Source organism: Rutidosis leptorrhynchoides, chromosome 5, assembly GCF_046630445.1.
Source record: "Rutidosis leptorrhynchoides isolate AG116_Rl617_1_P2 chromosome 5, CSIRO_AGI_Rlap_v1, whole genome shotgun sequence".
In the NCBI taxonomy this organism is placed as follows: domain Eukaryota; kingdom Viridiplantae; phylum Streptophyta; class Magnoliopsida; order Asterales; family Asteraceae; genus Rutidosis; species Rutidosis leptorrhynchoides.
In genome coordinates, this window is record NC_092337.1 from 362,146,690 (window position 1) to 362,290,868 (window position 144,179).

At 32.5% G+C, this 144,179-nt stretch overlaps 1 protein-coding gene across 1 annotated transcript; it reads right to left on the minus strand.

The window, feature by feature from the left end:
• Positions 1–29,469: 29,469 nt before the first annotated feature.
• Positions 29,470–30,114, minus strand: LOC139849695 (uncharacterized). The gene has a single exon (XM_071839327.1). The coding sequence runs from the start codon at positions 30,112–30,114 to the stop codon at positions 29,470–29,472; it is 645 nt and encodes a 214-aa protein (XP_071695428.1).
• Positions 30,115–144,179: the final 114,065 nt, after the last annotated feature.

The window sequence follows — 144,179 nt, forward strand, 5'->3', positions numbered from 1 at the left end:
AAACCGAAGAAGAAGAAACAAGCGAGTCGGAATAAGATAGTTGTATTCGTGTGGTGTAATATATGTAATATAGTGTGCTTATGCTTTATGATATATGTAAAAATTGCTTGTATTAATAAGTATTTTTTTATGAATCTAACTCTTGTCTATTTTACAGTATAAAAACACAAAATGGATAGACAACCCAATATTTTAAGAGACCTACTCGGAGACATGATTGATGAAATCTTGTCTAGAGTCGGTCAGAATTCTTCGGCACAACTATTTAAGGCGAGATCAGTTTGTAAGACATTTGAAGAACTTTCCAAGAATGCCTTGGTTTATAAAAGGCTTTCGTTCGAAAGATGGGGGATATCACATTGGGAAATCCATAAGTTACGATGTGTTTACTTTGACGCATATATTGCGGGGAACCCAAATGCTATTTTACGCAATGGGTTAAGAAATTATTTTGTGTCATAACCCGTCCTTAACCATAAGAACAAGTTAGATAACGTATGATTTCATTGCGAGGTATTGACCTCTATATGCGACCTTTTTAAAAGAACAACTGCATTTATTTTACATTACAAACCATAACTCTTATTTTAATACAAGCTTTAGACAATATAAAGATGATTATCGTTTAGCGATAATCTTAGACTTACAAACTTTACATGTGATGATAACAATACGATTTCTAGCATATTTTACATTACAATTCCTCGGATATGCAGTTTTATTTTTGACACAAATATGCATACTCAAGATCTTGCTTAAATTCAACATGTTGCAGCGGAAGCTTCTAATTATCACCTGAGAATGAACATGCTTAAAACGTCAACATAAAGTTGGTGAGATATAGGTTTAATGCCGGCAGCAATATATATATATAGACCACAAGATTTCATATATAAACATTTTAATACAAATATTCTAAGTGGTTGAGCACTTGGTAACCATACTTAACATTTAATCCCGTCGCATATTCCCTTTATTATGAAATCTTACTACACCGTACCAAGTGTAGTCACGAAACGAAGTACTGTGCAACCGTTGAATACTGGTCGTCCAATCCGGTTGGGGTTGTTAGGCCCGATAGATCTATCAACAGGATTCGCGTTTACAATACCGCTGTAAATAATAGTTACCAAGCTACAGGGAAGTATGCTAGTGGTACAACTCAACGTAGAATATATTTTTCAGTTACTTGTGTCCATAACGTAAAACATAAAATACATGTATTCTCATCCCGAAATACTTAGAGTTTAAAAGTGGGACTATATACTCAATTTTGCCTTGAAGATATATATATTTTGACTTGGTCTCCGGTTGATATCACGAACCTATCCATATATAGTTTATCAATATATTTTCATTTTAAACAATCATCACATATATTTACTTATTATACTTTTAATAATTTCTTAGTCCGTAGTTAGCAGTCCGATGTTAGTAATTCAATTTTAATGGTTCATATTTAGGTGTTTAATAAATAAAACCTCCATCGAAATAAATAAAACCCCATCGTATTTGTATTGGTCGGGATTAATCTTGACCCACGGTACCGGTGTTGTCAAATGACGTGTTGCGTACATAAAGTACCGGTGTTGTCAAATGACGTGTTGCGTACAATCATGGGATCTTATGATTAATCTTCTCGTATTGTTTACGGGTGGTCCTGAAATATATAAAATTAAATTATGAGTACATATATATAAAATATCATGTTATTTTAGAAAGATGTGATTCATTTAATTTTTCTCCAATTATTTTCGTGGCTAAACTAGTTTTGGATATCCGATCTTGTTTTGGTCATAGTTTCTTCGTTACAACTGCGTTTTCGTTGGTTCAACTTGCCACTTCCTTGGATCGAGTTTTTCTTTAAGACTATGAACTGTAAATACCTTAGTTTGTATTCGAAATCACAGGTCATAGGTCAAACTTTGGTGAAACTTATGAAGTTAATCATTTTCCCTTATGTAAACAACACTAAATGATTATTTTTCTAAAAATACTTATACTTTGAGTTAAATCATGAAATTTTTATGTGTTATCATATACATAGTAAATATCATTTTTCCAGAAAATAAACCTCCAATTCAAGGTTCAAAATAGTTTTTAATTATCCAACCCAAAACCGCCCCCGGTTGCACTCCGACGTCGTAAAAACAGTTTTTAAGGTGTTCTTTTGAAAAACCAAGTTATACCTTGTTAAATTAGAATATATTTATGATATATTACATGTCTTGAAGTATTTTAAAAGTTAAGTTAGAAGGATCTATTTAGTTTGCAAACAAGTTTGAAAACATTCAAACTATGTTCTTGTTGTTAAAATTTTATACCATAAAATAAGATAGCTATATATATATGAATCGAATAAGGTTATGAAAAAAGTTACTACCTCAAGTTACTTGGACAAGATTGCTGTAAAAGAGGAGTAAAAATCTAGAACCAAAAGAGTGATGGAATTGGATGAAAGATTGGAAGTAAACTTGTGTTCTTGGAAGGATTCTTGAAGTGTTTTTGTAAGGGTTTTCTTATGATGATTAAGTGATGTTTTTGGAACTAGATCTTCATGGTTGTGAGCTGAGATGGTTAAGGGGTTTAAGGCTCATAAATGTGTGTGTTTTTAGCTAGAGAATTGAAGTAAAAATGAATCAAAATGATGATTCCCCATGGCTCTTAAAAAACGTGAATCAAGGGAGACAAAGACAAGTTTTCATGTTGTATTTTTATGTAATTAGTCAAGCAATCATACAAAAGTAATTACCTTATACATAAGGCATGAACAAGGGCTGGTTGGTGGTGATTTGATGTGTATGTACCAATAGTAAATACGTATAGAAGCTAGGTATGATACGGGTACATATACTCTAGATATACGTATAGAAATCTTGTGAAAACGGAACGAGGATTCAAATATAGCTATCTTTTGTGAATATACTTATATTGTTTTATGTATTTAAATCCTTAAAAAGTGATTAAATACATTACTTATACGATAGATGTATAAACATTATAGGTCATAAGTATTTATGTCAAATAACGTTACGTATGGTTATTGTTTTGAAAGCTTAAGTTAGTAGTTTCAAAATATACTTATAACTTATTGTTATTAATACAAAATGAGGTATTAAAACATCCTTGGATCATGTTAAATATGTATATATACATATATATATATACACAAACGTATAATTATCATATGTTATATAGTTCGTGATATCATCGGTCAAACTAGACGGTCAAACGTTGTGTAAAACTCTTTTCGAAAACATAAGTCTCAACAATTTGGATTGCTTATCATGTTGGTAAGGTTTAATTTATGTAAATATTAATCTTATAAGTATAAATTGATCGAAAAAGTCCGGGTCATTACAGTACCTACCCGTTAAATAAATTTCGTCCCGAAATTTTAAAATTGTACCTATTTTGCGTCATCGGGAAACAAGTGTGGATACTTTTGTTTCATCTGATCCTCTCGTTCCCAAGTAAACTCAGGACCTCTTCGAGCATTCCAACGAACCTTAACGATCGGTATGTTGCTCTGCTTGAGTTGTTTAACTTCACGGTCCATGATTTCGACTGGTTCTTCTACGAATTGTAATTTCTCGTCAACTTGGATTTCTTCAAGAGGAATGGTGAGGTCTTCCTTTGCAAGACACTTCTTAAGGTTTGAGACGTGAAAGGTATTATGTACTCCGGCGAGTTGTTGCGGTAACTCGAGTCGATAAGCTACCGGTCCAATGCGTTCGATGATCATGAACGGGCCTACATATCTTGGGTTTAGTTTACCCCTTTTTCCGAAGCGTATTACACCTTTCCAAGGTGACACCTTTAGCATAACCACGTCACCGATCTGAAACTCTAATGGTTTCCTTCGGACATCGGCGTAGCTTTTTTGGCGACTACGGGCTGTTTTCAACCTCTCCTTGATTTGTACTATCTTCTCAGTTGTTTCGTGTATGATCTCGGGACCAGTTAATTGTCGATCTCCTACTTCATTCCAACAAATAGGAGATCTACACTTCCTTCCGTACAATGCTTCGAATGGCGCAGCTTTATTGCTCGCATGATAACTATTATTATACGAGAATTCTGCTAATGGTCGATATTTATCCCATCCGTTTCCAAAATTGATCACACATGCCCTGAGCATGTCTTCAAGATTCTGAATCGTTCTTTCACTCTGCCCGTCAGTTTGCGGATGATATGCGGTGCTCATATCCAAACGAGTTCCTAGTGCCTCCTGTAGTGATTGCCAGAACTTTGAGGTAAATCTACTATCACGATCAGATATAATGGAAATAGGTATTCCATGCCTTGAAACAATTTCCTTTATATATAATCGTAATAGTTTCTCCATTCTATCCGTTTCCTTTATAGGCAAGAAATGTGCAGATTTGGTAAGACGATCAACAATTACCCAAATGGTATCGTATCCCTAGGCAGTCTTTGGTAACTTCGTGATGAAATCCATGGTAATACCATCCCATTTCCATTCTGGAATTTCTGGTTGTTGAAGTAACCCTGACGGCTTCTGGTGTTCTGCTTTGACTTTGGAACAAGTTAAACACTCCCCAACATATGTTGCAACGTCTGTCTTTAAATTAGGCCACCAATAATGTGTCTTAAGATCTTGATACATCTTTCCAACTCCAGGATGTATCGAGTATCTTTTCTTATGTGCCTCATTCAATATCAACTTCCTTAATCCTCCCAACTTTGGTACCCAAATACGATTTGCAAAATATCGAATTCCATCTTCCCGTATAACGAGTTGCTTCTCATACTTCTTCATTATTTCATTTCCTATATTTTCTTTAGTAAGTGCTTCTCGTTGAACTTCTTTGATTTGTGAGTTGAGATTCATGCGAATTTTTATGTTCATCGCTCGTACTCGAATTGGTTCTCGTTCCTTTCTGCTTAGTGCGTCAGCCACCACATTCGCTTTCCCGGGATGATAACGAATTTCACAATCATAGTCGTTTATTAACTCGACCCACCTACGTTGCCTCATGTTCAGCTGTTTCTGATCAAAAATATGTTGAAGGCTTTTATGATCAGTAAACACAGTGCATTTAACCCCATACAAGTAGTGTCTCCATATCTTCAATGCAAACACGACTGCTCCCAGTTCTAGATCATGCGTTGTATAATTCCGTTCGTGAATCTTCAATTGTTGGGATGCGTATGCAATAACTTTCTTCCGTTGCATAAGAACGCAACCAAAACCTTGTCGCGAAGCGTCACAATATATTTCAAAATCATCGTTCCCTTCTGGTAACGATAAAATAGGCGCCGTAGTCAACTTCTTTTTCAGTAATTGAAATGCACTCTCCTGCTCAGAAGTCCATTCATATTTCTTCCCTTTTTTGCGTTAACGCGGTCAACGGCTTAGCTATTCGGAAAAAATCTTGAATAAACCTTCTATAATAACCGGCTAAACCCAAAAATTGGCGTATCTGCATTGGTGTCTTAGGAGTCTCCCATTTTTCAATGGCTTCAATTTTTGCTGGATCAACCTGAATTCCTTTGCTACTAACAACGTGGCCAAGAAATTGCACTTCTTTCAACCAAAAAGCACACTTAGAAAATTTAGCATATAGCTGTTCTTTTCTCAACAACTCTAATATCAACCTTAAATGCTGCTCATGCTCTTGCTCACTCTTGGAATAAATAAGAATGTCATCAATGAAAACAATAACAAACTTATCTAAATATGGACTACAAACTCGATTCATGAGGTCCATGAATACAGCTGGCGCATTCGTCAATCCAAACGGCATGACCAAAAATTCGTAATGACCGTAACGTGTCCGAAAAGCAGTTTTCGGTATATCTTCTTCTTTGACACGTAATTGATGATAGCCCGATCTTAGGTCGATTTTCGAATAAACACATGATCCTTGCAGTTGATCAAATAAGTCATCAATTCTCGGTAGTGGATACTTATTCTTGATAGTTAACTTATTTAATTCACGATAATCTATACACATCCTAAAAGATCCATCTTTCTTCTTAACAAACAAAATTGGAGCTCCCCAAGGTGAAGTACTTGGTCGTATGAATCCACGATCCAGTAATTCTTTTAACTGACTCTGAAGTTCTTTTAACTCGGACGGTGCAAGTCTATATGGAGCACGGGTAACTGGTGCAGCTCCTGGTACTAAATCTATTTGAAATTCTACAGATCTAAATGGAGGTAATCCCGGCAACTCTTCCGGAAAAACTTCAGGAAAATCTCTTGCCACAGGCACGTCGTTGATGCACTTCTCTTTTTCTTTCTTTTCGACTTTATTAACATGTGCTAGAATAGCATAACATCCCTTTTCTAAACACTTCTTGGCTTTCAAACAGTTAATGAGTTTTAGCTTTGAGTTACCCTTCTCTCCATAAATCATCACCGGCATTTTATCCTTACAAGGAATGCGAATTGCCTTCTTGGCACACACAACTTCAGCTCCTACTTTGGACATCCAGTCCATGCCGACTATTACATCAAAACTTCCTAATTCTACGGGTATCAAGTCAATTTTAAACGTTTCTCCGGCTAAATTTATTTTACAATCACGACAAATTTTATCGGCTTTAATTAGTTTACCATTAGCTAACTCAATCATGTACTTAGCATCTAGAGGTAATGATGAACAATTCAATTTAGTGTAAAAATTTCTACACACGTAACTTCTATCGGCACCAGTATCAAATATAATAGATGCTGATAAGTTATTAATGGTAAACGTACCCGTAACAAGCTCCAGGTCTTCACATGCCTCTCTAGCATTAATAACAAATGCTCTCCCACGTACAGGTCCGATATTCTTCTCTGGATTTGGGTACTGGCTCTTATAGTGACCTTGTTTTCCACACCCAAAACAAGTAACGGTAGCCAAAGCAGTTCTATTTGCATTGGTGGCAGGAGTCTTGGTACCATTTGTATTTGTAACGAGAGCCCTACAATCTTCAGCAAGATGACCCTTTCGATTACATTTGTTTCATACCACATTACAGTAGCCAGAGTGATGTTTGTGGCATCGGTTACATAAAGGATTTTGTCCTTTGTAACCAAAGCTTAAACCACTACCCGCACCTTGCGTGATTTCTTGTTTCTTAAAAGATTGTTGTTGGTTACCTCGATCATAATTTCCATTCCACTTTCTTTTGTTACCTGATACCTTCACATCAGTATTGGATACTTTCTTATCCATGATGACCTGATCCATTAGCTCGTTTGCCATGGTTATAGCTTCATGAATTGTCTTAGGTTTCGATGCTGTAACGTTTGCCTTGACCTTTTTGGGCAAACCATCTTTGTACATTTCAATCTTCCGTTCTTCGGTTGGAACCAATTCAGGACATAGTAAAACTAATTCCATGAATCGCTGATTGTAGTTGGTGATTTCAGTACCAACAACCTTCAGGCTTCGTAATTCATCTTCCAACTTCCTAACCTCGTTCCTTGGACAATATTCGTTGATTAACATTGTTTTGAATTCTTCCCATGGAGTATCATAAGCTACATCTCCTCCTACAGCCTTCACATAATTTTTCCACCACGTGAGTGCACTATCTTGTAAAGTGCATGATGCATACTTGGTCATGTCCTTTTCAACACAACCACTGATTTTAAACACAGTCTCCATCTTTTCTATCCACCGGGTTAAACTGATCGGTCCTTCTGTTCCACTGAATGATGAGGGCTTGCAAGCTTGAAAAGTTTTGTAGGTGCATCCTACACGAGGATTTGGGTTAACTGCAGCAGCTCTTGCAGCCTCGACCCATAACATTCTGTCGTTCACTCGCTGATTGATGAGTTCCTGGATTTCTTGTTCCGTCATTCGGTTCAATCGCGCCATAATCTTCAATAAGAATAAAAAAAAAAAATAATTATTCACATGGAATATTATAGATGTAGTATGTATTTACAGTACATCGTAGCTTATTAATAATATGAACCAGTTATTATTATAAAAGCCTTTTCTTCTTATTAGCATTTTATAATTATATCTAGGGTAGTACCTACCCGTTAAAGTTCATACTTAATAGCTTAGTACGAAAATCAATTACTACCACCCAAATAATACTTAACCATGGAAAATTATTGCATTTCACACTTCACTATTTTACATATGCTTATCTTACATTGAACATTAAGCAAACCACACTAATAATATTATACAAAACATTATATGATCCCATGGTTTAATACGGCAGCGCATCGTTTGGTCTATTTTCTAGGACGTTTAGGTTCAAAGAATCGCTTAACGCTTATCCTGGCTGTCTGCCTATATTTTGGCGGTGTCTCCCTATATTTTGGCTGTGGGGCTGAAGAACTGGATGCCGGGATAGAACGAATAGGAATAGCGGGAATAGGGGTGGTAGTGTCTAGTGGAGTTGGTGCCACATCATCCTCACTAAACTCGGGATTTGAATTTTCTAATTCATTAGCCTTTCGTTTCTTTCCTAGTTCGAACTCGTCTTTTGTAATTTCCTGTATTTCTTCCTCGGGTTCACTTTCCTCCTCGGGTTCACTTTCCTCCTCGGGTTCACTTTCCTCCTCGGGTTCACTTTCCGGGTTCTCTATAGTCGGTTCATCCGGAATTTGTGAGTCTTCCCCAAAGATATTATTTTCGTCATCGGATAGGTTAATGACTGGAACACCATCTGAAGATTCTGGTTCGGAGTCGCTGAATGTGATAACAAGTTTTGAGCCCGACATCTATCACACAACAACTAACCCCATTAGTACTACATAATATTTACATATAAATTTTAACCAACAATGATAAGCAATGGTTTTTAAATCAGACCCGGTCAAAGTCCAGACTTACTAATGTATCCTAACGACTTATCAGTTAGACACACTAATGCAAACCTGGTTCGCTAAGACCACCGCTCTGATACCACATGTCATAACCCGTCCTTAACCATAAGAACAAGTTAGATAACGTATGATTTCATTGCGAGGTATTGACCTCTATATGCGACATTTTTAAAAGAACAACTGCATTTATTTTACATTACAAACCATAACTCTTATTTTAATACAAGCTTTAGACAATATAAAGATGATTATCGTTTAGCGATAATCTTAGACTTACAAACTTTACATGTGATGATAACAATACGATTTCTAGCATATTTTACATTACAATTCCTCGGATATGCAGTTTTATTTTTAACAAAAATATGCATACTCAAGATCTTGCTTAAATTCAACATGTTGCAGCAGAAGCTTCTAATTATCACCTGAGAATGAACATGCTTAAAACATCAACATAAAGTTGGTGAGATATAGGTTTAATGCCGGCAGCAATATATATATATAGACCACAAGATTTCATATATAAACATTTTAATAAAAATATTCTAAGTGGTTGAGCACTTGGTAACCATACTTAACATTTAATCCCGTCGCATATTCCCTTTATTATGAAATCTTACTACACCGTACCAAGTGTAGTCACGAAACGAAGTACTGTGCAACCGTTGAATAATGGTCGTCCAGTCCGGTTGGGGTTGTCAGGCCCGATAGATCTATCAACAGGATTCGCGTTTACAATACCGCTGTAAATAATAGTTACCAAGCTACAGGGAAGTATGCCAGTGGTACAACTCAACGTAGAATATATTTTTCAGTTACTTGTGTCCATAACGTAAAACATAAAATACATGTATTCTCATCCCGAAATACTTAGAGTTTAAAAGTGGGACTATATACTCACTTTTGCCTTGAAGATATATATATTTTGACTTGGTCTCCGGTTGATATCACGAACCTATCCATATATAGTTTATCAATATATTTTCATTTTAAACAATCGTCACATATATATACTTATTATACTTTTAATACTTTTAATAATTTCTTAGTCCGTAGTTAGCAGTCCGATGTTAGTAATTCAATTTTAATGGTTCATATTTAGGTGTTTAATAAATAAAACCCCCATCGAAATAAATAAAACCCCATCGTATTTGTATTGGTCGGGATTAATCTTGACCCACGGTACCGGTGTTGTCAAATGACGTGTTGCGTACATAAAGTACCGGTGTTGTCAAATGACGTGTTGCGTACAATCATGGGATCTTATGATTAATCTTCTCGTATTGTTTACGGGTGGTCCTGAAATATATAAAATTAAATTATGAGTACATATATATAAAATATCATGTTATTTTAGAAAGATGTGATTCATTTAATTTTTCTCCAATTATTTTCGTGGCTAAACTAGTTTTGGATATCCGATCTTGTTTTGGTCATAGTTTCTTCGTTACAACTCCGTTTTCATTGGTTTAACTTGCCACTTCCTTGGATCGAGTTCTTCTTTAAGACTATGAACTGTAAATACCTTAGTTTGTATTCGAAATCACAGGTCATAGGTCAAACTTTGGTGAAACTTATGAAGTTAATCATTTTCCCTTATGTAAACAACATTAAATGATTATTTTTCTAAAAATACTTATACTTTGAGTTAAATCATGAAATTTTTATGTGTTATTATATTCATAGTAAATATCATTTTTCCAGAAAATAAACCTCCAATTCAAGGTTCAAAATAGTTTTTAATTATCCAACCCAAAACCGCCCCCGGTTGCACTCCGACGTCGTAAAAACAGTTTTTAAGGTGTTCTTTTGAAAAACCAAGTTATACCTTGTTAAATTAGCATATATTTATGATATATTACATGTATTGAAGCATTTTAAAAGTTAAGTTAGAAGGATCTATTTAGTTTGCAAACAAGTTTGAAAACATTCAAACTATGTTCTTGTTGTTAAAATTTTATACCATAAAATAAGATAGCTATATATATATGAATCGAATAAGGTTATGAACAAAGTTACTACCTCAAGTTACTTGGACAAGATTGCTGTAAAAGAGGAGTAAAAATCTAGAACCAAAAGAGTGATGGAATTGGATGAAAGATTGGAAGTAAACTTGTGTTCTTGGAAGGATTCTTGAAGTGTTTTTGTAAGGGTTTTCTTATGATGATTAAGTGATGTTTTTGGAACTAGATCTTCATGGTTGTGAGCTGAGATGGTTAAGGGGTTTAAGGCTCATAAATGTGTGTGTTTTTAGCTAGAGAATTGAAGTAAAAATGAATCAAAATGATGATCCCCCATGGCTCTTAAAAAACGTGAATCAAGGGAGACAAAGACAAGTTTTCATGTTGTATTTTTATGTAATTAGTCAAGCAATCATACAAAAGTAATTACCTTATACATAAGGCATGAACAAGGGCTGGTTGGTGGTGATTTGATGTGTATGTACCAATAGTAAATACGTATAGAAGCTAGGTATGATACGGGTACATATACTCTAGATATACGTATAGAAATCTTGTGAAAACGGAACGAGGATTCAAATATAGCTATCTTTTGTGAATATAATTATATTGTTTTATGTATTTAAATCCTTAAAAAGTGATTAAATACATTACTTATACGATATATGTATAAACATTATAGGTCATAAGTATTTATGTCAAATAACGTTACGTATGGTTATTGTTTTGAAAACTTAAGTTAGTAGTTTCAAAATATACTTATAACTTATTGTTATTAATACAAAATGAGGTATTAAAACATCCTTGGATCATGTTAAATATGTATATATACATATATATATATACACAAACGTATAATTATCATATGTTATATAGTTCGTGATATCATCGGTCAAACTAGACGGTCAAACGTTGTGTAAAACTCTTTTCGAAAACATAAGTCTCAACAATTTGGATTGCTTATCATGTTGGTAAGGTTTAATTTATGTAAATATTAATCTTATAAGTATAAATTGATCAAAAAAGTCCGGGTCATTACATTTTGACTCAATATATCCGAATATTGGACTTCGTGATTTAGAAAAAGCGGCTAACATGCAACATAAAGAAGCATGTTATGCTTACGGATTAGTAATGTTCGCTTCTCACCAAAGTGAGAACAAGAACATCGGGCTACAACTATTAAACAAAATGTTCCCACAAGTGACGGAGTCGGTAATTGGGGTAAGAAATGAGGTTTTTAGATTGTTACGGGACTGTTGGACATTACGTAACCCTCGTCCCTTTGACGACGTTACAACACGCTGTCTTATCAACGGCCATAACGGTTATGTTCCACAAGACCAAGGATGGGAAGTAATCCTAGTAAAACCAGAATGCATGACTTGTTTCTGGACGTATGAATTACGTGTCTTTATTGCATTTGCTGAACGACTTGTGTACTAGCTAGAATTATCTTCACAACCATCTTGTATCAAATTTATTGTGTGCTATATTTCATGCTATATGTAAAATAAGCGGTATTGTAAGTTTGTAAAATATTGTGTAAAAGTTTGAACTCGAAACATTATTATAATCAGTTTTTCATATAGAATTGTAGTAGTTGAATTGTATATTAGCTACTAAGTATGAACTTAACGGGTAGGTACTACCCGAATTTAAACTTATAAAACGCTAATATGAAGAAAAAGCTTTTATAAATGAGTTCATATTATGCTACGAAATACAATTAACTACTCTTAATATTCTGTATGATTAACTTGTTCCATTTGACTATTTTGAAGGAAATGGCACCGACTACTCGACACACCGTGAATATGAATGAAGAGGAATTCCGTACTTTTCTAGCTTCAAACATAGCCGCAGTACAGGCTGCGCTACATACCAACAATAACCTTGGAACTAGCAGTACAGGAAATCGTGTAGGATGCACCTACAAAGAATTTACTGCCTACAAACCTTTGGAATTTGATGGAACCGAAGGACCGATCGGATTGAAACGGTGGACCGAGAAGGTCGAATCGGTGTTTGCCATAAGTAAGTGTACTGAAGAGGACAAAGTGAAGTACGCTACGCATACCTTCACAGGTTCTGCGTTAACATGGTGGAATACCTATCTAGAGCAAGTGGGACAAGATGATGCTTACGCACTACCGTGGTCAGCATTCAAGCACTTGATGAACGAGAAGTACCGTCCCAGAACCGAGGTCAATAAGCTCAAGACAGAACTAAGAGGGTTACGAACCCAAGGATTTGATATTACCACGTACGAAAGATGATTCACAGAATTATGCCTATTGTATCCTGGAGCGTTCGAAGATGAGGAAGAGAAGATCGACGCGTTTCTGAAAGGATTACCGGAAAGAATCCAAGAAGATATAAGTTCACACGAGCCCGCCTCCATACAACAGGCATGTAGAATGGCTCACAAACTAGTGAACCAGATTGAAGAAAGAATTAAAGAACAGACTGCTGAAGAGGCCAATGTGAAGCAAGTCAAAAGAAAGTGGGAGGAAAACGGTGATAAGAATCACCAATACAACAACAACAGCAATTACAACAATAATCGCAACAATTATCCCAACAATCGCAACTACAACAAACGGCCTAACAACAACAACAACAACAACAATAACAGCAACTACAACAATCATCCCAACAACAATAACAACCGCAACAACAACAACAATCAGAAGCAGCTATGCCAAAGGTGTGAAAAGTATCACTCGGGGTTCTGCACCAAATTTTGCAACAAGTGTAAAAGAAATGGTCATAGCGCGGCAAAGTGTGAGGTCTATGGACCAGGGGTTAACAGAACGAAAGGAACAAATGGTGTCGAAACGAGTAATGGCGGAGCAAGTAGTGTCGGAGCAAGTTATGCCAATGTAGTTTGTTATAAATGTGGAAAACCGGGCCACATTATTAGAAATTTCCCGAACCATGAGAACACGAATGGACAAGGCCGCGGAAGAGTTTTCAATATTAATGCGGCAGAGACACAGGAAGACCCGGAGCTTGTTACGGGTACGTTTCTTATTGACAATAAATCTGCTTACGTTTTATTTGATTCGGGTGCGGATAGAAGCTATATGAGTAGAGATTTTTGTGCTAAATTAAGTTGTCCATTGACGCCTTTGGATAGTAAATTTTTACTCGAATTAGCAAATGGTAAATTAATTTCAGCAGATAATATATGTCGGAATCGAGAAATTAAACTGGTTAGCGAAACATTTAAGATTGATTTGATACCAGTAGAGTTAGGGAGTTTTGATGTGATAATTGGTATGGACTGGTTGAAAGAAGTGAAAGCAGAGATCGTTTGTTACAAAAATGCAATTCGCATTATACGAGGAAAAGGAAAACCCTTAATGGTGTACGGAGAAAAGGGCAACACGAAGCTACATCTTATTAGTAATTTGAAGGCACAAAAACTAATAAGAAAAGGTTGCTATGCTATTCTAGCACACATTGAGAAAGTACAAACTGAAGAAAAGAGCATCAATGATGTTCCCATTGCAAAAGAATTTCCCGATGTATTTTCGAAAGAATTACCGGGATTACCCCCACATCGATCCATTGAATTTCAAATAGATCTTGTACCAGGAGCTGCACCAATAGCTCGTGCTCCTTACAGACTCGCACCCAGCGGGATGAAAGAACTGCAAAGCCAATTACAAGAACTTTTAGAACGTGGTTTCATTCGACCAAGCACATCACCATGGGGAGCTCCTGTTTTGTTTGTCAAGAAGAAAGATGGTACATTCAGGTTGTGTATCGACTACCGAGAGTTGAACAAACTTACCATCAAGAACCGCTACTCACTACCGAGAATCGATGACTTATTTGATCAACTACAAGGCTCGTCTGTTTATTTAAAGATTGACTTACGTTCCGGGTATCATCAAATGCGGGTGAAAGAAGATGATATTCCAAAGACTGCTTTCAGAACACGTTACGGTCATTACGAGTTTATGGTCATGCCGTTTAGTTTAACTAATGCACCAGCTGTGTTCATGGACCTTATGAACCGAGTGTGTGGACCATACGTTGACAAGTTTGTCATTGTTTTCATTGATGACATACTTATTTACTCAAAGAATGACCAAGAACACGGTGAACATTTGAGAAAGGTGTTAGAAGTATTGAGGAAGGAATAATTGTACGCTATGTTTTCAAAGTGTGCATTTTGGTTGGAAGAAGTTCAATTCCTCGGTCACATAGTGAACAAAGAAGGTATTAAGGTGGATCCGGCAAAGATAAAAACTGTTGAAAAGTGGGAAACCCCGAAAACTCCGAAACACATACGCTAGTTTTTAGGACTAGCTGGTTACTACAGAAGGTTCATCCAAGACTTTTCCAGAATAGCAAAACCCTTAACTGCATTAACGCATAAAGGGAAGAAATTTGAATGGAATGATGAACAAGAGAAAGCGTTTCAGTTATTGAAGAAAAAGCTAACTACGGCACCTATATTGTCATTGCCTGAAGGGAATGATGATTTTGTGATTTATTGTGACGCATCAAAGCAAGGTCTCGGTTGTGTATTAATGCAACGAACGAAGGTGATTGCTTATGCGTCTAGACAATTGAAGATTCACGAACAAAATTATACGACGCATGATTTGGAATTAGGCGCGGTTGTTTTTGCATTAAAGACTTGGAGGCACTACTTATATGGGGTCAAAAGTATTATATATACCGACCACAAAAGTCTTCAACACATATTTAATCAGAAACAACTGAATATGAGGCAGCGTAGGTGGATTGAATTGTTGAATGATTACGACTTTGAGATTCGTTACCACCCGGGGAAGGCAAATGTGGTAGCCAATGCCTTGAGCAGGAAGGACAGAGAACCCATTCGAGTAAAATCAATGAATATAATGATTCATAATAACCTTACTACTCAAATAAAGGAGGCGCAACAAGGAGTTTTAAAAGAGGGAAATTTAAAGGATGAAATACCCAAAGGATCGGAGAAGCATCTTAATATTCGGGAAGACGGAACCCGGTATAGGGCTGAAAGGATTTGGGTACCAAAATTTGGAGATATGAGAGAAATGGTACTTAGAGAAGCTCATAAAACCAGATACTCAATACATCCTGGAACGGGGAAGATGTACAAGGATCTCAAGAAACATTTTTGGTGGCCGGGTATGAAAGCCGATGTTGCTAAATATGTAAGAGAATGTTTGACGTGTTCTAAGGTCAAAGCCGAGCATCAGAAACCATCAGGTCTACTTCAACAACCCGAAATCCCAGAATGGAAATGGGAAAACATTACCATGGATTTCATCACTAAATTGCCAAGGACTGCAAGTGGTTTTGACACTATTTGGGTAATAGTTGATCGTCTTACCAAATCAGCACACTTCCTGCCAATATGAGAAGATGACAAGATGGAGAAGTTAGCACGACTGTATTTGAAGGAAGTCATCTCCAGACATGGAATACCAATCTCTATTATCTCTGATAGGGATGGCAGATTTATTTCAAGATTCTGGCAGACATTACAGCAAGAATTAGGAACTCGTCTAGACATGAGTACTGCCTATCATCCACAAACTGATGGGCAAAGCGAAAGGATGATACAAACGCTTGAAGACATGCTACGAGCATGTGTTATTGATTTCGGAAACAGTTGGGATCGACATCTACCGTTAGCAGAATTTTCCTACAACAACAGCTACCATTCAAGCATTGAGATGGTGCCGTTTGAAGCACTTTATGGTAGAAAGTGCAGGTCTCCGATTTGTTGGAGTGAAGTGGGGGATATACAGATTACGGGTCCGGAGATTATACAAGAAACTACCGAGAAGATCATCCAAATTCAACAACGGTTGAAAACCGCCCAAAGTCGACAAAAGAGCTACGCTGACATTAAAAGAAAAGATAAAGAATTTGAAATTGGAGAGATAATCATGCTTAAAGTTTCACCTTGGAAAGGCGTTGTTCGATTTGGTAAACGAGGGAAATTAAATCCAAGGTATATTGGACCATTCAAGATTATTGATCGTGTCGGACCAGTAGCTTACCGACTTGAATTACCTCAACAACTCGCGGCTGTACATAACACTTTCCACGTCTCGAATTTGAAGAAATGTTTTGCTAAAGAAGATCTCACTATTCCGTTAGATGAAATCCAAATCAACGAAAAACTTCAATTCATCGAAGAACCCGTCGAAATAATGGATCGTGAGGTTAAAAGACTTAAGCAAAACAAGATACCAATTGTTAAGGTTCGATGGAATGCTCGTAGAGGACCCGAGTTCACCTGGGAGCGTAAAGATCAGATGAAGAAGAAATACCCGCATCTATTTCCAGAAGATTCGTCAACACCTTCAACAGCTTAAAATTTCGGGACAAAATTTATTTAACGGGTAGGTACTGTAGTGACCCGAACTTTTCCATGTTTATATATATTAATTGAGATTGATATTTACATGATTAAATGTTTCCAACATGTTAAGCAATCAAACTTGTTAAGACTTGATTAATTGAAATATGTTTCATATAGACAATTGACCACCCAAGTTGACCGGTGATTCACGAACGTTAAAACTTGTAAAAACTATATGATGACATATATATGGATATATATATAGTTAACATGATACTATGATAAGTAAACATATCATTAAGTATATTAACAATGAACTACATATGTAAAAACAAGACTACTAACTTAATGATTTTTAAACGAGACATATATGTAACGATTATCGTTGTAAAGACATTTAGTGTATATATATCATATTAAGAGATATTCATACATGATAATATCATGATAATATAATAATTTAAAATCTCATTTGATATTATAAACATTGGGTTAACAACATTTAACAAGATCGTTAACCTAAAGGTTTCAAAACAACACTTACATGTAACGACTAACGATGACTTAACGACTCAGTTAAAATGTATATACATGTAGTGTTTTAATATGTATTTATACACTTTTTAAAGACTTCAATACACTTATCAAAATACTTCTACTTAACAAAGATGCTTACAATTACATCCTCTTTCAGTTTCATCAACAATTCTACTCGTATGCACCCGTATTCGTACTCGTACAATATACAACTTTTAGATGTATGTACTATTGGTATATACACTCCAATGATCAGCTCTTAGCAGCCCATGTGAGTCACCTAACACATGTGGGAACCATCATTTGGCAACTAGCATGAAATATCTCATAAAATTACAAAAATATGAGTAATCATTCATGACTTATTTACATGAAAACAAAATTACATATCCTTTATATCTAATCCATACACCAACGACCAAAAACACCTACAAACACTTTCATTCTTCAATTTTATTCATCTAATTGATCTCTCTCAAGTTCTATCTTCAAGTTCTAAGTGTTCTTCATAAATTCTACAAGTTCTAGTTACATAAAATCAAGAATACTTTCAAGTTTGCTAGCTCACTTCCAATATTGTAAGGTGATCATCCAACCTCAAGAAATCTTTGTTTCTTACAGTAGGTTATCATTCTAATACAAGGTAATAATCATATTCAAACTTTGGTTCAATTTCTATAACTATAACAATCTTATTTCAAGTGATGATCTTACTTGAACTTGTTTTCGTGTCATGATTCTGCTTCAAGAACTTCGAGCCATCCAAGGATCCGTTGAAGCTAGATCCATTTTTCTCTTTTCCAGTAGATTTATCCAAGGAACTTAAGGTAGTAATGATGTTCATAACATCATTCGATTCATACATATAAAGCTATCTTATTCGAAGGTTTAAACTTGTAATCACTAGAACATAGTTTAGTTAATTCTAAACTTGTTCGCAAACAAAAGTTAATCCTTCTAACTTGACTTTTAAAATCAACTAAACACATGTTCTATATCTATATGATATGCTAACTTAATGATTTAAAACCTGGAAACACGAAAAACACTGTAAAACCGGATTTACGCCGTCGTAGTAACACCGCGGGCTGTTTTGGGTTAGTTAATTAAAAACTATGATAAACTTTGATTTAAAAGTTGTTATTCTGAGAAAATGATTTTTATTATGAACATGAAACTATATCCAAAAATTATGGTTAAACTCAAAGTGGAAGTATGTTTTCTAAAATGGTCATCTAGACGTCATTCTTTCGACTGAAATGACTACCTTTACAAAAACGACTTGTAACTTATTTTTCCGACTATAAACCTATACTTTTTCTGTTTAGATTTATAAAATAGAGTTCAATATGAAACCATAGCAATTTGATTCACTCAAAACAGATTTAAAATGAAGAAGTTATGGGTAAAACAAGATTGGATAATTTTTCTCATTTTAGTTACGTGAAAATTGGTAACAAATCTATTCCAACCATAACTTAATCAACTTGTATTGTATATTATGTAATCTTGAGATACCATAGACACGTATACAGTGTTTCGACCTATCATGTCGACACATCTATATATATTTCGGAACAACCATAGACACTCTATATGTGAATGTTGGAGTTAGCTATACAGGGTTGAGGTTGATTCCAAAATATATATAGTTTGAGTTGTGATCAATACTGAGATACGTATACACTGGGTCGTGGATTGATTCAAGATAATATTTATCGATTTATTTCTGTACATCTAACTGTGGACAACTAGTTGTAGGTTACTAACGAGGACAGCTGACTTAATAAACTTAAAACATCAAAATATATTAAAAGTGTTGTAAATATATTTTGAACATACTTTGATATATATGTATATATTGTTATAGGTTCGTGAATCAACCAGTGGCCAAGTCTTACTTCCCGCCGAAGTAAAAATCTGTGAAAGTGAGTTATAGTCCCACTTTTAAAATCTAATATTTTTGGGATGAGAATACATGCAGGTTTTATAAATGATTTACAAAATAGACACAAGTACGTGAAACTACATTCTATGGTTGAATTATCAAAATCGAATATGCCCCTTTTTATTAAGTCTGGTAATCTAAGAATTAGGGAACAGACACCCTAATTGACGCGAATCCTAAAGATAGATCTATTGGGCCTAACAAACCTCATCCAAAGTACCGGATGCTTTAGTACTTCGAAATTTATATCATATCCGAAGGGTGTCCCGGAATGATGGGGATATTCTTATATATGCATCTTGTTAATGTCGGTTACCAGGTGTTCACCATATGAATGATTTTTATCTCTATGTATGGGATGTGTATTGAAATATGAAATCTTGTGGTCTATTGTTACGATTTGATATATATAGGTTAAACCTATAACTCACCAACATTTTTGTTGACGTTTAAAGCATGTTTATTCTCAGGTGAATACTAAGAGCTTCCGCTATTGCATACTAAAATAAGGACAAGATTTGGAGTCCATGTTTGTATGATATTGTGTAAAAACTACATTCAAGAAACTGATTTCGATGTAACATATTTGTATTGTAAACCATTATGTAATGGTCGTGTGTAAACAGGATATTTTAGATTATCATTATTTGATAATCTACATAAAGTTTTTTAAACCTTTATTTATGAAATAAAGGTTATGGTTTGTTTTAAAATGAATGCAATCTTTGAAAAACGTCTCATATAGAGGTCAAAACCTCGCAACGAAATCAATTAATATGGAACGTTTTTAATCAATAAGAACGGGACATTTCACATGAGACTAGGATTGGGCCGTATTGTCTGTTCTTGGGCTTGGAAACTGTCTATGGGCCGAAAGCAATGCAGGCCAAAATAAGATGATCTTAAATGTTCAGAAAATGGAAACATCTTTTTATACATATTAAATAAATAAAAACGCTGAATAATAATAGAAAGGGATAAGCGGAGCAGTTGTTGAGTATAGTGTTGGGTGAGCGAGATGTCTCGGGTTCGAGCCCGGTCTCTTCTATATTTTTTTGGGAAAACTTTTTGAGGTTCGTGAATCCAAGGCCAACCCTGCATTGTTCAGTTGTTTAATGTCGTTATATGTATTTTTACTACAAAATACATTAGGTGAGTTTCATTTTCCCTTTTTACCCTTTACATTTTTGGGCTGAGAATACATGCAAATGCTTTATTAACTGTTTTACAATATTTATATGCGTGAGTTTCATTTGCTTCCTTTTTAAATGCTTTTGCAATATATATTTTTGGGACTGAGAATACATGCGCTGCTTTTATAAATGTTTTACGAAATAGACACAAGTAATCGAAACTACATTCTATGGTTGAATTATCGAAATCGAATATGCCCCTTTTTATTAAGTCTGGTAATCTAAGAATTAGGGAACAGACACCCTAATTGACGCGAACTCTAAAGATAGATCTATCGGGCCCAACAAGCCCCATCCGAAGTACCGGATGCTTTAGTACTTCGAAATTTATATCATGTCTGAAGGAGGATCCCGGAATGATGGGGATATTCTTATATGCATATTGTGAATGTCGGTTACCAGGTGTTCAATCCATATGAATGATATTTTTGTCTCTATGCATGGGACGTATGTTTATGAGAAATGGAAATAGGAAATCTTGTGGTCTATTAAAATTATGAAATGATTATTTATGTTAAACTACTAAACTCACCAACCTTTTGGTTGACACTTTAAAGCATGTTTATTCTCAGGTACGAAAGAAATCTTCCGCTGTGCTTTTGCTCATCTTAGAGATATTAATTGGAGTCATTCATGACATATTTCAAAAGACGTTGCATTCGAGTCGTTGAGTTCATCAAGATTATTATTAAATCAATTATAGTAAGATATGTTATGAAATGGTATGCATGTCGTCAACTTTAGATGTAATGAAAGATTGTCTTTTCAAAACGAATGCAATGTTTGTAAAATGTATCATATAGAGGTCAAGTACTGAAATGTCCTGTTCTTATTGATTAAAAACATTCCATATTAATTGATTTCGTTGCGAGGTTTTGACCTCTATATGAGACGTTTTTCAAAGACTGCATTCATTTTAAAACAAACCATAACCTTTATTTCATCAATAAAGGTTTAAAAAGCTTTACGTAGATTATCAAATAATGATAATCTAAAATATCCTGTTTACACACGACCATTACATAATGGTTTACAATACAAATATGTTACAACAAAATAAGTTTCTTGAATGCAGTTTTTACACAATATCATACAAGCATGGACTCCAAATCTCATCCTTATTTAAGTATGCGACAGCGGAAGCTCTTAATAATCACCTGAGAATAAACATGCTTAAAACGTCAACAAAAATGTTGGTGAGTTATAGGTTTAACCTATATATATCAAATCATAATAATAGACCAGAAGATTTCATATTTCAATACACATCCCATACATAGAGATAAAAGTCATTCATATGGTGAACACCTGGTAACCGACATTAACAAGATGCATATATAAGAATATCCCCATCATTCTGGGACACCCTTCGGATATGATATAAATTTCGAAGTACTAAAGCATCTGGTACTTTGGATGGGGTTTGTTAGGCCCAATAGATCTATCTTTAGGATTCGCGTCAATTAGGGTGTCTGTTCCCTAATTCTTAGATTACCAGACTTAATAAAAAGGGGCATATTCAATTTCGATAATTCAACCATAGAATGTAGTTTCACGTACTTGTGTCTATTTGGTAAATCATTTATAAAACCTGCATGTATTCTCATCCCAAAAATATTAGATTTTAAAAGTGGGACTATAACTCACTTTCACAGATTTTTACTTCGTCGGGAAGTAAGACTTGGCCACTGGTTGATTCACGAACCTATAACAATATATACATATATATCAAAGTATGTTCAAAATATATTTACAACACTTTTAATATATTTTGATGTTTTAAGTTTATTAAGTCAGCTGTCCTCATTAGTAACCTACAACTAGTTGTCCACAGTTAGATTGAAAGGACCCATTCATATAAACTATAAACGATTCACAATAGTTGATTACATTGCGAGGTATTTGACCTCTATATGATACATTTTACAAACATTGCATTCGTTTTTAAAAGATAAACTTTCTTTACATCGAAAATTGACAGGCATGCATACCATTTCATAATATCCACTATCCAACTATAAATTGATTTAATAATAATCTTTGATGAACTCAATGACTCGAATGCAACGTTCTTCGAAATATGCTATGAAAGACTCCAAGTAATATCTTTAAAATGAGCAAATGCACAGCGGAAGATTTCTTTAACACCTGAGAATAAACATACTTTAAAGTGTCAACCAAAAGGTTGGTGAGTTCATTATTTTATCATAATCATTTATTTCCATCATTTTAATAGACCACAAAAATTTCATTTTCAGTTCTCATAAATATACGTCCCATGCATAGAGACAAAAATAATCATTCATATGGTGAACACCTGGTAACCGACATTAACTAGATACATATAAGAATATCCCCTATCATTCCGGGATCCTCCTTCGGACATGATATAAATTTCGAAGTACTAAAGCATCCGGTACTTTGGATGGGGTTTGTTAGGCCCAATAGATCTATCTTTAGGATTCGCATCAATTAGGGTGTCTGTTCCCTAATTCTTAGATTACCAGACTTAATAAAAAGGGGCATATTCGATTTCGATAATTCAACAATAGAATGTAGTTTCACATACTTGTGTCTATTTCGTAAAACATTTATAAAAGTTGCGCATGTATTCTCAGCCCAAAAATATAAAGGGTAAAAAGGCAAATGAAACTCACCATACTGTATTTCGTAGTAAAAATACATATAACTGCATTGAACAAGTGCAAGGTTGGCCTCGGATTCACGAACCTAAATTAATTATATATATTTATATGTTGGTCAATATTTGTCTAACAAATTAGGTCAAGTCATAGTGTACCACAATCCTAATGCTCGAGACTAATATGCAAAAGTCAACAAAAGTAAATTTGACTCAAAATAATTTCCAAAAATCTATACATGATTAATATATAGTTTAAATATCGTCATTTTATATTTTTAAATATTTTTAAAATATTTATTAGAGTAAATAATATAATTTATTTATTAATAAATAAAATTTTATATTAAATTTATATAATAAAATATACTTTTATATATATTAAGTAATAAAATTTATAGGGTTCATTTAATATCATAAAGATAATATGATAGGTATTATTAAAGTAAGTTTTTACACGTAGTAAAATATGTTTGTATCACATATTTATTTGATAAAATAATATCTATAATGATAGTAAGTAAAAGTTGTATTATTTTATAATAATAATTATTATTATAAAAATATCAATATTTATAATTACTAAGATGACATTATGATAAAACGATAATTCTAATTATGATAACTTTAATATTTACGATAATTTTTAATATTATCTTTAAAATAATAATTCTATTTAAAATAATAATAATAATGATATTTTATAGTAACAATGACATTTCTATTAAAATGATAATTTTTGTTAAAATGATAGTTTTAATACTAACGATACTTTTAATAATAATAGTAATGATAAAAATAATAAGAACGATAATTTTATCTAAATTAATATCTTATAATATTTTAATTTCATCATGATACTCTTACTCATTATTTCCTAATCGTTTCGTTTAATAGCTTTTAATCGTCTTTTATATCGTGTTCATAATAATGATAATAATAGTAATCAAAATATTTAGGTGTTACAATTATTTGTTTTAATTACACTAATGTTAATAATGATAGTTACTATAATATTATTAACGATAATACTAATAATTATCTTAATGATAATATAGTAATAATAATAATAACAATAACAATAACCATTTTTAAATAATGATATATATATATATTAATAATGATAATAATAATAATAATAATACTAATAATAATAATAATAATAATAATAATAATAATAATAATAATAATAATAATAATAATAATAATAATAATGGTAATTGGATAATAATAATAATAATACTAATTATAAATTTAACGATAATAACGATAGTAATAAAAAAAAAAACAATTTTTAATGATAAACCCCTTTTATTGATAAAGATAATAATAATGATAATAATAAGATAAAACTAGAACGACGATAAAAACGACGATAATAATAATCATTTTTAATAAAAATATCGAAAATTCAATTGATTATAACTTCTAATCCGTTCATCGAAACCATTCGATATCTAAAGGAAAAGTTCTTAATTTTTCGCTAGCTTTCCAAGGACATGCATATCTTATACCTTATCTCAACCGCAAGTGTAACTAATTCAAGATTCAACCTAACCTGTCTAAGGGCAATATCAAAAGTACAAGCATGCATAATCCTAAATACTTGAGCACTAGTCAGGGATACACTATTAGTATGTAAAAGTTAAATTATGAGTACTCACGTATCAATATTGAGATTCAATATTGCAGGAAAGGTACGTAGACGCAACGGAAATGATAAACACTATATTGACCTCACGAGCATACCCATGAACCATACTCAATCACCTCCATAGCTATAACCCATAATTTCCTTAATCCTATCCTACTCGAAAAACAATTTTCAAGTTTCTATGAAATAATGAAACCTATTGAATTCTATTTATAATAGATTTTTGAATTATTAAAGTGAATTATTAAAGAATGAATTATTAAAGTGAATTATTAAAGTATGAATTATTAAAGTGAATTATTAAAATATGAATTATTAAAGTGAATTATTAAAGTATAAATTATTAAAGTATGAATTATTAAAGTGAATTATTAAAGTTAAAGTAAAGTAAAAATAAAGTAAAGGTAAAGTTTAAGTATAGTAAAAGTATAAAACTATGTACGTATTATACACGTATAAATATATATAATATTAATTTAAATCGTTATATATATTTAATAAAATAAAATATAAATATCGTTATCTTTATCATACTAGTTAAGTAATGAGTTGTCAAAAGTGGTTCTAGATATTTATAAAAGTTATATACGTTTTAATAATAAAGTTCTTTTTAAACTGAAAACGTTTTTGTACGTTTGAAACTAAATAGATCAATCGAGTCTTTATGAGATTCAATCTTCCACTATCCTTTGTCTAGTTCTCAATGATTGACAATTTGTTCTTATTTATAAATTACTTTACCATTTTCTGAATATTGTTAAAATGGAAAGATTTCTCAAATCAACGTGGGCCTTTCAACAGAGACTTGTAATCATAATTTAATATATCTGATAATTCAATCATTTGATCTTATCTTCTAATTCCATTGATAAATATTTTGAAACAGATACAATCATATAAAGTATTTAATCTAATATTTTGTTTACGTTTCAAGTTATAATATATATACACATATACATATATAATCATATTCGTTTAATGGTTCGTGAATCGTTGGAACTTGGTCGAGGTTGAATGAATGTATGAACATAGTTTAAAATTCTTGAAATTTAACTTAACAAATATTGCTTATTGTGTCGGAAACATATAAAGATTAAAGTTTAAATTTGGTTGGAAATTTCTGGGTTGTCACAGTACCTACCCGTTAAAGAAATTTCGTCCCGAAATTTAAGTGAAAAGGTCGTGAATGATAATAAGTATGTTTTCATGATACATACGGGCTGAAAATTAGAGTTTTATCATCAGCGAATAATTTGGATAAACAATCCATTTATATGAAGAGTACGAATGAAGCTAACATAGAAGAGTGAAATGAGTAAGTGTAGATTCATCTTATCATTTGACGTATATATGATTGATTCCCAGATTTCAAGGGATTTGAAGAAAATCTTCTTAATAAGATTTGACTCTCCGGTAATCAAGGAAATTAGGATCCGCTTTAAATGCGATCGTCCATTTTAATTATTCTGTCGGAGATTTTCTTATAAATTCACCTCCTTCGTTTCCTTACAACTCACACCTTCTGTTGATGCATTTTATGCAAGTCCCTAGACATCTACCCACGTCCATTGCAGGTACAACAGTTTACAGGCCACCATGATTGCTCATTATTATCCTGTGTTTGTATGTGGTTACAGGAACTGCAGGAACGAGATTTAGATGTTTGACTATGTTAGACTTAGTCAGACGTACGAGTGAAGCCTCACTAGTACGGTTGACAGGCTCATACGCACGGTTGATGCTGAGCTAAGTCACAATTACAACCTAAATGAGAAGACACGAGTGAGTGATTACCCGTACGGCTGATGAAGCCAACTCGTACGTGTGATGAATGAATCGTATGGGTGAGTCAACAGCAGGGGTATATAAAGTCTTATGTTCTTCATTTTAGGTTAAGCCTCTTATTTATTACACACACTCAGATCTAGTGAGCTCCTCCGATTCTCTCTCAGTCCAAATCACCCATGTGGTGAATAATAGCTCTAGGTGTTGATCTAATCACACTTGATTTAGTTGTGGTTTGACTAAATTAATCAAAAAAAAAAAACTTAACCTATTCACTAGAGGGTTTGATTCACTTATTCTGCCATTGTGTGAGTTAAATCTGTTGATTTCTAAGTTCCTAGTCATGTTTCATCACCTTCTATTCTTTCCCCCTCAACTCATATTTTAAAGTATTCATCAATATGCTGCATCCAGCTCTGATTCTCGATATACTTCTAACTTTCATATCGGTCATTCTTATTTTTCATCTACCGCCGAAAGAATCTATTTACTTCTACTATACTCTTGGGTTTATAGTGTTTCTAGTTCTCCCGTGTCTTTATATTGCTATATGCATCGATATATGGTTTATAATTTCTGATTTGTCGTTGGGCTTTATATGTTTCCTTATATTTCAAAGTCTCTGCTTCTGTCTTCTATAATCATTATCATTCACAGTTAATGCTCTCTTTTATTTGCTGCAATTTATACCCCAATTTCTATTTCGGAGTTTTGTCCTTTCGTTTCTTCTTCTTGCGATTAAGCACCACTTGTAATGGTCCAGAATTCACAGATATGAATTTCGGAATGAACATTGTTAATGTTCTAGGAAGGAAATTGTGATGGCACGATCTTGACTTGTCAAATTACTAGAATACCTTGGAAAAGGCCGAATCATCAAGAAATATTTTCTTGATATTTTAGAGGTTAAATAGAATACAAGAGTCGTATAACATGGCACATGATGATGTTATAATCTGTGAATCATCACGTTCCATTTAGAAACTCAGCATGACTTACTGTAATATAATCACATTGATCAAGTGTCATTATATTATACTAATTCATGCTTCAGTTCTCAACACTACTTCAAAATATTCCTATTTTAAACTTGAATCTTTCAGAATTTAGAAACTAAAATAGTTTCTTTTATGATGTAATACAGATAGCGTGAAGAGGTAAATGATTTCAAATAAGAAAAATTAAGAAAATATCTTCAGAAATATGGAGGATATTTATAATGAAAGATATGATGATATTTTAGAATTTCTAATATCAGAGGATGATGAAGAATATTGTCCGCAGGGGTTTAGAGTTAGGAGCAAGGTATTCGTTAATGACTTCAGCAGGTACTGAATCATTTGGATCCTTTAAAGTCAGGTTCAGTCTTTGTAATTTGTCCACAGCCTCCTTCCTACTTTGCTCAATCCGTTTTCCAGTTCCAAAACTTCTCTTTTTCTGCGCTTTGCCAGCACACTTCATCATTATCATCCAGCTTTTACCATTTAAAGTCGTTTATAGTTTTTGCTGCTTCATCAGCATTTTTTCCATTTTCGAAGAACCAATTCGTAGTTCGGAGTGTTTTTCAGAAACTTCACATTCAAATTAAGTCCAGAAGATAGACGTTATATATACACATATAACTGTTGGAGCAGACATGCTGCAAGATTTCAAAATATTGATTGCTAATTCCCAATGATTCGTATGGCAATTCTCATTACAAGATGCGAATGAGTAAATGATAGGGTTTCAATGAATAATTATGATGACTTTTTGGAGAGGCTAAAGTCAAAGGGTAATGAAGTTGTTGGTACATCTGCTAATAATATGGTGGAATGTAAAAGGTTCCCTGGTAACGATGGTGCATATCTTAAGGTTATAATAAGGTTAGTCTGACTGAAAAGTCGAAGTTGACTTGCTGGAGCTGTGACAAAACTGGCTACTTTGAATAGGAGTCGCAAAGTTATTTTTGCTAATAAATGCCAAAGAATCTGACGCGGATACGTTGTTTAAACTTTTACTTTGATTTCAAGAGTTTTTCGGGTACATAACTGTGGGTAACATGTGGTTGGATCATCATCTCGATTGCTCATCATTCGAAGTGTCTTCAGAAATTTTCGAAGGTTTTGAACACAGATTGTAATCGTTAACATACATTTGATGTTCTAACACAGTTTTGAAGTCAAAATATAGCTTGTGAAAGATGTAAGGATCTAAGAGTGATGATTTTGGTCATATCTCAAGTTAAATTTTGAGATTTCAAAATCAGAATATGTAATTAAATTTTGAATGAGTATGGTTGTTTTGATTTCTATAAAAGAATGTATATTGTTGTGAAAGTAGGGAGTATAATGGATGATTTGCTGAATCAGATTCGAAGAATGTAACATATTTTTTTTTTTTTGAAAGGCAATTTATTATATATATATATATATATATATATATATATATATATATATATATATATATATATATATATATATATATAATAAGAGGTTACAAACACAAGCTAATCTGCATAAATTGCAGAGAAGCCAACACAAACTGATACACACTATCTCAAACTATACACTGTACTACTACATTTTGGTTGCCAAGCTAGTAACAAAATGTAGAAAAATGCTACTGTAAATACAAGTGTGGGCTAGCCAACCAAATATGCCATTCGAGTTTCTTCATCTTGCATCTCTTCGCGATCCAATCAAAGCTTTTAACTTGTATCTCGTTGAGCGCAACCGAGGTGTCCCAAATCTTGTTCTTGAAAACTTTTTTGTTCCGGTTGCTCCAAATAAGATACCCACATATCCATGTCACCGCTTGCCATATCCCGACCCCAACACTCGACATTTGCTGATTTGGGTCTTCGCTGAATATTTCTCCGACGCTTAAGTTGTTTAAATTATTCATACCCCACCAATTAAACACTTTGGACCAAATTTCGAAAGCTCGAGAACATAGAACAAGTGAGTGGTCCACCGACTCAAGATCGTCATCACATATCGGACAACGAACGGAGTGTAAGTCAACCCCACGCTTGTCAAGTTCCAAGGGAACGGGTAATCTTTTCCGTCGCGCACGCCACACAAATACCTCAACTTTTTTCGGGACAAGTTTGTTTCTCAATGTCACCACACAATTAGTTGAAGTGTTAAGTAGTTTACCATTTATTTGGCTCGTCAGAATGCTAGTTGAAAAGACCCCGTCTGATCCCGAGGCCCATTTCCAGCGATCTTCATTATCTGGACTGAAATGGAATTGTTGTATCATTGATTAGAGTTGTTCGAGCTCTGCTGCTGATCTGCCACGCACCGGTCTTGACCAGGACCATTCTCCCATGCATGTTGCACCATTGTACCCGACACGATCTTTAACCGAGGCCTGCAAATCAGTTTCGAGATGTGCAAGCCGGCTGAATTTTTCCTTAAGAGTACCATCACATAACCACGCGTCATTCCAGAATGAAGTTGTTGCTCCGTCACCAATTTTCTTGATAAAAGAACCCCTGAAATTAAGACCAAGGGAATCCAAAAAGACTCCCGAGTTGACAATGTTTAACCAAGTTGTATTTCCAGAATGTGACTGAAAATCCCCACCCGAATCAAGAAAACCCGAAACCCCGTAAATACTTTTAATGACTTTGACCCACAAGGCGGTGGTTTCGGTTTTGAACCTCCACCACCACTTGCCGATCAAAGCTAAGTTTTTGCTTTTAATTGACCCGAGATTTAGTCCACCTTCCGCGAATGGAAGGAGGACTTCATCCCATTTAACCCATGATATTTTTGAATCGTTTCCCGACCCGCCCCAAAAAAATGACCGTCTTACACTCTCGAGTTTTTTGAGAACACTAGACGGGCATCGGAAGAGAGTGAAGTAGTACAACGGCAAACTATTTAGCACCGAGTTAACGAGCGTCAAGCGTCCACCAGATGAAACCATACGCGCCTTCCAATCCGAGAGTCTCTTATCAAATTTATCGATAACCGGTTTCCAACTACTAGACTTTTTCATATTCGCACCAATGGGTAATCCAAGATACACGAATGGAAGTGACCTAATATTACAACCAAACAAACGGGCCATATCTTCCACTTCAGAATTCACAACACCAATACCAAATAAACTGCTTTTACAATAATTAACCTTTAGACCCGAAGATAATTCAAAACATTTGAGAAGAGACATAAGATTATCGATATTACCCGAGCTCCATGTGCCAAAAAATATGGTATCATCCACGTATTGAAGGTGCGAGATCGGAACGTTTTCATTACCAATCAACACACCTTCAAGTAAGTTGTTCCTAACCGCAGATTTTGTTAACACGTTTAAACCTTCCGCCGCGAGGATAAAGAGAAACGGTGAAAGTGGGTCCCCTTGGCGAACCCCCCGTCCGAGTTTGAATTCACTAGTAGGGGACCCGTTAACAAGTACGGAAATGGATGCCGAATTTAAGCACGAATGAATCCACTTTCTCCATCTATATCCAAAACCCATTATCTCCATTATTTCTAACAAAAAATCCCAACTCAAACTATCAAACGCCTTCTCAAAATCAACTTTGAAAATCAAGCTTTTACGCTTTTTCTTTTTCAAAAAGTCAACCGTTTCATTTGCAACCAACGCGCCGTCAATAATGTTCCTACCCTTTATAAATGCGCTTTGTTCAAATCCTACTAACATTGGTACCACCTTTCTGAGACGGTTCGACAAAAGCTTAGCCACAATCTTATAAAAACTACCAATTAAACTAATTGGCCGGTAGTCATTTAAGACTTGCGGGTCAGCCTTCTTCGGGACAAGGGTGATGAAAGATGCATTACAACCCGAGGAAATCTCACCTTTAGACCAGAATTCTGAGATTGCTTCAATTAGATCCGACTTGATAACTTCCCAGAATTTTTTAAAGAATCGAAAATTAAATCCATCCGGGCCAGGGGCTTTGGAGCTACCACATTCTTTTACCGCTGACCAAATCTCACTTTCTGTAAACGGAACTTCAAGTGCTACTGCATCAGAATGTAGTAATCTGTTTTCGGACAGCCCATTAACAGCCCAATTACAAAAAATGGGTCTGGTACCGACACTTGGGCTAAATTGCTTTCTGAAATGGGCTAAAACAGCCCCTTTTACGTCACACGGGTTTTCATTCCACAATCCATTAATATTAAGCCCACGAATGTTGTATTTACTATACCTTCGCTTGATAGAGGCGTGGAAGTATCTCGTGTTTTCGTCACCTTCTAACGACCACCGATAGCGTGCTTTTTGCTTTAACATATTTGCTTTGACGTGTTCTTTTTCAATCCAATTTCTTCTACATTCGAGCCACTCTTCTCGTTCACTATCGTTTAAAGCACTCGACTCAGCCTTGATTTCCCACTCAGTAGCCTTCTTTTTAAATTCATTAATTTCACTATCCAACCTTCCAAAAGTGGTGATACTCCAAGACTTCAAGGCTGATTTTACATTTTTTAATCTATCCCTGAAATTGCAATCTTTTCTAGAACCTCGTACCGGAATCTTCCAAGCATTTTTAACAATGTCATCAACCCCCTTTTTATCTAGCCATGCATCAAAGACTTTAAACGGTTTCGGGCCATAATCAATCACTTTATCCCGGAGGACTAAGGGGCAATGGTCCGACAAACTTCTCTCGAGAGCAACAATTGACAGATCCTCCCATAGATGTATAAACTTATCAGTGGTGAGGAATCTATCAATTTTACTAAATTTGATTCCATCCCCACTTATGCGAGTGAATTTTTTCCCGCTAATGGGAATATCAATTAAGCCGTTTCGATTAATAAACTCGTTGAACCACTTTGCTCGATGTTGATGGAATTGACTATTTAATCTATCCGAATCCTCCCTGACTTCATTAAAGTCCCCACAAAGAACCCATGCCGTGTCATTAGTCTTTAAGAGTTTATCAAGAGAATCCCACATCAATTTTTTATCCATGTCATTGTGAGGCCCGTACACATTTACAACAATAGATTCTTGTCCCGAGTTTTTCCACACACCTTTGATTGCCAAGAAGAACTCATTCCCGGTTGCACTATTAACCACGAAGCTATTTGTATCCCAAATTAATAGCAGCCCCCCGGATTTACCTACTACTTCTCTTTGAACAAACCCGAAATTGTTATTACCCCACAAGGACCTTACCCACTGATCACTAAGAGAATGGCACCTAGTCTCTTGAAAGGCAGCGATACTGGGGCATTCTCTAGCACATATAGATTTCACCCACCCAAATTTACCTTTAACCGCAAACCCATTAACATTTAAAGATAGTATCTTCATAATGGCACAATAAAATAACGAGTGGGAAAGAGATGGGGACTTACTGTGGATTAGGGTGAGACCACCTTAATCCGATTTGTTCCCCGTATCTTCGTAATTTCTCGCTGTCAGATACCATCCCCATCGAACGTCCGCTGATTTTACTCGAGTTAATACCTGTGGGTTTCGCTTTTATACCACACGACTTGCATCTTCTAATTTTGTTTTTACCACAGTTAGATTCACTTCTTGCAATTTTCTTGAGTTTCATGATTCTTGAAGAAGCCCTACAGTTAGCCAACGTCTTACAATAGCAATCCTTACAACAAGAGACATCAACGTATTTTGAATCAGAGTGCGAAGAGGATTTACATCCTTGATTTTTCTGATTTTGACAATTAGGGATTTCATCGTCTCCCCCTTTTCCCAACATTTCGTTTCCATCAGAGGAGTTAGCCTTGACTCTGTTTCTTTTCTTATCTTTATTTCTCGAGTTAGCAGGCCTAGGCCCTCTAGGAGGTATGTTGCAGTGAATGGGATCAGGCCCAACATGGTTATTGGGCTCACATGCCACCTTCTTGATCTCAGGATCGAAATGGGCCTCCTGACGTTGGTTTAACTCATCATGGGCCGAGTTTTTTAGGCCCACATCGCTTACTCTTTGGTTATTTCGACCTGACACTTTTATGTTAGCCGGATTATTAACAGAGTTTGTCGATTCAGTGTCTTCTTCACGCGCATGGGTTCTATTGAAGCAAAAGTTGCATTTATTATTAGGGCTGCTGGAATTAATGTCATCATTAGTGTTGCTATCTTTTGTCTCAGGCACTGCCTCCTCGTAAACCCCAACCGTCTCGTTAAACTCGTTATCACCAGACTTTTGATCTTCTGAACCAGGAACCTTTTCCGGTGAGGGATCCGTCGTCTTCTCCGGCATAGTCTCGCCGGAATTTAAATTCCCAAATTCATGGACATTAAACAATCCATCCCAATCCATGCCATCTTTTGAGAAGTTGCTGTAATCATCACAACTAGAGACATCATCTGAGTCGATCATATCCGTAGAGCAATCAGAATACCAATCAGAATAACAATTGGAACATGAATCATCATCTTCATAGGACTTTGAATTAGGATAATTTTTCGTTTCTTCTTCCACTGTGATGAAAAACGATTTGGATCGAAACTTAAGTATAACTGAGCCATTAACTAAATCCGGTTCGTGTAGTTTCACCAAAACCTTCCCAAAAACCAGATTATTATTACCAGACAAGGAGCAGTTTTCATGAGAATAAACTGTCCCCCACCATTCAGCGATTGAAGAGAAAGTTTTATTCGTCCAGCAAGGTAACGGAACTCCTCGAATTTTGAGCCAACACATCCTGCCGTCGGAGAGGCATGAAAAATCCCAAAGTTGGGCTTTGTGAATCCATTTTTTAAGGGGGTGTTCATTGTCATGAATGACTTTCTTTGCATCCTCAATGGAGTTGTAGAAGATTAACATGCTCAAGCCACCTAGAAATTTGATTTCCAAGTCACTGAACCCATCCACCTTTAGAATTTTTTCAAGGTTTCCAAGGATTTCCTTGCTTTTGGCATCACAAAGAATTGCCCTTTGAAGTGACTCGACGTTATTTGTTTCTTCATCTGCCATCACGAGTTTGTTTCTTACAGTAGCCGGAGCGGCACCATCTGAAACATGATTAGTTTTTCTGTTATTGAGTTTCTCCCGTAGATCACCATTTTTATTTCCTTTGTTATGTCTGTCTTCTTCAACACCCTTAGGGCTACGTGTTGTTGCCATAAAAACCTTGATGTCATTGCCATTGAATTTTATCGACTCAAGACACTTCAGCAATCTGTGTTTGTCATCGACATCGGCGAATCTCACAAACGCAAACCTTTTGCCACTACGGAGACGTTTACCGGTGATGTAAACATCTCGAACCGCACCGAATGGTTTGAATAACTTCCAGAAATCCACAACCTTCCACTCATCGGAGAAGTTGAAGAACATGTAGGATGTCAAGTGATTTCTACCTGAACGCTCGAACTGGATCCCATAGTTTCCGTTGTACCGATCTCTGTAGCCGCCGTTGCCCGCCGATCCTACTCTCTCTCTAGTCCCTCTCACTCTCTCTCCCTCTCTCTCTCTCTCTCTCTCTCTCTCTCCATTTTTTGCCTAAGAATGTAACATATTAATTGTGAATTTATATATCTCTCGGGTATTACCTACCCGTTAAAAAAAATTTCACAATTAATATTTTGTACAAAAGAATTTTATTACAGTCTTTATGAAAATATATATATGTATATTTTCTTCAGATTTAACATAGATTTAATGAGTTAATGTTAAATTAAACTCATTTGATTTACGGTTGAAACTAGAATTGAATAATCCCTAAAGGCTTTAAAAAGTACATAACTTTTACGCAGTATTTCTTTAATGACATTGAAATTATGAATCAATACTTCGTTATTTGTTGATGTATGGTGTTCGATTCGTGGAATTCTTGTGAATTTTGCAAAGTACGAATGATGTTATCTGAAAAGTTTCGGGTACATTGATGATGAAAGTGTAAAATCAAATATATACTTGATTTATTATGAATTGGAATTTGTTGAATTGCGACAGAGATTGTAGTTAACGCTGGTTAAGTTGCGGCCGAAGGACGTACATTATTGCATATTTGTAATATGAATTAACCGAGTAGTTAAGATTCACACACAATAGCTTAGCACTGAAAGATTTATTTCAATATATATATATATATATATATATATATATATATATATATATATATATATATATATATATATATATATATATATATATATAATATACATATAATTTCTTCAGAGGAAATGAGTTAATTCTTCATAACTCGTTGATACAATATAAACGTTATTGATTCGTAATGATGTCCACAGTGATTCTTGAACTGACGGAGTTTGTGATGTTATCGGTGTTGTTGATTTGGATGTTGACTGTACTGACGATGCTTGTAACGCTGATGGTACTATTGATTGTGTTGGTAAAGCAAGTTTAGCTTGTTAATCACACACCATTTTTGTCAGGGTTTCTACTCTTCCTTCCATCATTTTGGTTCGCTTAACTGATTTATGGTTAGGGCTAGATTAGATAATCTCTAAGACTTTAGAGATTACATAATCGCCGCGGAATGTTTCTCCAATGAAGTTATGAATTAATACTTCGTCAGTTATTGTTGTTGGTACTCCTTGGTATCTATGGTGCGAATGACGTTGATGCTCGTGGGACAGATTGTGAAGTTGAGGTTTACGACGCGGTTGTGGTTGGAGGTGGTAATGGTACTGTTGGCGTTGATGATGGTGGTACTGGTTATGCTGCTGATGCTGCTGCTGGTGTTTGTAATCTCTGCACCATATTCTCCAAAGCCACTACCCGAGCGCGAAGCTCGTTGACTTCTTCTATTACACCGGGGTGATTGTCGGTTCGGACGAGCGGATAAATAAAATCTAAAATTTGATGTAATATATAATCGTGACGAGATACTCTGGAAATGAGCGAGAAAATGGTGTTTCGGACAGGTTCGCCGGTAAGTGCTTCAGGTTCTTCATCAAGAGGGCAATGTGGTGGATGGAAGGGATCACCTTCTTCTTGTCTCCAATGATTGAGGAGGCTACAAACCCATCCCCAATTCATCCAGAATAGGTGATGACTGATTGGTTGATCTATTCCGGTCACACTGCTTTCGGAGCTTGAATGGGATTCCATTTCGGAATCTGAGTGACTTGAACTGATGACGAATTCCATTTCGTACGATTGGATAAAGGATTTTTTTTCGATATGAAATGATTTTGCTAACGAATGGTATTCTAATTACATAGAATATATATATATATATATATATATATATATATATATATATATATATATATATATATATATATATATATATATATATATATAGATCAAAAGATTTCGTAGATTACGGAGGACTTTGCGGGATATGTCAGGCAAAGTTTAAAGTAACAGATACGATAAGATATGATTTAGCAGATATGCTAAGATATGAATTTTTGTCTATACACTATTCATGCAATCAATACAGCAAGACGTGTCTTAGACTAAAAATGATAAGCAGGTAATTTCCTGAGGATGATAAGTAGTTAATTTTGGACACAAAATGATAAGCAAAAATTTTGACATGCAGATACGGTCGAAGTCCAGACTCACTAATGCATCCTATCGACTTATCAGTTAGACACACTAATGCAGACCTGGTTCGCTAAGACCACCGCTCTGATACCAACTGAAAGGACCCGTTCATATACACTATAAACGATTCACAATAGTTGATTACATTGCGAGGTATTTGACCTCTATATGATACATTTTATAAACATTGCATTCGTTTTTAAAAGACAAACTTTCTTTACATCGAAAATTGACAGGCATGCATACCATTTCATAATATCCACTATCCAACTATAAATTGATTTAATAATAATCTTTGATGAACTCAATGACTCGAATGCAACGTTCTTCGAAATATGCTATGAAAGACTCCAAGTAATATCTTTAAAATGAGCAAATGCACAGCGGAAGATTTCTTTAACACCTGAGAATAAACATACTTTAAAGTGTCAACCAAAAGGTTGGTGAGTTCATTAGTTTATCATAATCATTTATTTCCATCATTTTAATAGACCACAAAAATTTCATTTTCAGTTCTCATAAATATACGTCCCATGCATAGAGACAAAAATAATCATTCATATGGTGAACACCTGGTAACCGATATTAACTAGATACATATAAGAATATCCCCTATCATTCCGAGATCCTCCTTCGGACATGATATAAATTTCGAAGTACTGAAGCATCCGGTACTTTGGATGGGGTTTGTTAGGCCCAATAGATCTATCTTTAGGATTCGCATCAATTAGGGTGTCTGTTCCCTAATTCTTAGATTACCAGACTTAATAAAAAGGGGCATATTCGATTTCGATAATTCAACCATAGAATGTAGTTTCACATACTTGTGTCTATTTCGTAAAACATTTATAAAAGTTGCGCATGTATTCTCAGCCCAAAAATATAAAGGGTAAAAAGGCAAATGAAACTCACCATACTGTATTTCGTAGTAAAAATACATATAACGGCATTGAACAAGTGCAAGGTTGGCCTCGGATTCACGAACCTAAATTAATTATATATATTTATATGTTGGTCAATATTTGTCTAACAAATTAGGTCAAGTCATAGTGTACCACAATCCTAATGCTCGAGACTAATATGCATAAGTCAACAAAAGTAAATTTGACTCAAAATAATTTCCAAAAATCTATACATGATTAATATATAGTTTAAATATCGTCGTTTTATATTTTTAAATATTTTTAAAATATTTATTAGAGTAAATAATATAATTTATTTATTAATAAATAAAATTTTATATTAAATTTATATAATAAAATATACTTTTATATATATTAAGTAATAAAATTTATAGGGTTCATTTAATATCATAAAGATAATATGATAGGTATTATTAAAGTAAGTTTTTACACGTAGTAAAATATGTTTGTATCACATATTTATTTGATAAAATAATATCTATAATGATAGTAAGTAAAAGTTGTATTATTTTGTAATAATAATTATTATTATAAAAATATCAATATTTATAATTACTAAGATGACATTATGATAAAATGATAATTCTAATTATGATAACTTTAATATTTACGATAATTTTTAATATTATCTTTAAAATAATAATTCTATTTAAAATAATAATAATAATGATATTTTATAGTAACAATGACATTTCTATTAAAATGATAATTTTTGTTAAAATGATAGTTTTAATACTAACGATACTTTTAAGAATAATAGTAATGATAAAAATAATAAGAACGATAATTTTATCTAAATTAATATCTTATAATATTTTAATTTCATCATGATACTCTTACTCATTATTTCCTAATCATTTTGTTTAATAGCTTTTAATCGTCTTTTATATCGTGTTCATAATAATGATAATAATAGTAATCAAAATATTTAAGTGTTACAATTATTTGTTTTAATTACACTAATATTAATAATGATAGTTACTATAATATTATTAACGATAATACTAATAATTATCTTAATGATAATATAGTAATAATAATAATAACAATAACAATAACCATTTTTAAATAATGATATATATATATTAATAATGATAATAATAATAATAATACAAATAATAATAATAATAATAATAATAATAATAATAATAATAATGATAATGATAATTGGATAATAATAATAATAATACTAATTATAACTTTAACGATAATAACGATAGTAATAAAAAAAACAATTTTTAATGATAAATCCCTTTTATTGATAAAGATAATAATAATGATAATAATAAGATAAAACTAGAACGACGATAAAAACGACGATAATAATAATCATTTTTATTAAAAATATCGAAAATTCAATTGATTATAACTTCTAATCCGTTCATCGAAACCATTCGATATCTAAAGGAAAAGTTCTTAATTTTTCGCTAGCTTTCCAAGGACATGCATATCTTATACCTTATCTCAACCGCAAGTGTAACTAATTCAAGATTCAACCTAACCTGTCTAAGGGCAATATCAAAAGTACAAGCATGCATAATCCTAAATACTCGAGCACTAGTCAGGGATACACTATTAGTATGTAAAAGTTAAATTATGAGTACTCACGTATCAATATTGAGATTCAATATTGCAGGAAAGGTACGTAGACGCAACGGAAATGATAAACACTATATTGACCTCACGAGCATACCCATGAACCATACTCAATCACCTCCATAGCTATAACCCATAATTTCCTTAATCCTATCCTACTCGAAAAACAATTTCGAAATCACTCGGACAACACTCCGTCGTAATATTTTATGTATACTAATAATATCTTGAAATAATACGGAGTAAATATATATATGTAAATCGATTGAGAGAGTTTAGAGAAAAATATTTTCAAGTTTCTATGAAATAATGAAACCTATTGAATTCTATTTATAATAGATTTTTGAATTATTAAAGTGAATTATTAAAGTATGAATTATTAAAGTGAATTATTAAGGTATGAATTATTAAAGTGAATTATTAAAATATGAATTATTAAAGTGAATTATTAAAGTATAAATTATTAAAGTATGAATTATTAAAGTGAATTATTAAAGTTAAAGTAAAGTAAAAATAAAGTAAAGGTAAAGTTTAAGTATAGTAAAAGTATAAAACTATGTACGTATTATACGCGTATAAATATATATAATATTAATTTAAATCGTTATATATATTTAATAAAATAAAATATAAATATCGTTATCTTTATCATACTAGTTAAGTAATGAGTTGTCAAAAGTGGTTCTAGATATTTATAAAACTTATATAAGTTTTAATAATAAAGTTCTTTTTAAACTGAAAACGTTTTTGTACGTTTGAAACTAAATAGATCAATCGAGTCTTTATGAGATTCAATCTTTCACTATCCTTTGTCTAGTTCTCAATGATTGACAATTTGTTCTTATTTATAAATTACTTTACCATTTTCCGAATATTGTTAAAATGGAAAGATTTCTCAAATCAACGTGGGCCTTTCAACAGAGACTTGTAATCATAATTTAATATATCTGATAATTCAATCATTTGATCTTATCTTCTAATTCCATTATTTTGAAACAGATACAATCATATAAAGTATTTAATCTAATATTTTGTTTACGTTTCAAGTTATAATATATATACACATATACATATATAATCATATTCGTTTAATGGTTCGTGAATCGTTGGAACTTGGTCGAGGTTGAATGAATGTATGAACATAGTTTAAAATTCTTGAAATTTAACTTAACAAATATTGCTTATTGTGTCGGAAACATATAAAGATTAAAGTTTAAATTTGGTTGGAAATTTCCGGGTTGTCACATAGATGTACAGAAATAAATCGATAAATATTATCTTGAATCAATCCACGACCCAGTGTATACGTATCTCAGTATTGATCACAACTCAAACTATATATATTTTGGAATCAATCTCAACCCTGTATAGCTAACTCCAACACTCACATATAGAGTGTCTATGGTTGTTCCGAAATATATATAGATGTGTCGACATGATAGGTCGAAACATTGTATACGGTATCTCAAGATTACATAATATATAATACAAGTTGATTAAGTTATGGTTGGAATAGATTTGTTACCAATTTTCACGTAGCTAAAATGAGAAAAATTATCCAATCTTGTTTTACCCATAACTTCTTCATTTTAAATCCGTTTTGAGTGAATCAAATTGCTATGGTTTCATATTGAACTCTTTTTTATGAATCTAAACAGAAAAAGTATAGGTTTATAGTCAGAAAAATAAGTTACAAGTCATTTTTGTAAAGGTAGTCATTTCAGTCGAAAGAACGACGTCTAGATGACCAATTTAGAAAACATACTTCCACTTTGAGTTTAACCATAATTTTTGGATATAGTTTCATGTTCATAATAAAAATCATTTTCTCAGAATAAAAATTTTTAAATCAAAGTTTATCATAGTTTTTAATTAACTAACCCAAAACAGCCCGCGGTGTTACTACGACGGCGTAAATCCGGTTTTACGGTGTTTTTTGTGTTTCCAGGTTTTAAATCATTAAGTTAGCATATCATATAGATATAGAGCATGTGTTTAGTTGATTTTAAAAGTCAAGTTAGAAGGATTAACTTTTGTTTGCGAACAAGTTTAGAATTAACTAAACTATGTTCTAGTGATTACAAGTTTAAACCTTCGAATAAGATAGCTTTATATGTATGAATCGAATGATGTTATTAACATCATTACTACCTTAAGTTCCTTGGATAAACCTACTGGAAAAGAGAAAAATGGATCTAGCTTCAACGGATCCTTGGATGGCTCGAAGTTCTTGAAGCAGAATCATGACACGAAAACAAGTTCAAGTCAGATCATCACTTGAAATAAGATTGTTATAGTTATAGAAATTGAACCAAAGTTTGAATATGATTATTACCTAGTATTAGAATGATAACCTACTGTAAGAAACAAAGATTTCTTGAGGTTGGATGATCACCTTACAAGATTGGAAGTGAGCTAGCAAACTTGAAAGTATTCTTGATTTTATGTAACTAGAACTTGTAGAATTTATGAAGAACACTTAGAACTTGAAGATAGAACTTGAGAGAGATCAATTAGATGAAGAAAATTGAATAATGAAAGTGTTTGTAGGTGTTTTTGGTCGTTGGTGTATGGATTAGATATAAAGGATATGTAATTTTGTTTTCATGTAAATAAGTCATGAATGATTACTCATATTTTTGTAATTTTATGAGATATTTCATGCTAGTTGCCAAATGATGGTTCCCACATGTGTTAGGTGACTCACATGGGCTGCTAAGAGCTGATCATTTTAGTGTATATACCAATAGTACATACATCTAAAAGCTGTGTATTGTACGAGTACGAATACGGGTGCATACGAGTAGAATTGTTGATGAAACTGAACGAGGATGTAATTGTAAGCATTTTTGTTAAGTAGAAGTATTTTGATAAGTTTATTGAAGTCTTTCAAAAGTGTATAAATACATATTAAAACACTACATGTATATACATTTTAACTGAGTCGTTAAGTCATCGTTAGTCGTTACATGTAAGTGTTGTTTTGAAACCTTTAGGTTAACGATCTTGTTAAATGTTGTTAACCCAATGTTTATAATATCAAATTAGATTTTATATTATTATATTATCATGATATTATCATGTATGAATATCTCTTAATATGATATATATACATTAAATGTCTTTACAATGATAATCGTTACATATATGTCTCGTTTAAATATCATTAAGTTAGTAGTCTTGTTTTTACATATGTAGTTCATTGTTAATATACTTAATGATATGTTTACTTATCATAGTATCATGTTAAATATATATATATATCCATATATATGTCATCATATAGTTTTTACAAGTTTTAACGTTCGTGAATCACCGGTCAACTTGGGTGGTCAATTGTCTATATGAAACATATTTCAATTAATCAAGTCTTAACAAGTTTGATTGCTTAACATGTTGGAAACATTTAATCATGTAAATATCAATCTCAATTAATATATATAAACATGGAAAAGTTCGGGTCACTACAGTACCTACCCGTTAAATAAATTTCGTCCCGAAATTTTAAGCTGTTGAAGGTGTTGACGAATCTTCTGGAAATAGATGCGAGTATTTCTTCTTCATCTGATCTTCACGCTCCCAGGTGAACTCGAGTCCTCTACGAGCATTCCATCGAATCTTAACAATTGGTATCTTGTTTTGCTTAAGTCTTTTAACCTCACGATCCATTATTTCGACGGGTTCTTCGATGAATTGAAGTTTTTCGTTGATTTGGATTTCATCTAACGGAATAGTGAGATCTTCTTTAGCAAAACATTTCTTCAAATTCGAGACGTGGAAAGTGTTATGTACAGCCGCGAGTTGTTGAGGTAACTCAAGTCGGTAAGCTACTGGTCCGACACGATCAATAATCTTGAATGGTCCAATAAACCTTGGATTTAATTTCCCTCGTTTACCAAATCGAACAACGCCTTTCCAAAGTACAACTTTAAGCATGACCATCTCTCCAATTTCAAATTCTATATCTTTTCTTTTAATGTCAGCGTAGCTCTTTTGTCGACTTTGGTCGGTTTTCAACCGTTGTTGAATTTGGATGATCTTCTCGGTAGTTTCTTGTATAATCTCCGGACCCGTAATCTGTCTATCCCCCACTTCACTCCAACAAATCGGAGACCTGCACTTTCTACCATAAAGTGCTTCAAACGGCGCCATCTCAATGCTTGAATGGTAGCTGTTGTTGTAGGAAAATTCTGCTAACGGTAGATGTCGATCCCAACTGTTTCCGAAATCAATAACACATGCTCGTAGCATGTCTTCAAGCATTTGTATCGTCCTTTCGCTCTGCCCATCAGTTTGTGGATGATAGGCAGTACTCATGTCTAGACGAGTTCCTAATGCTTGCTGTAATGTCTGCCAGAATCTTGAAATAAATCTTCCATCCCTATCAGAGATAATAGAGTTGGTATTCCATGTCTGGAGACGACTTTCTTCAAATACAGTCGTGCTAACTTCTCCATCTTGTCATCTTCTCTTATTGGCAGGAAGTGTGCTGATTTGGTGAGACGATCAACTATTACCTAAATAGTATCAAAACCACTTGCAGTCCTTGGCAATTTAGTGATGAAATCCATGGTAATGTTTTCCCATTTCCATTCCGGGATTTCGGGTTGTTGAAGTAGACCTGATGGTTTCTGATGCTCAGCTTTGACCTTAGAACACGTCAAACATTCTCCTACGTATTTAGCAACATCGGCTTTCATACCCGGCCACCAAAAATGTTTCTTGAGATCCTTGTACATCTTTCCCGTTCCAGGATGTATTGAGTATCTGGTTTTATGAGCTTCTCTAAGTACCATTTCTCTCATATCTCCAAATTTTGGTACCCAAATCCTTTCAGCCCTATACCGGGTTCCGTCTTCCCGAATATTAAGATGCTTCTCCGATCTTTTGGGTATTTCATCCTTTAAATTTCCCTCTTTTAAAACTCCTTGTTGCGCCTCCTTTATTTGAGTAGTAAGGTTATTATGAATCATTATATTCATAGATTTTACTCGAATGGGTTCTTTGTCCTTCCTGCTCAAGGCATCAGCTACCACATTTGCCTTCCCCGGGTGGTAACGAATCTCAAAGTTGTAATCATTCAATAATTCAATCCACCTTCGCTGCCTCATATTCAGTTGTTTCTGATTAAATATGTGTTAAAGACTTTTGTGGTCAGTATATATATTACTTTTGACCCCATATAAGTAGTGCCTCCAAGTCTTTAATTCAAAAACAATAGCACCTAATTCCAAATCATGCGTCGTATAATTTTGTTCGTGAATCTTCAATTGTCTAGACGTATAAGCAATCACCTTCGTTCATTGCATTAATACACAACCGAGACCTTGCTTTGATGCGTCACAATAAATCACAAAATCATCATTCCCTTCAGGCAATGACAATATAGGTGTCGTAGTTAACTTTTCCTTCAATAACTGAAACGCTTTCTCTTGTTCATCATTCCATTCAAATTTCTTCCCTTTATGCGTTAATGCAGTCAAGGGTTTTGCTATTCTGGAAAAGTCTTGGATGAACCTTCTGTAGTAACCAGCTAGTCCTAAAAACTGGCGTATGTGTTTCGGAGTTTTCGGGGTTTCCCACTTTTCAACAGTTTCTATCTTTGCCGGATCCACCTTAATACCTTCTTTGTTCACTATGTGACCGAGGAATTGAACTTCTTCCAACCAAAATGCACACTTTGAAAACTTAGCGTACAATTCTTCCTTCCTCAATACTTCTAACACCTTTCTCAAATGTTCACCGTGTTCTTGGTCATTCTTTGAGAAAATAAGTATGTCATCAATGAAAACAATGACAAACTTGTCAAGGTATGGTCCACACACTCGGTTCATAAGGTCCATGAACACAGCTGGTGCATTAGTTAAACCAAACGGCATGACCATAAACTCGTAATGACCGTAACGTGTTCTGAAAGCAGTCTTTGGAATATCATCTTCTTTCACCCGCATTTGATGATACCCGGAACGTAAGTCAATCTTTGAATAAACAGACGAGCCTTGTAGTTGATCAAATAAGTCGTCGATTCTCGGTAGTGGGTAGCGGTTCTTGATGGTAAGTTTGTTCAACTCTCGGTAGTCGATACACAACCTGAATGTACCATCTTTCTTCTTGACAAACAAAACAGGAGCTCCCCACCGTGATGTGCTTGGTCGAATGAAACCATGCTCTAAAAGTTCTTGTAATTGGCTTTGCAGTTCTTTCATCTCGCTGGGTGCGAGTTTGTAAGAAGCACGAGCTATTGGTGCAGCTCCTGGTACAAGATCTATTTGAAATTCAACGGATCGATGTGGGGGTAATCCCGGTAATTCTTTCGGAAATACATCGGGAAATTCTTTTGCGACGGGAACATCATTGATGCTCTTTTCTTCAGTTTGTACTTTCTCGACGTGTGCTAGAACAGCATAGCAACCTTTTCTTATTAGTTTTTGTGCCTTCAAATTACTAATAAGATGTAGCTTCGTGTTGCCCTTTTCTCCGTACACCATTAAGGGTTTTCCTTTTTCTCGTATAATGCGAATTGCATTTTTGTAACAAATGATCTCTGCTTTCACTTCTTTCAACCAGTCCATACCGATTATCACATCAAAACTCCCTAACTCTACTGGTATCAAGTCAATCTTAAATGTTTCGCTAACCAGTTTAATTTCTTGATTCCGACATATATTATCTGCTGAAATTAATTTACCATTTGCTAATTCAAGTAAAAATTTACTATCTAAAGGCGTCAATGGACAACTTAATTTAGCACAAAAATCTCTACTCATATAGCTTCTATCTGCACCCGAATCAAATAAAACGTAAGCAGATTTATTGTCAATAAGAAACGTACCCGTAACAAGCTCCGGGTCTTCCTGTGCCTCTGCCGCATTAATATTGAAAACTCTTCCGCGGCCTTGTCCATTTGTGTTCTCCTGGTTCGGGCAATTTATAATAATGTGGCCCGGTTTTCCACATTTATAACAAACTACATTGGCATAACTTGCTCCAACTCTACTTGCTCTGCCATTACTCGTTCCGACACCATTTGTTCCTTTCGTTCTATTAACCCCTGGTCCGTAGACCTCACACTTCGCTGCGCTATGACCATTTCTTTTACACTTGTTGCAAAATTTGGTGCAGAACCCCGAGTGATACTTTTCACACCTTTGGCATAGCTGCTTCTGATTGTTGTTGTTGTTGTGGTTATTATTGTTGTTGGGATGATAGTTGTAGTTGCTGTTGTTGTTGTTGTTGTTGTTGTTGTTGTTGTTGTTGTTGTTGTTGGGCCGTTTGTTGTAGTTGCGATTGATGTTGCGATTGTTGGGATAATGGTTGCGATTATTGTTGTAATTGCTGTTGTTGTTGTATTGGTGATTCTTATCACCGTTTTCCTCCCACTTTCTTTTGACTTGCTTCACATTGGCCTCTTCAGCAGTCTGTTCTTTAATTCTTTCTTCAATCTGGTTCACTAGTTTGTGAGCCATTCTACATGCCTGTTGTATGGAGGCGGGCTCGTGTGAACTTATATCTTCTTGGATTCTTTCCGGTAATCCTTTCACAAACGCGTCGATCTTCTCTTCCTCATCTTCGAATGCTCCCGGACACAATAGGCACAATTCTGTGAATCGTCTTTCGTACGTGGTAATATCAAATCCTTGGGTTCTTAACCCTCTAAGTTCTGTCTTGAGCTTATTGACCTCGGTTATGGGATGGTACTTCTCGTTCATCAAGTGCTTGAATGCTGACCACGGTAGTGCGTACGCATCATCTTGCCCCACTTGCTCTAGATAGGTATTCCTCCATGTTAACGCAGAACCTGTGAAGGTATGCGTAGCGTACTTCACTTTGTCCTCTTCAGTACACTTACTTATGGCAAACACCGATTCGACCTTCTCGGTTCACCGTTTCAATCCGATCGGTCCTTCGGTTCCATCAAATTCTAAAGGTTTGCAGGCAGTGAATTCTTTGTAGGTGCATCCTACACGATTTCCTGTACTGCTAGATCCAAGGTTATTGTTGGTATGTAGCGCAGCCTGTACTGCGGCTATGTTTGAAGCTAGAAAAGTACGGAATTCCTCTTCATTCATATTCACGGTGTGTCAAGTAGTCGGTGCCATTTCCTTCAAAATTATCAAATGGAACAAGTTAATCATACAGAATATTAAGAGTAGTTAATAGTATTTCGTAGCATAATATGAACTCATTTATAAAAACTTTTTCTTCATATTAGCGTTTTATAAGTTTAAATTCGGGTAGTAACTACCCGTTAAGTTCATACTTAGTAGCTAATATACAATTCAACTACTACAATTCTATATGAAAAACTGATTATAATAATATTTCGCGTTCAAACTTTTATACAATATTTTACAAACTTACAATACCGCTTATTTTACATAAAGAATGAAATATAGCACACAATAACTTTGATACAAGATAGTTGTGAAGATAATTCTAGCTAGTACACAAGTCGTTCAGCAAAGGCAATAAAGACACGTAATTCATACGTCCAGAAACAAGTCATGCATTCTGGTTTTACTAGGACTACTTCCCATCCTTGGTCTTGTGGAACATAACCGTTATGGCCGTTGATAAGACAGCGTTTTGTAATGTCGTCAAAGGGACGAGGGTTACGTAATGTCCAACAGTCCCGTAACAATCTAAAAACCTCATTTCTTACCCCAATTACCGACTCTGTCACTTGTGGAAACGTTTTGTTTAATAGTTGTAGCCCGATGTTCTTGTTCTCACTTTGGTGAGAAGCGAACATTACTAATCCGTAAGCATAACATGCTTCTTTATGTTGCATGTTAGCCGCTTTTTCTAAATCACGAAGTCCAATATTCGGATATATTGAGTCAAAATAATTTCTTAACCCATTGCGTAAAATAGCATTTGGGTTCCCCGCAATATATGCGTCAAAGTAAACACATCGTAACTTATGGATTTCCCAATGTGATATTCCCCATCTTTCGAACGAAAGCCTTTTATAAACCAAGGCATTCTTGGAACGTTCTTCGAATGTCTTACAAACTGATCTCGCCTTAAATAGTTGTGTCGAAGAATTCTGACCGACTCTAGACAAGATTTCATCAATCATGTCTCCGGGTAGGTCTCTTAAAATATTGGGTTGTCTATCCATTTTGTGTTTTTATACTGTAAAATAGACAAGAGTTAGATTCATAAAAAAAAATACTTATTAATACAAGCAATTTTTACATATATCATAAAGCATAAGCACACTATATTACATATATTACACCACATGAATACAACTATCTTATTCCGACTCGCTTGTTTCTTCTTCTTCAGTTTTGGTTCGTTTTGCCAAGTTTCTAGGGATATATGATGTTCCCCTAATACTAGCTGTTATTTTCCACAACGGTTTAGAAAAACCTGGTGGTTTAGAGGTTCCTGGGTCATTGTTACAACTTAAGGACTTCGGGGGTTGACGATACATATAAAGTTCATCGGGGTTGGAATTAGATTTCTCTATTTTTATGTCTTTTCCCTTATTATTTTCTTTTGCCTTTTTAAATTCAGTTGGGGTAATTTCTATAACATCATCGGAATTCTCGTCGGAATCCGATTCATCGGAGAATTGGTAATCCACCCAATATTTTTCTTCCTTGGCGAAAACACCATTGACCATAATTAACCTTGGTCGGTTGGTTGAGGATTTTCTTTTACTTAACCGTTTTATTATTTCCCCCACCAGTTCTATTTCTTCATCCGGTTCCAATTCTTCTTTCGGTTCCGATTCTTCTTCCGGTTCCGACTCTTCTTCCGGTTCCTCTTCGGGAACTTGTGAATCAGTCCACGAATCATTCCAATTTACATTTGACTCTTCATTATTATTAGGTGAGTCAATAGGACTTGTTCTAGAGGTAGACATCTATCACATAATATCAAACGCGTTAAGAGATTAATATATCACATAATATTCACATGTTAAAAATATATAGTTTCCAACAAAATTTGTTAAGCAATCATTTTTCAAGTAAACACGGTCGAAGTCCAGACTCACTAATGCATCCTAAAAAACTCGATAAGACACACTAATGCAAAATTCTGGTTCTCTAAGACCAACGCTCGGATACCAATTGAAATGTCCCGTTCTTATTGATTAAAAACGTTCCATATTAATTGATTTCGTTGCGAGGTTTTGACCTCTATATAAGACGTTTTTCAAAGACTGCATTCATTTTAAAACAAACCATAACCTTTATTTCATCAATAAAGGTTTAAAAAGCTTTACGTAGATTATCAAATAATGATAATCTAAAATATCCTGTTTACACACGACCATTACATAATGGTTTACAATACAAATATGTTACAACAAAATAAGTTTCTTGAATGCAGTTTTTACACAATATCATACAAGCATGGACTCCAAATCTCGTCCTTATTTAAGTATGCGACAGCGGAAGCTCTTAATAATCACCTGAGAATAAACATGCTTAAAACGTCAACAAAAATGTTGGTGAGTTATAGGTTTAACCTATATATATCAAATCATAATAATAGACCACAAGATTTCATATTTCAATACACATCCCATACATAGAGATAAAAGTCATTCATATGGTGAACACCTGGTAACCGACATTAACAAGATGCATATATAAGAATATCCCCATCATTCCGGGACACCCTTCGGATATGATATAAATTTTGAAGTACTAAAGCATCCGGTACTTTGGATGGGGTTTGTTAGGCCCAATAGATCTATCTTTAGGATTCGCGCCAATTAGGGTGTCTGTTCCCTAATTCTTAGATTACCAGACTTAATAAAAAGGGGCATATTCAATTTCGATAATTCAACCATAGAATTTAGTTTCACGTACTTGTGTCTATTTTGTAAATCATTTATAAAACCTGCATGTATTCTCATCCCAAAAATATTAGATTTTAAAAGTGGGACTATAACTCACTTTCACAGATTTTTACTTCGTCGGGAAGTAAGACTTGGCCACTGGTTGATTCACGAACCTATAACAATATATACATATATATATCAAAGTATATTCAAAATATATTTACAACACTTTTAATATATTTTGATGTTTTAAGTTTATTAAGTCAGCTGTCCTCGTTAGTAACCTACAACTAGTTGTCCACAGTTAGATGTACAGAAATAAATCGATAAATATTATCTTGAATCAATCCACGACCCAGTGTATACGTATCTCAGTATTGATCACAACTCAAACTATATATATTTTGGAATCAACCTCAACCCTGTATAGCTAACTCCAACATTCACATATAGAGTGTCTATGGTTGTTCCGAAATATATATAGATGTGTCGACATGATAGGTCGAAACATTGTATACGTGTCTATGGTATCTCAAGATTACATAATATAAAATACAAGTTGATTAAGTTATGGTTGGAATAGATTTGTTACCAATTTTCACGTAGCTAAAATGAGAAAAATTATCCAATCTTGTTTTACCCATAACTTCTTCATTTTAAATCCGTTTTGAGTGAATCAAATTGCTATGGTTTCATATTGAACTCTTTTTTATGAATCTAAACAGAAAAAGTATAGGTTTATAGTCGGAAAAATAAGTTACAAGTCATTTTTGTAAAGGTAGTCATTTCAGTCGAAAGAACGACGTCTAGATGACCATTTTAGAAAACATACTTCCACTTTGAGTTTAACCATAATTTTTGGATATAGTTTCATGTTCATAATAAAAATCTTTTTCTCAGAATAATAATTTTTAAATCAAAGTTTATCATAGTTTTTAATTAACTAACCCAAAACAGCCCGCGGTGTTACTACGACGGCGTAAATCCGGTTTTACGGTGTTTTTTGTGTTTCCAGGTTTTAAATCATTAAGTTAGCATATCATATAGATATAGAGCATGTGTTTAGTTGATTTTAAAAGTCAAGTTAGAAGGATTAACTTTTGTTTGCGAACAAGTTTAGAATTAACTAAACTATGTTCTAGTGATTACAAGTTTAAACCTTCGAATAAGATAGCTTTATATGTATGAATCGAATGATGTTATGAACATCATTACTACCTTAAGTTCCTTGGATAAACCTACTGGAAAAGAGAAAAATGGATCTAGCTTCAACGGATCCTTGGATGGCTCGAAGTTCTTGAAGCAGAATCATGACACGAAAACAAGTTCAAGTAAGATCATCACTTGAAATAAGATTGTTATAGTTATAGAAATTGAACCAAAGTTTGAATATGATTATTACCTTGTATTAGAATGATAACCTACTGTAAGAAACAAATATTTCTTGAGGTTGGATGATCACCTTACAAGATTGGAAGTGAGCTAGCAAACTTGAAAGTATTCTTGATTTTATGTAACTAGAACTTGTAGAATTTATGAAGAACACTTAAAACTTGAAGATAGAACTTGAGAGAGATCAATTAGATGAAGAAAATTGAAGAATGAAAGTGTTTGTAGGTGTTTTTGGTCATTGGTGTATGGATTAGATATAAAGGATATGTAATTTTGTTTTCATGTAAATAAGTCATGAATGATTACTCATATTTTTGTAATTTTATGAGATATTTCATGCTAGTTGCCAAATGATGGTTCCCACATGTGTTAGGTGACTCACATGGGCTGCTAAGAGCTGATCATTGGAGTGTATATACCAATAGTACATACATCTAAAAGCTGTGTATTGTACGAGTACGAATACGGGTGCATACGAGTAGAATTGTTGATGAAACTGAACGAGGATGTAATTGTAAGCATTTTTGTTAAGTAGAAGTATTTTGATAAGTGTATTGAAGTCTTTCAAAAGTGTATAAATACATATTAAAACACTACATGTATATACATTTTAACTGAGTCGTTAAGTCATCGTTAGTCGTTACATGTAAGTGTTGTTTTGAAACCTTTAGGTTAACGATCTTGTTAAATGTTGTTAACCCAATGTTTATAATATCAAATGAGATTTTAAATTATTATATTATCATGATATTATCATGTATGAATATCTCTTAATATGATATATATACATTAAATGTCTTTACAATGATAATCGTTACATATATGTCTCGTTTAAAAATCATTAAGTTAGTAGTCTTGTTTTTACATATGTAGTTCATTGTTAATATACTTAATGATATGTTTACTTATCATAGTATCATGTTAACTATATATATATCCATATATATGTCATCATATAGTTTTTACAAGTTTTAACGTTCGTGAATCACCGGTCAACTTGGGTGGTCAATTGTCTATATGAAACATATTTCAATTAATCAAGTCTTAACAAGTTTGATTGCTTAACATGTTGGAAATATTTAATCATGTAAATATCAATCTCAATTAATATATATAAACATGGAAAAGTTCGGGTCACTACAAGTACCTCGCGATGTAATCAACTGTTGTGAATCATTTATAATCGATATGGACTTCGTCCGGATGGATTAGGACGGGTCGTTACAGTTAGTATCAAAGCGGTGGTCTTAGCAAACCAGGTCTTGCATTAGAGTGTCTAACCAGTAGTTGCTTAGATGCATTAGTGAGACTGGACTTCGACCGTGTCTGCATGTCAAAAAGTTTTGCTTATCATTTCTAGTCGGAAATCATCTGCTTATCATCCTCAGAAAATTACCTGCTTACCATTCTTAGTCTAGAAACATCCTACTGCAATGATTGCATGAATAGTGTATAGACAAAAATTCGTATCTTAGTGTATCTGCTAATTCATATCTTAGCATATCTGTTACTGTAGACTTTGCCTGACAACTTCCGTGAATTATTCCGTAACTTATGGGATTTTAGTATTATATATGCATATGTAAATTATGTATTACAGGGTACTATTCTACATCCTATAATCTATTCTTATCGAAAATCCTTCATCTGATCGTACGAAATGAATCCCTCAACCAGTTCGAGTCCCTCAGATCCCGATAGTTATTCCGATAGTTATTCCGACAGCTATTCCGATATGGATTTCCACTCGAACTCCGAAAGCAGTATAACCAGAATGAATCAACCAATCATCCATCCCCAATTCATCTAATGGGTTTGTAGTCGACTTAATCAATAGAGATGCGAAGAAGGCGATCTCTTCCACCAACCGAATTCACCTATTGGCGAAGAACCTGAAGCACTTACCGGCGAACCAGTCCGAAACACCAATTTCACCATCATTTCCCGAATATCTCGCCATGATTATATACTATCTCAAAATTCTAAACCTTATTCATACGCTTGTTCCGATCGACAATCATCCCGGTATAATAAAAGAAGTCAACGAGTTTCGCACTCGAGTTGTAGCCTTGGAAAATATGGTGCAAAATGTACCAGCTTCAACAACATCACCGGCACCAATAGTACCATCAGTAACAGCACCTGTACCATCAACAATCCATGCCTCAACATCTCATTATGTACCTCGAGTATAATTATCGTTCCAAGAATCGTTCTACATTATTTATCTTCGTTCGACATGGTGATTATATAATCTCTAATATTTTAGAGATTATATATTCTTATTCTAACAATAAATCAAATGAGTCTAATATCATATTGACTCATTAAATCCATGATTACATCTGAAGAAAATATATATGTATATATGTTTTCATAAATATTGTAATTAAAAATTCTTTCGTACAAACTGTTAATGGTGAAAATATTTTAACGGGTAGGCAATACCCGAGGAATATTTAGATTTCACTTTAATAAGTTACACTGTACATTCGACGAAGCTGATTCAACAGTCATTTACTATCCTACTTACCACCACCGATATACGTATCCGTTCACCGCGAAATAACCATTTTAATTCAATTTTATATTTGGATTTTGACCTATCGGAATCCAACAAGTGGCATAATGAAGAAAACATTTGACGAAATAAAAATTTGATAGAAACAAACAAATTAACTATGAGAAATTTTGTTAAGAATCCACGCTAACTGTTCCTAGCTAAGCGTTCCTAGCTAACTGATTACATTTTATTTATCGCAATTTAATTTTCGTAATTTACATTCTCGCAATTTTATTTATCGTCATGTTATTTACTTTACGCACTTTATTTATCGTCATTTAATTTTTGTTATTTATTTTTACGCACTTTAAATATCGGGACACGTATACAAGGTTTTGACATATCATATCGACGCATATATATATATATATATATATATATATATATATATATATATATATATATATATATATATATATATATATATATATATATATATATATATATATATATATATATATATATATATATATATATATATATATATATATTATTTGGAATAACCATAGACACTCTATATGCAGTAATGATCGAGTTCTCTATACAGGGTTGAGGTTGATTCTATAATAATATATATACTTTGAGTTGTGATCGAGTCAGAGACATATACGGGTCACGAAAAGTATTAATTAATTCGAATATTATGTATTAAACTATATATGAATTATTGGACTATCGACTGTGGACTATTGACTGTGGACTAATAACATTGGACAATTAAAATAAATTAAAATATTGACTATAACATATGAAACTAAACATTTCTTCAAGTTTGCCACTTGATTTCCTCTTAAACCTCATTTGTATCTTGACGATTCCAATCTGCGTTCAAACTTTCATGATTCTTGAAAACACCCCAATCAAGAGGATGAACCAATCGCACTTTATCTACGGAAGGAAAGATTTATGTATATAGTATTGCACCTGAGAAACTTTTGGCAACTGAGTAAAAGTTTAACACGTAGCCGTATCAGATCCTTTGGCATTTATTAGCAAAAATAACTTTGCGATCCCTTTTCAAAGTAGCCAATTTTGTCACAGCTCCAACAAGTCAACTTTGACTTTCCATTCGAAACAACCTTATTATAACCTTGATATATACGCTGTCTTTTCGCCCTTGTTACCGGGAAACCTTTTATATTCCACCATATTACCAGCAGACGTACCAGCAACCTCGTTGCTTCTTGGCTTAAATCTCTCTGATAAATCATTATATTTATTCATTGAAACCCTATCATATACTCATCCGCATCTTGTAACGAGAACTGCCATACCAATTACTGGGAATCAGCAATCAGTACTTTGAAAACTGATGTCAAAGCAAAGGTGTATATAAAATAGCTTATATTTTACAAGGAAATACTATTAAATATTATACAATTTTATACAAGATATTTATTTATTTATAGAATGGATATACTTAAACCTTGCTACAACACTTATAGGCAGTGTACCTAATCGTACAGTAGTGTAGTTTTTAGTAAGTCCGGTTCGTTCCACAGGGAAAATCTTTAAACAAAGCTTAACGCTATATTAGTTTACTTTTATAAAAATATAAATATATATATAAGTAATATTATTATTATAAAGGGGGATTTTTACCGTTTAATGACCGATTTGTCGATTTTAAAACTTTAGTCGCAGTTAAAACCAAATGTAAAAAAAAAATAAATACAAGACTTAATTTAAAGCATAAAGTAAATAATAATAATGAAATTGCGATAAATAAAAGTGCGATAAACTTGCGATAATTAAAAGTACGATAATTAAAAGTGCAATTAAATATAATAACAATAAAATAAAATGCGATAATTAGAAGTGCAATTAAATATAAAATAAAGGAAATTAAATATGAAATAAAAGAATTATGCTTATTTAAACTTCCGTAATCATGATGTTTGACGTGTTGATTTTAGTTTTATGCCCATGGGTTAATTGTCCTTTGTCCTGGATTATTTAATATGTCTGTCTGGTTTTTGTCCATAACAGTCCATCAGTCATAAATATAAAGTGCGAGTGTCCTCGTCAAATTATTCTTATACCCGAAGTTAAATATTCCAACTAATTGGGGACTTAAACTGTAACAAGATTTTAATACTTTGTTTAATAATTACACCAGGATGTCGACTGAGTGTAACCCAAGGTTTTAATACTTTGTTATCAATTATACCAAGTGTCCTTGTACATAATTTCACCCCCGTTTTAATTATTCTAGTGGCTATTAATCCATTCCCGTGTCCGGTTAAATGAACGATTATTCGTACATATAAATACCCCGCCCATCGTGTCCGATCGAGTGTATATGGTAATTTATGGGTACATCCAATTATAAATCTTTATATTAACATTAACAAACTATCATTTAGTTAAACAAATATAAAGCCCATTAATAGCCCATAGTCTAATTTCCACAAGTGTCGTTCTTTTGTCCAAACCCCAATTATGGTACAAAGCCCAAATACCCAATTTTAGTAATTAGCCCAATATTATGATTACTTCGTTTTAAATAAGCATAATAATAACTTAGCTACGAGACATTAAATTAAAAAGGTTGAACATAACTTACAATGATTAAAAATAGCGTAGCGTTACACGGACAGAATTTCGACTTACACCCTTACAACATTCGCTAACATACCCTTATTATTAGGATTAAAATTAAAATTAAAATATAAATTATAAATATAAATATTACGTATAGATAGATGGATGGATATATATTGATCTTAAAATTCGTCGAACTGCGTTGGCTTTTATAGGCATTTTCATTTTTGGGGCTCCGCGAGTCACGATTCTTTTAGCCTTCGAACTCCGCAAGTCGCGGAGTTCATTTTTACAGCTCATTCAGCCTTGGCTCTTTGTTTGCCGACGATTTTAAATAATAATATAATATATATATATAATTTTTAAGAATTATTTATATATTATATTATATTCATGTGCATAGTTGACTTGTAATTTTTAGTCCGTTACGTCGAGCGTTGAGAGTTGACTCTGGTCCTGGTTTCGGATTTTCGAACGTCCTTGCGGTAAATTTAATATCTTGTACTTTGCATTTTGAATCTTGTACTCTTGTAATTTTGAGACGTTTCTCATCAATAATTGGAACCTCTTTGATTGTCTTTTGTACTTTTGAGCTTTTTGGTCGTTTGCATCTTCAATTCGTCGAATCTGTCTTTTGTCTTCACCTTTTATTATTTAAACGAATATCACTTGTAAATAGAACAATTGCAACTAAAAGCTTGTCTTTCTTGAGGAATAATGCTATGAAATATATGTTCGTTTTTAGCATTATCAAATATTCCCACACTTGAGCGTTGCTTGTCCTCAAGCAATATAGTCTTGAAATACTAGAATCACTTCTTTATTCTTCACACTTTGTACATCAGTGATTTCTTTACGGCGGTATAAACAATGGTAGTAACGTTGTGGTTTACAGTCCCATATGACTATAAAAATTTAGATCCTTTAAGGAAATTGGATCTTTATGAAAACATTTGATCTTTTGAAAATTAAATCTAGCTTTTACCCTAGATAAGTTTTCCGGAATAACCCTTCACCGGTGTTTGCATGTTCTTTTTGTTGGTTTGGTGGGTTTCAGATTTGAAAATTTTAGCTCAAAACTTGCGGTTTTGTGTCACCCACTTGCTAACCTTGTATTAGGAAAGCAACACGTCCAGTTTACTTGCTCCGTATATTACCTTTCGATAAACTACCTTCCGGTTGTAAAGGAAAGCGTTGAACAAGCAACTGTTAAGGCAATGTCCTCTGACATGCTTTTAATTATGGTCTTTTAACGTGTCGGACGCAATTACTATCCTTTGTAGGAGCAATAGTAAAGCTTACCCTTATAATTTTTTCGGTCTGGCATAAGGTCCTGTCTTTGACCATGCTATGCAACCACCGTTCTTACGGTTGACACCCGATTTGGTTCAGGCGACCTAATGAATTCCAGGTGAATTCCTAGGATTTTACGTTCAATGGTAATGAACGCATTGAAAATGGGTTTTCAGAAAACAAATCGGTTTATAATTTGATCAAAATATTTTCTCGTTCAAGCTCGAGTTTAGATATCATCGAATTCCATGAGTTTGTAATTCTCAATCTTTAAGGTCAATCTCTAGGATTGAGTAATATCAGTCTTAAAAGCTGATTTTTGATCTTTAAGGAGATTATCCTTTCTGGGGATCTGATTCATTAGTCTTATCAAGCTAATTTGCACGGTGCCCCCCCCCATTGTACGAGATAAATCCTTCTCATGGTTAGGATAAATCTGACCACTTGGCGACCCTGTTTAATGCTGAGGTTCGTGGATTTCCTGCTGATTTTAATGATGACTTTTCTAGATTTTTCGTCAACCTACAGCTGGTCTGGACGACAACTTCTTGACCTAAATCAAGAAGCGCGTTTCTTTTTCGGAAGACTTTACTTCCTTTTAATGATGGAATTGATTCATCGTGTAGATCCATCTTTCTTACAGTAAATCAGGTAAAACTTTTTAGTTTAGTCCAAAGCAAAAGTATTTTCAGTTATTTGTACAAAAATATGTGACATATGTTTTGAATAACTTGGAGAATTTTCCCACACTTGGCTTTTATTTTCCTTTTTATTGTCCTCTATTCCATTTTAAATGAATTTTAACATTTTGGTTTGTTTCTCAATTTATGTCCTTTCCGAGGTAACAATAATTTCGGTGTTAACACCTAGTTTTATCGTTCATAAATATGTATAAACATGATTTTGAGTTCATTAAGTTGAAAATTTTTAAAAATTTTACTAGAATTGGGTAATCAGTATATAAGACTACGGCTGTTCTTTATTATCAGAGAGCACTAGATTCTAATACAACTACTACTTTACTAGTATTTCTAATGGTAACCAAGTGTATAAAGTAAAAATTTTAAAATATGAAAGAATTTAACCCCTTCCCACACTTAAGATCTTGCAATGCCCTCATTTGCAAGAAATCAGTAACAATTTAAATTATTGAGGGTGATTTGTGTGAAAATGAGTAAATTTTACCAAAGTTTCCAAACATATTTGTATTTGTTTGCTGAATGATAAATGGTGCATATCATTTGTTCATTCCGTCTTGTTGTTATTTCACATATATTTTGCATCTTGTCGTCAAAATTAGTTGCTTTTGCTGAACTTAATGCCAGTCTTTGAAAATGCGTTGTTTTACCCTGTTGTGTACATAAGATAAACTGCAAACATATATACATATTTTTGAAGTTTGGTATATTACCCCACATTCAAAAATTATTAAAATCTAAAAATAATGTTTAGAAAATTATAAAACTATTACAAATCCAACATAAGTATTAAATGTATCAACATTACAAATAATAAAATAAAAAAAAACTAAGTAGACTAGGGATGATACTGATACCAGAAGGGGTTCCATGCATAACCATATGTGCTATAAAATGCTTCTCCTGGGTTATACGTAGGATACGGTGGTTGCATCTCTATAGACCAGGGAGGGAATATGGGCGTTGGGGTAGGAATATAGTTTCTACCTATATGTTGGAAATAAGCTATGATTTAGTTTTGATGAACTTTCCAATCTTCAAATGCTCTATGTCTAGCATTTTCATACTCTTGTGAAGCTATAAACCTTTGCATTTCTGCCATTTCATTTCCCCCTCCTACATTACCTTGCTGTTGGTTTCTCTCAACCTGTGAATGTCTACCATTATATCGTACTGCGGCGTTATTTCGCCTCTTCAAAACTTTAGCACCATGGTATAGATTTAAACCTATTGTATCTTGGGGTTCTGGTTCTTCGATTAGTAATCCCCCCGACTTATATCCACACCGAGATATTCAGCAATCAAAGTAATAAATATACCACCTCCTATTATGCTATGCGGTCTCATCCCCTAACCATAGCTCATAAATAATTGTAACGACCCGGAAATTTCCGACCAAATTTAAACCTTAAACTTTATATGTTTCCGACACGATAAGCAAAAACCTTAATGTTGAGTCTAGAAAGTCTGAAATCTATGTCTGGATAATTAGTTACCCTTTTGACCATGCCCAACGATTCACGAACAATTGTATGAAAATAAATATGTACATATATGTGTTATATATATATATATATATATAAACAAAAGCACATATAATGATTTAAGATAAAAGGATATAATATATCAGTAAGTTTATGTATGTAAAATAAAATGCAAGTCAATAAATTGAATATTAAAATTAGGACATATATATATATATATATATATATATATATATATATATATATATATATATATATATATATATATATATATATATATATATATAGGAAATGGGATTTATGTAAATTATTTTATCAATATAAATGACATATTATTATTATCTTTATTACTATTATTAATATCAGTATTAATATTATTATTACAAAAATTATTAAATACTTATAGTAAAAAAAATTATTGTTATTAAAAGAAGTATTAATGTTATTATTAATATTATGAATTATTATTAGAAAATTTTACAATTTATTATTATCATCATTAATAATATTAGGATAAACATTTTATTCTTTTACTACTATTATGTAATTATTATTATTATTATTATTATTATTATTATTATTATTATTATTATTATTATTATTATTATTATTATTATTATTTATATTTATATAAATATTATTAATATTTATTAATATATTTTTATCATTAATATTAATTTAATTACACAAACTATATAAGGTAAACACAGCTGGTACGATCTTGATATAGATATGGATTACAAACTGTTTATGATTTTTGTTTATATCTTAAAAGTGTTAATTAACTGTATTGATTGATAAAATTGTTGGAATTATCTATCTGTTTATTCCACTTTATATATTTGTTTGGATTTTCTGTCTAAAAATTAGATATCAGTCCTAATCGCCTTACAGTGTAGCTAATTTGATCTCATTATCTTTATTAAGTTTCACTTAAATGATATTTATCTATATATACGCTATACCTACTGCAAACTCGAGTCTGGAAAATCCAAAACACAGAAAATAAAGTCGACATCTATTCAATCTAAAACTCAATCACGTTTAGTGGTAAAGGACACCAGTTGATTCATATTATCATTTATCAATCACATAACCCTTTACAGTTTTTTTAATAAATCGAAATTAAACTGAAAAGGGGAAGAACACTTGAGTATACTCTGTACGAGTACTTTTTTGGCAAAATCATGAATTCGTTACAATCATCAAAATGTAATAAAACGGTTTTGCTAGGAATCATATAAACAATCTTTCTGCAAAGTCTTGGATTCCAATTTTGATTAACAAGTTCTAATTTCTAAGACAAAGTTTGGGATTGAAAAGCGTTAACGATGGATCATCATCAAAATTCGAATTTATTTCTGTGTTTTATATTAAATCAATGATTCATAAAGGTTCTAGGAGGATTTTTAAACCTTTTTCATGTTCAAATCTACCTCTAAAACGTATTAAATCTTTGAAACCAAATTTGAGTTACCTCGTGATGATTTTTATGTTACAACGATATACTTTTACAGCTTGACTAAATTTTTTTGTTTTGTTTCTGTTAATCAATACCAAAATCACATCAGTTTACTTACATCTCGTTTAATAAATTAAAACCTGTTTTATGGATTGTTAATATGAACCCTGGTTAGTCGACTGGGTATTGGGAGAAGAAGGAAGATATAACAGAAAATTATCTGGTTAAATAAATACATGTGGAGTTTAAATCAGAAAAACTGACCCAGTCGAATGGTTAGAGAGTGGTTCGGGTATGCGAGAGGTCACGGGTTCAATCCGTGACAGGGGTGTTTTCTTTTTGTTAGACAGCCTAATTTTTGAGGTAGTTACTACTAATTCTTTTATTATTATTATTATTATTATTATTATTATTATTATTATTATTATTATTATTATTATTATTATTATTATTATTATATTTATTAATGTTATTGTTATTATTATAAAAATGTTAAAAATTAACATTAAAATTAAAAATTATTACTATTAGAATAGTTATTATTTTTATCAACACCAATATTAATATTATTAGGAGTATTAACCTTTTTCTTATTACTATAATTATTATTAGTATCAAAATTAATATGTATTATCGTAACCATTATTATTTTCATTGTTATTATTATTTATAATTACTATTTTAATATTATCATTACTATTATTAATATTAAAACTATCATTATTAGTGTTATTTTTATTATTAAAATCTATTATCCTTACCAACAATTTATTTAAAGATATCATTAAAACAAAAAGTAATATGGTTATTAGATGTCATTATTATTAAAAGTATTATGAAAATAAAAATAAAAGTTTTAAAAATATTATTATAAGAATGTTTTAATTATATTAACAAAATTTATATATAAATATCCATATATAACAAATTAGTTTTTTTTTTTCAAATATATAACATTTCATATATATATATACACAAAATTAAATATATATAATATATAATTTAAGATATAAAATATATTAACTTGTTCGATTACTATTTGGTGTTAATATATATATATATATACGAATGATATAGGTTCGTGAATCCGAGGCCAACCCTATACTTGTTCACAGATGTTATATGTATTTTTACTACAAAATACAGTCGGTGAGTATATAGTCCCTTTTAAACTCTAAATATTTTTTTGGGCTGAGAATACATGCGCTACTTTTATACATGATTTACGTTATGGACACAAGTGACAAAAATATATATTCTACGTTGAGTTGTACCACTGGCATATTTCCCTGTAGCTTGGTAACTACAATTTACATGGGTATTGTAAACGCGAATCCTGTTGATAGATCTATCGGGCCTGACAACCCCAACCGGACTGGACGACCAGTATTTAACGGTTGCACAGTACTTCGTTTCGTTACTACACTTGGTACGGTGTAGGGAGATTTCATAATAAAGGGAATATGCGACGTTGATTAAATGTTAAGTATGGTTATCAAGTGCTCAACAACTTAGAATATTTTTATTAAAATGTTTACATATGAAATCTTGTGGTCCATAGTTATAACGCTGCTAGCATCAAACCTATATATCTCAACAACTTTATGTTGACGTTTTAAAGCATGTTTATTCTCAGGTACGTATAGAATCTTCTGCTGTGCATTTGCTCATGTTAAGGACATTACTTGGAGTCGATCATCGCAATGGAACCAAATGTTGATGATTTCGTCCAGGGGATAAGGACGGGTCCTCACAGGTGGTATCAGAGCGGTGGTCTTAGCGAACCAGGCCTTGCATTAGTGTGTCTGACTAGTAGTTGTTAGGATACATTAGTGAGTCTGGACTTTGACCGTGCCTATATGTCAAAAAGTTTTGCTTATCATTTCTAGTCGGAAACCATCTGCTTATCATCCTTAGGGAATTGCCTGCTTATCATTCATAAGTCTAGACACGTCTTACTGCAGTTACTGCATCGATAGTGTATAGACAAAATTCATATCTTAGTGTATCTGATAATTCCTATCTTAGCGCATCTGTAGATTTGCCTGACATATGCCGTAAATTCCTCCGTAGCCTACAAAATCTTTAGTACTATATACATAGATATTCTATGAAGTTAGAATATCATCCTATATTCGAAAATCATTTCACGACGAAGATCCTTTCCACCCACCGAATTGCTCTTTTGTCGATGAACCTGAAGCGCTTACCGGCGAACCTGTTTGAGAAACCATTTTCTCTCCCCTTTTCCGAGTACCTCATCACGAATACATATTTCATCCGCTCGCTCCAACCGCCAATCATCCAGATGTACTAGCAAAAGTTAACGAACTTCGCGCTCGCGTGACGGCTTTGGAGAACATGATGCGAAGGTTGCAAACACCAGCAGCAGCACCAGCAGCATAATTCGTATCACCATCATCAATGCCAACAGTACCCTCATCACCCTCAACCACAACCGCGTCGTAAACCGCAACATTACAATCTGTACCTCGGATATCAACATCACACGCCTCAATATTACCATCTGTACTTTGAGTATGATCTTCATTCTACATATCGTTCTACATCGATTATCTTCGCTTTACGTATCATCCTACCTCATTTATCTTCGCTCGATATGACAATTATGTAATCTCTAATGCTTTAGAGATTATGTAATCTAGTATTAACGATAAACCAAATGAGTTTAATATCTTATTGACTCATTAAATCTATGATTACATCTGAAGAAAATATATATGCAAGTATATTTTCATAAGGATTGTAATTTAAAAATCCTTTCGTACAAACTGTTGATGACGAAAAATATTTTAACGGGTAGGTAGTACCCGAGGAATATTTAGATTTCACATTAACAAGTTACATTGTACATTCTTCGAATCTGATTCAACGGTCATCTATTATCCTATTTACAATCACCGATATACATATCCGTTCACCACAGAATAACCATTTCCGTTCAAATTTCATATTTGGATTTTGACCTATCATAATCCAACAAGTGGCATAATGAAGAAAACATTGGACAAATTAAAAATTTGTTAGAAACAAACGGATTAACTAATTGAAATATTGTTAAGATTCCACGCTAACTGTTCCTAGCTAACTGTTCCCAGCTAACTGATTAACATTTAATTTATCGCAATTTACATTCTTGCAATTTTATTTATTGTTATTTAATTTCTGCACTTTACATACCGTCGGGACACATGTACAACAATACGTCGGATTAATTCTGAGACAACACGTTGTATAATGGGTCATGATATATATTTATTTATTTTACGCACTTTAAATAGTTAGCTATACAGGGTTGAGGTGGATTCCAAAATATATATATACTTTGAGTTGTGATCGACACTGAGACCGGTACACGGGTCACGATACGTATTAATTAATTCGAATATTATATATTTAATTTATATATGAATTCATTGGACTATTGGACTATCGGACTATTGGACTGCTAACTTTGGACAATTAAAATGAATTAAAATGTTGATTATAACATATGAAACTAAACAATTCTTCAAGCTTGCCACTTGATTTCATCTTAAACCTCATTTGTACCTCGACAGTCACAATTCACGATTCTTGAAAACCCCTCAATTGAGAGGTTGAACCAACCGCACCTCATCTCTGGAAGAAAAGATTGTTGCATAAAATTTATGCACCTGAAAACTCTCGAAAACTGAGTAAACGTTTAACCCATATCTGTGTTAGCTCCTTTGGCGCTGTTATTATCAAAAATAACTTTGCAGTTCCTCTCCAAAGTAGTCAATTTTGTCACAGCTCCACTTCGACTTCTCAGTAAGATTACTCTTAGTATAACCTCGATATATATACGTTGTTCTTTCGCCATTATTACCGGAGAACCTTTTATATCCCAACATATTACCATCAGCGTTTAATCATCTAAAAATACAATTCTCCTGAAACCATCTTGGTTTGATAACCGAGGACCCAGATCCGATAACATTGAAAATGCTGACGAAGCAGTAGGTTGTAGATGGTCTTAATGACCAAAAGTTGATGATAAAAGAAGGAAGTGTTAGGAACGCTCGATAGAAAATTTGGTACTAAAAACCGGATTGAGCAAACCGTGAAGGAGACTCTGAACAAATTTCAAGGACTAAACTTGTACATAAAGAATCATGACGATTCTGTAGCAAACACCTTGCTTCTGAATCTAAACCCTTACGGGTCAATCTTCATCATCATCCTTCGACATTAGAAATTCCAAGATATTATCATATCTTTCATTATAAATATCCTCAATATTTCTGAAGATACTTTCACAACTATCCTTATCTGAAATCATTTATTCCTCCGTAATATCTGCGTTACAATATAAAAGAAACTGTGTTAGTTTCTAAGTTCTAAAACCTTCGAGTTTAAAATAGGAATGTTCTGAAGCAGTGTTGGGAACTGATGCATAAATTAGTATAATATAATGAAACTTGATCAACTTCATTATATTACAGTAAGTCATGTTGAGTTTCTAATGGAATGTGATGATTCACAGTACCATCATCATATGTCATGTTACACGGCTCTTAAATTCTATTCAATCTCCAAACATATTAGGAACATATCCTTTTGATAGTTCTATCTTTTCCTGGATATTCTGGTAATTTGACACATCAAAAATCGTGCTACTACCATTTCTTTCTAAGAGCATTAGCTATGTTCATTCCAAATTTCATACCTACGAATTCCAGACCATTGCTCGCTTGACTCGAGGACGGGAAGATATAAAACTCAACAACCACTCAGAAACTACAAACCGTGTATATCAATACATATTGCAACGTAAAGACACGGGGGAATTAGAAACACTATAAACACAGGGGTATAGTAGAAGTAAACAAAATCTTCTGGCGGCAGATAAAAGAGAAGAATAAAAGATATGAAAATTAGAAGTATAACAATAATCAGAATGGGATGGAGCATACTAACGAATATGGATTAATGGAAAAAAAAAAGTAAAAGATGTGAGTTGTGGAACATAAGGAAAACGAAGGGGTGAATTTATAGTGAAATATCCGACAAAGAAATCGAAACAGATTGCCACATTAAATCAAAGAAGATTTTGATCGCCGAAAAATCAAATCTTATTACGTAAGATTCTCTTTAAATTTCGCGAATTCTGAAAATCAATTCTAATCACGTCATCGGTTAAAACAATTCCATATCTACTTACTTCACTCTTTTGTGATAGCTTCACTCGTACGCTTCACAAGATCGAATCGTTTTATCTACATTACTCAATGATGATAAAAACTCCATTATTATCTCATATTCGTCATGAAAACATTCTTATTGTTATTTATGACAACCTCTACCAAATTTCGGGGACGAAATTTCTTTAACGGGTGGGTACTGTAACGACCCGGAAATTTCCGACCAAATTTAAACCTTAAACTTTATATGTTTCCGACATGATAAGCAAAAACCTTAATGTTGAGTCTAGAAAGTCTGAAATCTATGTCTGGATAATTAGTTACCCTTTTGACCATGCCCAACGATTCACGAACAATTGTGTGAAAATAAATATGTACATATATGTGTTATATATATATATATATATATATATATATATATATATATATATATATATATATATATATATATATATATATATATATATATATATATATATATACAAAAGCACATATAATGATTTAAGATAAAAGGATATAATATATCAGTAAGTTTATGTATGTAAAATAAAATGCAAGTCAATAAATTGAATATTAAAATTAGGACATATATATATATATATAGGAAATGGGATTTATGTAAATTATTTTATCAATATAAATGACATATTATTATTATCTTTATTACTATTATTAATATCAGTATTAATATTATTATTACAAAAATTATTAAATACTTATAGTAAAAAAAAATTATTGTTATTAAAAGAAGTATTAATGTTATTATTAATATTATGAATTATTATTAGAAAATTTTACAATTTATTATTATCATCATTAATAATATTAGGATAAACATTTTATTCTTTTACTACTATTATGTAATTATTATTATTATTATTATTATTATTATTATTATTATTATTATTATTATTATTATTATTATTATTTATATTTATATAAATATTATTAATATTTATTAATATATTTTTATCATTAATATTAATTTAATTACACAAACTATATAAGGTAAACACAGCTGGTACGATCTTGATATAGATATGGATCACAAACTGTTTATGATTTTTGTTTATATCTTAAAAGTGTTAATTAACTGTATTGATTGATAAAATTGTTGGAATTATCTATCTGTTTATTCCACTTTATATATTCGTTTGGATTTTCTGTTTAAAAATTAGATATCAGTCCTAATCGCCTTACAGTGTAGCTAATTTGATCTCATTATCTTTATTAAGTTTCACTTAAATGATATTTATCTATATATACGCTATACCTACTGCAAACTCGAGTCTGGAAAATCTAAAACACAGAAAATAAAGTCGACATCTATTCAATCTAAAACTCAATCACGTTTAGTGGTAAAGGACACCAGTTGATTCATATTATCATTTATCAATCACATAACCCTTTACAGTTTTTTTTAATAAATCGAAATTAAACTGAAAAAGGGGAAGAACACTTGAGTATACTCTGTACGAGTACTTTTTTGGCAAAATCATGAATTCGTTACAATCATCAAAATTTAATAAAACGGTTTTGCTAGGAATCATATAAACAATCTTTCTGCAAAGTCTTGGATTCCAATTTTGATTAACAAGTTCTAATTTCTAAGACAAAGTTTGGGATTGAAAAGCGTTAACGATGGATCATCATCAAAATTCGAATTTATTTCTGTGTTTTATATTAAATCGATGATTCATAAAGGTTCTAGGAGGATTTTTAAACCTTTTTCATGTTCAAATCTACCTCTAAAACGTATTAAATCTTTGAAACCAAATTTGAGTTACCTCGTGATGATTTTTATGTTACAACGATATACTTTTACAGCTTGACTAAATTTTTTTGTTTTGTTTCTGTTAATCAATACCAAAATCACATCAGTTTACTTACATCTCGTTTAATAAATTAAAACTTGTTTTATGGATTGTTAATATGAACCCTGGTTAGTCGACTGGGTATTGGGAGAAGAAGGAAGATATAACAGAAAAATATCTGGTTAAATAAATACATGTGGAGTTTAAATCAGAAAAACTGACCCAGTCGAATGGTTAGAGAGTGGTTCGGGTATGCGAGAGGTCGCGGGTTCAATCCGTGACAGGGGTGTTTTCTTTTTGTTAGACAGCCTAATTTTTGAGGTAGTTACTACTAATTCTTTTATTATTATTATTATTATTATTATTATTATTATTATTATTATTATTATTATTATTATTATTATTATTATTATTATTATTATTATTATTATTATTATTATTATTATTATTATTATATTTATTAATGTTATTGTTATTATTATTAATGTTAAAAATTAACATTAAAATTAAAAATTATTACTATTAGAATAGTTATTATTTTTATCAACACCAATATTAATATTATTAGGAGTATTAACCTTTTTCTTATTACTATAATTATTAGTATCAAAATTAATATGTATTATCGTAACCATTATTATTTTCATTGTTATTATTATTTATAATTACTATTTTAATATTATCATTACTATTATTAATATTAAAACTATCATTATTAGTGTTATTTTTATTATTAAAATCTATTATCCTTACCAACAATTTATTTAAAGATATTATTAAAACAAAAAGTAATATGGTTATTAGATGTCATTATTATTAAAAGTATTATGAAAATAAAAATAAAAGTTTTAAAAATATTATTATAAGAATGTTTTAATTATATTAACAAAATTTATATATAAATATCCATATATAACAAATTAGTTTTTTTTTTTCAAATATATAACATTTCATATATATATATATATATACACAAAATTAAATATATATAGTATATAATTTAAGATATAAAATATATTAACTTGTTCGATTACTATTTGGTGTTAATATATATATATATATATACGAATGATATAGGTTCGTGAATCCGAGGCCAACCCTTTACTTGTTCACAGATGTTATATGTATTTTTACTACAAAATACAGTCGGTGAGTATATAGTCCCTTTTAAACTCTAAATATTTTTTTGGGCTTAGAATACATGCGCTACTTTTATACATGATTTACGTTATGGACACAAGTGACAAAAATATATATTCTACGTTGAGTTGTACCACTGGCATATTTCCCTGTAGCTTGGTAACTACAATTTACATGGGTATTGTAAATGCGAATCCTGTTGATAGATCCATCGGGCCTGACAACCCCAACCGGACTGGACGACCAGTATTTAACAGTTGCACAGTACTTCGTTTCGTTACTACACTTGGTACGGTGTAGGGAGATTTCATAATAAAGGGAATATGCGACGTTGATTAAATGTTAAGTATGGTTATCAAGTGCTCAACAACTTAGAATATTTTTATTAAAATGTTTACATATGAAATCTTGTGGTCCATAGTTATAACGCTGCTAGCATCAAACCTATATATCTCACCAACTTTATGTTGACGTTTTAAAGCATGTTTATTCTCAGGTACGTATAGAATCTTCCGCTGTGCATTTGCTCATGTTAAGGACATTACTTGGAGTCGATCATCGCAATGGAACCAAATGTTGATGATTTCGTCCAGGGGATAAGGACGGGTCCTCACAATAATAACCCACACAATAAGGTATACTTACAGTGCTTTGTGGGTCTCGAATACACATGTGGTAAAACAAATCCTGTTCATTTACCTTTTCCTTGTTCTTACCTCGTTGTGTAATCGAATTGGCTAAAAATCTATGAATTACTCTTAACTCTGCTCTATCTATATCCAAATAAGAGTAATTTCCCCCTTTAAATCGGTGATGGCTAGTCATTTGACTCCATACACCATGCGTATCAAAATTTTCGTCTATCTTTCTACCATTTAGTATCAACCCTCTACAATCGGCAGATGCTAACTCCTCAGGCGTATATATACGTAAAGCCTGAGCCATGTCTAGTAAAGACATGTGGCGCATCGAACCTCCTAACAAAAATCTAATAAAAGATCGATCGGTTAAACTAGCTACCCGATCATTTAATTCTATACTACACAACAATTCTTCACACCATACTTTATATACAGGTCTACGCATGTTGAATAACCGTACCCAATCGTTAAAAGTAGAATTACCATACCTCTGTGCAAGTAATTCCCTAATTGGCCCGGCCAATTCTACATCTTCTAATGGTCCCCATTCTATGACCCTAGGTACTTCAACAGCTTTAGAATGAAGAGTATGCAATCCCCTTTGGTATTTTGGATAGTTTATCCAAAGTTTGTCAAATCTCAGGTTCGGGTGCAAATCTTCCAAGTGCATATCAAAAAATGTCATGACTGGATGAGGTATATCTTGTTTGTAGTAGTTATCCACCTCCTGTTGGTCCGCATTCTCAGGAGGAGCATTGCGAGCTTGGGATGAAGATTCACCCCTTTCAGTCTGCAAAACACATCAAACACAATTTTTGTGCATCCAAATATGCATTAATGTCAGCAAAATCATCAATCAAAATAATTACAATAACATGTCCAATTTATATCAAACTTAAGCTCATTTTCATATTTTTATCAAATCTACACTTTTTCAAATAAGCATATACGAAAATGTTCGCCAAGTTCATAAGCATTCAACTCAAATAACATGTCAAAATAATCATCACTAGCAATTAAACAAGTTTCAAATGGCATTATCTCTCAAAAATCAAGTTCATGAATTTTAGACTTGAAAAAGTCCACTTTAATTCTCAAAATCATGTTTAGGCTCAAAGTTTGGATCATTTAACTACCTAAACATGTTACACTACTTAATTTAGCAACAATTCATGACAAAAATCGGCCATAACCTGTTTAAAAAGCCCCAAATTGCTCAAGAACACAAACCCTAGATTACTCAAAATTTGAAGTTTAAGGCTTCTAATCATGTTAAATAGCATCAATCTAGGTTATACAAGCATAATACATAAGCAATTTAAGCATAATTATACTAAAAAGCATCAAAATCGAATTGGGTATAAAATTGCTCAAGAACGCCAATTTTCGGATTAAATGGTGTTTAGGTGTAGAAATTTACCGTTTTTCTTGAGTAATTCCTTGATAGGATCCTTCTTAACATGATTTTAGTAAAAGATTTGATGATTAACGGTGAAAAATTGTGAATTTGGGAGTGTTTTCTCGGGTTTTTTCGGGTTTTATTTCGCAGTATTTTTGTGGTGTGGTGTGTGGACTGATCAGTTTACGTTTTTATTTTTTTCTGGGTTTTGGTCCCTCCGCGAGTCGCGGTGTTTGACCCTTCAAACTCCGCGAGTCGCGGTGTTTGATATTTTTTTTTCTTTTTTTAAATAAAATCTTAACTTATAAAACAAATATAAAATAAATTTAAAATTTTGTTTTCCTTTGTTATTTAGGACGAGGTCGTTTCGGATCGATGTCCTAGTCCGTCCTTCGACAAAATTTTAAAATTTGTCTTTATGTAGCGATTGTTTTAAAAGCTTAGATTTTTGGGTTTTTTTTAATGTTTTTGGCATACTTTAATTCAATAAGATTAAAAATAATGGTAATAAAAGTTCTCGTCCCTTCCCCGGGTAAAGCAATTTCGGTTCAAAGACCTAGTCTTCAACTTACGACGAATTTTAAAAATCATATTTTTAACTTAGCGAAATAAAGTAAATTTTTGTTTTTAAATTCACACCAAACTTAAATTTAAAATGCATAAAATTCAAAATTCATATAATAAAAATTAAAAATTCACACCAAACTTATATTATATTTTTGTTTTTAAACATACAAACTTATATTGAAAAGATTAATTTTTCAAATATTTACAATTTTAAATATATTAATTTTAAAAAGTTTACAATATTATTTTAATTTTTATATATTAATTTTAAAACATTGTAAAAATAAAATTAAAATTTTTTTTGGCTTTTATCCCACTTTAATCAATCAAATATTATCAAAAACATGCGCCCCTCTTTTCGGTAAAGTAATTTCGGTTCCATGACCTAATTTAACTCATGATGAATTTTTGAAATATTTTAAGTTGATTGATTAAAGATATTTATACCTTAAGAATAAACGTTAAATTTCGCAGTGATGTAATAAATTTTTGTATGATATCAATAATTTCGGTCGCCAAACCTAATTTTATTCAATACCAATTTAATACTTTATAGCGAACAAATTAGCGTTTATTATCAAAAGGTTAAAAATAAAAATAAAAAAAAAAAAAAAAAACTGTACAGACTTACCTGTGAGATAGTATTCTTAGTTATACGATCTATCCATTCATAAGATAGTCGTTTAATTGGTTTTCCATGGCTACATAGGCGTAACCTCGAGCATTCAGTGTTTTTTCTTCTAAACATATGAACGGTCCGTCTCTGCATAAAGTAACTAATTCAGTATTTGAATAGGTTTGATTATTTGAACATTTACCTCCATGTGACCATTTTCCGCATTTGTGACATCTTTCAAGGTGTCGTGCTCTTCTTTTCGCTGCGGATTTTTGATTTTTCTTTACCAAATTGTAACTTATTATCTTCGCATCTGGATTCTTTTCTTACTCTGTCCAATCTTTCTCTGATTACTGATACTATTTCACTCGGTAGTGTGTCATTATTACGTTTAGTGATCAAAGCGTGTAGCATTAGACCATAGTTTAGTTCACAGGCAGTCTTCATTTCCTAAAAAAAATTAAAAATTCAGAATGGGGGGAGAAGACTAGTTCTTTAGGGTCTGCTAGGGAAAGACCATTCGGGTTCCATTTTCGAGAACTACACGAAAACAGAAAATCTAACTCTAACAGAAATACATAAAATCCTTAAAAGACTTGATTCTCCCCACACTAAGTTAGCTGTGGTATCAAAATTGTGATTAACTTCGTTGTTGACTTCCATCGGACTATCTATGTAATGTTTAACTCTGTGACCATTAACTTTAAATTCAATCCCATTTGAATTTATTAATTCTATCGTTCCGTATGGGAAAACTCTTTTGACTATGAATGGTCCAGACCATCTTGATTTCAATTTTCCAGGAAATAGCTTGAATCGTGAATTGAAAAGAAGAACTCTGTCTCCTTCTTTAAATTCTTTTGAACTTCTGATTCTTTTATCATGCCATTTCTTCGTTCTTTCCTTATAGATTAACGAATTTTCGTATGCTTCATGTCTTAATTCTTCTAATTCATTTAGTTGACTTAATCGTAGACATCCGGCTTCATGTAAATCAAGATTACATGTCTTCAAAGCCCAAAATGCTTTGTGTTCAATTTCTACTGGAAGATGACATGCTTTTCCATAAACGAGTCTAAAAGGTGTGGTTCCAATTGGAGTTTTGTAGGCTGTTCTAAAAGCCCAGAGTGCATCCTCCAATTTAATGGACCATTCCTTCGGATTTGATCCTACGGTTTTCTCTAGAATACGTTTTAAAGCTCGGTTGGTATTTTTAACTTGTCCACTTGTTTGTGGATGATATGCAGTGGAGATTTTATGAGTTACTCCATATCTTTTGAGAACTTTTTCAAGTTGATTGTTACAGAAATGAGTACCCCGATCACTTATTAAAGCTTTCGGTGTTCCAAACCTTGCAAAAAGACGTTTTAAAAAGTTGACTACAACTCTTGCATCGTTAGTTGGGAGAGCTTGTGCTTCCGCCCATTTATATACATAATTAATGGCTACGAGAATATAGAGATTATTATGAGATTTTGGAAATGGACCCATAAAGTCAATACCCCAAATGTCAAATACTTCACATACTTGGATGACATTTTGTGGCATTTCATCACGTTGACTTATTTTTCCGGCCCTTTGACAAGCATCACAGGATTTGCAAAGAAGGTGTGCATCTTTGTAAATTGTAGGCCAATAAAATCCAGTTTCATACACTTTTCTTGCTGTTAGTTGAGGCCCATAATGCCCTTCTGTTGGTCCTGTGTGACAATGGTTTAAAATTTTACTAGCTTCATCTTCGAATACACATCGACGTATTATTCCATCGGAACAACTTTTAAACAGATGTGGATCTTCCCAGAAATAGTGTTTTATATCACTGAAGAATTTCTTTCGTTTTTGGTATGATAATCCTTTTTCAAGGAATCAACATACTAAATAGTTTGCATAGTCTGCAAACCATGGAATTTCATTATAATCTATCTTCAATAGATATTCATCCGGAAAGTTGTCTTGTATGGCCGATTCATTTAGAACTTCTAACTCAGGATTTTCAAGACGAGAAAGATGATCAGCGGCGAGATTTTCTGCTCCTCTTTTATCTCGAATTTCAATATCGAACTCTTGTAAGAGTAAGATCCAACGGATTAATCTTGGTTTAGCATCTTGTTTCGAAAATAGGTATCTAAGAGCAGAATGGTCGGTATAGACCACCGTTTTTGCTAGAACGAGATATGAACGAAATTTGTCAAAAGCAAAGACAATAGCAAGGAGTTCTTTTTCAGTAGTTGTGTAATTTGTTTGTGCTCCTTGTAACGTCTTACTAGAATAATATATAGGTTGAAATCATTTTTCAATCCTTTGTCCTAAAACGGCTCCCATTGCAAAATCACTTGCATCGCACATTAGTTCAAACGGTAGATTCCAATTTGGTGTTATCATGATCGGCGCATTAGTGAGTTTTTCTTTAAGAATATTAAAAGATTTGATACATTCATCTGAAAAGATAAATGGAGCATCCTTTTCTAGGAGTTTATTCATAGGAGTGGCAATTTTAGAAAAATCTTTTATGAAGCGTCGGTAAAAACCGGCATGCCCTAGAAAACTCCTAACTCCTCTAACATTGGTTGGATGTGGAAGTTTAGCAATTACATCTACTTTAGCTCTATCCACTTCAATTCCTTCCTTTGAAATTTTATGACCAAGAACGATGCCTTCTTTAATCATGAAATGGCATTTCTCCCAATTAAGTACTAGATTTGATTGTTCGCATCTAATAAGCATTCGTTCAAGATTAGCTAGACATGCTTCAAATATATCACTGAAGACTGAAAAGTCATCCATGAAAACTTCCATGCATTCTTCTATCATGTCATGAAAAATTGCCATCATACACCTTTGAAAGGTTGCAGGGGCGTTGCAAAGTCCAAATGGCATGCGTTTGTAAGCAAAAGTACTATAAGGGCACGTGAACGTGGTTTTCTCTTGGTCCTCGGGTGCTATTGGAATTTGAAAATATCCAGAAAATCCATCTAGAAAACAATAGTAACTATTTCCGGCTAATCTTTCCAACATTTGATCAATGAAAGGTAAGGGAAAGTGATCTTTTCTGGTGGCGTCATTTAATTTTCTATAATCAATACATACACACCATCCTGTTACAGTCCTAGTAGGAATAAGCTCATTTTTCTCATTTGTAATGACAGTCATGCCACCCTTCTTAGGCACGCATTGAACTGGGCTTACCCATGGACTATCAGAAATTGGATATATTAAACCTGCATCTAGCAGTTTAATAATTTCTTTCTTAACTACATCTTGCATATTAGGATTTAGTCTTCGTTGGCGTTGCACATACGTTTTATGACCTTCTTCCATAAGGATTTTATGTGTGCAATACTATAACAACCCTCACTTTTCGACTTCCGATTTTACTAAAATACCTAGAGTTGTTATATACGAATAAATTTAACGTTGACCGAATAAACGTACGCTTAAAATAAATAATATAATTATAAATATTATAAATAAGATTATGATATATAATATAACATAATTACATCAATGAATATATATATATATATATATATATATATATATATATATATATATATATATATATATATATATATATAATATTTATATTACTTTTGTTATTTAGTTAATAGAATATATAATTAACTAAATAATAAATAATATTATAACATTTATAAAACTTATAAAAACTATAAATTAATAATCATAAATTTTAATTTTTATAAAAACTAAATATAATAATAATTTTTATATAAAATTCGTATTTAATAATTAAACAAATATAGAAATAAAATGTTTAGAAATATATTAAACAATTTTTTTTAGAATTTTATACAAAATAAAAATAAAAACTATATATACTTTTAATAAATAAATACAAAAATACAAACTACTTTTTCTTTTAAGATTTACTTTTAATAAAAATACAAACTACTTTTCTTTTAAGATTTACTTTTAATAAAAATACAAACTACTTTTTCTTATTTTAACTTTTAAGATTTACTTTTAATAAAAATACAAACTACTTTTTCTTATTTTAACTTTTAATATTTACTTTTAATAAAAATACAAACTACTTTTTCTTATTTTAACTTTTAAGATTTACTTTTAATAAAAATACAAACTACTTTTTCTTATTTTAACTTTTAAGATTTACTTTTAATAAAAATACAAACTACTTTTTCTTATTTTAACTTTTAAGATTTTACTTTTAATAAAAATACAAACTACTTTTTCTTATTTTAACTTTTAAGATTTTACTTTTAATAAAAATACAAACTACTTTTTCTTATTTTAACTTTTAAGATTTACTTTTAATAAAAATACAAAATACTTTTTCTTATTTTAACTTTTAAGATTTTACTTTTAATAAAAATACAAACTACTTTTTCTTATTTTAACTTTTAAGATTTACTTATTTTATTTTAATTTTTTTTTACCTAACATTTTCAACTATAAATACCACATACATTTCTCATTTCAAACTTACACCTTAATCTCTCATTTCTCTCTTAAGAACTACTTCTAGTTGATATCTCGGTCACTTACTTGCTTTACTTTCCTTTCTTGCGTGGAATACTTCAACTGCTATTTAAGGTGAGTTTCATTACTCCCTTTTTATATATATTTTTGGGCTGAGAATACATGCGTTGTTTTATAAATGTTTTACGAAATAGGCACAAGTACTAAAACTAATTCTATGTGGGTATAAACCAGAAATATACCCTTAGCTTGGTAACATTAAACTACCTGTCTATGTACGGTAGGCGCGAATCCTAAAGATAGATCTATTGGGCCTGACAACCCTATCCTGACTATGGGATGCTTTAGTACTTCGAGGTTTATATAACACACCTGATTCGGTGTACTTTCAGAGGCTAAAACATGAACGATAAGGCTTGTTACCGGGTGCCTACAACTTATAGAATGCTTTTATACACTTGCTAGTGTACGGATATTTATGAAACTCAAATCTTGTGGCCTATTATTATAACGGAAATGATTGATTTTGATAAACTAATGAACTCACCAACCTTTTTGGTTGACACTTTAAGCATGTTTTGTCTCAGGTGACGAATAAGATGATTGCCATGATTGCTACCTGATGAATTGAATGCTGCTACATGGAGTCTTTATTTCATTACATTTACTTTGCATTAAGACTATTATTATTATTATTTTAGTTTAAATTTGATTTAAAACTTTTAATGCTTCCGCTGTTTTATTAATAAATGTTTTATTCAAAACGTCTCATATAGAGTCGTTCTCGTATATACAACTGTGATTTGATATAATTAGTCACAAATACCCTAGGCCCTATTTTGGGGGTGTGACAGATTGGTATCAGAGCAGGTTGTTGTAGAGAACCAGGATTGCATTTTATGTGTGCCTTATACAATTAGGTACCTTAGCAATGTAGGACTACAACTTTCCTTGACCATAGTGCCTTTAATTGTTTCCTTTAATTGATAAATGCTACACTATACCTTAGAAACTATACTTAAATCTTAAGATTATAACATACACGATAATGTGAAATTACTCGAACGTCAACGCTACTTAAGGCCTAGGGTGATCCTTGGTACCACTATGGGACGCTTGTGGATTTCGAATGCCAAACTTAGATTTTGGTCGAGAATTCCTGGGCCAACCGGTAACAATTGATCATTCAAGTGACTCGGCGGTGGCATAGATGTTTGGGTATGGTGCACAATATCAAACCTGACTATAGTGATCATACAACACTTAGTCACTTACGCACTTAATAAGTGGTGAACTTATTAAGAACAACTCACTTAGTCATCTATCCTGGTTTTGTGTATTACATATGTATTACATGAAATATTATCCAAGATTTTTGAAACTCCTATAATTCATACTCAAACGTATATAACTCCCTGTTATATCACGTACCTATATGCCTTATGCCTTTATGCATCGGTTTGAGAACCGGGAAATGTCATTGGGTTATCACAGTATACGAATTGAAAGTCTTTAATCGAAAGATTATTAGATTACATACTTATCATTTTATAATCTCGACACGTCATACTGCCATTATTGGAGTATAGACAAATCATATCTTAGCATATCTATTCCCAATAGACCTTGTCTAACACTTTTCCTAAATTTCCTCCGTAAATTACGGAAATCTTTCTGCTATATATACGTATTCAAGGAGATGAATATATCATTCAATATTCAACACCCATTTCATATCAAACCCTATTCCAAACACATAATATGGATTTCTCACCTGATTCCTCAAGTTCTTCTAGCTCCAAAGATAGCGTGACAGGAGCACACCCACCGATCAATTATATATATATATATATATATATATATATATATATATATATATGGGTTCGCGAAATACTCACCCTATGGAGAAATGAAGAAGGTACTCCTTATCACGAGCCAAACTTACCACCAAACATCGGAGTACTCGATCCACTTACCGGTGAACCTGTTCGCAATACCGTTTTCACTCTTTTCGCAAGGATTTTCCGCCTCGAAGGTCGACTCGATGTAACCAACGACAATATTCGTCCTCTACTCCCGAATTCTAACCAGAAAGGGTTATTAGAAGAAGTTAGAAGACTTCGAACTAAATATCAAGAATTGACAAACCTTACAGAGGAATGGGTAGAACAAATCCATAGACTCGAGCGTAAAGTAGAAACCCTGGAGGAAATAGTGCGCGATTTGGTAGCTAGGCTCACATTTACTAACCAAGTACCACAAGCAGCACCAACAGCACCACCAGTACTATCAGCATCACCACCAACAGCATCAGCTTCACCAACAACAACATCAGCATCCCACGTCTCAACATCATAATCGGTACCTCAAACATCGACATCATACGCCCATAGATACTAAGGAATATTAGTAATAATGAGTTAAGATGTATTGACTCATTCTTCCTGAAGAATTATATATGTATACTTTATATATATATGGTTTGGAACAATAATAAATCTTTTCGTACTAAACTATTACGTGTGAATCTTAACTAGTATGTACTACTTGGTTAATTCATATCACTAATACGCTATGATGTACATCCTTCATTAATGACTTAACAATCATTAATCACTGCTTCAGTACAATAAACTCCATTTCATAATAAACTAAGTGTATTATTCAAATGCATGTGTGATTTTACACTCCTATTTTCGATGTACTCGAAAACATCATTTGTGCCTTATGAATTTCACAAGAAATCCACGAGCATCAACATCATATACTAAGGTATATTAATAACAATGAACGATGAATTATTGATTCATAACTTCATTAAAGAAATATTCCGCGACGATTATGTAATCTCTAAAGTTTTGGAGATTATTTATTATCGTTTCAACCGTAAATCAAATGAGTTTAATATTATATTAACTTATTAAATCCATAATTACATCTGAAGAAAATATATATGTATGTATATTTTCATAAAGATTGTATTTAAAAATTCTTTTGTACAAACTGTTGATTATGAAAATATTTTAACGGGTAGGTAATACCCAAGAAATATCTAACATTCACATTAATATATTACATTGTACATTCTTCAAAATCCTTGAAAACATATCGGATTGATAATCAATGATTCAGATAAGTTAACCTTGAGAATGCTGATGAAGCAGCAAAAGCTGTAGATGGCCTTAATGATCAGAAGCTTGATAATAAAGAATTGTGTGTTGCAAAAGCTCAAAAGAAAATCTGGTATTGAAAGATGGATTGAGCAAAACATGAAGGAGACCAAGGACAAATCCCAAGGACTAAACCTATAACCAAAGAATCTAGATGATTCGATTTCTGAAGGAAATCACAGAAGATCTTTTTACGCATTCTAAATCCTTACAGAAGAATTTCTTCATTATCCATCGATTTTAGAAATTCTAAAATATCATCGTATCTTTCGTTATAAATATCCTCGATATTTCTAAAGATATCTTCATAACGATTCTTGTCCGTAATTAATTATCTCTTTGCAATATCTTTATTACATCATAAAGGAAAACTGTTTAAGTTTCTATATTCCGTAAAATTTAAATTCAAATTTTGAATGATTTGAAGTAGTGTTGAGAATTGAAGCATGAGTTAGTATAATATAATGACGTCAGGCCAACGTGATTATATTACAGTAAGTCATGCTAAATTTTTAATGGAAGATGATGATTCATAGACTTTATAATCATCATTTGCCATGTTACACGACTCTTACATTCTACTTAATCTCTGAACATATCAAGAAAATATATTTTTGATAGTTCTATCCTCAGTAATTCTGGTAATTTACCAAATCAAATCGTGATATTACGCTTAGAACAGTAGGTCCATTCAAAACTTCATACCTACAAATTCTGGACCATTACTCGCTTTACTTAGAGTCGAGAGGAGAATAAAAAGGCAAAGAGCTCCGACATATAAGGGAAAATATGTAGCCCGATAACGATACCGAAATTACAAACCGTGTATATCAATACGTATTGCAACGTAAAGACATGGGAGAATTAAAAACACTATAACCCCAAGGTAATAGTAGAAGAAAACAAATTCCTCTGGTGGTAAATGAAAAAGAAGAATGACTGAAATGATAGTCAGAAAAATATCCAGGATAAGAACTGGATGGAGCATTCTCACAATCTTTGGAAGTATGAATTGAGGAAGACAGTATAGAAGTGGTGAAGATAATGAAATGGAAGAAGCTAATTTATAGCAAAATTCCAAACACAGCAATTGAAGCAATTCACCTCATTTAATCAAAGAAAATTTCAAATTCCTTAATTACCGGAGAATCAAATCTTATGGATTACGAAGATTTCCTTTAATCCCTTGAATTCCGAAAATCAATCGTGACTACGTCAAAAGTTAAGGTGAACATTTCTCATTCACTCTTTTACAATAGCTTCGTTTATGCGCTTCCTATAATCAAATCGTTTTATCCATATTATTCAGTAGTGATAAAACTTTATTTTTTCAACTTATATTCATCATTACAATATTCTTGTTGTAAACAATGATAATCTCTATCAAACTTCATGACTATAATTTTCATGAACTACTCTCTGTTTTTTTTTTACCCTAATATTGTGACATAAACACTCAAAGTTTTAAATAAGCTCAATACTATTCATAACACATTTCATGTGTTCAGTTTACTAAAATGCTCGTATAACACCATCATCCCTTTTGAGGATAACCTAGTCAAATGACACTCTTATTAATCCTTTAGATAACCTCCGCATTAATGATAAAATGCACTTTATAGAAGAACCTGTAAGAAATTAGGGTTCGTATTATTTAAATGCATGAAACAGAACAATATTCTATCCGTTGGAATTCACGAAAGGCCCCGAACCTACCTGGGAACGTGAAGACCAGATAAAACATAAATATCCTCGTCTAGGTACGAACAACGCCGATTGATGGCAAAAACTAAATTTCGGGACGAAATTTCTTTTAACGGGTAGGTACTATAACAACCCTCACTTTTCGACTTCCGATTTTACTAAAATACCTAGAGTTGTTATATACGAATAAATTTAACGTTGACCGAATAAACGTACGCTTAAAATAAATAATATAATTATAAATATTATAAATAAGATTATGATATATAATATAACATAATTACATCAATGAATATATATATATATATATATATATATATATATATATATATATATATATATATATATATATATATATATATATATATATATATATAATATTTATATTACTTTTGTTATTTAGTTAATAGAATATATAATTAACTAAATAATAAATAATATTATAACATTTATAAAACTAATAAAAACTATAAATTAATAATCATAAATTTTAATTTTTATAAAAACTAAATATAATAATAATTTTTATATAAAATTCGTATTTAATAATTAAACAAATATAGAAATAAAATGTTTAGAAATATATTAAACAATTTTTTTTAGAATTTTATACAAAATAAAAATAAAAACTATATCTACTTTTAATAAATAAATACAAAAATACAAACTACTTTTTCTTTTAAGATTTACTTTTAATAAAAATACAAACTACTTTTTTTTAAGATTTACTTTTAATAAAAATACAAACTACTTTTTCTTATTTTAACTTTTAAGATTTACTTTTAGTAAAAATACAAACTACTTTTTCTTATTTTAACTTTTAAGATTTACTTTTAATAAAAATACAAACTACTTTTTCTTATTTTAACTTTTAAGATTTACTTTTAATAAAAATACAAACTACTTTTTCTTATTTTAACTTTTAAGATTTTACTTTTAATAAAAATACAAACTACTTTTTCTTATTTTAACTTTTAAGATTTTACTTTTAATAAAAATACAAACTACTTTTTCTTATTTTAACTTTTAAGATTTACTTTTAATAAAAATACAAATTACTTTTTCTTATTTTAACTTTTAAGATTTTACTTTTAATAAAAATACAAACTACTTTTTCTTATTTTAACTTTTAAGATTTTACTTTTAATAAAAATACAAACTACTTTTTCTTATTTTAACTTTTAAGATTTACTTATTTTATTTTAATTTTTTTTACCTAACATTTTCAACTATAAATACCACATACATTTCTCATTTCAAACTTACACCTTAATCTCTCATTTCTCTCTTAGGAACTACTTCTAGTTGATATCTCGGTCACTTACTTGCTTTACTTTCCTTTCTTGCGTGGAATACTTCAACTGCTATTTAAGGTGAGTTTCATTACTCCCTTTTTATATATATTTTTGGGCTGAGAATACATGCGTTGTTTTATAAATGTTTTACGAAATAGGCACAAGTACTAAAACTAATTCTATGTGGGTATAAACCAGAAATATACCCTTAGCTTGGTAACATTAAACTACCTGTCTATGTACGGTAGGCGCGAATCCTAAAGATAGATCTATTGGGCCTAACAACCCTATCCTGACTATGGGATGCTTTAGTACTTCGAGGTTTATATAACACACCTGATTCGGTGTACTTTCAGAGGGTAAAATATGAACGTTAAGGCTTGTTACTGGGTGCCTACAACTTATAGAATGCTTTTATACACTTGCTAGTGTACGGATATTTATGAAACTGAAATCTTGTGGCCTATTATTATAACGGAAATGATTGATTTTGATAAACTAATGAACTCACCAACCTTTTTGGTTGACACTTTAAGCATGTTTTGTCTCAGGTGACGAATAAGATGATTGCCATGATTGCTACCTGATGAATTGAATGCTGCTACATGGAGTCTTCATTTCATTACATTTACTTTGCATTAAGACTATTATTATTATTATTTTAGTTTAAATTTGATGTAAAACTTTTAATGCTTCCGCTGTTTTATTAATAAATGTTTTATTCAAAACGTCTCATATAGAGTCGTTCTCGTATATACAACTGTGATTTGATATAATTAGTCACAAATACCCTAGGCCCTATTTTGGGGGTGTGACAAATACGAAGGACTTATTCCTTTAATATCATGAATCTTTCATGCAATGGCTGGTTTATGAGCTTTCAACACAGAAATGAGTTGTGATTTCTCATTTTCATTAAGAGAAGACGATATTATTACAGGTAATTCAGATTCACCATGTAAATAAGCTTATTTCAAATGGTTTGGAAGTGGCTTTAACTCTAATTTCGGTGGTTCTTCTATCGATGATTTATATCGATATTTGTCTTCTTCTTTTAGCATTTGAATTTCTTCTGTTGTTGGTTCATTACCTTCTCCTAAAGAACATTCTCCTGTTCCTTGTAATTCTGGAAATTCTTCTAACAATTCTGCATGTGAGTCTATAGTTTGAATATAATAACATGTATCATCTGCAGATTGCGGTTGTTGCATTGCTCTATCAACTGAAAAGGTAACACTCTCATCCTCTATACTTAGGGTCAGTTTTTTTACCAAACACGTCTATCATTGCTTTAGCCGTGTTTAAGAATGGTCTTCCTAATATGAGAGGAACTTGAGAATCTTCTTCCATGTCCAGAACAGCAAAATCTACTGGAAATACTAAAGTACCAACTTTAACTAGCATGTTCTCCATTATCCCTCTAGGATATTTTATTGATCTATCGGCTAGTTGTATGCTTATTCTTGTTGGTTTCAATTCTCCAAGGTCTAGTTTAGCGTATAGTGAATACGGCATTAGATTTATACTAGCACCTAAGTCTGCTAATGCTTCTATTGAACTAAGACTACCCAGAAAACATGGAATTGTGAAACTTCCTGGATCAGATAGTTTTTCTGGTATTTTATTCACTAGCACTACTGAACAATTAGCATTCATAGTAACCGAGAGTTCTTCCATTTTCTTTCTATTTGAGATTAGATCTTTCAAGAATTTAGCATATCTAGGCATTCCTGAAATCACATCAATGAAAGGAAGATTTACATTTATCTGTTTAAACATATCCAAGAATTTGGATTGCTCGGCTTCAAGTTTCTCTTTCTTCATTTTACTCGGGTAAGGAAGTGGTGGTTGGTATGGTTTAACATATGGTTTAGCCTTAACTGTGTTATCTTCATTAACCTTTTCAACTACCGGTTCTTTTTCCTTATCTTGTTCATGTTGTGGTTCTTGTGGAGTAGGAATAGCTTCATCAGAAGTTACAGGTATTTTAGGTGGTTTAAGTGTTGTACCACTTCTTGTGGTAATGGCTTTAGCTGTTTCATTCCGAGGGTTAGCATTTGTATCACTAGGTAAACTTCCCGGTTTTCTTTCACCTATTAACCTTGCTAGGTTACTTACTTCTTGTTCCAAATTTTGAATAGAAGCTTGTTGATTTCTAAATGCTTGAGCATTTTGTTCATTAGTTTGTTTTTGAGATGTGAAAAACTACGTTTGAGTTTCAACTAGCTTCGTCATCATATCTTCTAAATTCGGCTTTTTATCATCGGGTTGTGGTGGTTTGTTTTGAAAATTAGGTCTTTGCTGGTTGTAAGTATTATTGGATACTTGTTGATTGCTAGGACCTTGTTGGTTGTTGTATGAAATATTTCGATTATAATTCTGATTTTCATTGTAAATAGGTCTTGGCGGTTGATAATTATTCTGATAATTATTTCCAGGCCTTTGGTTTATGTATGAAATATTCTCTCTTTGTTCCATTGTTAATTCAATACTGAGACAATCTTTTGTCAAATGTGGTCCTCCACACTGCTCACAACTAATTCGTACTGAGTGAATATCCTTAGTCATCTTTTCCATTCGTCTCTCCACAGCATCTATCTTTGCGGAAATGGAATCTAAGTCATGGCTAGAATTGGCTCTAGCTGCTTTAGATGATCTAACGATATCTTTTTCTTGGTGCCACTCATGTGAGTGGGAAGCAGTGTTATCAATAATTTTATAAGCATCAGTTTCGGTTTTCTTCATAATGGAACCACCAGCTGCTATATCGATGTCTTTTCTTGTAGTGATGTCGCATCCTTGGTAGAATATTTGTACTATTTGACAGGTATCTAAATCATGTTGCGGACATCCTCTTAATAACTTTCCAAATCTTGTCCACGCCTCATATAGAGTTTCATTCGGTTTCTGTGTGAACGTAACAATTTCTCCTTGAAGTCTTACGGCTTTAGATGCCGGAAAGAATTGTTTAAGAAATTTTTCAACTAAAACGTCCCATGTATCAATCGCCCCTTCAGGTAACGATTCCAACCAATCTTTGGCTTCTCCCTTTAAAGTCCAGGGAAATAACATGAGATATATCTGTTCATCTTCAACTTCTCTTATTTTAAATAGAGTGCAGATCCTATTAAAGGTACGTAGATGTTCATTTGGATCTTCCTTCGGTGCACCACTAAATTGGCATTGATTAGTCACCATATGTAGAATTTGTCCTTTGATTTCATAATCTGGCGCATTAATGTCTGGATGAGTAATTGCGTGACCTTGGCCAGTACGTTTAGCTCTCATTCGGTCTTCCATACTTAAAGGTTCTAGATTCTCCATAATTGAATTTGTTGAATCGGAATCACTAGAGGATTCTGATTTAATGGTTCGTTCCTCAACAATCTGTGTTTGAATGATTGGTGGTTCCGGAGGAAAATTTAATGGTTCAGGATCTATGAATCGTCCCTGAATATTCTCCGGATTCTCAATTGTGAGGTCGGGTTCAAAAAATGGATTATCGGAAATTTGAACTGAAGTACTTGGTCGACTGGATGACGATTCTAAAGAAAAATCAACGGCGGTAATATTTGCTAAATGTCTTGATCGAGTTACAGGTGGTGAACGTACAAAAGGTGGTGAACGTCTTGCTCGGTGCATTCACTGAATATCCTATTAGTTTTTTAAAAGGAAAGAAAAATTATATAAGTTATCCAATTAATAGACTTTTCTGATTTTGCCCACGTTTCGAATAGCCAAAAGATGCAGCAGAGGGGCAGGATTCGTTTGGTCTCAATATAATTGAGGACTGTTTGGCTCCAATAATCCGGTCCACGTACAAATCCAACTATTACTACGAACCAGAAAATTTTGATGTCTATCAATTTAACCACTTAAAATAAATTTTCGTAATTTTAAGAAATTTAGATAAGAAGTAGAATAAAAATCTATGTCCTAAAACTAGAATAGCGAGAAATAAGAAAGAAAAAGAGCGTGTCGGGAAAAAAAATCGAAAAATAAAAATAAGAAAGAAAAAGAGTAACTTTTAGAACTTAAAAAACACTCGACTAACCCAACCTTATTACTATCACTAACTTAAAATTATAATCGCAAATTGAGATTACTAATTGGAATGATAATTGATACATAGGTAAAAGACGTCTAAAAATATTAAAGCTTACAAGAAAAACTATATCCCAAATGGCAATAACTTAAAAAGAAACTAAAACTTAAAAAGGCGTCGCAGAATTCTAAAGCACTTAAATCTTAGTCTAAAGAAAAAGCACTTAAGGGATTTTACGGCAAGGCCTAAAAATCTAGAAATAAAAATAACTATGGCAAAAACTAATTTTAAAACTAAATATGAGCGAAAAATACAAATATTACGCTAAAACAATTAAAAAGGGACAAAATATAAAAATACACTAAAAGTTATAAAAAGTAAAATTTTTATAAAAACATTATTTTTATATTATTTATTTATTAAAACTATTAATTTTACAAACTAATTAAACTAATTAAAATTTAAAATACAATTTATTTTAAAAATTTAAAACTAATTATAATAATAATTAAGTAATTAGGGTTAATAATAATAATAAATAATAATTACACCGTAATAAATGCTGTTAGGGTTTCTGTGTGGCCCTTTGTCAGACGGCTCCGCGAGTTGCGGTGCTCGAAGCTGGAAACTCCGCGAGTCGCGGGGTATCAAATTTCAGATCAGGAGCTTTCGTTTGACAGGTTTATATTTTGTTTTTTTTTATTTTTCTATTTAAATTTTCTGTTTTAATAAATATATAAAATATTTATATAAATTAAATAAAAACTTATGTTTTAAAAACTAAAATAAAAATAGAAATACTTTATAATTTTAAAAAAATCTTAAAAATAGATTTATATATATATATTTTTTCGGTTTTTAATTTTTTTAATTTTTTAAATTTTAAAAATTATATATTTTACAAAAACTAATTAAAACTTAATAAGAATTTTTTTTTTATATATTAGCGTTGCGCTTCCGGCTTTTAAGCTAGATGTTCCCCGGCAGCGGCGCCAAAAATAACTTGATGTGAAAGCAGAGGTGTATATAAAATAGCTTATATTTTACAAGGAAATACTATTAAATATTATACAATTTTACACAAGATATTTATTTATTTATAGAATGGATATACTTAAACCTTGCTACAACACTTATAGGCAGTGTACCTAATCGTACAGTAGTGTAGTTTTTAGTAAGTCCGGTTCGTTCCACAGGGAAAATCTTTAAACAAAGCTTAACGCTATATTAGTTTACTTTTATAAAAATACAAATATATATATAAGTAATATTATTATTATAAAGGGGGATTTTTACCGTTTAATGACCGGTTTGTCGATTTTAAAACTTTAGTCGCAGTTAAAACCAAATGTAAAAAAATAAATAAATACAAGACTTAATTTAAAGCGTAAAGTAAATAACGGTAATGAAATTGCGATAAATAAAAGTGCGATAAACTTGCGATAATTAAAAGTACGATAATTAAAGTGCAATTAAATATAATAACAATAAAATAAAATGCGATAATTAGAAGTGCAATTAAATATAAAATAAAGGAAATTAAATATGAAATAAAAGAATTATGCTTATTTAAACTTCCGTAATCATGATGTTTGACGTGTTGATTTTAGTTTTATGCCCATGGGTTAATTGACCTTTGTCCTGGATTATTTAATATGTCCGTCTGGTTTTTGTCCATAACAGTCCATCAGTCATAAATATAAAGTGCGAGTGTCCTCGTCAAATTATTCTTATACCCGAAGTTAAATATTCTAACTAATTGGGGACTTAAACTGTAACAAGATTTTAATACTTTGTTTAATAATTACACCAGGATGTCGACTGAGTGTAATCCAAGGTTTTAATACTTTGTTATCAATTATACCAAGTGTCCTTGTACATAATTTCACCCCTGTTTTAATTATTCTAGTGGCTATTAATCCATTCCCGTGTCCGGTTAATTGAACGATTATTCGTACATATAAATACCCCGCCCATCGTGTCCGATCGAGTGTTTATGGTAATTTATGGGTACGTCCAATTATAAATCTTTATATTAACATTAACAAACTATCATTTAGTTAAACAAATATAAAGCCCATTAATAGCCCATAGTCTAATTTCCACAAGTATCGTTCTTTTGTCCAAACCCCAATTATGGTACAAAGCCCAATTACCCAATTTTAGTAATTAGCCCAACATCATGATTACTTCGTTTTAAATAAGCATAATAATAACTTAGCTACTAGACATTAAATTAAAAAGGTTAAACATAACTTACAATGATTAAAAATAGCGTAGCGTTACACGGACAGAATTTCGACTTACAACCTTACAACATTCGCTAACATACCCTTATTATTAGGTTTAAAATTAAAATTAAAATTAAAATATAAATTATAAATATAAATATTACGTATAGATAGATGGATGGATATATATTGATCTTAAAATTCGTCGAACTGCGTTGGCTTTTATAGGCATTTTCATTTTTTGGGGCTCCGCGAGTCGCGGTTCTTTTAGCCTTCGAACTCCGCAAGTCGCGGAGTTCGTTTTTACAGCTCATTCAGCCTTGGCTCTTTGTTTACCGACGATTTTAAATAATAATATAATATATATATAATTTTTAAGAATTATTTATATATTATATTATATTCATGTGCATAGTTGACTTGTAATTTTTAGTCCGTTGCGTCGAGCGTTGAGAGTTGACTCTGGTCCTGGTTCCGGATTTTCGAACGTCCTTGCGTACAATTTAATATCTTGTACTTTGCGTTTTGAATCTTGTACTCTTGTAATTTTGAGACGTTTCTCATCAATAATTGGAACCTCTTTGATTGTCTTTTGTACTTTTGAGCTTTTTGGTCGTTTGCGTCTTCAATTCGTCGAATCTGTCTTTTATCTTCACCTTTTATTATTTAAACGAATATCACTTATAAATAGAACAATTGCAACTAAAATCTTGTCTTTCTTGAGGAATAATGCTATGAAATATATGTTCGTTTTTAGCATTATCAAAAACTCACAGCATATCTACATCAACAGTTATATGTATCACATTTATCTCTTAGAATTATGATCTTTCGTTCTGAAATTCTGAAAAACACTGAGTCTACAAATCAATACTCTAAATGTTGAAAAAGGTGAATGATGCAGCAGAAGCCGTAGACAACTGTAAATGACCTTAACAACTAAAAGTTTGATAATAAAGAACTGTATGTTGGCAAAGCTAAAAAATGTTGGAACTGGAAAACGGATTGAGCAAACCATAAAGGAGACTATGGACAAATCACAAAGACTAATTCTACCTTCAAAGAATCCAAATGATTCAGTATCTACTGAAGTCATTAATGAATACCTTGCTCCTGACTCTAAACCGTTACGGACAAATCTTCTTCATCATCCATCGATATTAGAAATTCTAAGATATCATCCTATATTTCATTATAAATATCCTCCATATTTCTGAAGATATTTTTATAACTATTCTTATCTGATATCATTAATCTCTTCGTACTATCAATGTTACATCATATAGAAACTGTTAGTTTCCATATTCTGTAAACTTTCGAGCTTAAAATATGAATGTTATTGAAGTAATGTTGGGAACAGATGCATGAGTTAGTATAATATAATGACACTTGATCAACGTGATTATATTATAGTAAGTCATGCTGAGTTTCTAATGGGACGTGATGATTCACAGATCATAACGTCATCATGTTCCATGTTACATAACTTTTTCATTCTGTCTAACTTTTGAACATATCAAGAAAGTATATTCTTGATAGTTCAATTCTCAGTGATTCTGGTAAATTAATAAATCAAATTATGCTTAACAGTCATAAACTACACCAAACCGTTGCTAGTTGCTGTAGCCTATCACCATGATCGAACCATTTTTATCAATATGATTAGGATTGTAAGGCATGAGTATTATTATAGTCAAGTGGGACAAAGTATAAATAGATGCAGACATATATTCTCACTTTAGGCTAGTGGTTCAAAAAGTGAAGTTTTAAAATAATAAAGGAGATCGATTTGGATAATTCTTGGACCACATATTTACATTTTGCCGATATACTTGTTATTTACTTGGACCCATATCACAAGGTGGCACACACTATAGCACTAGTTAACAAATTTGATGAGAAGCTTTAGTTGATGGATGATACACACGTGGGTTCTAGTATACACTACTAGTGATATACCTTTTTGTTTGTTTTAAGAAAGTATCGTGATTAACCAAATTGTTCGGGCCGGGTCAGTTGAGTCTTACGGGTATGAAAGACGATAACACTGATAATGATTATGATAACGATGGTGTTAATAATTCAGTGATGTTAATCGATGAAAACATGAGGGATAATTAGAATGAAAAGTGGATGATGATTAATTGGTGAAAGTGGATGATGATCAAATGATGATGATGATGATTGAAGTAATGGATGATGAAAAAATGATGAGGTGTTAGATGATAGTGCTATATTTTTTTAACTGTAAAACCACTTGGGCCGTAACCCTCTAGTAATGGTTATTGGGCCGTTTTCCATGATTGGGCCGTGATCCCTTTGTTTTCTGTTGAGGTGCTGCTATACTCAGTATCTCTGTTACAAACTGAAACCATAAACGTTTATTAAATAAAGCCGAGGGGTTTCTATCGTTGGGCTGTCACACCTTGAGTCGAATTCTTTTATAGTTAGGCCTTAAGTTATAGCATGGGCTCATGAGACTAGGATTGGGCTGTATTGTCTGTTCTTGGGCTTGGAAACTATCTATGGGCCGAAAGCAATGCAGGCCAAGATAAGATGATCTTAAATGTTGAGAAAATGGAAACATTTTTTTTATACATATTAAATAAATAAAAACGCTGAATAATAATAGAAAGGGATAAGCGGAGAAGTGGTTGAGTATAGTGTTGGGTGAGCGAGATGTCTCGGGTTCAAGCCCGGTCTCTGCAATATTTTTTTGGGAAAAATTTTTGAGGTTCGTGAATCCAAGGCCAACCCTGCATTGTTCAGTTGTTTAATGTCGTTATATGTATTTTTACTACAAAATACATTAGGTGAGTTTCATTTGCCCTTTTTACCCTTTACATTTTTGGGCTGAGAATACATGCAAATGCTTTATTAACTGTTTTACAATATTTATATGCGTGAGTTTCATTTGCTCCCTTTTTAAATGCTTTTGCAATATATATTTTTGGGACTGAGAATACATGCGCTACTTTTATAAATGTTTTACGAAATAGACACAAGTAATCGAAACTACATTCTATGGTTGAATTATTGAAATCGAATATGCCCCTTTTTATTAAGTCTGGTAATCTAAGAATTAGGGAACAGACACCCTAATTGGCGCGAACTCTAAAGATAGATCTATCGGGCCCAACAAGCCCCATCCGAAGTACCGGATGCTTTAGTACTTCGAAATTTATATCATGTCCGAAGGAGGATCCCGGAATGATGGGGATATTCTTATATGCATATTGTGAATGTCGGTTACCAGGTGTTCAATCCATATGAATGATATTTTGGTCTCTATGCATGGGATGTATGTTTATGAGAAATGGAAATATGAAATCTTGTGGTCTATTAAAATTATGAAATGATTATTTATGTTAAACTAATGAACTCACCAACCTTTTGGTTAACACTTTAAAGCATGTTTATTCTCAGGTACGAAAGAAATCTTCCGTTGTGCTTTTGCTCATCTTAGAGATATTAATTGGAGTCATTCATGGCATATTTCAAAAGACATTGCATTCGAGTCGTTGAGTTCATCAAGATTATTATTAAATCAACTATAGTAAGATATGTTATGAAATGGTATGCATGTCGTCAACTTTAGATGTAATGAAAGATTGTCTTTTCAAAATGAATGCAATGTTTGTAAAATGTATCATATAGAGGTCAAGTACCTCGCGATGTAATCAACTGTTGTGAATCGTTTATAATCGATATGGACTTCGTCCGAATGGATTAGGACGGGTCGTTACATTAAATCATTAAGTTAGCATATCATATAGATATAGAACATGTGTTTAGTTTATCTTAAAAGTCAAGTTAGAAGGATTAACTTTTGTTTGCGAATAAGTTTAGAATTAACTAAACTATGTTCTAGTGATTTCAAGTTTAAACCTTCGAATAAGGTAGTTTTATATATATGAATCGAATGATGTTATGAACATCATTACTACCTCAGGTTTTGTGGATAAACCTACTGGAAATGAGAAAAATAGATCTAGCTTCAAAGGATCCTTGGATGGCTTGAAAGTTCTTGAAGCAGAATCATGACACGAAAACAAGTTCAAGTAAGATTTCCACTCGAAATAAGATTGTTATAGTTATAGAAATTGAATCAAAGTTTGAATATGAGTATTACCTTGTATTAGAAAGATATCTTACTGTAAATAAGAAAGATTTCTTGAGGTTGGATGATCACTTTACAAGATTGGAAGTAAGCTAGCAAACTTGGAAGTATTCTTGATTTTATGAAACTAGAACTTATAGAATTTATGAAGAACACTTAGAACTTGAAGATAGAACTTGAGAGAGATTAATTAGATGAAGAAAATTGAAGAATGAAAGTGTTTGTAGGTGTTTTTGGTCGTTGGTATATGGATTAGATATAAAGGATGTGTAATTTTGTTTACATGTAAATAAGTCATGAATGATTACTAATATTTTTGTAATTTTATGAGATATTTCATGCTAGTTACCAAATGATGGTTCCCACATGTGTTAGGTGACTCACATAGGCTGCTAAGAGCTGATCATTGGAGTGTATATACCAATATTACATACATCTAAAAGCTGTGTATTGTACGAGTACGAATACGGGTGCATACGAGTAGAATTGTTGATGAAACTGAACGAGGATGTAATTGTAAGAATTTTTGTTAAGTAGAAGTATTTTGATAGGTGTCTTGAAGTCTTTCAAAAGTGTATGAATACATATTAAAACACTACATGTATATACATTTTAACTGAGTCGTTAAGTCATCGTTAGTCGTTACATTTAAATGTTGATTTGAAACCTTTAAGTTAACGATCTTGTTAAATGTTGTTAATCCAATGTTTATTATATCTAATGAGATGTTAAATTATTATATTATCATGATATTATGATATATTAATATATCTTAATATGATATATATACATTTAAATGTCGTTACAAAGATAATCGTTACACATATGTCTCGTTTCGAAATCCTTAAGTTAGTAGTCTTGTTTTTACATATGTAGTTCATTGTTAATATACATAATGACATGTTTACTTATCATTTATCATGATAGTGTAACAATATCTTAATATGATTCATATGTAATTAGTAAGACGTTGTTATAACGATAATCGTTATATATATCTTTTCGAGTTTCTTAATTCAATAAACACAATTTTATGTATATAACTCATTGTTAAAATACCTAATGAGATACTTACTTATCATAATATCATATTAACTATATATATAATCATATATATGTCATCATATAGTTTTTACAAGTTTTAACGTTCGTGAATCACCGGTTAACTTGGGTGGTCAATTGTCTATATGAAACCTATTTCAATTAATCAAGTCTTAACAAGTTTGATTGCTTAACATGTTGGAAACACTTAATCATGTAAATAACAATTTAATTTAATATATATAAACATGGAAAAGTTCGGGTCACTACAGTACCTACCCGTTAAATAAATTTCGTCCCGAAATTTTAAGCAGTTGGAGGTGTTGACGTATCTTCTGGAAATAAGTGCGGGTATTTCTTCTTCATCTAATCTTCTCGTTCCCAGGTGAACTCAGGTCCTCTATGAGGATTTCATTGAACCTTAACAATTGGTATCTTATTTTGTTTAAGTCTTTTAACCTCACGATCCATTATTTCGACGGGTTCTTCGATGAATTGAAGTTTTTCGTTGATTTGGATTTCGTCTAACGGAATAGTGAGATATTCTTTAGCAAAACATTTCTTTAAATTAGAGACGTGGAAAGTGTTATGTACAGCCGCGAGTTGTTGAGGTAATTCAAGTCGGTAAGCTACTGGTCCGACACGATCAATAATCTTGAATGGTCCAATATACCTTGGATTTAATTTCCCTCGTTTACCAAATCGAAACCTTAAGCATGACCATCTCTCTAATTTCAAATTCTATATCTTTTCTTTTAATGTCGGCGTAGTTCTTTTGTCAACTTTGGGCGGTTTTCAACCATTGTTGAATTTGGATGATCTTCTCGGTAGTTTCTTGTATTATCTCCGGACCCGTAATCTGTCTATCCCCCACTTCACTCCAAAAAATCAGAGACCTGCATTTTCTACCATAAAGTGCTTCAAACGGCGCCATCTCAATGCTTGAATGGTAATTGTTGTTGTAGGAAAATTCTGCTAACGGTAGATGTCGATCCCAACTGTTTCAGAAATCAATAACACATGCTCGTAGCATGTCTTCAAGCGTTTGTATCGTCCTTTCGCTCTGCCCATCAGTTTGTGGATGATAGGCAGTACTCATGTCTAGACGAATTCCTAATGCTTGCTGTAATGTCTGCCAGAATCTTGAAATAAATCTGCCATCCCTATCAGAGATAATAGAGATTGGTATTCCATGTCTGGAGATGACTTCCTTCAAATACAGTCGTGCTAACTTCTCCATCTTGTCATCTTCTCTTATTGGCAGGAAGTGTGCTGATTTGATTAGACGATCAATTATTACCCAAATAGTATCAAAACCACTTGCAGTCCTTGGCAATTTAGTGATGAAATCCATGATAATTTTTTCCCATTTTCATTATGGGATTTTGGGTTGTTGAAGTAGACCTGATGGTTTTTGATGCTCCGCTTTGACCTTAGAACACGTCAAACATTCCCCTACGTATTTAGCAACATCGGCTTTCATACCTGGCCACCAAAAATGTTTCTTGAGATCCTTGTACATCTTCCCCGTTCCAGGATGTATTGAGTATCTGGTTTTATGAGCTTCTCTAAGTACCATTTCTCTTATATCTCCAAATTTTGGTACCCAAATTCTTTCAGCCCTATACTGGGTTCCGTCTTCCCGAATATTAAGATGCTTCTCTGATCCTTTAGGTATTTCATCCTTTAAATTTCCCTCTTTTAAAACTCCTTGTTGCGCCTCCTTAATTTGAGTAGTAAGGTTAGTGTGAATCATTATATTCATAGCTTTTACTCGAATGGGTTCTCTGTCCTTTCTGCTCAAGGCGTCGGCTACCACATTTTCCTTCCCCGGGTGGTAACGAATCTCAAAGTCGTAATAATTCAACAATTCAATCCACCTACGCTGCCTCATATTCAGTTGTTTCTAATTAAATATGTGTTGAAGACTTTTGTGGTCGGTATATAATACTTTTGACCCCATATAAGTAGTGCCTCCAAGTCTTTAATGCAAAAACAACCGTGCCTAATTCCAAATCATGCGTCGTATAATTCTACTCGTGAATCTTCAATTGTCTAGACGCATAAGCAATTACTTTCGCTCGTTGCATTAATACACAATCGAGACCTTGCTTTGAGGCGTCACAATATATCACAAAATCATCATTCCCTTCAGGTAATGACAATATAGGTGCCGTAGTTAACTTTTTCTTCAACAATTGAAACTCTTTTTCTTGTTCATCCTTCCATTCAAATTTCCTCTCTTTATGCATTAATGCAGTCAAGGGTTTTGCTATTCTGGAAAAGTCTTGGATGAACCTTCTGTAGTAACCAGCTAGTCCTAAAAATTGGCGTATGTGCTTCGGAGTTTTTGGGGTTTCTCACTTTTCAACAGTTTCAATCTTTGCTGGATCTACCTGAATACTTTCTTTGTTCACTATGTGATCAAGGAATTTGAACTTCTTCCAACCAAAATGCACACTTTGAAAACTTAGCATACAATTTTTCTTTTCTCAGCAACTCTAGCACTTTTCTCAAATGTTCTTCGTGCTCTTGATCATTCTTCGAGTAAATAAGTATGTCTTCAATGAAAACAATGATAAACTTGTCAAGATATGGCCCGCACACTCGGTTCATGAGTTCCATGAACATAGCTGGTGCGTTAGTCAATCCAAACGGCATAACCATAAACTCGTAATGACCGTAACGCATCCTAAAAGCAGTCTTTAGAATATCATCCTCCTTCACCCGCATTTGATGATATCCAGAACATAAATCGATCTTCGAATAAACAGACGAGCCTTGTAGTTGATCAAATAAGTCATCGATTCTCGGTAGTGGGTAGCGGTTCTTGATGGTAAGTTTTTCCAACTCTCGGTAGTCGATACACAACCTAAATGTACCATCTTTCTTCTTGACAAATAAAACAGGAGCTCCCCATGGTGATGTGCTTGGTCGAATGAAACCACGCTCTAAAAGTTCCTGTAACTGACTTTGTAATTCTTTCATTTCGCTGGGTGCGAGTCTGTATGGAGCACGAGCTATTGGTGTAGCTCCTGATACAAGGTCTATTTGAAATTCAATGGATCAATGTGGGGGTAATTCCGGTAATTCTTTCGGAAATACATCGGGAAATTCTTTTGCGACGGGAACATCACTGATGTTCTTTTCTTCAGGTTTAACTTCCTCGATGTGTGCTAGAATGACGTAACAACCTTTTCTTATTAGTTTTTGTGCCTTCAAACTACTAATAAGATTTAACTTCGCGTTGTTCTTTTCTCCGTACACCATTAAAGGTTTTCTTTTTTCACGCATAATGCGAATCGCATTTTTATAACAAACGACCTCTGCTCTCACCTTCTTCAACCAGTCCATGCCAATTATTACATCCAAACTCCCTAACTCGACTGGTATTAAATCAATTTTAAACGTTTCATCACCTAGTTTAATTTCTCTATCCCAACATATATTATCTGCTGAAATTAATTTACCATTTGCTAATTCGAGTAAAAATTTATTATCCAAAGGTGTCAATGGGCAACTTAATTTAGCATAAAATTCTCTACTCATATAGCTTCTATCCGCACCCGAATCAAATAAAACATAAGCAGATTTATCGTCAATAAGAAACGTACGCGTAACAAGCTCCGGGTCTTCCTATGCTTCTGTTGCATTAATATTGAAAACTCTTCCACGGCTCTGCCCATTAGTATTCCCCTGAATCGGGCAATTTCTAATAATGTGGCCCGGTTTTCCACATTTATAACAAACAGGGTTGGTATTACTTGCTCTGACACTATTTATTTCGGCATTACTTATTCCGACATTATTTGTTCCTTTAGTTCTATTAAACTTTGGTCCGTAGACCTCACACTTTGTCGCGTTATGACCATTTCTTTTACACCTGTTGTAAAATGTCGTGCAAAACCCCTGATGATTTTCTTCACACCTATGACATGGCTGTTTTTGGTTTTTGTTGCCGTTGTTGTTATTGAGGTTGTTGTTGGGATTGTTATTGTTGTTGAAACGGTTGTTGTAGTTGTTGTTGTTGTTGGGATGTTTGTTGTAGTTATTGTTAGGATTGCGGTTATTGTTGCGATTGTTGTTGCGGTTGTTGGGATAGTTGTTGCGATTGTGGCTGTAATTGTTGTTGTTGTTGTACTGGTGACTCTTGTCACCGTTTTCCTCCCACTTCCTCTTGAGTTGTTTCATGTTGGATTCTTCGGCCGCCTGCTCTTTAATTCTTCCCTCAATCTGATTAATGAGTTTATGATCCATTTGGCTTGCCTTCTGTATAGAAGCGGGCTCGTGTGAACTCACATCTTCTTGAATCCTTACTGGTAACCCTTTTACAAATTCGTCGATCTTCTCTTCTTCATCTTCGAATGCTCCCGGACACAATAGGCACAACTCTGTGAATCGTCGTTCATATGTGGTAACGTCGAACCCTTGTGTTCGTAACTCTCTAAGTTCCGCCTTGAGTTTATTGACTTCCTTTCTAGGACGGTACTGCTCGTTCTGTGACAACCCGGAAATTTCCAATCAAATTTAAACTTTATCTTTATATTATTCCGACACGATAAGCAAAGTTTGTTAAGTTAAATCTCAAGAATTTTAAATTGTGTTCATACATTCATTATAACCTCGACCAAATTCAGACGATTCACGAACCGTTATATATAAATAAATATGTATATATATGTATATATATATATATATATATATATATATATATTATAACTTGAGAATATTAATAAAGTATTAAACGTATAATACTTTACATGATCGTATTTGTTTCAATATGTTTATCGATGGAATTAGAAGATAATATCAAATTGTTGATTTATCAGATACATTATGATATGATTACGGGTCTATGTTATGAGGTCCACTGTGATTTAAGAAATCTATTCTTTTTGACAACATTCGGAAAATGGTAAAGTGATTTATAAGTAAGAACGTGAAATGTAAATAACTTAGATGTTGGATATCGACAAGTTAAGTAACTCGACATTTTTCATTAAGATGATTTCATACGTTTATTTAACCTTTGAACTTTATCCCATGCTTCACCAACAAACTGTAATTTAAAAACTTGAAACCTATTATGAATATATATGATTCTACTTTTTTTAAAACATTTTATGATATAACGATTTCCATTATTTTAACCTTTAAACAAAATGATTCTTAAAAATATATTTGGTTTTGGAAAACAAAATTATTATATTTATTTGATTTAGTTTCAAACGTACAAAAACGTTTTCAGTTTAAAAAGAACTTTATTATTAAAACGTATATAACTTTTATAAATATCTAGAACCACTTTTGACAACTCATTACTTAACCAGTATGATAAAGATAACGATATTTATATTTTATTTTATTAAATATATATAACGATTTAAATTAATATTATATATATTTATACGCGTATTATACGTACATAGTTTTATACTTTTACTATACTTAAACTTTACCTTTACTTTATTTTTACTTTACTTTAACTTTAATAATTCACTTTAATAATTCATACTTTAATAATTCACTTTAATAATTCATACTTTAATAATTCACTTTAATAATTCATACTTTAATAATTCACTTTAATAATTCATACTTTAATAATTCACTTTAATAATTCATACTTTAATAATTCACTTTAATAATTCAAAAATCTATTATAAATAGAATTCAATAGGTTTCATTATTTCATAGAAACTTGAAAATATTTTTCTCTAAACTCTCTCAATCGATTTACATATATATATTTACTCCGTATTATTTCAAGATATTATTAGTATACATAAAATATTACGTCAGAGTGCTATTCGAGTGATTTCGAAATTGTTTTTCGAGTGGGATTGGATTAAGGAAATTATGGGTTATAGCTATGGAGGTGATTGGTATGGTTCATGGGTATGCTCGTGAGGTCAATATAGTGTTTATCATCTCCGTTGCGTCTACGTACCTTTCCTGCAATATTGAATCTCAATATTGATACGTGAGTACTCATAATTTAACTTTTACATACTAATAGTGTATCCCTGACTAGTGCTCGAGTATATAGGATTATGCATGTTTGTACATTTGATATTGCCTTTAGTTAGGTTATGTTGAATCCTGAATTAGTTATATATGCGACTGAGATAAGGTATAAGATATGCATGTCGTTGGAAAGCTAGCGAAAAATTAAGAACTTTTCATTTAGATATCGAATGATTTCGATGAACGGATTTGAAGTTATAGTCCATCGAATTTTTGTATTATTATTAAAAATGATTATTATTATCGTCGTTATTATCGTCGTTCTAGTTTTATCTTATTATTATTATTATTATCTTTATCAATAAAAGGATTTATCATTAAAAATTGTTATTTTTTTATTATTACTATCGTTATTATCGTTAAAGCTATAATTAGTATTATTATTATTATTATCCAATTATTATTATTATTATTATTATTATTATTATTATTATTATTATTATTTTTATTATTGGTATTATTATTATTATTATCATTATTAATATATATATCATTATTTAAAAATGGTTATTGTTATTGTTATTATTATTATTATTACTATATTATCATTAAGATAATTATTAGTATTATCGTTAATAATGTTATAGTAATTATCATTATTAATATTAGTGTAATTAAAACAAATATTTGTAACACCTAATTATTTTGATTACTATTATTATCATTATTACGAATACGATATAAAAGACGATTAAAAGCTATTAAACGAAACGATTAGGAAATAATGGGTAAGAGTATCATGATGAAATTAAAATATTATAAGATATTGATTTAGATAAAATTATCGTTCTTATTATTTTTATCATTACTATTATTATTAAAATTATCGTTAGTATTAAAACTATCATTTTAACAAAAATTATCATTTTAATAGAAATGTCATTGTTACTATAAAATATCATTATTATTATTATTTTAAATAGAATTATTATTTTAAAGATAATATTAAAAATTATCGTAAATATTAAAGTTATCATAATTAGAATTATCGTTTTATCATAATGTCATCTTAGTAATTATAAATTTTGATATTTTTATAATAATAATTATTATTACAAAATAATACAACTTTTACTTACTATCATTATAGATATTATTTTATCAAATAAATATTTGATACAAACATATTTTACTACGTGTAATAACTTACTTTAATAATACGTATCATATTATCTTTATAATATTAAATGAACCCTATAAATTTTATTACTTAATATATATAAAAGTATATTTTATTATATAAATATAATATAAAATTTTATTTATTAATAAATAAATTATATTATTTACTCTAATAAATCTTTTAAAAATATTTAAAAATATAAAACGACGATATTTAAACTATATATTAATCATGTATAAATTTTTGAAAATTATTTTGAGTCAAATTTACTTTTGTTGACTTTTGCATATTAGTCTCGAGCATTAGGATTGTGGTACACTATGACTTGACCTAATTTGTTAGACAAATATTGACCAACACATAAATATATATAATTAATTTAGGTTCGTGAATCCGAGGCCAACCTTGCACTTGTTCAATGACGTTATATGTATTTTTACTACAAAATACAGTATGGTGAGTTTCATTTACCTTTTTACCCTTTATATTTTTGGGACTGAGAATACATGCGCTTTTATAAATGTTTGACGAAATAGACACAAGTAATTGAAACTACATTCTATGGTTGAATTATCGAAATCGAATATGCCCCTTTTTATTAAAGTCTGGTAATCTAAGAATTAGGGAACAGACACTCTAATTGACGCGAATCCTAAAGATAGATCTATTGGGCCTAACAAACCCCATCCAAAGTACTGGATGCTTTAGTACTTCGAAATTATATCATGTCTGAAGGAGGATCCCGGAATGATAGGGGATATTCTTATATGTATCTAGTTAATGTCGGTTACCAGGTGTTCACCATATGAATGATTATTTTTTGTCTCTATGCATGGGACGTATATTTATGAGAACTGGAAATGAAATTCTTGTGGTCTATTAAAATGATGGAAATAAATGATTATGATAAACTAATGAACTCACCAACCTTTTGGTTGACACTTTAAAGCATGTTTATTCTCAGGTGTTAAAGAAATCTTCCGCTGTGCATTTACTCATTTTAAAGATATTACTTGGAGTCTTTCATAGCATATTTCGAAGAACGTTGCATTTGAGTCATTGAGTTCATCAAAGATTATTATTAAATCAATTTATAGTTGGATAGTGGATATTATGAAATGGTGTGCATGCCTGTCAATTTTTGATGTAAAGAAAGATTGTCTTTTAAAAACGAATGCAATGTTTGTAAAATGTATCATATAGAGGTCAAATACCTCGCAATGTAATCAACTATTGTGAATCGTTTATAATGTATATGAACGGGTCCTTTCAGTTGGTATCAGAGCGGTGGTCTTAGCGAACCAGGTCTGCATTAGTGTGTCTAACTGATAAGTCGTTAGGATGCATTAGTGAGTCTGGACTTCGACCGTGTCTGCATGTCAAAAGTTTTGCTTATCATTTCTAGTCGAAAATCATCTGCTTATCATCCATAGGAAATTACCTGCTTATCATTATTAGTCTAGACACGTCTTGCTACATTAATTGCATGAGTAGTGTATAGACAAACTTCATATCTTAGCGTATCTGCTAAATCATATCTTATCGTATCTGTTACTTTAAACTTTACCTGACATACCCCGCAAATTCCTCCGTAATCTATGAAATCTTTTAATCTCTATATATAGATATCCTATGTAAATAGAATACCACCCGATAGCTAAAAAATCATTTTTATATCGAAAATCCTTTATCCAATCGTACGAAATGGAATTTGTCATCAGTTCAAGTCACTCGGATTCCGAAATGGAATCTCACTCAAGCTCCGAAAGCAGTGTGACCGGAATGGATCAACCAATCAGTCATCACCTATTCTGGATGAATTGGGGATGGGTTTGTAGCCTCCTCAATCATTGGAAACAAGAAGAAGGCGATCCTTTCCATCCACCACATTGCCCTCTTGGCGAAGAACCTGAAGCACTTACCAGCGAACCTGTTCGAGACACCATTTTCTCTCTCATTTCCAGGGTATCTCGTCACGATTATATACTACATCAAATTCTAGATTTTATTTATCTGCTCGTTTCGACCGACAATCATCCTGGAATAATATAAAAAGTCAACGAACTTCGCGCTCGGGTAGTGGCTTTGGAGAATATGGTGCAGAGATTACAAACACCGGCAGCAGCACCAGCAGCATAACCAGTACCACCATCATCAACGCCAACAGTACCATTACCACCTCCAACCACAACCGTGTTGTAAACCTCAACTTCACAATCTGTCCCACGAGCATCAACGTCATACGCACCATAGATACCAAGGAGTACCAACAACAATAACTGACGAAGTATTAATTCATAACTTCATTGGAGAAACATTCCGCAGCGATTATATAATCTCTAAAGTCTTAGAGATTATCTAATCTAGCCCTAACCATAAATCAGTTAAGCGAACCAAAATGATAGAAGGAAGAGTAGAAACCCTGACAAAAATGGTGTGTGATTAACAAGTTAAACTTGTTTTACCAACAGCATCAACAGTACCGTCAACGTCACCAGCATCGTCAGTACAGTTAACATCAGAATCAACAACACCTATAACATCACAAACTCCATCAGTTCAAGAATCACTGTGGACATCATTACAAATCAATAACGTGTATATTGTATCAACAAGTTATGAAGAATTAACTCATTCCCTCTAAAGAAATTATATATATTATATATATATATATATATATATATATATATATATATATATATATATATATATATATTTTGAAATAAAAAAATAAATCTTTCCGTGCTAAGCTATTGTGTGTGAATCTTAACTACTCAGTTAATTTATATTACAAATATGCAATAATGTACGTCCCTCACCCGCGACTTAACCATCGTTAACTACAATCTCTATCTCAATTCAACAAATTCCAATTCCTAATAAATCAAGTATATATTTGATTTTACACTTCATCATTGATGTAACCGAAACTTTTCAGATAACATCATTCGTACTTTGCGAAGTTCACAAGAATTTAACGAAAACCAACATCACATCTCAACAAATAACGAAGTATTGATTCATAATTTCAATATTATTGAAGAAATACTTATGTAACCTCTAAACCTTCAAGGAATTATTCAATTCTAGTTCCAACCGTAAATCGAATGAGTTTAATTTAGTATTAACTCATTAAAATCTATGTTACATCTGAGGAGAATATATACATATATATTTTCATAAAGACTGTAATAAAATTCTTATGTACAAAATATTAATTGTGAAAATTTTTTAACGGGTAGGTAATACCCGAGAGATATATATAAATTCACAATTAATATGTTACATTCTTCGAATCAGATTAAGAAAATTATCAATTATACTTCCTACTTTCACAATAATATACATTCTTTCATAGAAATCAAAACAACCATACTCATTCAAACCCAATTACATATTCTGATTTTAAAATCTCAGAATTCAATTCGAGATATAACCGGTACCATTACTTTTAGATTCATACATCTTTCAAAGCTATACTTTGACTTCAAAAGTGTGTTAGAACATCAAATGTATACAAACGATTACAATCTATGTTCAAACCCTTCAAAAATCTCTAAAGACACTTCAAATAATGAGCAATCGAGATGATGATCCAACCACATATTACCCACAGTTATGTACTTAAAAAGCTCTCGAAACCAAAGTCATAATTCAACGCATATCTGTGTCAGATCTTTTGGCATTTATTAGCAAAAATAACCTTGCAATTCCTTTGCAAAGTAGCAAATTATATCACAGCTCCAGCAAGACAACTTCGATTTTTTTCATTCGGAGTAGCCTTATCATAATTTTGATATATGTGATTACCCTTTTGTTACCGGAGAACCTTTCATATTCCACCACATTAGCAATAAACTTACCAACAACGTCACTGATCTTGGGCATTCCGAAGAATCTTTATATTTATCGAAACCTCATCATTTACTCATCTGCCTCTTGTAACGAGAATTGGCATACGAATCATTGGGAGTTAGCAATCAGTATTTTGAAATCTCACAGCATGTTGACGCCAACAGTTATACATAACGTCTATTTCCAAGGCTTACATACTTTGAATGTGAAGTTTCTGAAAAACACTCTGAATCGCGAACTAGTTCTCGAAATGCTGATGAAGCAACAAAAACTGTAAATGACCTTAGCAGTAAAAAGTTTGATGATAAAGATTAGTGTATTAACAAAGCTCAGAAATAGAGAAGTTTTGGAACTGGAAAATGGATTGAGCAAAGTATGAAGGAGGCTATGGACAAATCACAAAGACTGAACCTGCCTTCAAAGAATCCAAATGATTCAGTGTCTGCTGAAGTCATTAACGAATACCTTGCTCCTGACACTAAACCCTTACAGACAATATTCTTCATCATCCTCTGATATTATAAATTCTAAGATATCATCGTATCTTTCATTATAAATATTCTCCATATTTCTGAAGATATTTCCATAACTATTCTTATATGGAATCATTTATCTCTTTGCGCTATCTATATTACATCAAAAAGGAAACTGTTTAGTTCCTATACTCTGTAAACCTTTGAGTTTAAAATATGAATGTTTTTGAAGTAGTGTTGGAAACTGAAGCATGAGTTAGCATAATATAATGACACTTGATCAACGTGATTATATTACAGTAATTCATGCCGAGTTTCTAAATGGAACGTGATGATTCACAGATCATAACATCATCATGTGCCATGTTATACGACTCTTGTATTCTATTTAACCTCTAAAATATCAAGAAAATATTTCTTGATGATTCGGCCTTTTCCAAGGTATTCTAGTAATTTGACAAGTTAAGATCGTGCCATCACAATTTCCTTCCTAGAACATTAACAATGTTCATTCCGAAAATCATATTTGTGAATTCTGGACCATTACAAGCGGTGCTTAATCGCAAGAAGAAGAAACGAAAGGACAGAACTCCGAAATAGAAATTGGGGTATAAATTGCAGCAAATAAAAGAGAGCATTACCTGTGGATGATAATGATTATAGAAGATAGAAACAGAGACTTTGAAATATAAGGGAAGATATAAAGCCCAACGACAAACCAAAAATTATAAACCATATATATCGATGCATATAGCAATATAAAGACACGGGAGAACTAGAAACACTATAAACCCAAGAGTATAGTAGAAGTAAATAGATTCTTCTGGTGGTAGATGAAAAAGAAGAATAACCGATATGAAAGTTATAAGTATATCGAGAATCAGAACTGGATGGAGTATATTGATGAATACTTTAAAATATGAGTTGAGGGGGAAAGAATAGAAGGTGATGAAACATGACTAGGAACTTAGAAATCAACAGATTTAACTCACACAATGACGGAATAAGTGAATCAAACCCTCTAGTGAATAGGTTAAGCTTTTTGTGATTAATTTAGTCATACCACAACTAAATCAAGTGTGATTAGATCAACACCTAGAGCTATTATTCACCACCTGGGTGATTTGGGTTGAGAGAGAATCGGAGGAGCTCACCAGATCTGAGTGTGTGTAACAAATGAGAGGCTTAACCTAAAAATGAAGAACATAAGACTTTATATACCCCTGCTGTTGACTCACCCGTACGATTCATCCATCACACATATGAGTTGGCTTCATCAGCCGTACGGGTGATCACTCACTCGTGTCTTCTCATTTAGGTTGTAATTGTGACTTAGCTCAGCATCAACCGTGCATATGAGCCTGTCAGCCGTACGAGTGAGGCTTCACTCAGACGTCTGACTAAGTCTAACATAGTCAAACATCCACATCTCATTCCTGCAGTTGCTGTAACCACATACAAACACGGATAGGATAATAACGAACGATCATGGTGGCCTGTAAACTGTTGTACCTGCAATGGACGTGGGTAGATGTCTAGGGACTTACATAAAATGCATCAACAGAAGGTGTGAGTTGTAAGAAAAGGAAGGAGGTGAATTTATAAGAAAATCTCTGACAGAACAATTAAAATGGACGATCGCATTTAAAGCGGATCCTAATTCCTTTTGTTACCGGAGAATCAAATCTTATTACAAAGATTTTCTTCAAATCCCTTGAAATCTGGAAATCAATCATATCTACGTCAAATGATAAGATGAATCTACACTTACTCATTTCACTCTTCTATGTTAGCTTCATTCGTACTCTTCATATAAATGGATTGTTTATCCAAATTATTCGCTGATGATAAAACTCTAATTTTTAGCCTGTATGCATCATGAAAACATACTTATTATCATTCACGACCATTCCACTCAAATTTCGGGACGAAATTTCTTTAACGGGTAGGTACTGTGACAACCCGGAAATTTCCAATCAAATTTAAACTTTATCTTTATATTATTCCGACACGATAAGCAAAGTTTGTTAAGTTAAATCTCAAGAATTTTAAATTGTGTTCATACATTCATTATAACCTCGACCAAATTCAGACGATTCACGAACCGTTATATATAAATAAATATGTATATATATGTATATATATATATATATATATATATATATTATAACTTGAGAATATTAATAAAGTATTAAACGTATAATACTTTACATGATCGTATTTGTTTCAATATGTTTATCGATGGAATTAGAAGATAATATCAAATTGTTGATTTATCAGATACATTATGATATGATTACGGGTCTATGTTATGAGGTCCACTGTGATTTAAGAAATCTATTCTTTTTGACAACATTCGGAAAATGGTAAAGTGATTTATAAGTAAGAACGTGAAATGTAAATAACTTAGATGTTGGATATCGACAAGTTAAGTAACTCGACATTTTTCATTAAGATGATTTCATACGTTTATTTAACCTTTGAACTTTATCCCATGCTTCACCAACAAACTGTAATTTAAAAACTTGAAACCTATTATGAATATATATGATTCTACTTTTTTTAAAACATTTTATGATATAACGATTTCCATTATTTTAACCTTTAAACAAAATGATTCTTAAAAATATATTTGGTTTTGGAAAACAAAATTATTATATTTATTTGATTTAGTTTCAAACGTACAAAAACGTTTTCAGTTTAAAAAGAACTTTATTATTAAAACGTATATAACTTTTATAAATATCTAGAACCACTTTTGACAACTCATTACTTAACCAGTATGATAAAGATAACGATATTTATATTTTATTTTATTAAATATATATAACGATTTAAATTAATATTATATATATTTATACGCGTATTATACGTACATAGTTTTATACTTTTACTATACTTAAACTTTACCTTTACTTTATTTTTACTTTACTTTAACTTTAATAATTCACTTTAATAATTCATACTTTAATAATTCACTTTAATAATTCATACTTTAATAATTCACTTTAATAATTCATACTTTAATAATTCACTTTAATAATTCATACTTTAATAATTCACTTTAATAATTCAAAAATCTATTATAAATAGAATTCAATAGGTTTCATTATTTCATAGAAACTTGAAAATATTTTTCTCTAAACTCTCTCAATCGATTTACATATATATATTTACTCCGTATTATTTCAAGATATTATTAGTATACATAAAATATTACGTCAGAGTGCTATTCGAGTGATTTCGAAATTGTTTTTCGAGTGGGATTGGATTAAGGAAATTATGGGTTATAGCTATGGAGGTGATTGGTATGGTTCATGGGTATGCTCGTGAGGTCAATATAGTGTTTATCATCTCCGTTGCGTCTACGTACCTTTCCTGCAATATTGAATCTCAATATTGATACGTGAGTACTCATAATTTAACTTTTACATACTAATAGTGTATCCCTGACTAGTGCTCGAGTATATAGGATTATGCATGTTTGTACATTTGATATTGCCTTTAGTTAGGTTATGTTGAATCCTGAATTAGTTATATATGCGACTGAGATAAGGTATAAGATATGCATGTCGTTGGAAAGCTAACGAAAAATTAAGAACTTTTCATTTAGATATCGAATGATTTCGATGAACGGATTTGAAGTTATAGTCCATCGAATTTTTGTATTATTATTAAAAATGATTATTATTATCGTCGTTATTATCGTCGTTCTAGTTTTATCTTATTATTATTATTATTATCTTTATCAATAAAAGGATTTATCATTAAAAATTGTTATTTTTTTATTATTACTATCGTTATTATCGTTAAAGCTATAATTAGTATTATTATTATTATTATCCAATTATTATTATTATTATTATTATTATTATTATTATTATTATTATTATTATTATTATTATTATTATTATTATTATTATTATTATTATTTTTATTATTGGTATTATTATTATTATTATCATTATTAATATATATATCATTATTTAAAAATGGTTATTGTTATTGTTATTATTATTATTACTATATTATCATTAAGATAATTATTAGTATTATCGTTAATAATGTTATAGTAATTATCATTATTAATATTAGTGTAATTAAAACAAATATTTGTAACACCTAATTATTTTGATTACTATTATTATCATTATTACGAATACGATATAAAAGACGATTAAAAGCTATTAAACGAAACGATTAGGAAATAATGGGTAAGAGTATCATGATGAAATTAAAATATTATAAGATATTGATTTAGATAAAATTATCGTTCTTATTATTTTTATCATTACTATTATTATTAAAATTATCGTTAGTATTAAAACTATCATTTTAACAAAAATTATCATTTTAATAGAAATGTCATTGTTACTATAAAATATCATTATTATTATTATTTTAAATAGAATTATTATTTTAAAGATAATATTAAAAATTATCGTAAATATTAAAGTTATCATAATTAGAATTATCGTTTTATCATAATGTCATCTTAGTAATTATAAATTTTGATATTTTTATAATAATAATTATTATTACAAAATAATACAACTTTTACTTACTATCATTATAGATATTATTTTATCAAATAAATATTTGATACAAACATATTTTACTACGTGTAATAACTTACTTTAATAATACGTATCATATTATCTTTATAATATTAAATGAACCCTATAAATTTTATTACTTAATATATATAAAAGTATATTTTATTATATAAATATAATATAAAATTTTATTTATTAATAAATAAATTATATTATTTACTCTAATAAATCTTTTAAAAATATTTAAAAATATAAAACGATGATATTTAAACTATATATTAATCATGTATAAATTTTTGAAAATTATTTTGAGTCAAATTTACTTTTGTTGACTTTTGCATATTAGTCTCGAGCATTAGGATTGTGGTACACTATGACTTGACCTAATTTGTTAGACAAATATTGACCAACACATAAATATATATAATTAATTTAGGTTCGTGAATCCGAGGCCAACCTTGCACTTGTTCAATGACGTTATATGTATTTTTACTACAAAATACAGTATGGTGAGTTTCATTTACCTTTTTACCCTTTATATTTTTGGGACTGAGAATACATGCGCTTTTATAAATGTTTGACGAAATAGACACAAGTAATTGAAACTACATTCTATGGTTGAATTATCGAAATCGAATATGCCCCTTTTTATTAAAGTCTGGTAATCTAAGAATTAGGGAACAGACACTCTAATTGACGCGAATCCTAAAGATAGATCTATTGGGCCTAACAAACCCCATCCAAAGTACCGGATGCTTTAGTACTTCGAAATTATATCATGTCTGAAGGAGGATCCCGGAATGATAGGGGATATTCTTATATGTATCTAGTTAATGTCGGTTACCAGGTGTTCACCATATGAATGATTATTTTTTGTCTCTATGCATGGGACGTATATTTATGAGAACTGGAAATGAAATTCTTGTGGTCTATTAAAATGATGGAAATAAATGATTATGATAAACTAATGAACTCACCAACCTTTTGGTTGACACTTTAAAGCATGTTTATTCTCAGGTGTTAAAGAAATCTTCCGCTGTGCATTTACTCATTTTAAAGATATTACTTGGAGTCTTTCATAGCATATTTCGAAGAACGTTGCATTTGAGTCATTGAGTTCATCAAAGATTATTATTAAATCAATTTATAGTTGGATAGTGGATATTATGAAATGGTGTGCATGCCTGTCAATTTTTGATGTAAAGAAAGATTGTCTTTTAAAAACGAATGCAATGTTTGTAAAATGTATCATATAGAGGTCAAATACCTCGCAATGTAATCAACTATTGTGAATCGTTTATAATGTATATGAACGGGTCCTTTCACGTTCATCAATTGCTTGAATGCCGACCACGGTAGTGCGTAAGCAGCATTTTGTCCTACCTGTTCAAGATAGGTGTTCCACTACGTTAACGCAGTACCTATGAAGGTATGCGTAGCATACTTAACTTTGTCTTCTTCAGTACACTTACTTATGGCAAACACCGAATCGACTTTCTCGGTCCATCGTTTCAATCCAATTGGTCCTTCGGTTCCATCAAATTCTAAAGGTTTGCAGGCAGTGAATTCTTTGTAGAAATATCATACACGATTTCTTGCGCCATTAGCTGCATTGCTAGATTCATCGTTATTGTTGGTATGTAGCGCATCCTGTACTGCGGCTATGTTTGCAGGAAGAAAGGTACGAAATTCCTCTTCGCTCATATTCATGGTGTGTCGAGTAGTCGGTGCCATTTCCTTCAAAATAGCCAACTGAATCGAGTTAATCATACAGAATATTAAGAGTAGTCAATAGTATTTCGTAGCATAATATGAACTCATTTTTAAAACCTTTTTCTTCATATTAGCGTTTTATAAGTTTAAATTCGGGTACTACCTACCCGTTAAGTTCATACTTAGTAGCTAATATACAATTCAACTACTACAATTCCATATGAAAAACTGATTATAATAATATATCACATACAAATATTCTTCAAACTTACAACTTCGCTATATATTACATATAACATGAAATATAGTACACTATGATTCATGACAGTTTTGAAGATGAATCTAGTTAATACGCAAGATGTTCAGCAAAGGAAATAAAGACACGTAATTCATAAGTCCAGAAACAAGTCATGCATTCTGGTTTTACTAAGACAACTTCCCGTCCTTGGTCTTGTGGAAAATAAACGTTATGACCATTGGCTAGGCAGCATGTTGTAATGTCGTCAAAAGGATGAGGGTTTTGTAATGTCCAATAGCCTCGTAATAATCTAAAAACCTTGTTTCTCACCCCAACTACTGAATCCTTCACTTGTGGGAAGGTTTTATTTAAAAGTTGCAATCCGATGTTCTTTTTCTCACTTTGGTAAGAAGCGAACATCACTGACCCGTAAGCATAACATGCTTCTTTATGTTGCATGTTAGAAGCTCTTTCTATGAAAGGACCCGTTCATATACATTTTAAACGATTCACAATAGTTGATTACATCGCAAGGTATTTGACCTCTATATGATACATTTTACAAACATTGCATTCGTTTTTAAAAGACAAACTTTCTTTACAACGAAAGTTGACGGCATGCACACCATTTCATAATACATCCAACTATAATTGGCTTAATAATAATCTTGATGAACTCAATGACTCGAATGCAACGTCTTTCAAAATATGCCATGAATGACTCCAAGTAATATCCTTAAAATGAGCTAATGCACAGCGGAAGATTTCTTTAATACCTGAGAATAAACATGCTTTAAAGTGTCAACCAAAAGGTTGGTGAGTTCATAGGTTTATCATAACAATCATTTCAATATATTAATAGACCACAAGATTACCGTTTATAAATATATGTACACTCGCAAGTGTATAAAAGTATTCTATAAGTTGTAGGCACCCGGTAACAAGCCTTAACGTTCATGTTTTACCCTCCGAAGTACACCAGGTCAGGTGTGTTTAAAATAACCTCGAAGTACTAAAGCATCCCATAGTCAGGATGGGGTTTGTCAGGCCCAATAGATCTATCTTTAGGATTCGCGCCTACCGTACATAGACAAGTAGTTTAATGTTACCAAGCTAAGGGTATATTTCTGGTTTAAACCCACGTAGAATTAGTTTTAGTACTTGTGCCGATTTCGTAAAACATTTATAAAAACAGCGCATGTATTCTCAGTCCCAAAAATATATATAAAAGGGAGCAAATGAAACTCACAATACTGTATTTCGTAGTAAAAACACATATAACATACTTTAATAAGTGCAAGGTTGGCCTCGGATTCACGAACGTATCAATATTGAGATTCAATATTGCAAGAAAGTACGTAGACGCAACGGAGATGATAAACACTAGATTGACCTCACGAGCATACCCATGAACCATACCCATCACCTCCATAGCTATAACCCATAATTTCCTTAGCTTTGACTCATTCAAAAAAACTATTATGAAATCACTCGGAAAGCACTCCGTCGTAATATTTTATGTATACTAATAATATCTTGAAATAATACAAAGAAAATATATATATGTAATTCGATTGAGAGAGTTTAGAGAAATATATTTTCAAGTTTCTATGAAATAATGAAACCTATTGAATTCTATTTATAACAGATTTTTGAATTATTAAAGTGAATTATTAAAATATAAATTATTAAAGTGAATTATTAAAGTATGAATTATTAAAGTATAAATTATTAAAGTGAATTATTAAAGTGAATTATTAAAGTATGAATTATTAAAGTGAATTAGTAAAGTGAATTATTAAAGTATGAATTATTAAAGTGAATTATTAAAGTATGAATTATTAAATTAAATTATTAAAGTATGAATTATTAAAGTTAAAGTAAAATAAAAGTAAAGTAAAGGTAAAGTTAAAGTATAGTAAAAGTATAAAACTATATACGTATAATACGCGTATAAGTATATATAATATTAATTTAAATCGTTATATATATTTAATAAAATAAAATATAAATATCGATATCTTTTTCATATAAAAGATATATACGTTTTAATAATAAAGTTCTTTTTAAACTGAAAACATTTTTTGTACTTTTGAAACAAAATTAATAGAATATTATGGAAACCAATTCTCCACTAACTTTTGTCTAACTTTCGTAAATGACACTTTTTGTTTTTATTTATAAATAGCTTTACAAATTATTTTGAATATCGTTAAGAGGAATAGATTTTCTCAAATTATAGTGGACCTCTCAACAGAGACTTGTAATTATAATTCAATGTTTCTGATAATTCAATCATTTAATATATTTTTTTAATTTCATCGAAAATCATATTGAAACAAATACGTTCGTGTAAGGTATTATACGTTTAATACTTTATTAATATTCTCAAGTTATAATATATATATATACATATACATATCTATTTATATATAACGGTTCGTGAATCGTCCGAATTTGGTCGAGGTTATAATGAATGTATGAACACAGTTTAAAATTCTTGAGATTTAACTTAACAAACTTTGCTTATCGTGTCTGAATAATATAAAGATTAAAGTTTAAATTTGGTCGGAAATTTCCGGGTCGTCACAATACCTACCCGTTAAAGAAATTTCGTCCCCGAAATTTGATAGAGGTCGTCATGACTAACAATGAGAATGTTATTATAACGATTATAGAGTTTTATCATGTTCAAGAAGAATGGATAAAATAATTCGATTAATAGAAACGTATGAGTGAAGTTATCGTAAATGAATGAAATAAGATAATATTGATTTGTCGTATCTTTTGACGTCATCACGATTGATCTCTGAAAAGAAAATCTTTGTAATCTATATTGGATTTGATTATTCGGCGATTAAGGAAATTATGATCCTCTTCGAATTAATGCGATAATCCATTTTGATTTCTCTGTCGGATATTTCACTATAAATCCACCTCATTTGTTTTCTTACAACTCACACCTTCGCAACTCATATTTTAAAGTATTTGTCAATATGCTCCATCCAGTGCTGATTCTTGATATACTCCTCACTTTCATATCTGTCGCTCTTCTTTTTCATCTGCCTCCGAAAGAATCTATTTACTTCTACTATACTCTTGGTTTTATAGTGTTTTTAGTTCTCCCGTGTCTTTATATTGCTATATGCATTGATATATATGGTTTGTGATTTCTGGATTGTTGTTGGGTTTTATATCTTCCCTTATATTTCAAAGTCCTTGCTTCTTCTATAATCATTGTCATCCCCAATTAATGCTCTCTTTTATTTGCTGCGATTTATACCCCAATTTCTATTTCGGAGTTTTGTCCTTTCGTTTCTTCTTCTTGCGATTAAGCACCGCTTGTAATGGTCCAGAATTCGCATATATGAATTTCGGAATGAACATTGTTAATGTTCTAAGAAGGAAATTGTAATGGCACGATCTTGACTTGTCAAATTACTAGAATACCTCGAAAAAGGCCGAATCATCAAGAAATATTTTCTTGATATTTTAGAGGTTAAAGAGAATACAAGAGTCGTGTAACATAGCACATGATGACGTTATGATCTGTGAATCATCACGTTCCATTTAGAAACTCAGCATGACTTACTGTAATATAATCACGTTGATCAAGTGTCATTATATTATACTAGTTCATGCTTCAGTTCACAACACTACTTCAAAAATATTCCTATTTTAAATTCGAAAGTTTCAGAATTGAGAAACTAAAATAGTTTCTTTTATGATGTAATACAGACAGCATGAAGAGGTAAATGATTTCAGATAAGAATAATTATGGAAATATCTTCGAAAATATGGAGGATATTTATAATGAAAGATACGATGATATCTTAAAATTTCTAATATCAGAGGATGATGAAGAATATTGTCCGTAAGGGTTTAGAGTCAGGAGCAAGGTATTCGATAATGACTTTAGCAGACACGGAATCATTTGGATTCTTTAAAGGTAGATTTCGTCCTTGTGATTTATCCACAGCCTTCTTCATGGTTTGCTCAATCCGTATTTTTCAGTACCAAATATTCTCTTTTTCTAAGCTTTGCCAACACACTACTCTTTATCATCAAACTTTTTACTGTTAAGGTCGTTTATAGTTTTTGCTGCTTCATCAGTATTTCGAGAACTAGTTCGCAGTTTAGGGAGTTTTTCAGAAACTTCACATTCAAAGTATATAAGTCCAGAAGATAGACACATATAATTGTTGGCGTAGACATGCTGCGAGATTTCAAAATACTGATTGCTAATTTCCGATGATTCGTATGGCAATTCTCGTTACAAGATGCAGATGAGTAAATGATGAGGTTTTGATAAATATAAAGATTTTTCGGAAAGTCAAAGATCAATGAAGTTATTAATAAGTTTACTGCTAATGTGGCGAGATATGAAAGGTTCCCCGGTAATATTGATGAAGAGGTAATCATTATAATAAGGCTTATTCGATTGAACAATTGAAGTTGGTTTGCTGGAGCTGTGACAAAATCGTCTATTTTTAGAAGGGATTGAAAAGTTATTTTAGCTAGTAAATGCCAAAAGGTCTGACATGGATACATGTTAAATTATGACTTTGATTTCAAGAGTTTTTCAGGTACGTAACTGTGGATAACATGTGGTTGGATAATCATCTTGATTGTTCATTGTTTGAAGTGTCTTCAGGTATTTCGAAGGGCTTGAACACAGATTATAATCGTTAATATACATACGATGTTCTAACACAGTTTTGAAGTTAAAGTATAGCTTTGAAAGATGTAAGAATCTAAGAGTGATGATACCGGTTATAACTTGAATTGAATTCCACGATTTCAAAATCAGAATATGTAATTAGATTTTTGAATGAGTATGGTTGTTTTGATTTCTATAAAAGAATGTATATTGTTGTGAAAGTAGGGAGTATAATGGATGATTTGCTGAATCAGATTCAAAGAATGTAACATATTAATTGTGAATTTATATATCTCTCGGGTATTACCTACCCGTTAAAAAAAATTGTCACAATTAATATTTTGTGCAAAAGAATTTTATTACAGTCTTTATGGAAATATATGTGTATATTTCTTCAGATGTAATATTGATTTAATGAGTTAATATTAAATTAAACTCACTTAATTTATGGTTAAGGCTAGGATAGATAATTTCTAAACTTTAGAAATTACATAATCGTCATAGAATGTTTTCCCAATGAAGTTATGAATCAATACTTCATCGTTGTGGTATTCCTTAGTATCTACAGCGCATATGACGTCGATGCTCATGGGACAGATTGTGAAGTTGAGGTTTGCGATGCGGTTGTTGTTGGTGATGGTAATGGTACTGTTGATGTTGTTGATGGTGGTACTGGTTATGTTGTTAGTGCTGCTGCTGGTGTTTGTAACCTTTGCACCATATTCTCCAAAGCCACTACCCGAGCGCGAAACTCGTTGACTTCTTCTATTACACCGGGGTGATTGTCGGTTCGGACGAGCGGATAAATAAGATCTAGAATTTGGTGTAGTATATAATCATGACGAGATACTCTGGAAATGAGAGAGAAAATGGTGTTTCGAATAGGTTCGCCGGTAAGTGCTTCAGGTTCTTCGCCAAGAGGGCAATGTAATGGATGGAAGGGATCACCTTCTTCTTGTCTCCAATGATTAAGGAGGCTACGAACCCATCCCCAATTCATCCAGAATAGATGATGACTAATTGGTTGATCCATTCCGGTCACACTGCTTTCGGAACTTGAGTGGGATTCCATTTCGGAATCCGAGGGACTTGAACTAATGACGAATTCCATTTCGTATGATTGAATAAAGAATTTTTCGATATGAAATGATTTTCCGGCTATCAGGTGGTATTCTAATTATATAGAGCAAAAGGTTTCGTAGATTACGGAGGAATTTACGGAATATGTCAGGCAAAGTTTACAGTAACAGATACGCTAAGATATGAATTAGCAGATACGCTAAGATATGAATTTTGTCTATACACTATTCATGCAATCAATGCAATAAGATGTGTCTAGACTAAGAATGATAAGCAGATAATTTCCGACAAAAATGATGAGCAAAACTTTTGACATGCAGACACGGTCGAAGTCCAGACTCACTAATGCATCATAACGACTATCAGTTAGACACACTAATGCAGACCTGGTTCGCTAAGACCACCGCTCTGTGAGAACCCCCTCTACGATTAACCCGCTAACCGCCTGTGACCACTGAGCGTACCTCAGACACTGATTTTACGGCCCGCCTCTCGGCAGTACAGCCAACCCTAATAGGGACCGCGAGGAGTAAGAGCCAATGCTTCGTCACAGGTAACACTGTGAGAACCCCCTCTACGATTAACCCGCTAATAAACGGCATTAAACCAGCTCTGATACCAACTGAAAGGACCCGTTCATATACATTATAAACGATTCACAATAGTTGATTACATCGCAAGGTATTTGACCTCTATATGATACATTTTACAAACATTGCATTCGTTTTTAAAAGACAAACTTTCTTTACAACGAAAGTTGACGGCATGCACACCATTTCATAATACATCCAACTATAAATGGCTTAATAATAATCTTGATGAACTCAATGACTCGAATGCAACGTCTTTCAAAATATGCCATGAATGACTCCAAGTAATATCCTTAAAATGAGCTAATGCACAGCGGAAGATTTCTTTAATACCTGAGAATAAACATGCTTTAAAGTGTCAACCAAAAGGTTGGTGAGTTCATAGGTTTATCATAACAATCATTTCAATATATTAATAGACCACAAGATTACCGTTTATAAATATATGTACACTCGCAAGTGTATAAAAGTATTCTATAAGTTATAGGCACCCGGTAACAAGCCTTAACGTTCATGTTTTACCCTCCGAAGTACACCAGATCAGGTGTGTTTAAAATAACCTCGAAGTACTAAAGCATCCCATAGTCAGGATGGGGTTTGTCAGGCCCAATAGATCTATCTTTAGGATTCGCGCCTACCGTACATAGACAAGTAGTTTAATGTTACCAAGCTAAGGGTGTATTTCTGGCTTAAACCCACGTAGAATTAGTTTTAGTACTTGTGCCTATTTCGTAAAACATTTATAAAAACAGCGCATGTATTCTCAGTCCCAAAAATATATATAAAAGGGAGCAAATGAAACTCACAATACTGTATTTCGTAGTAAAAATACATATAACGTCATTTAATAAGTGCAAGGTTGGCCTCGGATTCACGAACGTATCAATATTGAGATTCAATATTGCAAGAAAGTACGTAGACGCAACGGAGATGATAAACACTAGATTGACCTCACAAGCATACCCATGAACCATACCCATCACCTCCATAGCTATAACCCATAATTTCCTTAGCTTCGACTCATTCAAAAAAACTATTTTGAAATCACTCGGACAGCACTCCGTCGTAATATTTTATGTATACTAATAATATCTTGAAATAATACAAAGAAAATATATATATGTAATTCGATTGAGAGAGTTTAGAGAAATATATTTTCGAGTTTCTATGAAATAATGAAACCTATTGAATTCTATTTATAACAGATTTTTGAATTATTAAAGTGAATTATTAAAATATAAATTATTAAAGTGAATTATTAAAGTATGAATTATTAAAGTGAATTATTAAAGTGAATTATTAAAGTATGAATTATTAAAGTGAATTATTAAAGTGAATTATTAAAGTATGAATTATTAAAGTGAATTATTAAAGTATGAATTATTAAATAGAATTATTAAAGTATGAATTATTAAAGTTAAAGTAAAATAAAAGTAAAGTAAAGGTAAAGTTAAAGTATAGTAAAAGTATAAAACTATATACGTATAATACGCGTATAAGTATATATAATATTAATTTAAATCGTTATATATATTTAATAAAATAAAATATAAATATCGTTATCTTTATCATACTGGTTAAGTAATGAGTTGTCAAAAGTGGTTCTAGATATTTATAAAAGATATATACGTTTTAATAATAAAGTTCTTTTTAAACTGAAAACGTTTTTTTGTACTTTTGAAACTAAATTAATAGAATATTATGGAAACCAATTCTCCACTAACTTTTGTCTAACTTTCGTAAATGACACTTTTTGTTTTTATTTATAAATCTGAATACCGTTAAGAGGAATAGATTTTCTCAAATCATAGTGGACCTCTCAACAGAGACTTGTAATCATAATTCAATGTTTCTGATAATTCAATCATTTAATATATTTTTTTAATTTCATCGAAAATCATATTGAAACAAATACGTTCGTGTAAGGTATTATACATTTAATACTTTATTAATATTCTCAAGTTATAATATATATATATATATATATACATATACATATCTATTTATATATAACGGTTCGTGAATCGTCGGAATTTGGTCGAGGTTATAATGAATGTATGAACACAGTTTAAAATTCTTGAGATTTAACTTAACAAACTTTGCTTATCGTATCGGAATAATATAAAGATTAAAGTTTAAATTTGGTCAGAAATTTCCGGGTCGTCACATTCTAATTCACGAAATCCTATGTTGGGATATGTTGAGTCAAAATAGGTTCTTAACCCGTAGCGTAAAATTGCATTTGGGTTCCCCGCATTTAATGCTTTAAATAAAACACGGCGTAACTTACGGTCTCCCCAATGTGATATACCCCACCTATCAAAGGAAAACCTTTTATAAACTAAGGCATTTCTGGAAAGTCTTTCAAATGTTTGACAAGTTAATTTCGCCATAACTTAATGTGCTGATGAATTCTGACCGACTCTAGACAAGATTTCCTCAATCATATCCTCTGGTAGGTCTTCTAAAATATTCAGTTGTCTACCCTTAACGTCTATTTTGTTTTTATACTGTAAAACAGACAAGGATTAGATTCATAAAAGATAAGTAACAAACAATACAAGCAATTTTTACATAGAACATAAAAGTACAAGCACACTACAATACATATAATATACAACATGATTACAACCCTCTAATCTGAATCACTGGTTTCTTCTTCTTCGGACTTGGTTCGTTTTCCTAATTTTCTAGGAATATATGGTGTTCCTCTAATACGAGCCGTCGTTTTCCATAATGGTTTAGAAAAACCTGGTGGTTTAGAGGTTCCTGGGTCATTGTTACATTTTAGAAAATACGGATGTTGTCGATACATATAAAGTTCATCGGGGTTGGAATCGGGTTTCTCTATTTTTATACCTTTTCCCTTATTATTTTCTTTCGCTTTATTAAATTGGGTCGAGGTAATTTCTATAACATCATCGGAATCCTCATCGGGATCCGATTCATCGGAAAATTGGTAATCTTCCCAATATTTTGCTTCCTCGCCGGAAACACCATTGACCATTATTAACTTTGGTCCGTTGGTTGAGGATTTTCTTTTATTTAATCGATTTACTATAGGTATTGAAATGACCCGTTCTTATTGATTAAAAACGTTCCATATTAATTGATTTCGTTACGAGGTTTTGACCTCTATATGAGACGTTTTTCAAAGACTGCATTCATTTTTAAAACAAACCATAACTTTTATTTCATAAATAAAGGTTTAAAAAGCTTTACGTAGATTATCAAATAATGATAATCTAAAATATCCTGTTTACACACTACCATTACATAATGGTTTACAATACAAATATGTTACATCGAAATCAGTTTCTTGAATGCAGTTTTTACACAATATTATACAAACATGGACTCCAAATCTTGTCCTTATTTTAGTATGCAACAGCGGAAGCTCTTAGTATTCACCTGAGAATAAACATGCTTTAAACGTCAACAAAAATGTTGGTGAGTTATAGGTTTAACCTATATATATCAAATCGTAACAATAGACCACAAGATTTCATATTTCAATACACATCCCATACATAGAGATAAAAATCATTCATATGGTGAACACCTGGTAATCGACATTAACAAGATGCATATATAAGAATATCCCCATCATTCCGGGACACCCTTCGGATATGATATAAATTTCGAAGTACTAAAGCATCCGGTACTTTGGATGGGGTTTGTTAGGCCCAATAGATCTATCTTTAGGATTCACGTCAATTAGTGTGTCTGTTCCCTAATTCTTAGATTACAAGACTTAATAAAAAGGGGCATATTCGATTTCGATAATTCAACCATAGAATGTAGTTTCACGTACTTGTGTCTATTTTGTAAATCATTTATAAAACCTGCATGTATTCTCATCCCAAAAATATTAGATTTTAAAAGTGGAACTATAACTCACTTTCACAGATTTTTACTTCGTCAGGAAGTAAGACTTGGCCACTGGTTGATTCACTAACCTATAACAATATATACATATATATCAAAGTATGTTCAAAATATATTTACAACACTTTTAATATATTTTGATGTTTTAAGTTTATTAAGTCAGCTGTCCTCGTTAGTAACCTACAACTAGTTGTCCACAGTTAGATGTACAGAAATAAATCGATAAATATTATCTTGAATCAATCCACGACCCAGTGTATACGTATCTCAGTATTGATCACAACTCAAACTATATATATTTTGGAATCAACCTCAACCCTGTATAGCTAACTCCAACATTCACATATGGAGTGTCTATGGTTGTTCCGAAATATATATAGATGTGTCGACATGATAGGTCGAAACATTGTATACGTGTCTATGGTATCTCAAGATTACATAATATACAATACAAGTTGATTAAGTTATGGTTGGAATAGATTTGTTACCAATTTTCACGTAGCTAAAATGAGAAAAATTATCCAATCTTGTTTAACCCATAACTTCTTCATTTTAAATCCGTTTTGAGTGAATCAAATTGCTATGGTTTCATATTGAACTCTATTTTATGAATCTAAACATAAAAAGTATAGGTTTATAGTCGGAAAAATAAGTTACAAGTCATTTTTATAAAGGTAGTCATTTCAGTCGAAAGAACGACGTCTAGATGACCATATTAGAAAACATACTTTCACTTTGAGTTTAACCATAATTTTTGGATATAGTTTCATGTTCATAATAAAAATCATTTTCTCAGAATAACAACTTTTAAATCAAAGTTTATCATAGTTTTTAATTAACTAACCCAAAACAGCCCGCGGTGTTACTACGACGGCGTAAATCCGGTTTTACGGTGTTTTTCGTGTTTCCAGGTTTTAAATCATTAAGTTAGTATATCATATAGATATAGAACATGTGTTTAGTTGATTTTAAAAGTCAAGTTAGAAGGATTAACTTTTATTTGCGAACAAGTTTAGAATTAACTAAACTATGTTTTAGTGATTACAAGTTTAAACCTTCGAATAAGATAGCTTTATATGTATGAATCGAATAATGTTATGAACATCATTACTACCTCAAGTTCCTTGGATAAACCTACTGGAAATGAGAAAAATAGATCTAGCTTCAAAGGATCCTTGGATGGCTTGAAAGTTCTTAAAGCAGAATCATGACACGAAAACAATTTCAAGTAAGATTTCCACTCGAAATAAGATTGTTATAGTTATAGAAATTGAATTAAAGTTTGAATATGATTATTACCTTGTATTAGAAAGATAACCTACTGTAAGTAACAAAGGTTTCTTGATCTTGGATGATTACTTGGAATGGATTTAGAAAACTTGGAAGTAAACTTGCAATCTTGGAAGTATTCTTGATTTTATGAAACTAGAACTTTTGGAATTTATGAAGAACACTTAGAACTTGAAGATAGAACTTAAGAGAGATCAATTAGATGAAGAAAATTGAAGAATGAAAGTGTTTGTAGGTGTTTTTAGTCGTTGGTGTATGGATTAGATATAAAGGATATGTAATTTTGTTTTCATGTAAATAAGTCATGAATGATTACTCATATTTTTGTAATTTTATGAGATATTTCATGCTAGTTACCAAATGATGGTTCCCACATGTGTTAGGTGACTCACATGGGCTGCTAAGAGCTGATCATTAGAGTGTATATACTAATAGTACATACATCTAAAAGCTGTGTATTGTACGAGTACGAATACGGGTGCATACGAGTAGAATTGTTGATGAAACTGAACGGGGATGTAATTGTAAGCATTTTTGTTAAGTAAAAGTATTTTGATAAGTGTATTGAAGTCTTTCAAAAGTGTATGAATACATATTAAAACACTACATGTATATACATTTTAACTGATTCGTTAAGTCATCGTTAGTCGTTATATGTAAATGTTGTTTTGAAACCTTTAGGTTAACGATCTTGTTGAATGTTGTTAACCCATTGTTTATTATAACAAATGAGATGTTAAATTGTTATATTATCATGATATTATGATATATAATATATCTTAGTATGATATATATACAGTTAAATGTCGTTACAACGATAATCGTTACATATATGTCTCGTTTCGAAATCATTAAGTTAGTAGTCTTATTTTTACATATGTATTTCATTGTTAATACACTTAATAATATATTTACTTATCATTTAACATAATTAACCAAGTGTATCAATATCTTAATATGATTCATATGTACCTAGTAAGACGTTGTTATAACGATAATCGTTATATATATCGTTTTCGAGTTTCTTAAATTAATAGTCTCATTTTTATGTATATAACTCATTGTTAAAATACCTAATGAGATACATACTTATAATAAAATCATGTTAACTATATATATAACCATATATATGTCATCGTATAGTTTTTACAAGTTTTAACGTTCGTGAATCACCGGTCAACTTGGGTGGTCAATTTTCTATATGAAACCTATTTTAATTAATCAAGTCTTAACAAGTTTGATTGCTTAACATGTTGGAAACACTTAATCATGTAAATAACAATTTAATTTAATATATATATATAAACATGGAAAAGTTCAGGTCACTACAGTACCTACCCGTTAAATAAATTTCGTCCCGAAATTTTAAGCAGTTGGAGGTGTTGACGTATCTTCTCGAAATAAGTGCGGGTATTTCTTCTTTATCTGATCTTCTCGTTCCCAGGTGAACTCGGGTCCTCTACGAGCATTCCATCGAACCTTAACAATTGGTATCTTGTTTTGCTTAAGTCTTTTAACCTCACGATCCATTATTTCGACGGGTTCTTCGATAAATTGAAGATTTTCGTTGATTTGGATTTCATCTAACAGAATTGTGAGATCTTCTTTACCAAAAAATTTCTTCAAATTCGAGATGTGGAAAGTGTTATGTACAGCCGCGAGTTGTTGAGGTAACTCAAGTAGCTACTGGTCCGACACAATCAATAATCTTGAATGGTCCAATATACCTTGGATTTAATTTCTCTCGTTTACCAAATCGAACAACACCTTTCCAAGATGCAACTTTAAGCATGACCATCTCTCCAATTTCAAATTCTATATCTTTTCTTTTAATGTCAGCGTAGCTCTTTTGTCGACTTTGGGCGGTTTTCAACCGTTGTTGAATTTGGATGATCTTCTCGGTAGTTTCTTGTATTCTCTCCGAACCCGTAATCTGTCTATCCCCCACTTCACTCCAACAAATCGGAGAACTGCACTTTCTACCATAAAGTGCTTCAAACGGCGCCATCTCAATGCTTGAATGGTAGCTGTTGTTGTAGGAAAATTCTACTAACGGTAGATGTCGATCCCAACTGTTTCCGAAATCAATAACACATGCTCGTAGCATGTCTTCAAGCGTTTGTATTGTCCTTTCGCTCTGCCCATCAGTTTGTGGATGATAGGCAGTACTCATGTCTAGACGAGTTCCTAATGCTTGCTGTAATATCTGCCAGAATCTTGAAATAAATCTGCCATCCCTATCAGAGATAATAGAGATTGGTATTCCATGTCTGGAGACGACTTCCATCAAATACATTCGTGCTAACTTCTCCATCTTGTCATCTTCTCTTATTGGCAGGAAGTGTGCTGATTTGGTGAGACGATCAACTATTACCCAAATAGTATCAAAACCACTTGCAGTCCTTGGCAATTTAGTGATGAAATCCATGGTAATGTTTTCCCATTTCCATTCCAGGATTTCGGGTTGTTGAAGTAGACCTAATGGTTTCTGATGCTCAGCTTTGACCTTAGAACACGTCAAACATTCTCCTACGTATTTAGCAACATCGGCTTTCATACCCGGCCACCAAAAATGTTTCTTGAGATCCTTGTACATCTTCCCCGTTCCAGGATGTATTGAATATCTGGTTTTATGAGCTTCTCTAAGTATCATTTCTCTCATATCTCCAAATTTTGGTACCCAAATCCTTTCAGCCCTATACCGGGTTCCGTCTTCCCGAATATTAAGATGTTTCTCCGATCCTTTGGGTATTTCATCCTTTAAATTTCCCTCTTTTAAAACTCCTTGTTGTGCCTCCTTTATTTGAGTAGTAAGGTTATTGTGAATCATTATATTCATAGATTTTACTCCACCCAGTCCTTCCTGCTCAAGGCGTCGGCTACCCCATTTGCCTTCCCCGGGTGGTAACGAATCTCAAAGTCGTAATCATTCAACAATTCAATCCACCTACGCTGCCTCATATTCAGTTGTTTCTGATTAAATATGTGTTGAAGACTTTTGTGGTCGTATATATATAATACTTTTGACCCCATATAAGTAGTGCGTCCAAGTCTTTAATGCAAAAACAACCGCGCCTAATTCCAAATCATGCGTCGTATAATTTTGCTCGTGAATCTTCAAATATCTAGACGCATAAGCAATCACCTTCGTCCGTTGCATTAATACACAACCGAGACCTTGCTTTGATGCGTCACAATAAATCACAAAATCATCATTCCCTTCAGGCAATGACAATATAGGTGCCGTAGTTAGCTTTTTCTTCAATAATTGAAACGCCTTCTCTTGTTCATCCTTCCATTCAAATTTCTTCCCTTTATGCGTTAATGCAGTCAAGGGTTTTGCTATTTTGGAGAAATCTTGGATGAATCTTCCGTAGTAACCAGCCAATCCTAAAAATTGACGTATATGCTTCGGAGTTTTTGGGGTTTCCCACTTTTCAACGATTTCGATCTTTGCTGGGTCCACCTGGATACCTTCTTTGTTCACTATGTGACCGAGGAATTGAACTTCTTCCAACCAAAATGCACACTTTGAAAACTTAGCGTACAGTTTTTCTTTCCTCAATACTTCTAGCACTTTTCTCAAATGTTCTTCGTGCTCTTGATCATTCTTTGAGTAAATAATTATGTCATCGATGAAAACAATGACAAACTTGTCAATATATGGCCCACACACTCGGTTCATAAGGTCCATGAACACAGCTGGTGCGTTAGTCAATCCAAACGGCATAACCATAAACTCGTAATGACCATAACGTGTCCTAAAAGCAGTTTTTGGAATATCATCCTCCTTTACTCGCATTTGATGATATCCAGAACGTAAATCGATCTTCGAATAAACCAACGAGCCTTGTAGTTGATCAATTAAGTCGTCAATTCTCGGCAGTGGATAACGGTTTTTGATGGTAAGTTTTTTCAACTCTCTGTAGTCAATACATAACCTAAATGTACCATCCTTCTTCTTGACAAACAAAACAGGAGCTCCCCATGATGATGTGCTTGGTCGAATGAAACCACGTTCTAATAGTTCTTGCAGTTGGCTTTGCAGTTCTTTCATCTCGATGGGTGCGAGTCTATAAGGAGCACGAGCTATGGGTGCAGCTCCTGGTACAAGATCTATTTGAAATTCAACAGATCGATGTGGAGGTAGTCCTGGTAATTCTTTCGGAAATACATCGAGAAATTCTTTTGCGACGGGAACATCATTGATGCTCTTTTCTTCAGTTTGTACTTTCTTAACGTGTGCTAGAACAACATAGCAACTTTTTCTTATTAGTTTTTGTGCCTTCAAATTACTAATAAGATATAGCTTCATGTTGCCCTTTTCTCCGTACACCATTAAGGGTTCTCCTTCTTCTCGTACAATGCGAATTGCATTTTTATAACATACGATCTCTGCTTTAACCTTCTTCAGCCAGTCCATGCCAACTATTACATGAAAACTCCCTAACTCTACTGGTATCAAATCAATCTTAAATATTTCGCTACCCAGTTTAATTTCTCGATTCCGGCATATATTATCTGCTGAAATTAATTTACCGTTTGCTAATTCGAGTAAAAATTTACTATCCAACGGCGTCAATGGACAACTTAATTTAGCACAAAAATCTCTACTCATATAGCCGCACCCGAATCAAATAAAACGTAAGCAGATTTATTATCAATAAAAACGTACCCGTAACAAGCTCCGGGTCTTCCTGTGCCTCTGCCGCATTAATATTGAAAACTCTTCCGCGGCCTTGTCCATTCGTGTTCTCCTGGTTCGGGCAATTTCTAATAATGTGGCCCGGTTTTCCACATTTATAACAAACTACATTGGCATAAGTTGCTCCGACACTACTTGCTCCGCCATTACTCGTTCCGACACCATTTGTTCCTTTCGTTCTATTAACCCCTGGTCCGTAGACCTCACACTTCGCCGCGCTATGACCATTTCTTTTACACTTGTTGCAAAATTTGGTATAGAACCCCGAGTGATGCTTTTCACACCTTTGGCATAGTTGCTTCTGATTGTTGTTGTTGTTGCGGTTATTATTGTTGTTGGGATGATTGTTGTAGTTGCTGTTGTTGTTGTTGTTGTTGTTGGGCCGTTTGTTGTAGTTGCGATTGATGTTGCGATTATTGGGATAGTTGTTGTGATTATTGTTGTAATTGCTGTTGTTGTTGTATTGGTGATTCTTATCACCGTTTTCCTCCCACTTTCTTTTGACTTGCTTCACATTGGCCTCTTCCGCAGTCTGTTCTTTAATTCTTTCTTCAATCTAGTTCACTAGTTTGTGAGCCATTCTACATGCCTGTTGTATGGAGGTGGGCTCGTGTGAACTTATATCTTCTTGGATTCTTTCCGGTAATCCTTTCACAAACGCGTCGATCTTCTCTTCCTCATCTTCGAGCGCTCCCGGACACAATAGGCACAATTCTGTGAATCGTCTTTCATACGTGGTAATATCAAATCCTTGGGTTCGTAACCCTCTAAGTTCTGTCTTGAGCTTATTGACCTCGGTTCTGGGACGGTACTTCTCGTTCATCAAGTGCTTGAATGCTGACCACGGTAGTGCGTACGCATCATCTTGTCCCACTTGCTCTAGATAGGTATTCCACCATGTTAACGCAGAACCTGTGAAGGTATGCGTAGCATACTTCACTTTGTCCTCTTCAGTACACTTACTTATGGCAAACACCGATTCGACCTTCTCGGTCCACTGTTTCAATCCGATCGGTCCTTCGGTTCCATCAAATTCCAAAGGTTTGCAGGCAGTGAATTCTTTGTAGGTGCATCCTACACGATTTCCTGTACTGCTAGATCCAAGGTTATTGTTGGTATGTAGCGCAGCCTGTACTGCGGCTATGTTTGAAGCAAGAAAGGCACGAAATTCCTCTTCACTCATATTCAAGGTGTGTCGAGTAGTCGGTGCCATTTCCTTCAAAATAGTCAAATGAAACGAGTTAATCATATAGAATATCAAGAGTAGTCAATAGTATTTCGTAGCGTAATATAAACTTATTTATAAAAGCTCTTTCTTCATATTAGCGTTTTATACTCTTTAATTCGGGTAGTACTTACCCGTTAAGTTCATACTTAGTAGCTAACATACCATTTCAACTACTACAATTCTATATGAAAAACTAATCACAAAATATATATATATATATATATATATATATATATATATATATATATATATATATATATATATATATATCATATTCAAACCTTTATACAATAACTTGCAAACTTACAATACCGCTATTTTACATATAACATGAAATATAGCACATAAAACTTTGATACAAAGTAGTTGTGAAGATAATTCTAGTTAATAAATAAGGCGTTCAGCAAAGGCAACAAAGACACGTAATTCATACGTCCAGAAACAAGTCATGCATTCTGGTTTTACTAATACCACTTCCCATCCTTGGTCTTACGGAACGTAACCGTTGTGACCGATAGTATGACAACGTGTTGTAACGTCGTCAAAAGGGTGAAGGTTACGTAATGACCAACAGTCTCGTAATAACCTAAAAACCTCATTTCTTACCCCAATTACCGACTCCTGAAATGTCCCGTTCTTATTGATTAAAAACGTTCCATATTAATTGATTTCGTTGCGAGGTTTTGACCTCTATATGAGACGTTTTTCAAAGACTGCATTCATTTTAAAACAAACCATAACCTTTATTTCATCAATAAAGGTTTTAAAAAAAACTTTACGTAGATTATTAAATAATGATAATCTAAAATATCCTGTTTACACACGACCATTACATAATGGTTTACAATACAAATATGTTACAACAAAATAAGTTTCTTGAATGCAGTTTTTACACAATATCATACAAGCATGGACTCCAAATCTCGTCCTTATTTAAGTATGCGACAGCGGAAGCTCTTAATAATCACCTGAGAATAAACATGCTTAAAACGTCAACAAAAATGTTGGTGAGTTATAGGTTTAACCTATATATATCAAATCATAATAATAGACCACAAGATTTCATATTTCAATATACATCCCATACATAGAGATAAAAATCATTCATATGGTGAACACCTGGTAACCGACATTAACAAGATGCATATATAAGAATATCCCCATCATTCCGGGACACCCTTCGGATATGATATAAATTTCGAAGTACTAAAGCATCCGGTACTTTGGATGGGGTTTGTTAGGCCCAATAGATCTATCTTTAGGATTCGCGTCAATTAGGGTGTCTGTTCCCTAATTCTTAGATTACCAGACTTTAATAAAAAGGGGCATATTCGATTTCGATAATTCAACCATAGAATGTAGTTTCACGTACTTGTGTCTATTTTGTAAATCGTTTATAAAACCTGCATGTATTCTCATCCCAAAAATATTAGATTTTAAAAGTGGGACTATAACTCAATTTCACAGATTTTTACTTCGTCGGGAAGTAAGACTTGGCCACTGGTTGATTCACGAACCTATAACAATATATACATATATATCAAAGTATGTTCAAAATATATTTACAACACTTTTAATATATTTTGATGTTTTAAGTTTATTAAGTCAGCTGTTCTCGTTAGTAACCTACAACTAGTTGTCCACAGTTAGATGTACAGAAATAAATCGATAAATATTATCTTGAATCAATCCACGACCCAGTGTATACGTATCTCAGTATTGATCACAACTCAAACTATATATATTTTGGAATCAACCTCAACCCTGTATAGCTAACTCCAACATTCACATATAGAGTGTCTATGGTTGTTCCGAAATATATATAGATGTGTCGACATGATAGGTCGAAGCATTGTATACGTGTCTATGGTATCTCAAGATTACATAATATACAATACAAGTTGATTAAGTTATGGTTGGAATAGATTTGTTACCAATTTTCACGTAGCTAAAATGAGAAAAATTATCCAATCTTGTTTTACCCATAACTTCTTCATTTTAAATCCGTTTTGAGTGAATCAAATTGCTATGGTTTCATATTGAACTATATTTTATGAATCTAAACAGAAAAAGTATAGGTTTATAGTCGGAAAAATAAGTTACAAGTCGTTTTTGTAAAGGTAGTCATTTCAGTCGAAAGAACGACGTCCAGATGACCATTTTAGAAAACATACTTCCACTTTGAGTTTAACCATAATTTTTGGATATAGTTTCATGTTCATAATAAAAATCATTTTCTCAGAATAACAACTTTTAAATCAAAGTTTATCATAGTTTTTAATTAACTAACCCAAAACAGCCCGCGGTGTTACTACGACGGCGTAAATCCAGTTTTACGGTGTTTTTCGTGTTTCCAGGTTTTAAATCATTAAGTTAGCATATCATATAGATATAGAACATGTGTTTAGTTGATTTTAAAAGTCAAGTTAGAAGGATTAACTTTTGTTTGTGAACAAGTTTAGAATTAACTAAACTATGTTCTAGTGATTACAAGTTTAAAACTTCGAATAAGATAGCTTTATATATATGAATCGAATGATGTTATGAACATCATTACTACCTTAATTTCCTTGGATAAACCTACTGGAAAAGAGAAAAATGGATCTAGCTTCAATGGATCCTTGGATGGCTCGAAGTTCTTGAAGCAGAATCATGACACGAAAACAAGTTCAAGTAAGATCATCACTTGAAATAAGATTGTTATAGTTATAGAAATTGAACCAAAGTTTGAATATGATTATTACCTTGTATTAGAATGATAACCTACTGTAAGAAACAAAGATTTCTTGAGGTTGGATGATCACCTTACAAGATTGGAAGTGAGCTAGCAAACTTGAAAGTATTCTTGATTTTATGAAACTAGAACTTTTGGAATTTATGAAGAACACTTAGAACTTGAAGATAGAACTTGAGAGAGATCAATTAGATGAAGAAAATTGAAGAATGAAAGTGTTTGTAGGTGTTTTTGGTCGTTGGTGTATGGATTAGATATAAAGGATATGTAATTTTGTTTTCATGTAAATAAGTCATGAATGATTACTCATATTTTTGTAATTTTATGAGATATTTCATGCTAGTTGCCAAATGATGGTTCCCACATGTGTTAGGTGACTCACATGGGCTGCTAAGAGCTGATCATTGGAGTGTATATACCAATAGTACATACATCTAAAAGCTGTGTATTGTACGAGTACGAATACGGGTGCATACGAGTAGAATTGTTGATGAAACTGAACGAGGATGTAATTGTAAGCATTTTTGTTAAGTAGAAGTATTTTGATAAGTGTATTGAAGTCTTTCAAAAGTGTATAAATACATATTAAAACACTACATGTATATACATTTTAACTGAGTCGTTAAGTCATCGTTAGTCGTTACATGTAAATGTTGTTTTGAAACCTTTAGGTTAACGATCTTGTTAAATGTTGTTAACCCAATGTTTATAATATCAAAAGAGATTTTAAATTATTATATTATCATGATATTATGATGTACAAATATCTCTTAATATGATATATATACATTAAATGTCGTTACAACGATAATCGTTACATATATGTCTCGCTTCAAAATCATTAAGTTAGTAGTCTTGTTTTTACATATGTAGTTCATTGTTAATATACTTAATGATATGTTTACTTATCATAATATAATGTTAACTATATATATAACCATATATATGTCATCATATAGTTTTTACAAGTTTTAACGTTCGTGAATCACCGGTCAACTTGGGTGGTCAATTGTCTATATGAAACCTATTTCAATTAATAAAGTCTTAACAAGTTTGATTGCTTAACATGTTGGAAACATTTAATCATGTAAATATCAATCTCAATTAATATATATAAACATGGAAAAGTTCGGGTCACTACAGTACCTACCCGTTAAATAAATTTCGTCCCGAAATTTTAAGCTGTTGAAGGTGTTGACGAATCTTCTGGAAATAGATGAGGGTATTTCTTCTTCATCTGATCTTCACGCTCCCAGGTGAACTCGGGTCCTCTACAAGCATTCCATCGAACCTTAACAATTGGTATCTTGTTTTGCTTAAGTCTTTTAACCTCACGATCCATTATTTCGACGGGTTCTTCGATGAATTGAAGTTTTTCGTTGATTTGGATTTCATCGAACGGAATAGTGAGATCTTCTTTAGCAAAACATTTCTTCAAATTCGAGACGTGGAAAGTGTTATGTACAGCCGTGAGTTGTTGAGGTAACTCAAGTCGGTAAGCTACTGGTCCGACACGATCAATAATCTTGAATGGTCCAATATACCTTGGATTTAATTTCTCTCGTTTACCAAATCGAACAACACCTTTCCAAGGTGCAACTTTAAGCATGACCATCTCTCCAATTTCAAATTCTATATCTTTTCTTTTAATGTCAGCGTAGCTCTTTTGTCGACTTTTAAAGGTGCAATTTGGATGATCTTCTCGGTAGTTTCTTGTATAATCTCCGAACCTGTAATCTGTCTATCCCCCACTTCACTCCAACAAATCGGAGACCTGCCCTTTCTACCATAAAGTGCTTCAAACGGCGCCATCTCAATGCTTGAATGGTAGCTGTTGTTGTAGGAAAATTCTGCTAACGGTAGATGTCGATCCCAACTGTTTCCAAAATCAATAACACATGCTCGTAGCATGTCTTCAAGCGTTTGTATCGTCCTTTCACTCTGCCCATCAGTTTGTGGATGATAGGCAGTACTCATGTCTAGACGAGTTCCTAATGCTTGCTGTAATGTCTGCCAGAATCTTGAAATAAATCTACCATCCCTATCAGAGATAATAGAGATTGGTATTCCATGTCTGGAGACGACTTCCTTCAAATACAGTCGTGCTAACTTCTCCATCTTGTCATCTTCTCTTATTGGCAGGAAGTGTGCTGATTTGGTGAGACGATCAACTATTACCCAAATAGTATCAAAACCACTTGCAGTCCTTGGCAATTTAGTGATGAAATCCATGGTAATGTTTTCCCATTTCCATTCTGGGATTTTGGGTTGTTGAAGTAGACCTGATGGTTTCTGATGCTCAGCTTTGACCTTAGAACACGTCAAACATTCTCCTACGTATTTAGCAACATCGGCTTTCATACCCGGCCACCAAAAATGTTTCTTGAGATCCTTGTACATCTTCCCCGTTCCAGGATGTATTGAGTATCTGGTTTTATGAGCTTCTCTAAGTACCATTTCTCTCATATCTCCAAATTTTGGTACCCAAATCCTTTCAGCCCTATACCGGGTTCCGTCTTCCCGAATATTAAGATGCTTCTCCGATCCTTTGGGTATTTCATCCTTTAAATTTCCCTCTTTTAAAACTCCTTGTTGCGCCTCCTTTATTTGAGTAGTAAGGTTATTATGAATCATTATATTCATAGATTTTACTCGAATGGGTTCTCTGTCCTTCCTGCTCAAGGCATCGGCTACCACATTTGCCTTCCCCGGGTGGTAACGAATCTCAAAGTCGTAATCATTCAATAATTCAATCCACCTACGCTGCCTCATATTCAGTTGTTTCTGATTAAATATGTGTTGAAGACTTTTGTGGTCGGTATATATAATACTTTTGACCCCATATAAGTAGTGCCTCCAAGTCTTTAATGCAAAAACAACCGCGCCTAATTCCAAATCATGCGTCGTATAATTTTGTTCGTGAATCTTCAATTGTCTAGACGCATAAGCAATCACCTTCGTTCGTTGCATTAATACACAACCGAGACCTTGCTTTGATGCATCACAATAAATCACAAAATCATCATTCCCTTCAGGCAATGACAATATAGGTGCCGTAGTTAGCTTTTTCTTCAATAACTGAAACGCTTTCTCTTGTTCATCATTCCATTCAAATTTCTTCCCTTTATGCGTTAATGCAGTCAAGGGTTTTGCTATTCTGGAAAAGTCTTGGATGAACCTTCTGTAGTAACCAGCTAGTCCTAAAAACTGGCGTATGTGTTTCGGAGTTTTCGGGGTTTCCCACTTTTCAACAGTTTCTATCTTTGCCGGATCCACCTTAATACCTTCTTTGTTCACTATGTGACCGAGGAATTGAACTTCTTCCAACCAAAATGCACACTTTGAAAACTTAGCGTACAATTCTTCCTTCCTCAATACTTCTAACACCTTTCTCAAATGTTCACCGTGTTCTTGGTCATTCTTTGAGTAAATAAGTATGTCATCAATGAAAACAATGACAAACTTGTCAAGGTATGGTCCACACACTCGGTTCATAAGGTCCATGAACACAGCTGGTGCATTAGTTAAACCAAACGGCATGACCATAAACTCGTAATGACCGTAACGTGTTCTGAAAGCAGTCTTTGGAATATCATCTTCTTTCACCCGCATTTGATGATACCCGGAACGTAAGTCAATCTTTGAATAAACAGACGAGCCTTGTAGTTGATCAAATAAGTCGTCAATTCTCGGTAGTGGGTAGCGGTTCTTGATGGTAAGTTTGTTCAACTCTCGGTAGTCGATACACAACCTGAATGTACCATCTTTCTTCTTGACAAACAAAACAGGAGCTCCCCACGGTGATGTGCTTGGTCGAATGAAACCACGCTCTAAAAGTTCTTGTAATTGGCTTTGCAGTTCTTTCATCTCGCTGGGTGCGAGTCTGTAAGGAGCACGAGCTATTGGTGCAGCTCCTGGTACAAGATCTATTTGAAATTCAACGGATCGATGTGGGGGTAATCCCGGTAATTCTTTTGGAAATACATCGGGAAATTCTTTTGCAATGGGAACATCATTGATGCTCTTTTCTTCAGTTTGTACTTTCTCGACGTGTGCTAGAACAGCATAGCAACCTTTTCTTATTAGTTTTTGTGCCTTCAAATTACTAATAAGATGTAGCTTCGTGTTGCCCTTTTCTCCGTACACCATTAAGGGTTTTCCTTTTTCTCGTATAATGCGAATTGCATTTTTGTAACAAACGATCTCTGCTTTCACTTCTTTCAACCAGTCCATACCGATTATCACATCAAAACTCCCTAACTCTACTGGTATCAAATCAATCTTAAATGTTTCGCTAACCAGTTTAATTTCTCGATTCCGACATATATTATCTGCTGAAATTAATTTATCATTTGCTAATTCGAGTAAAAATTTACTATCTAAAGGCGTCAATGGACAACTTAATTTAGCACAAAAATCGCTACTCATATAGCTTCTGTCCGCACCCGAATCAAATAAAACGTAAGCAGATTTATTGTCAATAAGAAACGTACCCGTAACAAGCTCCGGGTCTTCTTGTGCCTCTGCCGCATTAATATTGAAAACTCTTCCGCGGCCTTGTCCATTAGTGTTCTCCTGGTTCGGGCAATTTCTAATAATGTGGCCCGGTTTTCCACATTTATAACAAACTACATTGTCATAACTTGCTCCGACACTACTTGCTCCGCCATTACCCATTCCGACACCATTTGTTCCTTTCGTTCTATTAACCCCTGATCCGTAGACCTCACACTTCGCCGCGCTATGACCATTTCTTTTACACTTGTTGCAAAATTTGGTGCAGAACCCCGAGTGATTCTTTTCACACCTTTGGCATAGCTGCTTCTGATTGTTGTTGTTGTTGCGGTTATTATTGTTGTTGGGATGATTGTTGTAGTTGCTGTTGTTGTTGTTGTTGTTGTTGTTGTTGGGCCGTTTGTTGTAGTTGCGATTGATGTTGCGATTGTTGGGATAATTGTTGCGATTATTGTTATAATTGCTGCTGTTGTTGTATTGGTGATTCTTATCACCGTTTTCCTCCCACTTTCTTTTGACTTGCTTCACATTGGCCTCTTCAGCAGTCTGTTCTTTAATTCTTTCTTCAATCTGGTTCACTAGTTTGTGAGCCATTCTACATGCCTGTTGTATGGAGGCGGGCTCGTGTGAACTTATATCTTCTTGGATTCTTTCCGGTAATCCTTTCACAAACGCGTCGATCTTCTCTTCCTCATCTTCGAATGTTCCCGGACACAATAGGCACAATTCTGTGAATTGTCTTTCGTACGTGGTAATATCAAATCCTTGGGTTCGTAACCCTCTAAGTTCTGTCTTGAGCTTATTGACCTCGGTTCTGGGACGGTACTTCTCGTTCATCAAGTGCTTGAATGCTGACCACGGTAGTGCGTACGCATCGTCTTGTCCCACTTGCTCTAGATAGGTATTCCACCATGTTAACGCAGAACCTGTGAAGGTATGCGTAGCGTACTTCACTTTGTCCTCTTCAGTACACTTACTTATGGCAAACACCGATTCGACCTTCTCGGTCCACCGTTTCAATCCGATCGGTCCTTCGGTTCCATCAAATTCCAAAGGTTTGCAGGCAGTGAATTCTTTGTAGGTGCATCCTACACGATTTCCTGTACTGCTAGATCCAAGGTTATTGTTGGTATGTAGCGCAGCCTGTACTGCGGCTATGTTTGAAGCTAGAAAAGTACGGAATTCCTCTTCATTCATATTCACGGTGTGTCGAGTAGTCGGTTCCATTTCCTTCAAAATAGTCAAATGGAACAAGTTAATCATACAGAATATTAAGAGTAGTTAATAGTATTTCGTAGCATAATATGAACTCATTTATAAAAGCTTTTTCTTCATATTAGCATTTTATAAGTTTAAATTCAGGTAGTACCTACCCGTTAAGTTCATACTTAGTAGCTAATATACAATTCAACTACTACAATTCTATATGAAAAACTGATTATAATAATATTTCGCGTTCAAACTTTTATACAATATTTTACAAACTTACAATACCGCTTATTTTACATAAAGCATGAAATATAGCACACAATAACTTTGATACAAGATAGTTGTGAAGATAATTCTAGCTAGTACACAAGTCGTTCAGCAAAGGCAATAAAGACACGTAATTCATACGTCCAGAAACAAGTCATGCATTCTGGTTTTACTAGGACTACTTCCCATCCTTAGTCTTGTGGAACATAACCGTTATGGCCGTTGATAAGACAGCGTGTTGTAACGTCGTCAAAGGGACGAGGGTTACGTAATGTCCAACAGTCCCGTAATAATCTAAAAACCTCATTTTTTACCCCAATTACCGACTCCGTCACTTGTGGAAACGTTTTGTTTAATAGTTGTAGCCCGATGTTCTTGTTCTCACATTGGTGAGAAGCGAACATTACTAATCCGTAAGCATAACATGCTTCTTTATGTTGCATGTTAGCCGCTTTTTCTAAATCACGAAGTCCAATATTCGGATATATTGAGTCAAAATAATTTCTTAACCCGTTGCGTAAAATAGCATTTGGGTTCCCCGCAATATATGCGTCAAAGTAAACACATCGTAACTTATGGGTTCCCCAATGTGATATCCCCCATCTTTCAAAAGAAAGTCTCTTATAAACCAAGACATTCTTGGAACGTTCTTCGAATGTCTTACAAACTGATCTCGCCTTAAATAGTTGTGCCGAGGAATTCTGACCGACTCTAGACAAGATTTCATCAATCATGTCTCCGGGTAGGTCTCTTAAAATATTGGGTTGTCTATCCATTTTGTGTTTTTAAACTGTAAAATAGACAAGAGTTAGATTCATAAAAAAATACTTATTAATACAAGCAATTTTTACATATATCATAAAGCATAAGCACACTATATTACATATATTACACCACACGAATACAACTATCTTATTCCGACTCGCTCGTTTCTTCTTCTTCGGTTTTGGTTCGTTTTGCCAGGTTTCTAGGGATATATGATGTTCCCCTAATACGAGCCGTAATTTTCCACATTGGTTTAGAAAAACCTGGTGGTTTAGAGGTTCCCGGGTCATTGTTACAACTTAAGGACTTCGGGGGTTGACGATACATATAAAGTTCATCGGGGTTGGAATTAGATTTCTCTATTTTTATGCCCTTTCCCTTATTATTTTCTTTTGCCTTTTTAAATTCAGTTGGGGTAATTTCTATAACATCATCGGAATTCTCGTCGGAATCCGATTCATCGGAGAATTGGTAATCCTCCCAATATTTTGCTTCCTTGGCGGAAACACCATTGACCATAATTAACCTTGGTCGGTTGGTTGAGGATTTTCTTTTACTTAACCGTTTTATTATTTCCCCCACCGGTTCTATTTCTTCATCCGGTTCCTCCTCTTCCGGTTCTGATTCTTCTTCCGGTTCCGACTCTTCTTCCGGTTCCTCTTCGGGAACTTGTGAATCAGTCCACGAATCATTCCAATTTACATTTGACTCTTCATTATTATTAGGTGAGTCAATGGGACTTGTTCTAGAGGTAGACATCTATCACATAATATCAAACGCGTTAAGAGATTAATATATCACATAATATTCACATGTTAAAAATATATAGTTTCCAACAAAATTTGTTAAGCAATCATTTTTCAAGTAAACACGGTCGAAGTCCAGACTCACTAATGCATCCTAACAAACTCGATAAGACACACTAATGCAAAATTCTGGTTCTCTAAGACCAACGCTCGGATACCAACTGAAATGTCCCGTTCTTATTGATTAAAAACGTTCCATATTAATTGATTTCGTTGCGAGGTTTTGACCTCTATATGAGACGTTTTTCAAAGACTGCATTCATTTTAAAACAAACCATAACCTTTATTTCATCAATAAAGGTTTTAAAAAAAACTTTACCTAGATTATCAAATAATGATAATCTAAAATATCCTGTTTACACACGACCATTACATAATGGTTTACAATACAAATATGTTACAACAAAATAAGTTTCTTGAATGCAGTTTTTACACAATATCATACAAGCATGGACTCCAAATCTCGTCCTTATTTAAGTATGCGACAGCGGAAGCTCTTAATAATCACCTGAGAATAAACATGCTTAAAACGTCAACAAAAATGTTGGTGAGTTATAGGTTTAACCTATATATATCAAATCATAATAATAGACCACAAGATTTCATATTTCAATATACATCCCATACATAGAGATAAAAATCATTCATATGGTGAACACCTGGTAACCGACATTAACAAGATGCATATATAAGAATATCCCCATCATTCCGGGACACCCTTCGGATATGATATAAATTTCGAAGTACTAAAGCATCCGGTACTTTGGATGGGGTTTGTTAGGCCCAATAGATCTATCTTTAGGATTCGCGTCAATTAGGGTGTATGTTCCCTAATTCTTAGATTACCAGACTTTAATAAAAAGGGGCATATTCGATTTCGATAATTCAACCATAGAATGTAGTTTCACGTACTTGTGTCTATTTTGTAAATCGTTTATAAAACCTGCATGTATTCTCATCCCAAAAATATTAGATTTTAAAAGTGGGACTATAACTCACTTTCACAGATTTTTACTTCGTCGGGAAGTAAGACTTGGCCACTGGTTGATTCACGAACCTATAACAATATATACATATATATCAAAGTATGTTCAAAATATATTTACAACACTTTTAATATATTTTGATGTTTTAAGTTTATTAAGTCAGCTGTCCTCGTTAGTAACCTACAACTAGTTGTCCACAGTTAGATGTACAGAAATAAATCGATAAATATTATCTTGAATCAATCCACGACCCAGTGTATACGTATCTCAGTATTGATCACAACTCAAACTATATATATTTTGGAATCAACCTCAACCCTGTATAGCTAACTCCAACATTCACATATAGAGTGTCTATGGTTGTTCCGAAATATATATAGATGTATCGACATGATAGGTCGAAACATTGTATACGTGTCTATGGTATCTCAAGATTACATAATATACAATACAAGTTGATTAAGTTATGGTTGGAATAGATTTGTTATCAATTTTCACGTAGCTAAAATGAGAAAAATTATCCAATCTTGTTTTACCCATAACTTCTTCATTTTAAATCCGTTTTGAGTGAATCAAATTGCTATGGTTTCATATTGAACTATATTTTATGAATCTAAACAGAAAAAGTATAGGTTTATAGTCGGAAAAATAAGTTACAAGTCGTTTTTGTAAAGGTAGTCATTTCAGTCGAAAGAACGACGTCTAGATGACCATTTTAGAAAACATACTTCCACTTTGAGTTTAACCATAATTTTTGGATATAGTTTCATGTTCATAATAAAAATCATTTTCTCTGAATAACAACTTTTAAATCAAAGTTTATCATAGTTTTTAATTAACTAACCCAAAACAGCCCGCGGTGTTACTACGACGGCGTAAATCCAGTTTTACGGTGTTTTTCGTGTTTCCAGGTTTTAAATCATTAAGTTAGCATATCATATAGATATAGAACATGTGTTTAGTTTATTTTAAAAGTCAAGTTAGAAGGATTAACTTTTGTTTGTGAACAAGTTTAGAATTAACTAAACTATGTTCTAGTGATTACAAGTTTAAACCTTCGAATAAGATAGCTTTATATATATGAATCGAATGATGTTATGAACATCATTACTACCTTAATTTCCTTGGATAAACCTACTGGAAAAGAGAAAAATGGATCTAGCTTCAATGGATCCTTGGATGGCTCGAAGTTCTTGAAGCAGAATCATGACACGAAAACAAGTTCAAGTAAGATCATCACTTGAAATAAGATTGTTATAGTTATAGAAATTGAACCAAAGTTTGAATATGATTATTACCTTGTATTAGAATGATAACCTACTGTAAGAAACAAAGATTTCTTGAGGTTGGATGATCACCTTACAAGATTGGAAGTGAGCTAGCAAACTTGAAAGTATTCTTGATTTTATGAAACTAGAACTTTTGGAATTTATGAAGAACACTTAGAACTTGAAGATAGAACTTGAGAGAGATCAATTAGATGAAGAAAATTGAAGAATGAAAGTGTTTGTAGGTGTTTTTGGTCGTTGGTGTATGGATTAGATATAAAGGATATGTAATTTTGTTTTCATGTAAATAAGTCATGAATGATTACTCATATTTTTGTAATTTTATGAGATATTTCATGCTAGTTACCAAATGATGGTTCCCACATGTGTTAGGTGACTCACATGGGCTGCTAAGAGCTGATCATTGGAGTGTATATACCAATAGTACATACATCTAAAAGCTGTGTATTGTACGAGTACGAATACGGGTGCATACGAGTAGAATTGTTGATGAAACTGAACGAGGATGTAATTGTAAGCATTTTTGTTAAGTAGAAGTATTTTGATAAGTGTATTGAAGTCTTTCAAAAGTGTATAAATACATATTAAAACACTACATGTATATACATTTTAACTGAGTCGTTAAGTCATCGTTAGTCGTTACATGTAAATGTTGTTTTG

What these genes read in the sequence shown, in the direction of transcription:
- LOC139849695 (XM_071839327.1), bottom strand. Translation starts at nt 30,114, where the DNA reads ATGATACAACAATTCCATTTCAGTCCAGATAATGAAGATCGCTGGAAA.